General features: G+C 33.6%; 3 protein-coding genes and 1 long non-coding RNA gene across 4 annotated transcripts; all 4 read right to left on the bottom strand.

The window, feature by feature from the left end:
- Nucleotides 1–22,932: 22,932 nt before the first annotated feature.
- Nucleotides 22,933–28,699, bottom strand: LOC124358596. Its single transcript, XR_006922043.1, has 3 exons — nt 28,449–28,699; nt 24,128–24,301; nt 22,933–23,250 (listed from the first exon to the last, which is right to left on the bottom strand). It is a non-coding gene; the product is annotated as an uncharacterized LOC124358596 (long non-coding RNA).
- A 33,386-nt stretch (nt 28,700–62,085) lies between these two features.
- Nucleotides 62,086–78,686, bottom strand: LOC124356530. The gene is made up of 2 exons (XM_046807584.1): nt 78,573–78,686; nt 62,086–63,647 (listed from the first exon to the last, which is right to left on the bottom strand). Exon 2 carries the CDS (start codon nt 63,637–63,639, stop codon nt 62,371–62,373), a length of 1,269 nt encoding a protein of 422 aa, XP_046663540.1. The 5' UTR covers nt 63,640–63,647; nt 78,573–78,686; the 3' UTR covers nt 62,086–62,370.
- Nucleotides 78,687–92,762: 14,076 nt separating this feature from the next.
- On the bottom strand, nt 92,763–108,169 carry LOC124356529. The gene is made up of 2 exons (XM_046807583.1): nt 107,898–108,169; nt 92,763–94,276 (listed from the first exon to the last, which is right to left on the bottom strand). The coding sequence occupies exon 2, from the start codon at nt 94,262–94,264 to the stop codon at nt 92,996–92,998; it is 1,269 nt and encodes a 422-aa protein (XP_046663539.1). The 5' UTR covers nt 94,265–94,276; nt 107,898–108,169; the 3' UTR covers nt 92,763–92,995.
- A 753-nt stretch (nt 108,170–108,922) lies between these two features.
- On the bottom strand, nt 108,923–121,594 carry LOC124356531. The gene is made up of 2 exons (XM_046807585.1): nt 121,535–121,594; nt 108,923–113,591 (listed from the first exon to the last, which is right to left on the bottom strand). Exon 2 carries the CDS (start codon nt 113,585–113,587, stop codon nt 112,793–112,795), a length of 795 nt encoding a protein of 264 aa, XP_046663541.1. The 5' UTR covers nt 113,588–113,591; nt 121,535–121,594; the 3' UTR covers nt 108,923–112,792.
- Nucleotides 121,595–144,179: the final 22,585 nt, after the last annotated feature.

The following is a 144,179-nucleotide window of genomic DNA, read 5'->3' as shown; positions in this document are numbered from 1 at the left end:
TCTTCGCGCTGGGTACCATCAGATTCAAGTTGATGAAGAAAGTAGGGCTAAAACTGCCTTTAACGTGCCTGGTGGACATTATGAATACCAGCGTATGCCTTTCGGTCTTAGTACCGCCCCGGCTACATTTCAGCGTCTAATGGACTCGGTACTGATGGGCCTTAAGGGTGAAAAGTGCTTGGTGTATTTGGACGATATAATCATATTTTCCAAAGACATGCCATTTCACCTGGCAGCGCTTAAGGAGGTTTTAGAAAAATTAAGAGAAGCTAATCTCTGTGTACAACTCAGTAAATGTAATTTCATGGCTGCCGAAGTGAATTATCTGGGTCATGTAATTACTAAAAGAGGAGTGGAGCCAGACCCGAACAAAGTGTCTGCTGTGCGTGATTTTCCGTGCCGAAAACTGTTAAAAATGTCCGATTATTCCTAGGGCTAGCGGGGTATTACCGGAGATTCATAGCGGGCTTTGCGACCATTGGCAAGCCTTTGTTTGGCTTAACGAAACAAGGATGTGAATTTATATGGACACCAGAATGCCAGAAAGCTTTTGACGAGCTAAAGCATATGCTGATCTCCGCGCCTGTCTTAATTTTCCCAGATTTCACTAAACAGTTTATTCTATCCACGGACGCAAGCACACAAGCTCTGGGCGCTGTCTTATGTTTGGTGAGCTGCTTCCACCAAGGTATAATCTTCGAAGGAGGGCAGGAGGTCCTCTTGACGGATAGCCACTGGAAGATATCATTGAGTACAACCTAACAGAACTTCAAGTACAAGGCCAAAATCTGAGTGGTCTGGTGGTAGAGGTAAAAGAGTATCTGGACCAATTCTACGACCAACTTTTGAGGGATAACGTAGGTATGCATTCCCTACTACCTCAACTCGAGGCAGGTTTCAGATACGAATTCACCGGTATCCAACAGAATATAAAAGAGTATTTACGGGAAGTGAGTGAGTTAGTAAATTTACTTCCTAGACGACGTGCCAAACGTGGTCTAGTGGACGCGGGCGGTCACGTCCTAAGATATCTTTTTGGTACCTTAGATAGTAGCGATTTGGAAGAAATTAACAGCGATGTAAAACATCTGTATGCCGCTTATGACAGTATAACCCATAATAGTCAGGAACAAATAACTATTCTGGCCAACGTTCAGTCAGAATTAGTGAGTCATTCTAAAACAATAAATTCCATTATTATCAACCGTAAAAGCTTACCACGCGGTAATGCATCAAACAGTTAGTAGGCTTTTCAAAAATGACCAAATAATGCTACAACAGTTAAAAAATTTGTTCAGTTATTTGAAATTAAATTCGGCAGTTACAGAAACCAAGAATACAGTCCTAGAGGCAATTCGTCAAATAAATCAGTTTCATAATGGAATCGAAAAATTGGAAGGGAGAAAGTTAAGCAGTGACTTACTTTCGCCGCTGGAGTTTCTAAAGATTCTGCAGGAAGTAGAAAAGGTTGTACCCACCCCGGCCAAATTGCATTTGCCAGTAAAGCTGGAAAATATGCATGAGTATTATTCGGTTGTCATTGCCCGTAGCTATGTAATGGAGCAAACCCTCAGGGTTGTGCAGCAGTTGCCGCTAAAAAGCGACGATAAATTGTTTCAGGTATACAATGTTTACACTTATCCGATATACGACCACACACTCAAAAAATGGTCCCAGTGGGATATGACAAGACAAAATTTTCTGGTTAGTAAAGATAGATTGCAATATACTTTGTATGATGAGACAAAATTCAGTAAAGAATGCCTAAACGGGCGACTCATTGTGTGTCCCTTGGAGCATGTTCTGATGAGTGTGGCCAAACGACCGAGCTGTGTGTCCGAGCTGTTTATCGGAATAATGTCCTCTTGCTGTGCACGAAAGTTAATAACTGGATTAAGATCCCCTGTACTATTGAAGACACCCAACCACTGGGTGTACAGCACCTCTGAACCACACCGAGTAACCCTAAATTGTTATGAGAGCAACGGTAGAATAAACGTGACTTCCCTGTTGATGGCGTTGGAATAATTACGGAATCGTACAAATGTGATGTTATCACGGATGAGTTCAAAGTGCCTGCCCGTGTATACGGCAGCAGTACTCATGTGGGACAGTTAGGGAAAATGGTGATCCCAGAACTGAAATCGATGTTCTCTGACGATGAGACGAATCTTATCACTGTTGATGTGAACGCCACTCTAGAGGTCCTGAAGGGCCTGGACGATGAGCTGGGTTCCGTGGGTGTTAGGGAATATCCCCTAGAATGGGCTCTTTTTCATTTGCGGTCCCACCATGACTATAGGCGCAGGGTACAGAGAATGTCAGTTGTAGCAGTGATAGGAAACTGTATTATTTTGAGCCTGATCCTGCTGTGTGTGTTTTATAGACACTGGACGAGACTTGCCACCTGGTGCCAGAGCTCCAGACTCCGTATAAGAGAGAGGAAAGCAGCGACTCTGACCAGTGTGCTGGCGATGAGCGAGGCGGCGATGCCTGATGTTGAGATGGGTGGTGGAGCCCAGACAACTGACGAAATGGGGACTGCAGCCCCAGAAGTAACTACCGCTGTTGAACCATAGACTTGGATACCAGGAGTGTCGTGAGTAAGCTAACCTAACGAGAGACAGAGTGGACAAAACGAATTTTTAATTAACATATACGAGTTAAACTAAATAGAAGCAAAGGACACTGTGCCAAGACCGAACCGCGCACCAGGAGAAGAGCGGCGGGGGACGCCCTGCATATGTCATTGAGATGACAAGATTCTCACAAGAGTTGGAAAACTGTGAAGTTTGAGTAGTAGTATGTGTGAAGACGTACTGAATGGACTCGGGAACTGTGGATGGGTTTAGTTCAGTTATATTGGTTGTAACGTGGTTGTAATATTAATCATTAATAATATTAATAGTAATTTTGAATTATAATAGCGCTATTCCATGTGTAAATTACAAGTAAAGGCTGGTAATGGAGGATTTTCTTTTTGGTTCCACATTAATTTGAACAGTTAGATTTTTGGACAGTAAACAAAAAGGGGGCAAATAATGATAAAGATAACATTTGACGAACGAGGTCGCATCTGATATCCCCAGGAAGGTATGGCCAACCCCCAACCCTAATACCCTATCCTTTCGACTCCACAAGACTGGACTGAGGGTGTCTAGAAGCGAACCCGAAAAAAAGGGTAAGAAACTAATTTCGCAGATGATCACGAGAAAGTGAGTGTTAAATGCCTTGCTGGAGGGATATTCCGGACCCCATCAGCAAGACAGCTGAATTAAGATTACCAGACCTGTGTTGACCTTGTATTGTTATAAGTGTTTTATTATAGTAAATTAAGTCCAGTTGAGTTAAGCATGTTAATATTGAGAGATCCAAAAGAGTACCGAGTTTGTTTCTTAATGAGTTCTTACAAAACAAATTTTGTAAAGTTATCGTGTAAAGATTGTGTACTTTGTCAAGTTTGTAAAATGTAAAGCTATAATATTAGGTCAATGCAATGTAAGAGCATTGTTATAAGTATGATATTTAATTTAAACTAGATTATGCTGTAGAGGTTTGACACAGTGTACTGTAGGTTCCACCGCGCGGGGTTGTTGCTGACGTAGTATCCAGCTGATAGCGGTGACCTACAATGTGAACTGGGGACTTGACCCGCGCGAGGAGTGACTGACCTACGGCGGCTCCAAGTGAACGCTTGTGTGCGGCTTAACCAAACCAAGCTAGTAGCGTTCTAATTCTACCGGTACTGAACAATTTATTCCTTTTATGAGACACTAACTAATTATTAGAATTTAGAATTTCAGTGCCAAATTATAAATTTTAATCAAACTTTAATTAACCATCAAGGGACTTTGATCCTGCCGTCAAGTCATCCCATACACATAAATTGAAGGTTCTTGAAACCGCCTGTTGCAGATTGTTACAGGTAAACTCTCTTTGAACTGTACTCTCGCTACGTACGAGAAGAAATGCTTATAGGTCCATATAAGAATTAGAATATAAGTTTAGGTTGTAAATATAATGGTGGTTTCAGAAGCCTTAAAGCGTGTCAAAACTCTGATAGAATTAGAAGACATTTATTTGTATCCTTTTAGAAGCTTGACATATAGGTTAGATTATGTATGTCGCTTTTGGTGGATAGCTATATTGGTTAAGAGAAATAAGTCATCAATGAGATTGTCATAGTATAATAATAAGAGAGGACTCGGATTGCGTTTTCTTATTTTATATTAAATATTATTTTATGAAATCTCAAATTTTAATATGTTGACTGAAGAGATAGTTGATTCGCGCTAATGAAGGTGTAACAATAAAGTACAACATAGTTTTCCAAATTGCCCCTGAGAAATCTGATTCCAGATGTTCTGCGGCTCGTTAGTTAAGTTAGATGTAAGATGTTGGTATCAAGAACGGGCAGTGTGGAACACGTATTTCATAGTTGAATCACATCTGCTGAACAACTGTCGACAACATGCTGAGGCCAGCATGGACTAAAGAAGGGGGGAGTGTAATGCCCCGTTGGTAAATCGTTACCGACAGACAAAATATATGTTGACTATGATTTCAGAATTAATATAGTATATATTTATTGGTCACCTAATTTTTCCATTTTAAAAGAAATCCATTTTCTAAATAATAATAGTTAATTTGACCCGTCACCAACTCAGTAATTTAAGGTTTGAGCCCAGAAACTGGAATCGAATATTATTGCAATAGAAATAGAACAAAGTTATGGACCTGGAATTGTGCAACTAGCCTCGTGCACTGCTGATACAAATTGCTGACTCCAGGGCTAGCTAGCCTCTCACACAGGCCTAGTCCTTTTTGATTGGCCACGGCCGCTGAGGCGATGACCGCGGCTTGACCTGCTGAGCCGGTGATCGTCAGTCGCGTTCAAAATTATATGTAGTTAACATCTCGGTCCGCATCCTCTCTATCCATGTAATTAATGTAACATTGGTTAAAATCATCTTCTAAATTTAATTTGTTTCTAAAGTATTACTTGTATTATTTTGTAGCATGAATTTAATGACCAATTGTATTAGTGAATAAAAATTCGAAATTAAACTTTAATCAAATCCAATCGCCACGTGAGTAGTTCTTTTACCTGAGTCAAAGCATCGGAAGTTCTGATTAATTCTTTAAGCGGGTTCAGTGGAGTTACAACTGGTTAATGGACAACTGGATTGTTCGATGCTCCTATCACAAATGGACTTTCGTATTCCCTTGGCAAGGACTCTATCACGCGACTTGTTCAGTAGACGCCATTGCCAGCTTTCCTATATCTTTCACGGTCCACTTGCCAGAATGGTCAGGCTCGGAAATGGTTTCTCCGACAGGTTCGACGTTTTCAATGATAGTCCAGCAATTATTAGAGGACGTGTGCTAGCTTCTTTCCAGTATATTGTGGAATAGATCGGGGTCTTGTTGAGTGATTTGGGCATGGCATAAATATGTTTTTTTTTATTTCTTTGTATGAAGTAATTAATTTATTCTTAGCGTTATGTAATTACCATGAAGAGTTACTATAGAAGAATGCATTTTCTAGTATATAATTATATATTTATTTTACAATACGTACAGTGTAACCAAACTCTCATCAGTATATACAAAGGATGTCGTGGTATGAACACATTAGCATAGAATGAATAAAACTGTGAATTTTAGTGCTATAGGCTGATATATTTGAACGTATCAACAACAACTTTGAGTTACTTTACCTTATCAATACTGTAGATTCTATTTCACTTTATCTTAAACTAGTTTTACAACGTATTTATAAGAACATTTTTATCTCATATTTTATTACATTAAGGAAAATGAAAATCTCTTACTCCGTTAAGAAGTAGTATGTAGCTTTCATTTCAAATAAAGCAGCTAGTGAATCATTTACTTTATATCGCACATATCATTGGAGAATGAAGAGGCTTAAAGTTAACTGCGTTGGAGTTCTGCCAGAAGTACTTTGACTTTCGTCCAAAGGTAATAAAGTGCTTAAAGTATGGAGGAGCTATCCATAAGACTGACTAGGTAAATTATTTTTTGCTACTAAGTAATATTTTAAAATCAAAATCATGTACCGCATAATGTTAGCTTTAGATATAGTGCTTCATTACATAAGTAATAGTTTCATTACATCATTAAACATGTAAGTTAATTACGATAGTTTCAAGTTTTTAATTAAGAACTTACTTCATACAAAATTAATTTAACTATAATAAAAAAAGTTACAGGATATGGTTTGTAGATAAAATATAGGATTCGAAATTTAACACTGCAATTACAGACAAACTTATACACAAATAAGAATGTAAATGAAATCTTATATGAGATATGCAGTGTGTAAATTAAGTCCTGATACGCCTAGATGTACTCCAAACGTATATACATCTATATAGATATCAATGTATGATCTTCATCACACTTACTAAACTATTTTTTTGATTTGTTTATGCCTAACAAAAATTTCAACCCCCTTCTAAAAGGGGGTAAGATGGGGGTAACTTTAAATGTTCTAATATCAAACCCTATATTGTGATATTCAATAGACTATTAATAATATTATTGATTTGGAGTTTAAAGAGATTAACAACTCACAATATTTCTGCACCATCGTTCAGAAGGAAGGTGATTGCTCTGTGTGACGTTACCTAATGCTGGGGCCGTCGACTCCCCTCATTATAGTGCCAGTGCCTTCTCTTAAGTTTCTGAATTAAGTTCTTTCCGTTGTTGTTTATTGTATATTTATTTGTTATGGTATTTATAGTCTTTCTGTTAGTTATATCAATATTTAAATAGTATCTCTATTCACGGTTTACCTAATCTATATTCTTGTTATTGTTATGTGATATTTCTATTGTTGTTAGTATATATATATATATATATATATATATATATATATATATAATATATATATATATATATATATATAGTTTATTTCTTAGTTATTATAAAAACTGCAGCCCTATACACTGTTAACTCAATCGCACTCTAGTTTATCCTACTGTTATCTTAGATTCTTTACTGATGTTAGTCCTTTTTATATAGTTTATTTACTGTTTTTCCTTTATAGTATTTAATTTATTGTTGTTATTTCTTATTTAAATAGCTCTCATTAGGCTCTATGTTCTATGTCCTATTGCTATACAGTATTTACTACCCTTACAATTTCCAGTCTTGTACAGTTGTTACCTGTGTTGTTTGCTGGTCATGCCTCCTTGCTGTATGTTACTATTTACTCTCTGTCTTATTAGCTCCTAAGAAAACTTTTGTACATCTTGTCCATAATTATATTTTGTTACTTTTGTATAAAATTGGCGATTGCCGTTGAAATAAATAAATAAAATGAGAGACCTAGTATCAGTTTATATAAAATTACAAATGGACATAAAATGACAGTAACATAAAATAAAAAAAATCCATTTTATTAGAATGTGTTACAAATGAAATTAAATGAAACAGGAAGAAAAAAAGTAACACTACAATGTGAGATCTGCAATCTGATCTCTTCTTCAGGTAAATAACCAACCTAATACATCATTACAGACTAGGTTGAAAATAAACAAATCATACTATTGCGTTGTGACACGCATAAGTCAGGAACCACAACCGCCATGTTGTGTGTCAACTTCACTATCTCTAAAACATGCACTTAATAAAAAAACTATACATATCCTTAATCATTGAAACTGAACTGCAGAATTTATATACGTATGCATTCGTCTACCAACCACCTGAGGCGACTGACCAGAGGCCAATAGCAAATGACAATCGTCACGGCCGAAACAAGATGGCAGAAATAAAAAGGAAGGGTGATAGGAATGGGCCCTTTTCTTATTATTATTATAATTATTTTTTTTCATAATAGATGAACTTCTTAAACCATATAGTGACTCCGCATTGGTTTATACAGAACTGAATATTAAAATGGAACATTCTGTTAAGATTTAATTACATGAAAATTAATATTCTGCAACCATTTCCTGACTAAGTGGTTGTTTGTGATATGAAAATAGTGTACTAGTTCATACAGCACTATCAACGAAATAAATTTGAAGAAAAATTTAAAAAATAAACAAAACTCACTAGCTTAGTAGGACACTACTAGAGGCAACAAATATAGAGGCCCACATTAGACATGCGTAGTAGCTAAATAAAAGAGTGTTAACTGCACTACAATTTTCAGGGTGCTATTTAGAATTATATTATCTGATATTAGGTAAACTCTAATAATAGTTACTTCACGAGAATTCTAAATGATGCAGTAGATGCACTAGTGCATATTAGCCTACATGCACAAGACAGGAACACTCATTATAGAACTCATTGTTGTTTTAACTACATGTATAGTAGTTGTAAGATATTGTACGGTAGGTTAACACGTTGTCTGCGGCAGATGCACGAGTGCGTATTAGCCTACATGCACAAGACAGGAACACTCATTATAGATCACACCGATGTTTTAACTACATGTATAGTAGTTGTAAAATATTGTACAGTAGGTTAACACGTTGTCTGCGGCAAATGCACAAGTGCGTATTAGCCTTCAGGCACAAGACAGAAACACTCATTATAGATCTCATTGATGTTTTAACTACATGTGTAGTACTTGTAAGATATTGTAAAGTAAGTTAACACGTTGTCTGCGGCAGATGCACGAGTGCGTATTAGCCTACAGACACAAGACAGGAACACTCATTATGGATCTCATTGATGTTTTAACTACATGTATAGTAGTTGTAAGATATTGTAAGGTAGGTTAACACGTTGTCTGCGGCAGAAACAACTTCGTATTAGCCAACATGCACAAGACAGGAACACTCATTATAGATCTCATTGATGTTTTAACTACATGTATAGTACTTGTAAGATATTGTAAGGTAGGTTAACACGGTGTCTGCGGTAGTTGTAAGATAGTGTACGGTAAGTTAACACGTTGTCTGCGGCAGATGCACGAGTGCGTATTAGCCTACAGACACAAGACAGGAACACTCATTATGGATCTCATTGATGTTTTAACTACATGTATAGTACTTGTAAGATATTGTAAGGTAGGCTAACACGGTGTCTGCGGTAGTTGTAAGATAGTGTACGGTAAGTTAACACGTTGTCTGCGGCAGATGCACGAGTGCGTATTAGCCTACAGACACAAGACAGGAACACTCATTATGGATCTCATTGATGTTTTAACTACATGTATAGTAGTTGTAAGATATTGTAAGGTAGGTTAACACGTTGTCTGCGGCAGAAACAACTTCGTATTAGCCAACATGCACAAGACAGGAACACTCATTATAGATCTCATTGATGTTTTAACTAGATGTATAGTACTTGTAAGATATTGTAAGGTAGGTTAACACGGTGTCTGCGCCAGAAACAACTTCGTATTAGCCTACAGACACAAGACAGGAACACTCATTATGGATCTCATTGATGTTTTAACTACATGTATAGTACTTGTAAGATATTGTAAGGTAGGTTAACACGGTGTCTGCGCCAGAAACAACTTCGTATTAGCCTACAGACACAAGACAGGAACACTCATTATGGATCTCATTGGTGTTTTAACTACATTTATAGTAGTTGTAAGATATTGTAAGGTAGGTTGACACGTTGTCTGCGGCAGAAACAACTGCGTATTAGCCTACATGCACAAGACAGGAACACTCATTATAGATCTCATTGATGATTAAACTACATGTATAGTAGTTGTAAGATATTGTACGGTATGTTAACACGTTGTCTGCGGCAGATGCACGAGTGCATATTAGCCTACATGCACGAGACAGGAACACTCATTATAGTTCTCATTGATGTTTTAACTACATGTATAGTAGTTGTAAGATATTGTAAGTTAGGTTGACACGTTGTCTGCCGCAGATTCACAAGTGCGTATTAGCCTACAGGCACAAGACACGAACACTCATTATAGATCTCATTGATGTTTTAACTACATGTATAGTAGTTGTAAGATATTGTACAATAGGTTAACACGTTGTCTGCGGCAAATGCACGAGTGCGTATTAGCCTACATGCACAAGACAGGAACACTCATTATAGATCTCATTGATGTTTTAACTACATGTATAGTAGTTGTAAGATATTGTAAGGTAGGTTAACACGTTGTCTGCGGCAGAAACAACTGCGTATTAGCCTACATGCACAAGACAGGAACACTCATTATAGATTTCATTGATGTTTTAACTACATGTATAGTAGTTGTAAGATATTGTAAGGTAGGTTGACACGTTGTCTGCGGCAGATGCAAGAGTGAGTATTAGCCTACATGCACATGACAGGAACACTCATTATAGAACTCATCGTTGTTTTAAATACGTGTATAGTAGTTGTAAGATATTGTATGGTAGGTTAACACGTTTTCTGCGGCAGATGCACGAGTGCGTATTAGCCTACATGCACAAGACAGGAACACTCATTATAGATCCTATCGATGTTTTAACTACATGTATTAGTAGTTGTAAGATATTGTACAGTGGGTTAACACGTTGTCTGCGGCAGATGCACAAGTGCGTATTAGCCTTCAGGCACAAGACAGAAACACTCATTATAGATCTCATTGATGTTTTAACTACATGTATAGTACTTGTAAGATATTGTAAGGTAGGTTAACACGGTGTCTGCGGTAGTTGTAAGATAGTGTACGGTAAGTTAACACGTTGTCTGCGGCAGATGCACGAGTGCGTATTAGCCTACAGACACAAGACAGGAACACTCATTATGGATCTCATTGATGTTTTAACTACATGTATAGTACTTGTAAGATATTGTAAGGTAGGTTAACACGGTGTCTGCGGTAGTTGTAAGATAGTGTACGGTAAGTTAACACGTTGTCTGCGGCAGATGCACGAGTGCGTATTAGCCTACAGACACAAGACAGGAACACTCATTATGGATCTCATTGATGTTTTAACTACATGTATAGTAGTTGTAAGATATTGTAAGGTAGGTTAACACGTTGTCTGCGGCAGAAACAACTGCGTATTATCCTACATGCACAAGACAGGAACACTCATTATAGATCTCAATGATGATTTAACTATATGTATAGTAGTTGTAGGATATTGTACGGTAGGTTAACACGTTGTCTGCGGCAGATGCAAGAGTGCATATTAGCCTACATGCACGAGACAGGAACACTCATTATAGATCTCATTGATGTTTTAACTACAAGTATAGTAGTTGTAAGATATTGTAAGGTAGGTTAACACGTTTTCTGCGGAAGATGCACGAGTGCGTATTAGCCTACATGCACAAGACAGGAACACTCATTATAGATCTCATTGATGATTAAACTACATGTATAGTAGTTGTAATATATTGAACGGTATGTTAACACGTTGTCTGCGGCAGATGCACGAGTGCATATTAGCCTAAATGCACGAGACAGGAACACTCATTATAGATTTCATTGATGTTTTAACTACATGTATAGTAGTTGTAAGATATTGTAAGGTAGGTTGACACGTTGTCTGCGGCAGATTCACAAGTGCGTATTAGCCTACAGGCACAAGACACGAACACTCATTATAGATCTCATTGATGTTTTAACTACATGTATAGTAGTTGTAAGATATTGGACGGTAGGTTAACACGTTGTCTGCGGCAGATGCACGAGTGCGTATTAGCCTACATGCACAAGACAGGAACACTCAATATAGATCACATCGATGTTTTAACTACATGTATAGTAGTTGTAAGATATTGTAAGGTAGGTTAACACGTTGTCTGCGGCAAATGCACAAGTGCGTATTAGCCTACAGGCACAAGACAGGAACACTCATTATAGATCTCATTGATGTTTTAACTACATGTATAGTAGTTGTAAGATATTGTAAGGTAGGTTAACACGTTGTCTGCGGCAGATTCACAAGTGCGTATTAGCCTACAGGCACAAGACACGAACACTCATTATAGATCTCATTGATGTTTTAACTACATGTATAGTAGTTGTAAGATATTGTACGGTAGGTTAACACGTTGTCTGCGGCAGATTCACAAGTGCGTATTAGCCTACAGGCACAAGACATGAACACTCATTATAGATCTCATTGATGTTTTAACTACATGTATAGTAGTTGTAAGATATTGTACGGTAGGTTAACACGTTGTCTGCGGCAGATTCACAAGTGCGTATTAGCCTACAGGCACAAGACACGAACACTCATTATAGATCTCATTGATGTTTTAACTACATGTATAGTAGTTGTAAGATATTGTACGGTAAATTAACACGTTGTCTGCGGCAGATTCACAAGTGCGTATTAGCCTACAGGCACAAGACAAGAACACTCATTATAGATCTCATTGATGTTTTAACTACATGTATAGTAGTTGTAAGATATTGTACGGTAGGTTAACACGTTGTCTGCTGCAGATGCACGAGTGCGAATTAGCCTACATGCACAAGACAGGAACACTCATTATAGATAACATCGATGTTTTAACTACATGTATAGTAGTTGTAAGATATTGTAAGGTAGGTTAACACGTTGTCTGCGGCAAGTGCACAAGTGCGTATTAGCCTACAGGCACAGGACAGGAACACTCATTATAGATCTCATTGATGTTTTAACTACATGTATAGTAGTTGTAAGATATTGTAAGGTAGGTTAACACGTTGTCTGCGGCAGATGCACAAGTGCGTATTAGTCCACAGCCACAAGACATGAACACTCATTATAGATCTCATTGATGATTTATCTACATGTATAGTAGTTGTAAGATATTGTACGGTAGGTTAACACGTTGTCTGCGGCAGATGCACGAGTGCGTATTAGCCTACATGCACGAGACATGAACACTCATTATAGATCTCATTGATGTTTTAACTACATGTATAGTAGTTGTAAGATATTGTACGGTAGGTTAACACGTTGTCTGCGGCAGATGCACGAGTGCGTATTAGCCTACATGGCACAAGACAGGAACACTCATTATAGATCTCATTGATGTTTTAACTACATGTATAGTAGTTGTAAGATATTGTAAGGTAGGTTAACACGTTGTCTGCGGCAGATGCACGAGTGCGTATTAGCCTACAGACACAAGACAGGAACACTCATTATGGATCTCATTGATGTTTTAACTACATGTATAGTACTTGTAAGATATTGTAAGGTAGGTTAACACGGTGTCTGCGGTAGTTGTAAGATAGTGTACGGTAAGTTAACACGTTGTCTGCGGCAGATGCACGAGTGCGTATTAGCCTACAGACACAAGACAGGAACACTCATTATGGATCTCATTGATGTTTTAACTACATGTATAGTAGTTGTAAGATATTGTAAGGTAGGTTAACACGTTGTCTGCGGCAGAAACAACTGCGTATTAGCCTACATGCACAAGACAGGAACACTCATTATAGATCTCATTGATGATTTAACTACATGTATAGTAGTTGTAAGATATTGTACGGTAGGTTAACACGTTGTCTGCGGCAGATGCAAGAGTGCGTATTAGCCTACATGCACGAGACAGGAACACTCATTATAGATCTCATTGATGTTTTAACCTACAAGTATAGTAGTTGTAAGATATTGTAAGGTAGGTTAACACGTTGTCTGCGGCAGATGCACGAGTGCGTATTAGCCTACATGCACAAGACAGGAACACTCATTATAGATCACATCGATGTTTTAACTACATGTATAGTAGTTGTAAGATATTGTACAGTAGGTTAACACGTTGTCTGCGGCAGATGCACAAGTGCGTATTAGCCTTCAGGCACAAGACAGAAACACTCATTATAGATCTCATTGATGTTTTAACTACATGTATAGTAGTTGTAAGATATTGTAAGGTAGGTTAACACGGTGTCTGCGTCAGATTCACAAGTGCGTATTAGCCTACAGGCACAAGACACGAACACTCATTATAGATCTCATTGATGTTTTAACTACATGTATAGTAGTTGTAAGATAGTGTACGGTAAGTTAACACGTTGTCTGCGGCAGATGCACGAGTGCGTATTAGCCTACATGCACAAGACAGGAACACTCATTATAGATCTCATTGATGTTTTAACTACATGTATAGTACTTGTAAGATATTGTAAGGTAGGTTAACACGGTGTCTGCGGTAGTTGTAAGATAGTGTACGGTAAGTTAACACGTTGTCTGCGGCAGATGCACGAGTGCGTATTAGCCTACAGACACAAGACAGGAACACTCATTATGGATCTCATTGATGTTTTAACTACATGTATAGTAGTTGTAAGATATTGTAAGGTAGGTTAACACGTTGTCTGCGGCAGATGCACGAGTGCGTATTAGCCTACATGCACAAGACAGGAACACTCATTATAGATCCTATCGATGTTTTAACTACATGTATTAGTAGTTGTAAGATATTGTACGGTAGGTTAACACGTTGTCTGCGGCAGATGCACAAGTGCGTATTAGCCTTCAGGCACAAGACAGAAACACTCATTATAGATCTCATTGATGTTTTAACTACATGTATAGTACTTGTAAGATATTGTAAGGTAGGTTAACACGGTGTCTGCGGTAGTTGTAAGATAGTGTACGGTAAGTTAACACGTTGTCTGCGGCGGATGCACGAGTGCGTATTAGCCTACAGACACAAGACAGGAACACTCATTATAGATCCTATTGATGTTTTAACTACATGTATTAGTAGGGGAGGGTTGCATTGAGTCCAGTTTTCATTAAGTCCAGGACTGAATTTCCAGCAAAAAACTACATTAAATAAAGTGCTTGTTTCATAAAGTCCAGTTTTCACAAAGTCCAGTTCTCTAATATTAAATTAAAATATAACGCAGTTTCATAAAGTCCAGGTATCACTGAGTCCAGGTCTGAAATATTATTAAAATACAGCAGTCTCAGTAAGTCCAGTGTCATAGAGTCCAGAAGTACAGTCTAAACCAGCAGTTGGACATCCACTGCTGCGTGCAGCTGCAAGTAGTTTGCGTCGTTCAGCTGCAGGCGTTTCATAACTCAGATTAATTATACCTTAATAGATTTTTTTATACTTTTAAGGTTTGTTTCGCTTTATATACACTTTTGAAATAGTGCTTAAAGGTTAGTTGTAACTGAAATGAATTTGTAGCGTTTACCATTGAGAAATATTTTTGTACACAATATACGAGTATTGTGTATTGTACCGCATCTCTCTAGTCAACAAACTCCAGATATACTTATATATACAGCAGGTACCGATTATCTGAAAGGTAAAACAAAAAAAATTAAATATTATTAAATGTTGCGAATCTGTAGTTTATACCCAAATAAACAACCCACACGTAACATACCTTAACAGTAAATGTGATTAGGAATACAGTGTCTGAATGTTCACGGTGTCTGTTTCATGTAAATGATCTTCACATCTTAAAGACCACAGAGATGCAATGTTAGGTTACTAATTATATTATCTGTAAGTATATTTGGACTTTTATTAGTTATACATTTTAATTTTGGAAATAATGTAGTCAAACCAATTTCTAATCAGTGGTTTTATTAAATATCGATATCCATTGGTTGGCTTATTTTTACCAGTGTTTTTATTGCATCTGATGACATAAGAATTAAATTTCTTGTATCTTTATATACTTATAGCCTATGTACCACTTTAAGTATAAACTTTTAAGCTTTCAAAATTCAACAGCAGTAGGAAATGTTTACAACGTTTATATCTTTATATTTCGAAATTCTGTAAACGGAAAATATAAATACAAATATAAACTTAGTCCCAATAAGGTGGTGAATAGGACTGCTGGTTGTAATAATATGTTATAAGTTTAAAGAAATGTGTGATCACAGTTTTGGTAAAATTTTTAGTGACAGAAAATATGGATATTCCAAGGCCAAAAGAAAAACCCTTAAAAATAAAAATATGGACGGTTTTCATAGACTATACATGAAATATACAAGTAACTAAATGCCATCTCCTTACATCATAAATTAATAAATAATTACTCTTTGGAGCTTCATTCATATACATACTGTTAAGTTATTACAGTTTATTGTTAAGCCGTTTTTGGTTTTGCTATTGTTACAAATTTTCCTATATTTTAAAATACTGCTTGCAGTTTCTAGTGGAGTAACTACAACTTTTCTAACTAAACTGTTACATTCACGAAATGAGTTATTTTTTTTTAAGTTTAGACATTAAACAAGAGTTGTATTCAAATATTTTAAGCTATTCCTATTTCCATTGCTGTATTTCGATGAAAGAATTTCACTTTATAATCCTATAAATTATACTGCCATTACCTATTTTACCCAACCCTGCCTTCAAAGGAGTGGATTTTTTTTTATTGTTAGAGCCGCCATTGTTTGGATATAGCATGTAGGCATACTATGTGGCGTCTATATCAAACTTACCCTATTGTATACCTCATAATTTCATAATTAAACGGTTGGCACTCAGTATTTGATATCATACATACAGCATACATATCATTCCTATGAAATAGAAGTGTTATAATTTTCATATAAGTCGTTAAATGATAGCCAAAGAGAAGTGTTTAGAAAAATGTCCTTCCATACTTTTGAGAATATTAGTATCAGCCGTAAGCAAATGAATGGACGGATATCGACGTTCATCCGTTTATCACGGAGGTGTAAAATAGTAAATAGTCATAGTTTCCTCTGTTTTACCGGAAACCATTAAAGCTTTCTTCAAAATCACAATGTATTTTTCAATCCTTCAAATGATTACTAACACAAACATTTTCTCTAAACCAATTCGTGTTAAAATTTACTATACAATCCATCTAATTGAAATTAAAATATGATGCCTCATTATTATCTGATCTTGAGGCCACTTGGCATTAAAGATTATATTATATTGAAAGGAACTTAAGATTTTGATGGTATTAAAATAAATTTAGTCCCAGTTTCACTTTTAACGTTTAACAAAAAGATTCCACGAGTTTAGACAAAATGTGTAGATTTTATAGGCTTTAAAATAGTTGAAAATTGATTTTTAAACATACAGTTAGGACTTAAGAACCCTAATAAACCCGATTTAATCTTGACATTGTAAAATATTTTTTTAATCTCAGGCATTAAAGAAATTTTAAGCAACAAGTATTTGGTGAATAGAAACAGTGAAAGTGTATATTTTAGTTTTGACTCAGTATATGTAGCTATGTATTTGAATTTATTTATTCTATTCATATTCTAAATTAATGTTAATTCAAAATTCGATCCTGACTACAGCTTAGAAAAGATTCATGTTGTCCTCTTTTTATTCCAATCATAAATGTTTAGATTTCACCTCAAATATCGTAAAAATAAATATAATTTTAACTTTTTTTTTATAATTTAAAAAGGTTAATAAATTGTGATTTAATATTACTATTTAAATAGGTACTGGTTTCATATTTAAACGTTTTTGCAAGCAAACTTCTTCTCTTTTTACACCCATCTTATCAGGTGCAGAACATATCCTTCTACAGGGATCCAATAATTTGATCTTACCATCGAGATAACACTCATGTAAGAATATCTCTGAAGACAATGCATAGTGATAAAAATCAGTAGTATTCCGAATCTCACCTCACCACACCTGATCAGGAACTTCATTGGCTACAACCCATGTCCAGTATCACTTCTTACCTGTAGCTCAAAATGATAGCAGCACTCCACACACAACTAAGGATATATCAAAGGAATGTCACTGGAAAAACTGAATCTAGTAGTATCCCTGACCAACAGTCAAATTAAATTTTATTGGATAATCATATTAAGTTATGTAACTCACTTTACTACTCACTAATTAATAGAAAATTCTAGCTCCAGAAGTAAGGGATTCCAATAAATGTGCTAGTCTAGTTTAATAAATTTATTTAATCATACAATACAAATTTACTTAATAAAATCACCAGTTATTAAATATTTTATTACCACTGTTTAAATGTTTTTATATTTGACTGCAACTTTAGATTAATCAGAATATCATAATTTAAAAATTACACCAAAAAGTTTAATCAGTTGAAAAAGACAAATTAGTTTGAAAAATAATTTGAAATCATTGACTTTATTATGGAATTAAAAATATAAAATACAAAAATAAAATTTTAAAGCTATGTTACTATATAGTAATTATAATATAAGAATGAATGGTTGATATATTGCTCAAGAATTATTCAAAATTCAAATATCAATGGTATTTTCTATGTATTCTGTTGCATGTTTAAGACATGTGTTGTAAAACCTTAAAAACAATTTGTAAATATTCTAGTTTTCTATTAAAATTTGCTGTAAAAAGACAGGAATTTCTACAGCTACTCAAAAAGGAGGTACATAAGAACAAAGGCTGGTACAATTTAATACAAGAACTGTTTTGTGAAATTAAACTGTACTTGGTGTATACAAGTGATACTGTTTACTTTAGAATTTTATATATTGTCATTAGCTTGTTTTTCCAGTTGTGTTAACAAATAAACATTGAATGCACATCGAAGTATTTTACAATGTTAATTTTCTTCCTTGTCTGGACCAAAGATACAATATAACGAAGTGCTCGCATTTACAGTCCAATACTTCCCTTTGACACTTTCATATACATTATACAGTTGTAATATGAATTTTATAAATCCATAGAATTTTTACTGTTAGACATTACTTTTATAAAATAAATTTGCTATTAGTGATATTGCTCACTTTAACATTTCATGTTGTTACTGAACTGTTTCTTTTTCAGGTAGTGTTTAAAAATAAACTATGAATCTATGACAAATGAAGCATTTATTAATGATAATTTTCGTATGTGCCTAAACTAATGATATAGGTACCGTAATATGTAAAATTGCTCACATTCAAAGTCCAATTATGTTATTGGGCCATATTCATGTAGGACTGTTGTACACTGAATGTAATACATTCGTAACATTTAAAAAAAATTAAACACAAATAAATATCTTCATCTCATAAACTAAAGTTATACCATGAATTTATACTGCTCACTTCAGTATTTAATTTAGTCACAGGACAGTTTCAGATAGTGTTTAGAAATAAACAAGGAACTCATCGCAAATTTTGAAACATTGATGAATTATAGTTTTAGTACTAGTCTAACAATGATACCATATGTCATATTGCTCACATTTACTGTACAATATCTCTCTTGGACCATTTTCATATACAAATACAGTTGTACATAGAATAAGTAACATTCACAGTTTCTTTAAAAGGTAAATACTGTTAAGACTTCTTACTATTATAAACTAAAGCTAAACCATGAATTGATACTGATGTGTCTGACCAGTTTCAGATATTGTTCGAAAATAAATAATAAATGTACAACGTCCTGTTAAACCATTATTTATGAACAATAGTTTTCTTAATTGTCTAAACTAATGGTGCAATATGTGGTATTGCTCATGATTACAGTACAATTCTTATTTTTTAACGAGTTTAATGGATGTTATTACACAGTTATACACTGGATTAAGAATATTACTTTTAAAATAAAGTTATACCATAAAATGATACATGATATACTTCAGTAAGTCACTTAATTATCGGGATCTTTATAATGTAAAAAATGTTAGACATTTAAACATTATAAGCTACAATTATGCCATGAAGTGATACTGCTCATGTCAAAAATTCATTTAATACCACCAGTCAGGTTCAAACGTTCAAGCACTATTCAATATTAACTATACCGTATCAATTGTCAGGACCCTAAGTGAAATATGTGATTTTGCTCACATTTACAATTCCAGTCCTCTCTTTGGCCATTTCCATGTACACTATTCAGTAGTAATCTGAATTTACAACATTATCAGGATCTTTATAAGGTAAATAATGTTAAGACTTTTTACCTATATAAAATAAAATTATGCCATGAAGTGATATTGCTCACTTCAGAAATTCATTCGATATCCCTGGTCAGTTTCAGGTAGTGTTTACAAATAAATATTAATTAAACTTTAAACGTTGAAGCATTAATCAATATTAACTATCTAAATTGTCAAGACCCCAAGTACAATATGTGATACTGCTCACATTTACAATTCAAGTCCTCTCTTTGGCCATTTCCATGCACACTATTCAGTAGTAATCTGAATTTACAACATAATCAGGATCTTTATAAGGTAAAGAATGTTAAGCCTTTTTACCTATATAAAATAAAATTATGCCATGAAGTGATATTGCTCACTTCAGAAATTCATTCGATATCCCTATTAAATAAACTTTAAACGTTGAAGCATTAATCAATATTAACTATCTAAATTGTCAAGACCCCAAGTACAATATGTGATTTTGCTCACATTTACAATTCCATTCCTCTATTTGGCCATTTCCACGCACACTATTCAGTAGTAATCTGAATTTACAACATTATCAGGATCTTTATAAAGTAAACATTGTTAGACTTTTTATCAATATAATCTAAAATTATGCCATGAAGTGATACTGCTCACTTCAGAAAATCATTTCATACCCCAGGTCAGTTTCAGGTAGTGTTTACAAATAAATATTAAATGCACTTCAATCGTTCAAGCATTATTCAATATTAACAATCATAATTGTCAGGACCCCAAGTACAATATGTGATTTTGTTCACATTTGCAATTCCATTCCTCTCTTTGACCATTTCCATGTACACTATTCAGTAGTAATCTGAATTTACAGCATTATCAGGATCTTTATGAAGTAAAAAATGTTAGACATTTTAACATTATAAGCTACAATTATGCCATGAAGTGATTCTGCTCATGTCAAAAATTCATTTAATACCACCAGTCAGGTTCAAACGTTCAAGCACTATTCAATATTAACTATACCGTATCAATTGTCAGGACCCTAAGTGAAATATGTGATTTTGCTCACATTTACAATTCCAGTCCTCTCTTTGGCCATTTCCATGTACACTATTCAGTAGTAATCTGAATTTACAACATTATCAGGATCTTTATAAGGTAAATAATGTTAAGACTTTTTACCTATATAAAATAAAATTATGCCATGAAGTGATATTGCTCACTTCAGAAATTCATTCGATATCCCTATTAAATAAACTTTAAACGTTGAAGCATTAATCAATATTAACTATCTAATTTGTCAAGACCCCAAGTACAATATGTGATTTTGCTCACATTTACAATTCCATTCCTCTATTTGGCCATTTCCACGCACACTATTCAGTAGTAATCTGAATTTACAACATTATCAGGATCTTTATAAAGTAAACATTGTTAGACTTTTTATCAATATAATCTAAAATTATGCCATGAAGTGATACTGCTCACTTCAGAAAATCATTTCATACCCCAGGTCAGTTTTCAGGTAGTGTTTACAAATAAATATTAAATGCACTTCAATCGTTCAAGCATTATTCAATATTAACAATCTTAATTGTCAGGACCCCAAGTACAATATGTGATTTTGTTCACATTTGCAATTCCATTCCTCTCTTTGACCATTTCCATGTACACTATTCAGTAGTAATCTGAATTTACAGCATTATCAGGATCTTTATAATTTAAAAAATGTTAGACATTTTAACATTATAAGCTACAATTATGCCATGAAGTGATTCTGCTCATGTCAAAAATTCATTTAATACCACCAGTCAGGTTCAAACGTTCAAGCACTATTCAATATTAACTATACCGTATCAATTGTCAGGACCCTAAGTGAAATATGTGATTTTGCTCACATTTACAATTCCAGTCCTCTCTTTGGCCATTTCCATGTACACTATTCAGTAGTAATCTGAATTTACAACATTATCAGGATCTTTATAAGGTAAATAATGTTAAGACTTTTTACCTATATAAAATAAAATTATGCCATGAAGTGATATTGCTCACTTCAGAAATTCATTCGATATCCCTGGTCAGTTTCCGGTAGTGTTTACAAATAAATATTAATTAAACTTTAAACGTTGAAGCATTAATCAATATTAACTATCTAAATTGTCAAGACCCCAAGTACAATATGTGATTTTGCTCACATTTACAATTCAAGTCCTCTCTTTGGCCATTTTCATGCACACTATTCAGTAGTAATCTGAATTTACAACATTATCAGGATCTTTATAAGGTAAACAATGTTAAGCCTTTTTAACTATATCAAATAAAATTATGCCATGAAGTGATATTGCTCACTTCAGAAATTCATTCGTTATCCCTATTAAATAAACTTTAAACGTTGAAGCATTAATCAATATTAACTATCTAAATTGTCAAGACCCCAAGTACAATATGTGATTTTGTTCACATTTGCAATTCCATTCCTCTCTTTGACCATTTCCATGTACACTATTCAGTAGTAATCTGAATTTACAACATTATCAGGATCTTTATAAAGTAAACAATGTTAGATTTTTTACCAATATAATCTAAAATTATGCCATGAAGTGACACTGCTCACTTAAGAAATTCATTTAAATTCATTTGATACCCCTGGTCAGTTTCAGGTAGTGAATTATGTGATTTTGCTCACATTTACAATTCCATTCCCCTCTTTGGCCATTTCCATGTACACTATTCAGTAGTAATCTGAATTTACAACATTATCAGGATCCTTATAAGGTAAACAATGTTAGACTTTTTACCATTATAAACTAAAATTATGCCATAAAGTGATACTGCTCAAGTCAAAAATTCATTTAATACCACCAGTCAGCTTTAAGCCTTGAGGCATTATATAATAATAATTATCTCAATTGTCAGAACCCTAAGTGAAATATGTGATCTTGCTCACATTTACAATCCCATTCCTCTCTTTGGATATTTCTGCCAAATGCCCTTCAAAACGTTGAGGCCTTTTTAATTTTCGCTATCTCATTTGTTAAGACCAAAAACACAATATGTTGTTTGGTCACATATAAAAGTTTTATAAATTTTTTGGGCCTTATTATTGTTTAAATTAAATAATAAATTTGTAACAGATGTAACATTTATTAAAACTAAAACACTGCCTTCTTTATTGATTTTGATTAATTATTTAAAGAAAAATTTTATTTTCTTACTTCTCTATACTAAAAATTTAATATGTAATACTGCTTAAATCTACATTCAATTGATGTTAATGAATAGAGGTAGGTGGACAGTTTACAGCAGAGCGTTTATAATCCGAAACAATTGGTGCAAAGGCTGGTGCAAAGGAGTGTTCATATAATCAATTTAAATGGGAGAAAGAAAAAGTTAAACATGTTTGTTTGCTTCAGTGTTAACAGCCGTTTCTTTGCCTCGTGCACAGCTATGCTGCATGCGTTCCTGCTGGCCCATACACTCCATACCCAGTTCACCTGTAACAAATATCAATCTTGGTGTAATAGAGTATTTATTCAGAAAATTAGCTACTAGTGGCTTTTTCTATTTTACTAAAATAGACTCTAGCTGATGATATCAAAGTTAGTACATAATAAATTGATTCAATTGCCTTTGTGTATTTTTTTTATATGACCAGCTCTTGATATCAACCCATCTTCTTAAATTAAGTGGATTCAGTAATGTTCTCAAAACAGCCTAAATAAAAAATACTGCAGGAAACTTTAACCCTATGGCTATTCACCATTTTATACATTTTGCCATAAAACTGTTCAACATTTCAGCATGGCGTTTTAGCCAAATATAAATAAAAAAACCACAAAATTTTATTTGTATTGACAATTCCACTCTCTACAAATAGGTATATACATATGCTAAAGCATGAAAAATAAGCATTACATCAAATTTATTGCACAACGATGTTGGCATGAAACAGTATTCCACAAAAACAGGAATGATGATAAATCTTTTTGAAAAAGCCAATAGGTTAATATTCCTAATACAAACCAGTTTGTCATCAGATAGTTTTAAAATAAGTTAGACTTCTAGACCGATGTACACATACTGGGTAGAAAACCCTTGCAGATGCAGGAAACAAATATAACATGACCCTTTGAAACATTATTCTATTGCTTATGAAATTGTTATTAAGCTGTGGCTGACAACCTCTTAGTACAGAAAAAAGCTTAGTTTTAAATAGCTTTTTCCTTTTGTTATTTAATATTAAATATGAATTTCAATACCAATATGACAAGTTTACATGTTTGAATTATACTGTGTTATTCCATTAATTTTATAATTATAAATAGATTTTTCATTCAATCTTTTTACAATGTAAGCATAAAATAAGAGTACCATTAAGAAATACTCAGGGAATAAATGAAGGATGAATAGCTGACACAGCAAGTAGAATAGCTGCTAGCTTCCAGGTCATTGATTGAAGATCTCTGAAGATCTCAATCACATGGAGGAGTAAAAGATGAGCAGTTTCAGGAAGTAAGGAACAGAAGGCAGCATCCTGGCAAGATCCTGAAAAAAGAATTTATATACATTTTGCCAATATTCTTGCCACTTTTACACACTGTTCTCTAATTTAAATAATCGAATTAATGTTAACAACATGCAAGAGGTTAATTTCCACTGACATGAAACTGGCCATAGATTCCCTCCATAAAAAGAACGAGTACCAGGAACTAGTTCCTAACTGAATCCTAACCTAGTTCATCAACTCAAACCATACAAAATATATATTTCATTAATAACGTGAAGATACATACTACAAATAAAGATTTTAAATGAACAAACACTACTCTAATGATAATAATCTCCATTTATAGCGGCCATTTTCAGTACTATAATCATTTAACAAGGCAAGTTCTGAGAAACCCTACAAATGGTCCAGTACCTAAAAAACGTACGAGCCAAATTTAATAAAACCTTCTATACACATTTACTACATGGTCTACTATACTAAAATACAAGCCTCATACTTAGGCGGCGCCTATTTTCGGAACAACAATTTTACAGGCCAAGTGCTGACAAAAACCATCTTATAGATAGCAGTACTTCAAAAACGTACGAGCCAAATTTAATAAAACTTTCTATACATATTCACTACATGGTCTACCATACTAATATATAAGCCTCATTCTTAGGCCGCGCCTATTTTCGGAGCCACATCGATTTTACAGGCCAAGAACTGACAAAAACCAATCTATGGATGGCCGTAACTCAAAAACTTAAGAGCCAATTTTTACGTTCTAGGAATGAGTCTTATATTTTAGTATAAAAGACTATGTTATGAATGTATGTAGAAAGTTTTATCAATATTGGGTCATATGTGTTTTTGAGGTACGGCCGTGTATGTTTTTCTAGAACACGTAAGAACATGTAACACGTAAAATCGATAATATCTCCGAAAATAGGCGCAGCGAATGAGGCATTTGTTAGAGTACAGTAGACCAAGTACTGAATGTATTTAGAAAGTTTTATAAAAATTAGCTCGTACGTTTTTGAGATACGGCTATCTATAAATTTTGTTTTTCAGTGTTTGATACGTAACATCTTCTCCGGAAATAGTCGAGGCCTAAGAATAAGGGTAGTAATATAATACAGTATACCATGTATTCAACGTAATGTATTAAGTACGGTATATTCTTTAGATTTTTTTGTATTTGTACGTTTTGTTTTTAAATTATAAAATTTTTTAGTTTTATTAATTGAACTGGTTCAGGAATAAAGTTGATTGTAGTTCAGGAACTAGGTCAGGAGTAGTTTTAAGAACCAGATTAGGATTCGTGTCAGAGGATTAGTTCTTTTTATGGATGGAATCTATGGGCAGTTTCACACTGCTAAATTTCCGCATTTGTCGAAATCAAAGAGTATTATTATTTTTAAAAACATAAGTAACTTGGGAACTCGTATTCTATGTTCTCATATATTTCTTCGTGTGACCTAATTAAAACGTTATTGTTTCCTTCACCCAATTCGTCAAAATGTCCTGATGCAAATATATAAAATTAGAGATACAATCACTCAATCACAATACATTCACACATTATGCACATTGTCCTTTTAATTTTATAGTACAATCTTCTTTATTTATGCGCTTAAAAATTACGTTCAGGAGTTAGCTCACGTGCGACATCCCGCGTAGTCTCTAAATTTCCAACAAATTCAACAGTATTTAATTGCTTTAATTGACACATTGTTATTTGCAGATAATTAAAAGTAGTTTGTTCTGAGACACAGTGGGTCAAACAAATCACAAAGACTTTTTTAGAAGATTTCCTTTCGAAGAAAAATAAAAAAACATATAACAAGAATTATATTTCGATATAAAGAAAAGTCCTGTGAAGAATTTACAGCACTCCTATATAATATTGTACCGTACTTCATAATCACTGGTATAGCAAAAAATAAATTCAAAGTCTTATTTATTTCATATTTAAAAAATACAAAATATTTATCTCCTATAAATGAGTACAATGAGTCTGTATCGTTTCGTTCCCACGAGAATCTGCAATTACGCGAGTCGCCGGAAGTTCACTATCAAACGGAATTTCCGGTCCATGAGGGGTTTTAGAAGTGAACGTCCGAGCACGCTGTATTAAAAAGAAAACACATTTAAATCGCCTATGATATCGATCTTTCCTCATAAGTATTAAAGTATGGTTAATATTTTATGAAATTTTGGGCTTATTTAGTATGTTTTACTAAATTTTTAACAAATGCAATATGAGTCAAATAATTCCTTCAACTCTTAAGTTTACAGGGTTTAGGTTGAACAAATTCTCAGATTGAAAGTGTGTAATCCAACAATAAATTCTAGACACTTTAGGATGATGTATCAAAATATTTATACATAGGCTAGTAAATGAATACTGGACCTAAGAAATATTTTTTTAAGGTAGTTATTGGATCTTTAAATCAAATATTGTTTGTTAATAATGTACATCTTGGGCTATGCTTATGTTAAAATGTATAGCCAAACTCCTAGTAGACTATCCTCCATTGGATGTGAAGACTACCTTAAAAACTATTTCTTTACTTCAGGGCAACGTGACAAAAAATGATTATGACAAAACATGATATAAAATTCATCTAGTTGGAAGTATGTAGATTTTGTGACAAATGAAATACGTATTAATAATAATTGCATATGAGATCTATGTGATAACATCCTGAAAATCATTCACAAGATAATTTTTAAAAACTTATCTTTATATTCAAATAATAGTGTATCAGATTACACAATATTTTGATGTTATTTTAAAATACTAAATATTTTATAGAGTATCAATATGTTAATACGTTCTACACAAAACTGTACCGTTACAGAATTGTTCTATTTGCAGCTAATCTTCAATTTATAAATTTAAAAAAATTACTTTTGATTTACGTTGTATATGTTTTTCTTTGCATTAACAAAAGTTGTTTTAATAACTCCGTAAAGAAATAAATTGGTAAACCTTTTACCACTAACAGTAAAAACCTTATTATTTTGATACCCTTACTTAAAAATTTATGTTTTCAATATAAAAAATTTCTCATTCCCTGTTCATAATTTTTAATGTTGATTTACTAATAGGTTTAGACCACTGAATATGCTTAATATGTACAAGACAACATATTGGGAGATTGGTCAAGAAAAGACTGACCCCAAGGTGTTAAGTTTAAATTCAGTTTTATATACCTGAAAGAAGGTGGTAAAATTAAATTCTTGAAATGTGGTGATAAACGTTTTGAAACATATTACACTGTGAAATGTCTGAAATCCTATTACCTTTTCAAATCAATTAAACAAGTTTAAGACTTACTGAAAAATAGGCCTATTTGCAGGGAATTTTATAAATAATACATTTTTGTAGCATGTCCAAAATTTCCAATTAAACATGAACCAATAAAAAGTGTCTAATCTTATTTATTAATTTCATTGGTTTTGATTGTTTTGTATTATTACAGAGAATAGGTATTTTAATTTGTAGATTGCGATGACTTATAACTTACATTTTTATAAAGGTTTGGAAAATGTGAAGTATATATTTTTTAATGTTACAAGGAAAAGAAACTGTTGTATAATGCAATTTTCCTAAGAAGTATCTATTAGACGTTTAAAGTAATACTTAATATTAATAAAACAATACTTTTCCAGTCAGGTTTATTTTTTGGATGAGGCCCTTCAAAACCAAAGGTTTAACAAAATATTAAACTGTTATCATAAATAGTTGTTTAAACTGGCTGAAATATTTCCAACATGCTTGTATCTGCATAGTTACACCATACGATATTTTAATATTAATTGTAATAAAAATAATGTAATTATTTATTTGTGCCTGTTATGAAACCTTTGGTTCTGAAAGGCCTGGTCCCAAAAACAAACCTTATTGGAAATGTATTTTTTTTGTTAAATTTAGTACTATTTTTAATTTTCTCCGCTATCTGCTCCAAAGGTCTTGACACAATTTTATAATTATTAGTCCTATTACTTACTTAAAATATTAAATAACAGAAAGAGTAAGTCAGACCACATGTTAAAATTTCTTGTTAATATACCGGAATTTGTTTACAAATCTGTTAAGTATTTATAAATTGAGCTAGTACTAAGTTATATGGGGCTTAAGATAAATTACTATACATTTATCTTACTACACTAAGATAAAAATCAATAATTTACTTATCTTGAGATGATCGGACAACGCTGCTAGTACAAAGAAGCCTTGAATCTCGTGACTCCACTGTGAAATTTAGTTGAATGTTTTCCATGGCGTCGGGTAAAGGTCGCCAGACCACTGGCAGGTTGAAGTCGACAGCGATTGACCAAAACAAGCCTCACCCAACCTCTTTCAACGAGTGGGGGTGTGGTTTGTAACCGCACTAATAACTGCAACCCAACAATCACAACACAATCGCGCTCGGACTCTTTAACCCACAGAGTACTGACTGGTGACTGCTCACCAAAACTACCCGCCAGTTGCCACTGACAGCGCATGCGCATGATCTACGGATCTACCTACATTCCTCTCTCAGTACCTCTGACTCCGAGATAATTATGATCGTTTCTTGTCTCTCCAAACAATCTGTGGGATTAAATGAAACTCATTGTTAATTATTCGTAGTGCATTTTCCTTCTATCAAGAATGGCTATTTTGCTTACCTTCTATACTATATTCCATGTTTGATAAGAATTCTAAGTAAAGCACTCCATTTTTCGTAAACAATTATGTATTACTTTTGTAAAAATCTTAAATTACATTTTGTACTTCTATTAGCTTAATATGACTACAAAGTATGTATTTAAGTATGATTATTGCCTGTGGTAAAACACTATTGTGTGTGGTTATTGTCATATGAAATTTGATTCATCGCATGTCTTGACTACACAAATTGTATATTCACAGCCCCCTATTTCACAGCATTTAAAATAACCCCACCGTCATAGTCTTAATTAATTATGTCTTGATATCAACAAAGGTAATTTAAGAATAATCAGGCTTTCTCTGTAATCTCATTCCATCTGCTTTATTCACAACATAACATGTATTAATTAACAAATTATAGACAAATAAAATATAAACTTCAAGCTAATTAATTACAAAGCACATCATTTCGTTACTTTGGTTGTCCAATTCTGGGGCTTTATACACAAAGTGTGACAGACACACGTTACAGCGATCGGTAATTAAGTATCGTAAGAATTAAAGAACGTCAAAAATATTGAACGACGAAAATAAAACTATTTTGTTTGTTGGTGAATTTAGTGTAATCCTAATATTTATAAAAAGACTCCAATACCATATTGGACATTCATTTTGGTACAGTTTTATACAAACTATTACAAACATCAGCATGAAATTTGACAGGGAAGGCACAAAGTTATCTAACTAGATATGTAACAAAATCTTGACTATAATGTAAAAAAACTAAATTTCTAGGTAATAGAATACTAAAAAAGTTACAAAATAGATTTACTGTATAATATTTACACATAGTTACGCACTCTACATAATATATACTCCTTGGTATGTCTCAACCTTTATCCTACAATTGGGACATACCACAAAGTTCATTAACACTCCTGCCTCATTTCTCATACCCTGCCGGTGGAGGCGAACACAAGGTCCACAAAACAGTATGTGACTGCAGGGTACAATCATGTAAGTCCTTACATTTGTAAGGCATGTTGAGCAGGTGGCTTCCCCTGGGTCTGCTACAGTCCCATCATCGTCCACAGGGATTCCTTGCAATCCATGAAACTGGTCATCAATAGTTTCCTGCGGATGTGCTCGGTGTTCATTTTGATCACCTGATATGTAAATGGCATGAATGAGTCTGGTTACATTATAACAACAAAAGTCTTAACGATTGCCAGGACAAACTAGTAATAATATTGATTACGACGTGCTTTTGTTTGAACGCCTAAGACTATTGAGTAGAACTCGCTGTTAATATTAAAATGCATTGAAAGTGCTGCAAGAGTAAAAATAATGGAGTTAAACTTTTTATTTTAACAGAATACAGACATTCGTCAAAATTGTTACTCGTCCGGCTTATAAATACATAATTATATATATATATATATATTATATATATATAATATATATATATATATATATATATATATATATATATATATATATATATAAGTTCAATATATAATAGATTTGTTGAAAGAGTACTGCTAAATCCTTGTTTGTTATTAAATATTACAGCAGGTTTATTAAACAAATAAGCATTTGTAACAATTAAGAACGGTTTCAATGGTTGTGTATTATAAAGTTTCGAGCGAAATAGTGATTTCAGATCCTAAACAACAAAAATAAATAAATATTACTAAATTAAACGTAATATGCATTTAAAAGACACTATACTGAATTCTTATGGCGAAGTATAATAAATTAGCATCTCAATGTTTATTATCTGTCGTATATTGCAAACATAAATTGAATGTAATTATATTGTGCAGTAGGCTCATCTTCATTAGAAACATTTAAGTAATCCTCAACAAATTCTTTAAGCTTACCTTGAACTAGACCACGGGCTAGACCGCGCCCACGGACTCGACCACGACCACGAGCTCGACTGCGACCACGGACAAGTCTTCGTCCTCTTCCAAGGACTTCTTGAGGATTCTCAATAATTGGATCTGAAGACAAAATAATTTAATTTCAACTGTTGAAATGTTTTCAACGATTTAATTAATTAAAATTTGTAGACGGAAACTTAATTTCCTATGGTCGAATTTCCTAAGTTTGGTCAACTTTTATAGAGAATATTGGATATCCTTCATACCCGCCAGCCGGGCATTCCTGGATACTGATGCCATTAGCTCCACAAATCGTTCTTGTACTATTTAAGACATAGTTCGACTGAAAATCGTTTAGTATTTATGTGACAATTCATATTTATCTTTTTGATGCCAGCAGGTAAGGTAAACATTCTTAATGTCGCGTACCAGTTTTGCTCGCTAGCAGAAAAATGTCATGTAGAAGTTAATATATATATATATATATATATATATATATATATATATATATATGAAAATGAGCGTGGGCTAATTTAAGGAGCATAGCTAATCTCTTTCACTTGAAGGGGTCGGGGGAAGAAAGAGATAAGTCCACTTTTGAAAATTTTTCAGGAACAGCAGTTTACGATATCTAAACCTAAGTACACAACTGTTTTCACGTAAAATAAAGAGTTAAAGCCGGTTTTTTATGTTATAAGTTATATGAAACATTATACTTGCGCAAAAAGTGCATACAATCTTTGTTAAATACTTTTTGTTTAAGTATTTATGAAATATTTTACATATACTGGGGGAAATAAGGGGATATGTACAACGGACTTATCTCTTTCATTCCCCAGGTGTTGTTCATAAATGACTAGACCATGCACTTTCAAAGCAGAACTTAATTTTATTGTTACATTATTATAAAATAAGATACATTTAAAAAAGAAAACATCCTAAAGAAGTATTTTTTTCCCAAATGGGATCTCGCGTATTCTGGGATATTGGACCTCTCGAGAGTTCTGTAGGATAGTTCGGTCAGATGGTGTGATAAAACTCTCCTTTTTATAATTTATAATTACTGTAGGTTTGGATTTAATAACAATATTTTGTTTAAAATTCCAGAATATAGTTACACAAACATAGATTTTCCTACCTGTTAATCCAAATTTAAAATAACTCATATACATGATTTGTACTACACAAATAAACTGCAAAACATCTATGTTTTGTACAGGTGTATACAGAATATCACAAACCTTTCAATATTAGTAGACAATAGAATCATAACGAAGGCAATAGATCCTAGTTTAATGAAAAAATTACTGTTCGGTAAGTGTAGAACCTGATCAACGAAATTTTAAGCTATAGCCTACAGTAAGTTTATACACGTGGGAGAGGAAACGAACTTCCGGTGTTGGGCGCTCCCGTTGAAGCCTCCTTAGAATGTTTGGTAGATTATTTAAAACGCTGTCTATAAAAATAAAATTCAGATCAGTCTCATATATATTTTGGTCACTTCACGATGAAGACTTTATTTTGTAAAAATTGGTACAAATGATAATTTTACAATCATGCAACATTGTCTCTTAGATATGATCTATGATCTATTAAAATAATCCACGATTTTAAAATCAATAATAAGCTTATTTATTCACACTACGTCTGGTACAATTACGTTTGGTAGTAATTTATTACTGCTTTCTGCTCAACTTACCAAAATGTCAGTTCTGGAATTTTAAACGTTTTAACTAGATATAGAAATACAAGAATAATTTGGATAATTTGTTGTTAGGACTTACCTAAGGGGATGTAACAAGGAAATAAAAAAATAAATAAAATAGTAACAATTCATAAAACGGTAGAAAAAAATTGGCAACTCAGAGTAACAACTCAAGTCATCAGTTACGCAAATTGTGTACTTTGGAAAATACTGCATACACAATTAGTTTTCATGAAACTCAATCAAATCAGTTGCAATTTTAGTCTGGATAGAAATATGTTTAGCGATGGACTGACCTATATGAAATTATTTATGGGTTTTGCTTAACATACACATTCAATTAAATGCACATATTTTTATTATCTTGTTATGTTAATTTGTATTCCTTACCAAAACTCTAAAGCCAATAAATCCGTATTTGAAGATAACCCATTAACCAGATTAAAAGCAATAGAGTACCGGTACACGAAATGAGACTAAACTATTATAATAGTTTAGTTTAATATTTAATAGTTATAATAGTATTTAATATTTTAATATTTAATAGTTTATCTACTCTAGTTTAACTCAAAATATTATCTCCTATTGTTCCTAGATTTGAATGAACTTTACAGTAGGTTGTAACGGCTATAGCGATGAATAACAAGTGGAAGTTTGAATGAAACTAGAAAATCTCTTGCATCCAGTCTCCATCGAATTGCTGCTTCAGTGCTATTTAAAACTTATCGTTAGCGGCATTATGTAAGCTTGTATGTCTCTTAGTAAGCTTGTAGGCAATAGGTTTCATTATTATTTATTTTTGGTTTATAGGCAAGAGCCACTATTTAAAGTAATAAAATATTTTGTCTTCGTTTCGTTACCTATTTAAAATAATTTGAAACTACTATAAATGTGATATATTAGATATAACCTATTGGTTGGTTTAATTATCAAGTGTCAATAAAACAATAAATAAACTTTCCACTTCTATTAACTTGTACTACGTGTAAGTGTCTACTCGCAGATATATTATTAGGGCCTATACTAACTATGGACCAAGAGAAGGAACAATTAATCTTAAATTACTGTAGATGTTTATGATTCATTAGGATAATGCCGTACTTTAGTACTTTAGGCTGGCAAAGTACTCAAAACTCTTCCAGCCCGCACGGTACTAGACAAGAAAACACGTCTCTCTAAACCTGTCGATCAAACATTTAAATGCAATTTTCAAATTTATTCAACGTTATACAAAGTTAAATTGAGAAGCTTATATTACTAAGTAAAAAGGTAAACATGATACGTTAATAACGATATAGATATTTGCCTGTCTAGGCCCTCTTTCCTCCTTATAACTTAGAGAGGTTGTAAAACAATAACGTGTAATTTGATTTAAAATATTTTTTATAATTAATCCACCGTTTTCTATTATACTTTGTTAGTTGAGTACAATGTCAAGGGTGAAATGGAACGAATCAAATTTGATAGAGAACGTTTCATCGTTATCTACCTGTGAGATCTGTGGACTGTGCGAAGTCAGCTGTAGGCTACCCGGAAACTGCCTTAGCTTTGTGCTATTTTTATACTACTCCTCATCTAGCAGATTTCTGTACTGTTTTATAGATGGATATTTTTTATCATTTTAATAGGTTATTTTGGTTATGTGTACTTAATTGTAAAAACACTCCATTGAAAGCGTCAGCAAGTAGTTTTGTCATTTGAAAGTAACCAGATAATTTTAAAATGTTCATATACACACTAGTCATAGTTTATTAAAAAATTTTATCTTTGATTCTTTATTTTAATCTACCTATATACAACATTATACATTGAAATAAAGGTACCGGAGGAATAAATTACATTATTTTAACAATTCATGTAAATTTATTATTCTCGTTTATAAGTTCATCATTAATGTAAAAAGTAAAACACTTTTAACCTTATACATAAAATTTTATAAACAGTTCTGATAGATTAGTTTATATTAGCAATAAAATAGACACTTTTAGAAAACAATCTGATTTCTGGAGTAGGATAAACTCAAACAATATAAATATTCGGCGAGGACTTCCTTGAGCCTGGCAGGCTCACGGCTCGAACCGAGTGGCGAGGGAGTGTTGGTTTATTGCACCCTCGTCACATTTGAGATAATGGGTCATTGACAGGTGCAACATGCTATGGAGGACCTCCCGTATCCGGTTCTGACACATTGTACTGTCTGTAGCTTTCGTCTCGCACACACAATTACTAAATAAATTCCTGGAAATCATGAGCATTGTTGTACATTTGTTTTCATTGAAACACTGAAGCAATTTACTATTTTGTTTGTGTTGTGGAATTATTCAACAAAATTGCATAGTTTGTTCTATTATGGTGGCATAACAGTAGTGGAATATCTGACATGGTTGAGGAAGAAATTAACACGTGTTATCGATCGGTAAATAACTATCGTAATAATGGATGAACGTTAAAACATATAAATCGACGAAAATAAATCTATTTTGTAGTTTGGAGTTTATCATATTTTTATAATAGTTATAACATGAGTCTAACAGTTTCCACTAGATAGTCCTTTTGTTACAGTTTTAGAAAACTACTCGTATTACAGGAAACAACCTCAGATCCGTCAGAAGAGACAAATTCTTACCAATGTCCATATCTGATCACGAAGGCCTTTTATTTAGCAGTTTGTCAGAAGAAAAAAAACTTAAAAAGTATAATGAAAATCATTAGTAAGAATTCAAACTATACTACAAAAAAAGATTAACACAGTATTTTCATTGAAACTGGTGTAGAAAAACAGTTATTTAAATAAATTTGTATATATACTTTTAGTAATCATTCCAAAAATGCTCCTTTAAGAAGAAAAATTATATTTCACAATATAAAACATGGAATTTTAAACAGTGCCATCATTTATTTGTGTATTACCAAGCCGAGCTTTTTTAATTGTATTCTAGTTAGATTGTATCTTATTATATTATATATTCGTGAGTTAAGAAATGTCTGGAAGTTTTATTATAGGATTAACTATGAGATTACGTAGGAAGTACATAAAAATGCCACATCAGTATCAATGTCTACAGAAATAGTTTCTTATCATTACTGCCATCATACATTAATTACTACAGTTTGTTCACTCTCAAACAACTGTTATTGGAAGGGCCGATTCAATCAAAAGGGAGTTTTAATAGTTTAGCTCTACTTCACCTTCCACTTTGTGTAGTGTTTGAAATCTGACATTCTGTCACAGCCTTGACTACTGGAATCTGGAGTCCACGTCCGTATAAAAGGATTCGACAAAGATCAATACAGCAGAGTACATTAGGAATATGATTTCGATATCCTTGAATTTGCCAGCTTCAATAGGGTCCTGACATAATAGCCTAGGCCAACGAATTAGCCTAGACAGTCGGTAACGAAGAAGCTCAAAACGCAATCTCGGCAACAGAGACACATACACTACAAAAGAGTGTCTGTCTCGTTTACCCAGAAACAATACACACAAGAAGAGGTATTTTCAATGTTTTATCAGCTGCACAGTTAAAATGGAGCAAAATTCAAAATGCACATTTATCGCTTTGTTTTAGAGGCTTGCGTGTTAAAAATAAATGCTTTTTACTAATTCAATATAATATAAACAAAGTAGCAACACGCCACACCACGTGTTGCATAACAAACTGAGTTTGCATTCAAAATTTCAAATCTATAACACATTTTATTTTCGATAATAATCTCTTTATTGCATTTTAAAACAATTTAACATTGTATCGCAATCGTCATAAACAAAAATAAATAGTCCCAACTATACCTTCATACACATTCACACTTACAATTCATACATTCGCTCAGGCACATTCAAACTGACTCCAGATCCAAAGCAAACATATACATACCGACTCCAGATCCAGAGCAAACACATACAAACTGATTATTTAAATACTGTGCAAATTTAGACCTCCCAGCGGCTCATCATGAATTCATCGACAGAATAAAACGCTTTTGACACCAAAAGGCATTTGAGACGAGTTTTTAATTGATTTTGATTGATGGAATTTTTTATACTCTCAGGGAGCTTGTTGATGAGTCTGACACCAACTTGTTGCGGGAGGTGTTGTGATAACGTCAATCTGTATTGACTAGTTCGAAAATTGTCCCTGCCTCTTGTCCCATATTGGTGAACGTCACCGCCACGAACCAAATCACACTTTGATTTGCAGTACGTGATCACCTCAAGAATGTAGAGGCAGGGCAAAGTCAGCAACCCCAGCTCCCTGAAAGATTCCATACACGACTCTCTATAATTCAGCTTTGCAATGATTCTGATTGCTTTTTTTGGAGCTTGAAAACTCTTTCCATTTTGTTTCTGGCACAACCTCCCCAGAGTCTCACTCCATACGCAAAGTGTGGGTGGATTAAGCCGAAATAGGCCATTTTTAAAACTCTGAGGGAACAAAACTTTGCTAAATGCCGCAAGGCATATATGCCTGAGGCTACTCTAGCACATACATTGTCCACATGATCAGCCCAGGTCAGTTCTCTATCTAGGAACATTCCCAAAAACTTTGTGGAATCAGTTTCCTCTAAACGAACATCATCCACAAACACAGCAGGGTGCGCTGTGTGATCATTTTGTCGAAGGCTAAAATATATGACATTTGTTTTAGACTGATTTGTTTTCAGGTTTATTTCAGCAAAATACTGAATGCATGCATTCAATTCTATGAAAGAATTGATTTCCAGATCTTGGGTTGATTTGTTTTTGAGACAGAGAGTAGTGTCGTCAGCATACTGAACCAGCGTTCCATGCTGGATCACTGATTTCAATCTACAGACGTAAACTAGCGACAAGAGAGGCCCAAGGATGGAGCCCTGAGGGACACCTTGGGTCATTTTAATTTTGTTTGAAACAACGTTCGAGATCTCCACGCACTGGTCTCGATCCTTGAGGTAAGAAGCGAGCCACAAGTGCGAGAGCCCCCGCACGCCGCATTTCTCCAACTGGTGCAACAGTGTCTCATGATGCGCACAGTCAAAAGCTTTGGATAGGTCGAGGAATATGCTAAGCACATGTTCTCGTCCTTCCATTCCATCGACAACATTGTCCAGGAGGTTGTTCACAGCATCCACTGTAGATCTGTTTTTCCTAAATCCAAATTGTTCTGGATTCAGAATTTTGTTGTTTTCTAAAAAGCTTGCAAGTCTTTCATAAAAAATCTTTTCAAAAATTTTGCTAAACACAGGCAGAATTGAGATTGAGCGATAGTTGCTTGCAAGGCAAGGATCGTCCTTTTTGAAGATCGGGATGACTTTGGCCGTCTTCAGGAGAGACGGAAAAGTTCCCTTTTCCAAAGAAAAGTTTATCAGTTCTGTGAGTGGTCTCACTATGTGCCTGAAGCAACGTTTGAGAAGCCACACTGACATCCCGCTGGCATCACACGTTTTTTTTAGTTCAGCCCTTGTATCACACGTGCTACCTCCCCCTCACACACACAGGAGCCAAAGCCATGGATGCAACTGGTTCAACAGCATCTCCCCTGCCGAACCGAGGTTCAGTGAACGCCGAGTTCACTGTAGCAACGGAAGAGAAGTACTTATTGAATTCGTCTGCTACTTGAGCTTGATTTTCAACAATTTTGTCTTCAATTCTGATTGCAATTTCTTTGGTGTTTTTGCTCAAATTTGTATCTCGAGATAAGTCGTTTATGATTTTCCAAGCAGTTTTTGAGAAGTTTTCGCAGTTACCCAAGGCTCTATTTACATCATACGCTTTAGCTGCTGGTATAACTTTTTTATAGATCCTTCGGTAATTTCTGAAAAAAGTTTTGAAATTTTCGTTTTGGGTTCCAATGAAAATTTTGTGAAAAAATTTTAGCTTCTCTCGAGACACAAGAATTCCCTTAGTCACCCACGTACCTTTTTGTGGTTTGCGATTGACTTTGGTCCTCCTGAACGGACAAGCAACATCCAGGTAATAGTTGAAACCATCACTGAATGCTGCATACATGTCATCGACATTACCAAACTTGTCTAAAAACTGCCAAGGCTCGACTTCCAAAATCTCATTCAAGTGGTGAATATTTTGGGGCCGAATTGTCCTGGCAACTTTAAATTTAGAATTTTGACTTTCCAGTTTGCACCCATGAACCACGGCCTCCTGCGCAAAGTGGTCAGAGATTGCAGTGTTCAAAACAGAGACTGTCAGGTCAGGAATGTTGGTGACAACATTGTCGATGGCAGTACTCGTTGTAGCGGTCACTCGTGTCGGTGAATTCACGGACCAATTTAGATTGAAAGAAACTAGAACATCACGAAGCCGCTGGGTGAGGGGGTCAGTGGGATCCATTACATTAATGTTGAAGTCTCCCATTATTAGGAACTTCACTGAGTTTGAAAAAAGGTTATTGAGAAGTTGTTCAAATTTTTCAAAAAAAGAATTGCTGCATCCATTGGGTGATCTGTATAACCCAATGACGGCTATTTTCCCCAAACAATCTGACACGATTTCGATGCCTTCAGCCTCAAAATTCATCTCAGACATGTTGTTGATTTTGAAAGGTTCTAATTTTGACAAATTTTTTACAAAAATTGCCACACCGCCCCCTTTGAAATAGTTTCTACAGAAGTATTTTGCCAATATAAAATTTGGAATTTTAAAAGATGAATCGTGTCGACTATGAAACCGTGCTCAGACACTATAAAAACATCAGGTTTAAGTTCTTCGCACATGACTGCCAATTCATCAATTTTGTTTGTTGCGATTTGGGCATTCTGGTGAACCAATTTAATTATTTCTGTTGAGAATTTTGAATTTTGAATTTTTTTGGGTTTTTGAAGATGATTTAGAGTTTTTGTATGCTTCGCAACTGGATCCGAAGTCACCCCTAGTCCGGCTTCCCACCGACAAGATTGTCCATGTTTTTTTGATTCAGGAGAGCGTCCATTTTTATCAGCACTGCCTGGCGTAGGTGATCCCCTGAGTGCTTCGGCGTAAGTGACATTTTGATGTCTTGGTGACTGCTGAGTGGTAACAGTCGACCCCCCGTCAGCAGCAGCAGGCGCCAGCTTCGGGACGGTGGTAAGAAGAGCGGGGGGCGCTGTAGCAGCGAGGATACGCGGCGGTGACACAGACTCCCGGAGTCTCGAAGGAGCGGGTCTCAGGAGTGCGAGGCTCGACACTATCATCCCCGCGAGTATCCGCTTGCCCCGCATTGAGAGATGTTGACCGTGCTTCGTAAAATGCCTCCGCCCAATTTTATTGAAATCTACTACTCGGATGTTATGTCGAGCAGCCAGCTCCTCAATGTAAGCATTTACGAGCACGGTCTCATCGTGTATGGGATGATCAGGTCCCAGGTCGTGTCGAAGCGGCAGAGTGACAAGAACGAGCTCCATGTTGGCCGGTCGGTCAGTGATGTGAGCCTCCAAATGACGGTAGATGTTGCGCTGTCTGCCCACCGCCAGATCGTTAGAGCCGGCTAGTAACACCTCGCAGTGGATTCCGGGCCGAGATGGTGTGTGGTCCGAGCTCAGGATGTCTAGCAGGCCAGCGCCGGGCATACACACGCCACCAACAGAGAACGGAGGGGCGGTCATGTTCCTCACAAGTCCCGCGATGTGTCGGCTGTGACTATCACCTCTAATATTTATGTAGCGGAAGTGGGGGATAGGTGTACGGAATGCTTGTGAATTGTTTGATGTATTCGGATTTTCTCTATGAGGGGGTGGGATAGGGATTTTAGAGGTAGTTTTTAATTTTTGTTTGCGGAAAGGAGATTTTATTTCTTTTACAGGCAGTACTTGAAAATTTCGATATACCTGCAGGCAGATAGAATGATAAACAGTCGCACAGAAGAGACATTTTTATATACCCCCGGTAGATAAAATAAAAATTGTGTTGACGTACTGAGTGATAACAACCCAACCTAGTCTATATCAAAATGAAGTTAACAGAAGAAATCTTTCTCGAGATAACTTACCACATTATAGTCTCATATTGAATTATGTTTTATAGCAGTGTTCCAGTAATGAAAGTTTCGGTGAGCTAAATTGTGGAACTGCAACTCGAGAGTTCTCTGATATTAAATATTGTCACCTACTTTTAACATTGACTTTCCACTCTGGTAATTTTTTCATTTTACCATATGAATAAACATTTTCCATGTAAAAAAGTCTTTATTGGACTAGGTTTGTTCTCAAATTTATTTATTCTGCCATATTTTCATTGTCACAATGTTTGCATATAATACCAATAAAAATATAATAGCTAACGCTAGGCCATATCCCATGGAATGACATTCACCATTATCGAACTCAGCGTTATCAGCCAAATTCAATGGTTACCTCATTCTTGTTTATGTAGAAATGAAGTTTCAATTAAGTCTAATTATGAAATATTTTTCGAAATGATACACATGATCTTGTCATATGATACATTCACGTTCTTTTCATTTCATTGCGTTTCATATTAGTGTTTAAATAATAAAAGTCTACACATCTAGTCACCATTCACCTTAAAAATGGTGTGGGATGTGTTGGAATAATTAGTCTACATGTGTTAATACGTCATACAAGTTGTTACCCGCGGGTAAAAAAAATCAAAGTCCGAAGCCAACTTTATCAAAACACGTATGATGTAATATAATGGTCCTCTATAATGTGTTTCAAACGTAAGTAGTCATATGATCAGGTTCATATAATTTCAGTGTTTATGGTTAGGCGATCAGGGGTACAAAATCTTATATCATGTTTGGTTGGTATAGGAGCATTCATTTCTCGTTCAAATTCATCATATTTCCGATACCACAACTGAATTTACCTCGTTGCTCTCATCAAGAAATTATTTACACTGGTCTCCGAAAACAGCTTTGCTTAAAAAACCACTTATTTCCAGCTATTGTGATCTACTGCCGGTCTAATGTATTTTTAGTGCCATAGATGATTTTTCATCGTTGTCCTGACGAGGGAAATATATTTACCTACTTAGGAATGAGAAGCCTACTTCGATCAAAACTCTCGCTGGTTCCGAGCATTTCAGCTGACTTCGAGTCTATTGTATTTACGGTTCCATAGTTGAATTTGCCTCATTTACCCGATTAACAAAATGTTGACGAAAAAGTATATACAGTCCTGAGAGACTGAGAACAGGAGTTTAGTGTCAGCTAAATTTGATTATAAAATATAAATAAAATAGTGCTTAAATTAAATAAACATATTGGTGTGCTGCCTTAGTATAATGTTTACACAGAAAGGTTGATTACTTGACAGGCTCATTCAATAAACATTACGAAACTTTAAAGACCAAGAATTGGAACTTTCGCTATTTTTAAGTTCATTATGGTGGAGCCCAGAAAGTTTTTCGAAATAAGAATAGGCCCATATTCGTTCCAGGAACCGTAGGAATGTCTATGTAAAGTTTCAGTACAATCGGTTGAGTAGTTTACGCGTGAAAACAAAACAAAGAAACAAAGGCACTGTCGCACATATAACATTATTAGGACGTTAAAATATATAATGGGTAAATTGAGTTTGTTTACAAATATATTTATTGTGCTTTGTTATCAATATCACAATGGTTACCCATAAGACTAATGTAATACATGCTAAATGTCACCCAAATCTCATGCTGTGACGTTTACCACAATCAAACGAAGTGTTCCTCATATAGTACTGAAGCTTCATGCATAAACAAACGTCTATATGTTAGTTAGTTTCTGATATATCGTGCGGAAAGACAGTTTTAAATGAAAGTTGTCCAGCCCCACTAAGTCAATTGTCATATAACCTCATGATCGGGGCAAGGTAGTTTATTGAGCTAAAGGGGCCCGACTGGTTAACATCCCAGATGCTGTTTATTGTTTGGTTGATTATATATAATAAATATATAGCAGGTTCTTTCTTTACTGCCATTATCAGAGCTAACATTTATATAAAATATATAAGACATAATTTTTATTGCTTTGATCAATAACATTGTAGTAATAGCGTTTAATAGTAAATAATCAACACTGGTTTATGCATAATACGTAACAGACCAGTTATCTTAATTGGTTATGAGAACTAGCTCCTGAATAAAATTTCATAATGAAATGACAGTTGTTGCTTGCAAAATGATTAATTTTAATTTCCTGTTTTACTTAATAAAAGACAACATATTTAATACAGGAAAATGTTATATAATTTTATTTTAGCATTGGAACATATGATACGTCAAAAATATATATTTTATGTGTGTTTGCTAAACTCATTACTTTCAAAACATTTGTTGAGTGTCTGGCATTATTGAGAATTTGAGTTTTCATATAGTAAAATAATACAACATTTTGTTATGAATGTATTGTTTGTTATTTTGTTATTTACGGTGATTTAATTGGACATACATAGTACAGATACAATAAACATTCCAAATGTATACTTATATTTATTAATTAATGTTAGGTTGAATAAAGTTTAATAATTAAAATATTGTTTTCTATTTATTCTATGATTTGTATGAAAAACCACATTTTAAAACTATAAGTTAGATACACAATTGCAAATATACATAAAATAAAGATAAATATTTAAAGCTTGAATTCAAACTAATTCTTTTTAGGCTGCTTTACATAACAATGCACATGAATTATTAAATTTGCGCTGAGGCTGGAACGCCTTCAGAATTGCCCCTGCAACATAGCAACATGACGGTCGCCGGCGACTTGCTCTGGTACAGACTGTACTTCTGGACTTTGTGACACTGGACTTACTGACACTGCTGTATTTTAATAATATTAAACTCCTGGACTTATTGAAAACTGGACTTTATGAAACTGCGTTATATTTTAAATTAATATTAGAGAACTGGACTTTGTGAAAACTGGACTTTATGAAACAGCCAGTATTAAAATGGCAAAATACAAGGACCTGGACTTAATGAAAACTGGACTTACTGAAGCCTACTCATTAGTAGTTGTAAGATATTGTAAGGTAGGTTAACACGTTGTCTGCGGCAGAAACAACTGCGTTTTATCCTACATGCACAAGACAGGAACACTCATTATAGATCTCAATGATGATTTAACTACATGTATAGTAGTTGTAGGATATTGTACGGTAGGTTAACACGTTGTCTGCGGCAGATGCAAGAGTGCGTATTAGCCTACATGCACGAGACAGGAACACTCATTATAGATCTCATTGATGTTTTAACTACAAGTATAGTAGTTGTAAGATATTGTAAGGTAGGTTAACACGTTTTCTGCGGAAGATGCACGAGTGCGTATTAGCCTACATGCACGAGACAGGAACACTCATTATAGATCTCATTGATGTTTTAACTACATGTATAGTACTTGTAAGATATTGTAAGGTAGGCTAACACGGTGTCTGCGGCAGATGCACAAGTGCGTATTAGCCTACAGGCACAAGACAGGAACACTCATTATAGATCTCATTGATGTTTTAACTACATGTATAGTAGTTGTAAGATAGTGTACGGTAAGTTAACACGTTGTCTGCGGCAGATGCACGAGTGCGTATTAGCCAACATGCACAAGACAGGAACACTCATTATAGATCTCATTGATGTTTTAACTACATGTATAGTAGTTGTAAGATATTGTAAGGTAGGTTAACACGGTGTCTGCGGCAGAAACAACTTCGTATTAGCCTACAGACACAAGACAGGAACACTCATTATGGATCTCATTGATGTTTTAACTACATGTATAGTACTTGTAAGATATTGTAAGGTAGGTTAAAACGGTGTCTGCGGTAGTTGTAAGATAGTGTACGGTAAGTTAACACGTTGTCTGCGGCAGATGCACGAGTGCGTATTAGCCTACAGACACAAGACAGGAACACTCATTATGGATCTCATTGGTGTTTTAACTACATTTATAGTAGTTGTAAGATATTGTAAGGTAGGTTGACACGTTGTCTGCGGCAGAATGCACAACTGCGTATTAGCCTACATGCACAAGACAGGAACACTCATTATAGATCTCATTGATGATTAAACTACATGTATAGTAGTTGTAGGATATTGTACGGTAGGTTAACACGTTGTCTGCGGCAGATGCAAGAGTGCATATTAGCCTACATGCACGAGACAGGAACACTCATTATAGATCTCATTGATGTTTTAACTACATGTATAGTAGTTGTAAGATATTGTAAGGTAGGTTAACACGTTTTCTGCGGCAGATGCACAAGTGTGCGTATTAGCCTACATGCACAAGAGACAGGAACACTCATTATAGATCTCATTGATGTTTTAAACTACATGTATAGTAGTTGTAAGATATTGTACGGTAGGTTAACACGTTGTCTGCGGCAGATGCACGAGTGCGTATTAGCCTACATGCACAAGACAGGAACACTCATTATAGATCTCATTGATGTTTTAACTACATGTATAGTAGTTGTAAGATATTGTACGGTAGGTTAACACGTTGTCTGCGGCAGATGCACGAGTGCGTATTAGCCTACATGCACAAGACAGGAACACTCATTATAGATCTCATTGATGTTTTAACTACATGTATAGTAGTTGTAAGATATTGTACAGGTAGGTTAACACGTTGTCTGCGGCAGATGCACAAGTGCGTATTAGCCTACAGGCACAAGACAGGAACACTCATTATAGATCTCATTGATGTTTTAACTACATGTATAGTACTTGTAAGATATTGTAAGGTAGGTTAACACGTTGTCTGCGGCAGATGCACAAGTGCGTATTAGCCTACATGCACAAGACAGGAACACTCATTATAGATCTCATTGATGTTTTAACTACATGTATAGTAGTTGTAAGATAGTGTACGGTAAGTTAACACGTTGTCTGCGGCAGATGCACGAGTGCGTATTAGCCTACAGACACAAGACAGGAACACTCATTATGGATCTCATTGATGTTTTAACTACATGTATAGTACTTGTAAGATATTGTAAGGTAGGTTAACACGGTGTCTGCGGCAGATGCACAAGTGCGTATTAGCCTACAGCACAAGACAGGAACACTCATTATAGATCTCATTGATGTTTTAACTACATGTATAGTAGTTGTAAGATAGTGTACGGTAAGTTAACACGTTGTCTGCGGCAGATGCACGAGTGCGTATTAGCCTACAGACACAAGACAGGAACACACTCATTATAGATCTCATTGATGTTTTAACTACATGTATAGTAGTTGTAAGATATTGTAAGGTAGGTTAACACGTTGTCTGCGGCAGAAACAACTGCGTATTAGCCTACATGCACAAGACAGGAACACTCATTATAGATCTCATTGATGTTTTAACTACATGTATAGTAGTTGTAAGATATTGTAAGGTAGGTTAACACGTTGTCTGCGGCAGATGCACAAGTGCGTATTAGCCTACATGCACAAGACAGGAACACTCATTATAGATCTCATTGATGTTTTAACTACATGTATAGTAGTTGTAAGATATTGTAAGGTAGGTTAACACGTTGTCTGCGGCAGATGCACGAGTGCGTATTAGCCTACATGCACAAGACAGGAACACTCATTATAGATCTCATTGATGTTTTAACTACATGTATAGTAGTTGTAAGATATTGTACGGTAGGTTAACACGTTGTCTGCGGCAGATGCACGAGTGCGTATTAGCCTACATGCACAAGACAGGAACACTCATTATAGATCTCATTGATGTTTTAACTACATGTATAGTAGTTGTAAGATATTGTAAGGTAGGTTAACACGTTGTCTGCGGCAGATGCACGAGTGCGTATTAGCCTACATGCACAAGACAGGAACACTCATTATAGATCTCATTGATGTTTTAACTACATGTATAGTACTTGTAAGATATTGTAAGGTAGGTTAACACGTTGTCTGCGGCAGATGCACGAGTGCGTATTAGCCTACATGCACAAGACAGGAACACTCATTATAGATCTCATTGATGTTTTAACTACATGTATAGTAGTTGTAAGATAGTGTACGGTAAGTTAACACGTTGTCTGCGGCAGATGCACGAGTGCGTATTAGCCTACATGCACAAGACAGGAACACTCATTATAGATCTCATTGATGTTTTAACTACATGTATAGTAGTTGTAAGATATTGTAAGGTAGGTTAACACGTTGTCTGCGGCAGATGCACAAGTGCGTATTAGCCTACATGCACAAGACAGGAACACTCATTATAGATCTCATTGATGTTTTAAACTACATGTATAGTAGTTGTAAGATATTGTACGGTAGGTTAACACGTTGTCTGCGGCAGATGCACGAGTGCGTATTAGCCTACATGCACAAGACAGGAACACTCATTATAGATCTCATTGATGTTTTAACTACATGTATAGTAGTTGTAAGATATTGTAAGGTAGGTTAACACGTTGTCTGCGGCAGATGCACAAGTGCGTATTAGCCTACATGCACAAGACAGGAACACTCATTATAGATCTCATTGATGTTTTAACTACATGTATAGTAGTTGTAAGATATTGTAAGGTAGGTTAACACGTTGTCTGCGGCAGATGCACAAGTGCGTATTAGCCTACATGCACAAGACAGGAACACTCATTATAGATCTCATTGATGTTTTAACTACATGTATAGTAGTTGTAAGATATTGTACGGTAGGTTAACACGTTGTCTGCGGCAGATGCACGAGTGCGTATTAGCCTACATGCACAAGACAGGAACACTCATTATAGATCTCATTGATGTTTTAACTACATGTATAGTAGTTGTAAGATATTGTAAGGTAGGTTAACACGTTGTCTGCGGCAGATGCACGAGTGCGTATTAGCCTACATGCACAAGACAGGAACACTCATTATAGATCTCATTGATGTTTTAAACTACATGTATAGTAGTTGTAAGATATTGTACGGTAGGTTAACACGTTGTCTGCGGCAGATGCACGAGTGCGTATTAGCCTACATGCACAAGACAGGAACACTCATTATAGATCTCATTGATGTTTTAACTACATGTATAGTAGTTGTAAGATATTGTAAGGTAGGTTAACACGTTGTCTGCGGCAGATGCACAAGTGCGTATTAGCCTACATGCACAAGACAGGAACACTCATTATAGATCTCATTGATGTTTTAACTACATGTATAGTAGTTGTAAGATATTGTAAGGTAGGTTAACACGTTGTCTGCGGCAGATGCACGAGTGCGTATTAGCCTACATGCACAAGACAGGAACACTCATTATAGATCTCATTGATGTTTTAACTACATGTATAGTAGTTGTAAGATATTGTAAGGTAGGTTAACACGTTGTCTGCGGCAGATGCACAAGTGCGTATTAGCCTACATGCACAAGACAGGAACACTCATTATAGATCTCATTGATGTTTTAACTACATGTATAGTAGTTGTAAGATATTGTACGGTAGGTTAACACGTTGTCTGCGGCAGATGCACGAGTGCGTATTAGCCTACATGCACAAGACAGGAACACTCATTATAGATCTCATTGATGTTTTAACTACATGTATAGTAGTTGTAAGATATTGTAAGGTAGGTTAACACGTTGTCTGCGGCAGATGCACAAGTGCGTATTAGCCTACATGCACAAGACAGGAACACTCATTATAGATCTCATTGATGTTTTAACTACATGTATAGTAGTTGTAAGATATTGTAAGGTAGGTTAACACGTTGTCTGCGGCAGATGCACAAGTGCGTATTAGCCTACATGCACAAGACAGGAACACTCATTATAGATCTCATTGATGTTTTAACTACATGTATAGTAGTTGTAAGATATTGTAAGGTAGGTTAACACGTTGTCTGCGGCAGATGCAAGTGCGTATTAGCCTACATGCACAAGACAGGAACACTCATTATAGATCTCATTGATGTTTTAACTACATGTATAGTAGTTGTAAGATATTGTAAGGTAGGTTAACACGTTGTCTGCGGCAGATGCACGAGTGCGTATTAGCCTACATGCACAAGACAGGAACACTCATTATAGATCTCATTGATGTTTTAACTACATGTATAGTAGTTGTAAGATATTGTACGGTAGGTTAACACGTTGTCTGCGGCAGATGCACGAGTGCGTATTAGCCTACATGCACAAGACAGGAACACTCATTATAGATCTCATTGATGTTTTAACTACATGTATAGTAGTTGTAAGATATTGTAAGGTAGGTTAACACGTTGTCTGCGGCAGATGCACAAGTGCGTATTAGCCTACAGGCACAAGACAGGAACACTCATTATAGATCTCATTGATGTTTTAACTACATGTATAGTAGTTGTAAGATATTGTAAGGTAGGTTAACACGTTGTCTGCGGCAGATGCACAAGTGCGTATTAGCCTACATGCACAAGACAGGAACACTCATTATAGATCTCATTGATGTTTTAACTACATGTATAGTAGTTGTAAGATATTGTACGGTAGGTTAACACGTTGTCTGCGGCAGATGCACGAGTGCGTATTAGCCTACATGCACAAGACAGGAACACTCATTATAGATCTCATTGATGTTTTAACTACATGTATAGTAGTTGTAAGATATTGTAAGGTAGGTTAACACGTTGTCTGCGGCAGATGCACAAGTGCGTATTAGCCTACATGCACAAGACAGGAACACTCATTATAGATCTCATTGATGATTTAAACTACATGTATAGTAGTTGTAAGATATTGTACGGTAGGTTAACACGTTGTCTGCGGCAGATGCACGAGTGCGTATTAGCCTACATGCACGAGACAGGAACACTCATTATAGATCTCATTGATGTTTTAACTACATGTATAGTAGTTGTAAGATATTGTAAGGTAGGTTAACACGTTGTCTGCGGCAGATGCACAAGTGCGTATTAGCCTACATGCACAAGACAGGAACACTCATTATAGATCTCATTGATGTTTTAACTACATGTATAGTAGTTGTAAGATATTGTACGGTAGGTTAACACGTTGTCTGCGGCAGATGCACGAGTGCGTATTAGCCTACATGCACAAGACAGGAACACTCATTATAGATCTCATTGATGTTTTAACTACATGTATAGTAGTTGTAAGATATTGTAAGGTAGGTTAACACGTTGTCTGCGGCAGATGCACGAGTGCGTATTAGCCTACATGCACAAGACAGGAACACTCATTATAGATCTCATTGATGTTAAACTACATGTATAGTAGTTGTAAGATATTGTAAGGTAGGTTAACACGTTGTCTGCGGCAGATGCACAAGTGCGTATTAGCCTACATGCACAAGACAGGAACACTCATTATAGATCTCATTGATGTTTTAACTACATGTATAGTAGTTGTAAGATATTGTAAGGTAGGTTAACACGTTGTCTGCGGCAGATGCACAAGTGCGTATTAGCCTACATGCACAAGACAGGAACACTCATTATAGATCTCATTGATGTTTTAACTACATGTATAGTAGTTGTAAGATATTGTAAGGTAGGTTAACACGTTGTCTGCGGCAGATGCACAAGTGCGTATTAGCCTACATGCACAAGACAGGAACACTCATTATAGATCTCATTGATGTTTTAACTACATGTATAGTAGTTGTAAGATATTGTAAGGTAGGTTAACACGTTGTCTGCGGCAGATGCACAAGTGCGTATTAGCCTACAGGCACAAGACAGGAACACTCATTATAGATCTCATTGATGTTTTAACTACATGTATAGTAGTTGTAAGATATTGTACGGTAGGTTAACACGTTGTCTGCGGCAGATGCACAAGTGCGTATTAGCCTACATGCACAAGACAGGAACACTCATTATAGATCTCATTGATGTTTTAACTACATGTATAGTAGTTGTAAGATATTGTACGGTAGGTTAACACGTTGTCTGCGGCAGATGCACAAGTGCGTATTAGCCTACAGGCACAAGACAGGAACACTCATTATAGATCTCATTGATGTTTTAACTACATGTATAGTAGTTGTAAGATATTGTACGGTAGGTTAACACGTTGTCTGCGGCAGATGCACAAGTGCGTATTAGCCTACATGCACAAGACAGGAACACTCATTATAGATCTCATTGATGTTTTAACTACATGTATAGTAGTTGTAAGATATTGTACGGTAGGTTAACACGTTGTCTGCGGCAGATGCACGAGTGCGTATTAGCCTACATGCACAAGACAGGAACACTCATTATAGATCTCATTGATGTTTTAACTACATGTATAGTAGTTGTAAGATATTGTAAGGTAGGTTAACACGTTGTCTGCGGCAGATGCACGAGTGCGTATTAGCCTACATGCACAAGACAGGAACACTCATTATAGATCTCATTGATGTTTTAACTACATGTATAGTACTTGTAAGATATTGTAAGGTAGGTTAACACGGTGTCTGCGGCAGATGCACAAGTGCGTATTAGCCTACAGGCACAAGACAGGAACACTCATTATAGATCTCATTGATGTTTTAACTACATGTATAGTAGTTGTAAGATATTGTACGGTAAGTTAACACGTTGTCTGCGGCAGATGCACGAGTGCGTATTAGCCTACAGGCACAAGACAGGAACACTCATTATAGATCTCATTGATGTTTTAACTACATGTATAGTAGTTGTAAGATATTGTAAGGTAGGTTAACACGTTGTCTGCGGCAGATGCACAAGTGCGTATTAGCCTACATGCACAAGACAGGAACACTCATTATAGATCTCATTGATGTTTTAACTACATGTATAGTAGTTGTAAGATATTGTAAGGTAGGTTAACACGTTGTCTGCGGCAGATGCACAAGTGCGTATTAGCCTACATGCACAAGACAGGAACACTCATTATAGATCTCATTGATGTTTTAACTACATGTATAGTAGTTGTAAGATATTGTAAGGTAGGTTAACACGTTGTCTGCGGCAGATGCACAAGTGCGTATTAGCCTACATGCACAAGACAGGAACACTCATTATAGATCTCATTGATGTTTTAACTACATGTATAGTAGTTGTAAGATATTGTACGGTAGGTTAACACGTTGTCTGCGGCAGATGCACGAGTGCGTATTAGCCTACATGCACAAGACAGGAACACTCATTATAGATCTCATTGATGTTTTAACTACATGTATAGTAGTTGTAAGATATTGTAAGGTAGGTTAACACGTTGTCTGCGGCAGATGCACAAGTGCGTATTAGCCTACATGCACAAGACAGGAACACTCATTATAGATCTCATTGATGTTTTAACTACATGTATAGTAGTTGTAAGATATTGTACGGTAGGTTAACACGTTGTCTGCGGCAGATGCACAAGTGCGTATTAGCCTACAGGCACAAGACAGGAACACTCATTATAGATCTCATTGATGTTTTAACTACATGTATAGTAGTTGTAAGATATTGTAAGGTAGGTTAACACGTTGTCTGCGGCAGATGCACAAGTGCGTATTAGCCTACATGCACAAGACAGGAACACTCATTATAGATCTCATTGATGTTTTAACTACATGTATAGTAGTTGTAAGATATTGTAAGGTAGGTTAACACGTTGTCTGCGGCAGATGCACAAGTGCGTTTTACCTACGGCAGATGCACGGAGTGCGTATTAGGCCTACAGCACAAGATGGGGGGGGGGGGGTGGGGGGGGGGGGGGGTGGGGGGGGGGGGGGGTGGGGGGGGGGGGGGGTGGGGGGGGGGGGGGGTGGGGGGGGGGGGGGGTGGGGGGATGCCTCAGGGGAGACTACTATTATGTATACTATGTATGTATATGTATATATATATATATATATATATATATATATATATTTTAGAGATGGAGCTGATTGTGTATGATTGACTATGACTATGACTATACTAGTGGATAATGTTGGGCATGATATTTGTATTTGTAACAAAATTATACTAACTTTATAAAATGTATTGTTTTCTAGAAATAAGATGTTAAAACATATTATTAAATAATTATCAAATGTACACAGCAAAAACGAACTTGAAATATTGATGTTGAATTGAATACACTTAAAAAATTACATATTTATGAACACCCATGTGAAAATAGGTGAAAGTTGAATCCAAGCAGTTTTAAAATTTTTCCTTATTTATCAGAGAACCACTAAAACAGTGACTTTATCTCTCATAGATAAGAACATACTATTCCTTAACTGGTATGACTGAGAAGGCCTTCACTCCAGTTAACCAACAGTAGTATCATTGTCATCTGACATCTAGAAGATTATATAACATACCTTATACTACTCTAGATGGTGCGTGATAGAAGGATGGGATTTTGGTTTCTGGAGAACACATTGGTCTACATTTGCTAAGACTTTGGTTTCAAACATGCTGATGGGCACAAACAAGAGCAATGGTTTTTTGTAGTAGAGTGGGGAAAGCTATAGAGTTTCTGAGAAGAATATCACTGAAGGAACTGAGCTTAGCAACTGTGAGGCACAGCTGGTAAAAATGAGTAGTGAGTCGGCTCTAGGGTTACAGTGACTTTAGTGGCAGTGTTATGGTGTGTACTCATGCTGATCAATCTGGATATATAGGTGAAGTTTATAAAGTTCTTTGTATTTTTTGGCAAGTTTATCGCTATATTTTCTTTGGTTTGTGTTTGTTTAATCTTATGCATTAAGGATTTTTGACATGTAAAGCAGGGTATACTTAATCTTAATCTTAAAATTGCACCTAATTCTAAAAGAATCCTTGTGCTACTTCCGGAGTGTCAGGATATTTTGGATGGATAAGGTTGGGGGCTGGGGCAGCCTCCTGTCCATGAGGAAGAATTTAGGGAATAATTTTGTCACATCCCCTCAGAAGAAGGGGAAACCAGCTCTGAACCAGCCTCTCCAGTCAAGGCAGGCAGGAGGTGGCACACCCTTATGTCTAGGCTAAGAAACTTTGATTCTTAGGGAACAAATTTCACCGATTCCAACAGTCATATCCTGAAGTAGACCAGACTTATCAAATTACCCCTGCACCTAAGAATCTCAAAATTTACGGTAAGTTATGTGATGCTCCTGAACATATATGAGATTGCCCAAATTTTACTGACACTTCGATTTTTGCTGTGCCCAGTGTGAGTTCTACTGGAAGGTATAAACCAGCTAAAAGTGAACCCTCATGGGGGAAAAATTAATTTTCCTAACTTAGTATTTAGATCCTTTCTTTAAAGTTTGTTATTGATCATGGATGATTTAAAAGGATGATAAGATTTTCGAGATTTGTGATTTTATATCTTACAAAATGTATAAAATTATGTTTTGAGGATTGAAATCTACTTACTCTCTTACTTAGATTAAAAAAAACTGAGTAGAGGAGAAGGTCCTAATCTCGACTAGGGTCTAAATTCCACCTAGCAGGGTTTCACATACTAGGGAGTGCTGCAGTCTCATGGAAAAAAATGTGAAACATCCCCCCAATACCTTGTCATTGTTCTACAGAAACATCAGTTCCGCCTGCCCACGATTAAAGAGTTAAATTTGTTCATTTTCTAAACTTTTTCAGGTATTTTTTTCTAATTTTTTTACTTATAGGATTTTGATGCCAGCTGTAAAGTTGTTAAATTACTGGATCAAGTAGGTTTTAGGCTCTTTAATTTTGTTTTACTTTAATCATTTCCCTCTCGTTTAAGGTCGTACATAACCTCAAAAGTTGAGCAATGCGGTGGTATAAACTCCGACTTCTACTGTACTGGTCTAAATTTCGACTAGTCAAAATTTGGACCAAAAAGGCAAGAACCTTAAACCTGTACCATTTTTGTTTCAGAATGCCTAGAAGATTGCCTAAATATGTTTCAAAAAATAAAAGACGTCAATGGAAAGAAGAGAACATGAAACAAGCTATTTATGCCGTTTGGGAAAAGATGGGCACCCTGAAAGCAAGTAAAACCCACAAGTTTTTTCGTGGTACATTGCGAGATCTGAGCAAAAAGGTTGACGAGTCCCTTTCTAAATTGGTAGTTACTAAAATAGGGAGGAAGCCAGCATTAGGAGATTATCTTGAATAACAACTGTAATTTATTTACTTCATATGGAAGCAAAGTTTTATGGATTTACCTTATGGGATCTACGGTATAAAGCATTCCAGCTTGCGGTGGAAAATTAAGTAAATCATCCTTTCAAGGAAGGAGCAGCTCTTGGGTTGATCTATTCTTGCTGCGTCACAAAGATTCACTCTGTCTTTACGAAAACCCTGTGGAACTTCTTTTTCACGTGCCTTACGGTTTAATAAAGAAAACGTCACTCTTTTTTTTCAACTATTAGAAAAAGCCTATGTTAAACACAAATATCTGGCTGACCGGATTTATAACGCTGATGAGATTGGTCTGACTGTAGTGATGAGTAAAATTCCTTATGTAGTAGGAAAGAGGGAAAAACACCAAATCACCAGTCTTACGTCAGCAGGTGGCGGTGAAGGTTATAGCATGTATGAGTGCCTCAGGACATTTTGTTGCTCCTTTAGTTATTCTCCCGTAGGAGCTCCCCCGGGGACCGTTTGAGTTTCTCACCCATCAGGTTGGGTTCAAACCAACATTTTCACAAACTAGTTTCAACATTTTGTAGATAAAGTAAAACCTACTGAAGAATATCCAGTTCTTTTAATCTTAATTGGGTATTACAGCCATATTAGGAATGTTGATTTGATAGAATCTGCCAGAAACAACCATGTGACAATTGTGTCTTTTCCACCACATTGTTCACACAACTTACAGCTGCTAAACAAAACCTTTATGGATCCTCTAAAATCTCACTATAGTGAAGAAATAAGACAGAGATTACTTCACTCAGACAAACCATTGGCTGCTTATGACATGATGGAACTGTTTGGAAAGGCATATTTAAAAGTACAAACTGGAGAGATAGCTATGAATGGTTTCGAAAATCAGGCATTTTTCCAATGAACAAGAATATTTTCATAGATGCTAACTATACTTAGCTTCAGTGCAAGAATCTGCTAAAACCTGCAGTCCTCACACAATAAATCCAGATGATAAATTTCAAGCAAAATCTTCATTTCTCCTTCTTCAGGCAAGTTACAATTATCACTGATTGCTGATCCTTACAATGAACCTCATCTAGCACTTCAAACAGCAGTGTTAGTTCTTATTATATCAAGAATCAAGAATCAAGAAATCTTTATTGTCTGTAAGCACTTGACAATGCAATGGACAAACGTCACTTTTTATTATATCTAAAGGCTACCTACTCCTATCACACCTTTAAAACCCCATAATACAAGTGTAATGATTAGACAGTAAGTCAAAGTAAAATTTTATATGAACATGTGAATAACGCCACAATTTAGTCATTAAAAAGAAAATAAAAGTAAAAATGGTATTAGCAGCATCTCGTTAAATATATATAACATATCTAAAACAATTATATACAGAATAAATTAAATAGTAAATAAAAACAATAAATATATAACAATAAAACAATAAAAAGTAACCATAAATAGATAAAAATGCAACAAATTAAAAATTAACAATGAAATAGATTTAACATCAATAAATAAATAACAAGAGATAACTTATCAACAAAATCATAACTATTAAAAAATTAACGCACTAATATCACAGGTTAAGTAGTCATTTAAAGAATAAAATGTGTTATCAACAAGCCAATTACTCACAAACAATTTTTAAATCTACTAATAGACACATGCCATGCTTTTTCAGGAAGTTTATTAAAAAGTTTAATCTTCATATAAATAAAAGTGCCTTTGGTTTTCTCCAATCGAACATTCATCTGTTCAAGCATATATTTTTTTCTTGTACAGTAGGAGTGTATTTCTTGTCTACTAATAAAAACTATCTAATTGTTTCTTGATACTAAGTAAAGTACAATAAATATACAGGGATGGAAGGGTCATAATTCTAAATTTTTTAAAAAGTGGGACACAAGAAACTCTATTGCCAACATTTGCAATAATTCTAGTTACTTTCTTTTGCCAAATGAAAGCAGTTTTTTAGCACTAATACTGTTTCCCCAAAGTGTTACACCATACCTGAGCTGGGAATGGGAAAAAGGCATAATATGCTGTGACCAACATTTCAGTACTGATATTATACTTTAGTTTCCTGATAAGGTATGTAACCCTAGCTAATTTTTTACAAAGAAAACTTACATGTGCATCCCAATTTAATCGATTATCCATGTATATTCCTACTAACTTAATAGGTTTCTGTGTATTTACTATCAAGGACACAATTTCCATCAAGAGTAAAAATTAAACTTTCTGTTTTGCTATTATTTACTACCAAAAAGGTTGGCTTTAAACCACTTAATAGCTTCAGTCATTGCCTGCTCCTGTTCTAAAATTAAAGTTTCCAGATGTTTAATTGCTATTTAAAATAGTTGTATCATCTGCATATATAACAGACCTACAAAGGCATATTAAATGAAAAATCATTTATTGCTACTACAAAAAGAAAAGGACCGAGTACTGAGCCTTGTGGTACTCCTAGTAAAAACATTTTGGAAACCAGATACATCTTTATTTTGTGAAACCATCTGGCTTCTATTTTGTAAATATGATGAAAATAAACGTAATTCATTATTTTTTATGCCATAAAAATGTAGCTTTTTTAAAAGCAGGTCATGAGGAATGCAATCAAAAGCCTACTTAAGTCAATTAAGGTAGTAGATGTCATTATTTTGTTTTCAAAATTCAGAATAACCTGTTCTGTTACAGTTTCAACGCTTTTACTGTGTTTAAAAAGTGGGAGAAAAACCGAATTGGGTCCGAACAAAAAAGATTATTTACAACAAAAAAGTTATACAATTGTTCTTTGATACAAAACTCAAATATTTTTACTAAGAATAGGAACTAATGAGATTGGTCGATAGCTAGAGGGGTTAGTCCTATCTCCTTTTTTAAAAATTTGGCACTACTTTTGTTATTTTTAAAGCTTGAGGAAATGTTCCTTGGTCTAGCATCTTATTAAATAAATAAGTAACTGGCTCTAATATTATGTCAATGATGTCTTTCATAATTGCATTGGAAAAAACCATAATAATCCTCACTTTTTTGAGGTACTCAACCTAGATGTACAATATAAAACAACATCATTTCTTTCAATATTTTTCCATTTAAAATCATTTTTTAATACACCCTTATTTCTTATGTAATTTTCTAAATATTCAAGAGCAAGGTTATTGTCATTCTGCTGGTCAGAAGTATTAATTATATTAGAAGGTGAAAGTGTAAAGAAGTTATTAAAAGTCCTAGAATCAATAAAAGTTTCATGATTTTTTTCTTCAACCTTTTTTTCTGTATTAATTATTTTCCAAGCAGCTTTACATTTATTTTTTTGAATTGGTAATATATTTCTCATTAAATAATTTTTTCTGTCTTTTAATTTCAGATCTATACAGATTTTTTGCTCTGGTGTACACATTTTTACATTGTAGTTCATGAACTGTACCCTTACTGTTTTTAAGCTTATCATACAATGCAACTACTATTTTCCTAATATTTTCCAATTCTTTTGTATACCATTTACTACTTAACCTATTAGTATTGTCACTATTGCCTAATTTAATCTCTTTAAAAGGACAGCACACATTAAAAGTGCTTGTCAAGACAAAGTTAAAATAATCAAATGCTGCATCTACATTAGTAAAACGTTGTAGCTGTGACCAGTCTACATGAGTCAAGTTTTCCCTAAAATTTTGAATAGCGTATGGCGTTAATGTTCTAATGGTTTTTAATTGAAATACCTTTTTTTTATACCTGAGTTTGGAGCACCAATAGTGTGAAAATTTGCATAAACTGCTGCGTGATCTGATAAATGAGGTTCAATAACATTACAGGTTACAGTACCTTTTTTTACATTAGTAACTATATTATCAAGGCATGCCTCACCCCTGGTGCTTTCTAGATTTAAGCAATGCATGTTATGGGAACGCAATAAATTGAAAAAAGAATCTACCTCAACATTACTTTTTTTTATATTGATATTAAAATCACCTGATATGATCAACTTCACATTAGAATATTTTTTTATTAATATAACCAAGTAACTCATCAAAATAACTTATGAAATCATTTATGGGAGAATTTGGTGTTCGATAAATTGTTATAATGATAGCATTCAAACTAACTAAAAATATACCTGAAACCTTAAAAACGAAATCTACACATAAATGTTCTAATTCAATAGTTTTATATATTATATCTCTTTTAAACATATATACTACAACCCCCTCTTCTAAGGGGAGGCTTCCGGCAATAAACACTACCTACACAAAAACCTGCTGGCACATATAACAAAGACTCTTCTGGACAAAGCCAGTGTTCATTTTATAGTTAAAACATGTATATTTAACTTATTTGACCATAGATTTAATTCTTCTAATTTATTTCTTATGCATTGAATATTTAAGTGATAAACAATGAGGCATGAGTCCTTAGATTCTGGTGAGCTTCTACTTGTGCACTGTAGTTTTTTCCAGTTGGTAGGCAGTTCCCTGTCACATCACATGTACCTGGAGGAGGAGGTTGCACATCTCGTAGGCCCAGCCTGTGGTCAGGGTCCTTCTTGGCAGTAATGGCTTTTGCTACTACTCCAGCTAACCACTTCTTTCCCCCAAAAATTTAAGTGGAGACCTTGACGGGTGTGTAAAGCTCTCTCTGCTTTACTAGATTTCACTAGTGTAACATTGGAGTACTTGCCACTAAGCTCTTCGAGGCGCTTATTTGTCTTTGCAACTTCTTTGTTGACACAGGACCAACTAGCCAGGTCATAACCGGTGTGGAGGTCTACTAAAATGATGTTTGTATTTGTAGCTCTGTCCAAGGTTTTCAGTTATTAAAGTCAATGCTTCATTTGCTTCATTTTTTGCCACATCATTTGTGCCGCATACCATCACCAAATAATCGTTTTTATTTAAATTTACATTTTCTATATTTTTATAATTTAAAATTTGTCTTGTACGCCCTCCCAGGCCTCACAAAACCTACTGCTTCATGATCTTTATGTATTTTATTAAGGTGCCAGGCTAAATCTCGTCCATGACTATCAGCACAAATGAGCACCTTATTCATGTGTGTCTCATTGTGGCTTCCATCAATACTGAGATCACTAACATTTGAAGTCTCATCTTCATCAACTTGTAAAACCTCAAACTGGTTCCTTAATTCAATGGGATTTAGGTTCCCATTATACGTCTTAGGTATAGGTTTGGGTATATTTTTTGTACTTTTTATAACCATTGAAAAAACTCTCCAGCTTTGTTTTTTTCAGAGCTCCATAAACTTTTTTCCAGTCCAGTGTTATTATGGGAAAGGTGTGGAATTCAAAGGAGATAGACTATGATGTACACCTGAATTTACTTTCTTGATTGTAGAGATATTCAAATTTTCTTTTTGGTTCAATTTAGTACGTAATCTATTTACCTCTTCTTCCAGCTGTATAATTGTTTCTTCTTTTTTTATTACTAAAGTTTCCAATTGTATATTATGATTCATAAGACTTATAATTTCTTTTCTTGCTTGGTTAATGTCATCATTAAGTGAATTTATAATTTCATGTTGATTTATTAGTTCTTGTGTTACATCTTGATTGATACCAACCCTGTGCCATTAAAAAAACGAAAAGCAAGCAACAGAGGATGCAAGGCTGTAGGTGCTTGCATCATAACTGGCACATCGTACAAAGAAGCCCTAACACAATCATTAACCGTTAATCCGGAAAAAAATTCTGCTAAAAAGATATTAGACCTACACTTTCAGAAGAATAAAACTAAAAAGGTTTTTTTTTTTAATTTACTTTCAAAAAAATCAAGGGAAAGGGACAAGAGAAACCTGATAAAGACAGTTCTTCTGAAGGTTCTGATGGTGTCTATTGTTGACGACAACATGAGTGATTTTGATTTTCCTTTTGGAGTAAAAAAACAAAAAAAATGATGATCCAACATGTATGTTTTGTCAAGGTCAGTTTTCCGATGATCACAAAGTAGTGAGCCTGTTCAAAGTCTTGAGCCCAGTTATCTCCCTGGCTCATGTATGTATCTCTAAATAGTATATATTGTAAGTGTTGTTCGTTGTGGTTGCAGAAGGCACTGACTCTACTGTTTCAGAGCGCTCTGCACATCCTTTTCAGAGTGGCAAGGAACTTCTGAAATTATTGCTCGTTAGTGGAAGTAATTGTAGTACATTTTTATCTTTTTAAGTTGTACGTTTCGCACTGACGAGGTCCAGGAGAGGAACTCTTGCCTCCTGCTGCTTTCTCATCATGTGTGATCGCTGACATCAGTTTCCAGGATTTTCCTGCTCTGCTGGAAAACTGGCCTCCATAATGAGATGAAAATACCTCTAGTCAACATCTGTGATACCCTGCTATTCGTTTAATTTATTTATTTTGTTATTGTTGCTAATTATTATAGTTTATATTTTATTATTCGGTTTTTAAGTTTAGTTTCAATGCCATTTAGTTTTATTTCTTGGTTTTCATTAGGAGCCCACCCTTAGCCGAAGGATACCAGGTGGAATTGGCAGTTCTTGTTTTAAATTATGGCTGTTCCTAATTTTCTTTTTATCCAGGTGCACTTGAGACACATGACTAATTTTGGGTTGACTGTAGTAATGAGTTTTTTTATTTTGTATAGCCAATATTGTTATCTTGATAGAAAGGGTTCTTATCTTGGTTAAAGATGTTTTTTTTCTACTCTGTGTTGGTGACCTCCAAGTTAGTAAATGCATCTGAGCACACTATCCACGGTGTTCTTTTTTTTTCCTTCTAGGTTTACTTCTGATCCGCCCTCCCGCTCGCCACCATGGGTGCTCGCTTCCTAATTGTCTACTTGGGTGTGCGAGCGGGGATGTGCGGTTTTCAGTAGAGGTCTGGGTCATGTGCATCATGTGTCAAGTTTAGGCACATAAAGAATGTGCTGGAGCAGACAAAAAAAATTTATGTCTGTGATTTTTGTAAGTAAAATGTCAATTGTGAAATGTTCGTTACATTAATAATATGCTACCATTAACAATAGCGATACGCAAAGTCTTAATTTGAAGCAATGTTCAACATTTTTGTGTTATGTGAAATAATAAATAAAAATGTTATGAATTTTCATTACCTTGCATTTTGTTGCAGATAATGAAAATTTAGACCGCAGTTCCAACTACAATATGACTATTCAAAGATTTATCAGTTGACAATAGTCAATTAAAATGTTATTTCTGATTCTTGTGTTGTAATTATGTGTATGAGTACGCTTTTTATTAAGTCCTCATTATTTAAAATGTAAACCGATAAATCAAACAAGTATAAATTAAATATTGTAAGAATTCCTTGGTTAATGAAAACAGGTTTACAATGATCAAGATATTCAGCTTTGCCAACAATTCTAACATCTTTCTTTTGAAGCATCAGCATTTCCTGAACTCTAGCACTAGCCAAAATATGCAGTCTGAACATAATTTTCACTATTAAGTGCATGTTTTACTGTTAGTAAAGTTGACACACAACATGGTGGTTGTGATGCCTGACTTAGGTGTGTCACAACACTCTGGTATGATTTGTGTATTTTAGCCTAGTTTGTAATTATGTGTTAGGTTAGTTATTTACCTCAAGAAGAGATCACATTGCAAATCTCGAAACGTAGTGTTACTGATTTTTTTTGTTTCACTGAATGATGGCAAATGTCCGGTAAAATGCTGTTTCCTTCACAATCCTTCCATCATCAAAAATAAACTTCAAACAAAGAACTGAGAGTAAATTACAATTTTATAAACACAATTCAGAATCAAATTTAATCAAATTACTAATTTGTACAGAATAATAGGTTAATACTACAAATAGTTAGGCTAAAAATTTAACAGTATGGTATAATTATAACAAATCTATATTAAACTTAGTATTAGGTTATAACTAAATGAGTTAAGCAGTTTACCTAATTTTATAAGAAAATGTACAAAAAAATTGGATATTATTTGTAGTAACAGTTTTGTATTGAAGGAGTGTTATGTTGTTGACAAATGCTTCATTTTCTGTTTAATGTGTTCAAAAATACCTTCTTTAGCAATTTGATTAATTATTTGTGGATAGTACTTGTTGAAAGTGGTACCTTGATACAATCTGTAATTGTGTGACTCCTTTATTGGTACATCTGGACTATTTGCATTAAGGAAGTCACTTACATTAACAGCTTCATCTGCAAGACAAAATGGGGCCAATGCACAAACTGTAACTATTACTAAAGGGCTCAAAAAAAGGATTTCCTCCTTCAACTCTTCAATAGAAAGTCTCTCAGAGCATCCCAGTTGTTTGAAAGTACAGTTAAGAGAATCACAATAAATTTGATATAACTCGTGCAGCTTTTTCTCTCTGACTTCTGGATTTGCACTGGTCCAAACAAATGTGATTAATTCCCTCAATGGTGTGACAAATTTAAGATTTTGAAAGTCAAAGAGTTTTACACCCAAAACGTCTCCTGAACTATTGTATTTAAACATCATATTTGTGCACCAAGGATCTTTTTGGATCACAGCTGTTAATCTACTCTTTGTTTTTTCAACTTCTCGATAAATATTGAAAAATGTTTCACCCTCAGATATATCTCGGAAGAAATCTTCGAATTCCTTGTATTCTTTTTTATCCTCTAAGTAAGTAGCCATACACAAAAACAAGTTTCTCAATACATTTTTGTAAACTTGTACTGTCTTTTTAGTTGCAGTCGGGTTTTCCTTTACCAGAGATTCAATAATATCAGGGTGTGTTTTATGCACAGCTATCGTAAGTGCATGGAGATTAGCTGATGCCTTGATATAAAGTTGACAATGGTCAAAGTCAAGTAGTTTTTGTTTATCCACCATCACATAACCTGATCTCTTCAGATCTTCAAGTACAACACAAAGTGGATTTGGGGACTTGTAGTTTCTGGGAACAATATTGTGTTTCATCAATTTATAACTTTCGGTAATAAACTCATTATAATACTTGGCTTCTCGTAAATAAACTGTGTTAAAGAGATCTCCAAACTGCTCAACAAATCCACCAACAACTAATGGAGCTTTAATAATTAAAGATATTGAATATTCGGCTGAATCAAATAGTTTCTGGTACACAATTTTCACTCGTAAAATGTTGCTGCCATAATTGTTTCCGGGTGGAACTGCAGACTCAGCATTGTAGCTGTTGATGACTACTCCTTCCTTATTTTCCTCATCGGATTCAAGACAAGACTTCAGAAAATCAGCTGTCAGCCAGTCTGGAATATTGGGTTCTTCCATTTCTTAACCTGTAACAGCCAAGATAGCAACTGTTAAGACTCGAACAATAAACAGATTATTTATGTTCATAAGTATTCTGGAAATGTAGTTTCTTCAATTTCTTCTGTAGAATAGTAATTTGGTTGTTCAAACTTCTTTTCAAAACAAGGTAAAAGTTCACCACCTTACATGATGTGTAACTGGCTCACTGAGGGTGCATGCAAGCTTTCAAGTCTATAGTTAGTTTCATTCTCAAGATGTCCTGTAAACTGATACACTAATGCACAATCATACAGAAAAGAATGTTTACACCTCCTCGGCAGACAAAAGAGAAATTGAGTGATAGACTTCAATGACACTCAGCTACATTCCATGGTTGGGGATGCATAATCAAGAACCCATTTTTGTCTATAGAGGAATACAATTTAATGCCAAATTTCAATTCTTTCAATTACATCCTTCTTGAGACATCTTGCCACATGATACATTTACATTTTTTCTCTGAGTTAGGTCTCATGCAGATTTAAAATAATAAAAGTTCCAGTGAGATAAAGAGGATGCTACAATGGAACAGTAGTAGTAGTAGTAGAGTGGTAGCAGTAGTAGTAGAGTAGTAGTAGTAGTAGAGTAGTAGTAGTAGAGTAGTAGTAGTAGAGTAGTAGTAGTAGAGTAGTAGTAGTAGAGTAGTAGTAGTAGAGTAGTAGTAGTAGAGTAGTAGTAGTAGTAGTAGAATTCAAACTTCATGGAGTAACATGCAAGCCTGTACTCAGACAATTTTACCGGGCCCAGGCCCTCAAGGGGCCTGAGACAGCTCCGCCACACTTGTACAGTGGTGTTTGGCGGGATATAACGGGGCTGGCCGAATATCGTTTCCGGGGCCCGCTAAAGCTGTGAACGTCCCTGGTAACATGCACCATTATCAAACTTAGTGTTGTCTATACAGAAATGAACCTTCTTGCAAAATTTCCAGTCTATATAGTCTAGATATCCTGTGAACAGACAGACAGAAATGAAAATTTTACAACCATTTGAGTGAGAATTTGCTAACGCTCATTTTAACCTTATTTTAGTTTTTAAGATTGAAAATTCACATCTTAGAGCAACAAATAGTCACTATTATGTATTGTTTGATACAAGACTTAGGTATAATATGAACACACTACAAACAAAAACCAATGATTTCTACACCTGGCTTCAGCCTCTCAGATCAGGAGAGCAGTTCACTGGATTTGCCATTTAAGGGATTTTCTTCTCAGGAGATAAAAATGTACTGAGGAAATGTAAAAAAACTTGTGAGCTGGAATGGTTCTCAGTCTAATTGTTTTGGATTGGTACAAAGTAACATTTATATTATTAGTAACTTGAGATCAAATGTAAACTGATTTCCTCAATCCCAAATTAAGCTCACTCAGTTGGCTGTAACTAAATATAATTTTAATTTTCATTTGTTATTTTGGAATGCACAGAGTACAGTATATGTAATAAGCTAGATTATTTGTCTTTATTGTGTTTTATTTAGAATTTTCAAATTGTAGCAATTGCTGAATATTGGTTTAAAGCTTGTGAGCTCCGTTCCTTTCTTTGTCTGGTTTCAAAATATTCTCTTTTTATGGTAGGCCAAACAGAATACATGGGGGTGCTGCCATATTGTTGTGCAACAGTGTAGAATATATTGAGATAATACAAGTCTTAATATTGGTATTTCTATTGAAGCAGTATGTGAATTCGCTGCAGTCGAACTTATCGAGAAAAAAGTACTTGTTTTATCTGTTTATAGACCCTACGATGATGAAGGTTGTATTTTAAACATTTTATACTGTCTGTATAAAATAATTTGTTTATTATTTTGGCCTAATTTTAGTTTTTTTTTGTTAATGTGAAATTTAATCATGAAAACGATTTTAAAAGAGATTTAATGAACATGTTTTATTGTTTTGGTCTCGTAACAACTCTGGATATTACTATGCTTGTGTCATGCACTTGTATAGATAATATTGTTAGTGATATTCATGGAACTAGATGGAATTCCGAGGTGATTCATACAGTATTTTCAGATCATAATGATATCCTTTTTAAGGTAAATGTTAATTTAGATACATGTAAACCTAGTAATAAATTCAAATCTTTCTATAGAAATTACAAAAAATTTATAAAAAAGTAATAACTGCTGCAAAATCATACGAAATAAACTATAAACTAAAACAGTCATCAAACTGTTCTAAGACAGCCTGGAACACTATAAAAAATTCAGCAAATAAAGGATTTTGAAAATACATTCAGCTTGATGTCGAAGGGATAAAATTAACCAATCCAAATGCAATAGCTTTGCAATTTAACTCATTTATCTTCTTAGTAGTTATGCTAACTGTGAATTGGAACTAGATACAGTTACCGCACATACCCCTGCTTCATCTATGGTTCTGGCTCCTGTGTGTGAGGACCAAGTGGTAAGTATTGTACAAAGTTTCTAAACTAAAACTTGCAATGACATAAATTGCACATCAATGTGGATTATAAAACAATGTTATAAGCACATTTTAAGTCCATTGACAATTAATCAGTCCATTGACAGTCAAAGTCCAGAATGCAGTATCAAGTAGTATTAGAATATACCAAGGTGTCCCACAGGGATCTTTCTTTGGTCCTGTCCTTTTCTTGATTTATGTGAATAACATCCATGCTTCAGCCTTATATAGGAAAATCATTCAATACGCAGATGGCAAGACTCTCTGTTTCCGGGCTGATTCTCTGACTTCTTTGGAGATTCAAACCTGGCTAGGCTTCACTTTATTGATCTTAATTACTGCATTCATCATTTTCTGGTAAACAATCTCAAAACTAATCGTAAAAAAACGGATTACATCAACTTCTGTTTACGTGGGTTGAATACTTATGAAACCCCAACAGTAATGGTGTTAACATTGTTTTGAAGGAAACTGATTCTACTAAATTTTTAAGAATACACCTAGATAAACGGTTAACCTGGAAAGTTCATATTGAAAGTGTATGAGCTAAATTGGCAACTGGAACTTTTGTCCTTCGACAAAATTATCAAAGCTTTGTACGTCTGATGTTTTAATGATGTCTCACTATGGATTAATATTTCCATACCTGTTGTATGGAATTTATCTGTGGGGCAGTTGTGCCATATCAAACTTGGAAAGAGTATTCAGACTGCAAAAAAAGCTGTTTGAATCATCATAAAATTGAACAACAGAGAGTCATGTTGAAGTGCCTTCAGGGAGCTCAACTTGCTAACTCTACCCAACTTGTATATTTTAGAGACTTCATTTTACTGACGATTTCAGTGTATATTGGCACAGGGCAGTGATATACACAGATACGAGACAAGAGCTCTAGAGTGCTTTCGAACCCAACAGCATAGAACAGCAGCATTTGAACGCCTCCCTCCTTTCTCAAGCCGGAACATTCTACAGCGCATGGCAAAAGTCAAATTTTTACTTTCTAAAATTGTGTCATACATCCCCCAATAGATCTCAGTGAAACATACAATTTGCAAATTTACATACAACCGTTCATTCACCAATGATTCCGGTGACAGTTCAGTCAGTCTTTTTAATTTGTGGTCTCCCAATCATGTGCTAAAAACTCGTTTACATTATAAAATGTATGTGACACTAAAAAGCGATTCAAACGAGTTTTTAACACCTTGGGTGTTGGAGCGTTTTTTATTGAATTTGGTAATTTGTTGACGAAATGAACACCTGCCTGTGAAGGCAAGCATTCATAAACCACCGTTCTGTGTCTACCAGTTCGGTAGTTATCTCTGCCTCTAGTCTCATACGCATGTATGTCTCGGCCATTCGTCATGACACATTTAGACATACAAAACAGAGTTGTTTCCAAGATGTAGAGACTGGGCAGCGTCAACAGTTGTAAATTTTTGAAGGCTTCCTTGCACGACTCTCTAAATTTCAACAGAGCGATAATGCGGATCGCTTGTTTTTGCAGCTTGAACACTCTCATAAATTGATTGTTTATACAAGCTACAAACAATCAATGAAACTGTGAAGGATCAATTTCCTCAAGTGGGTATCATGACGGTTTACAGTGCATATATATATATATGAAACTGTAAATTCAGTGATGAAACATGCTCATAGCTTAAGCAAAAGTGGTGAGAACCATAGTTATAATAAAAGAAATAGAAATAATATGGCAGTAGCTCAACATAACTTTTAAAATTTGTTCTGTAAAAAACCAATTTACATAGGAGCTAAATTTTTTAATTTGCTGCCAAGCAATATAAAATTAATAGAAAATGATAAATTATTTAAAAATAAACTTAAAAGCTACCTGACTGACCTGCCATTGTACTCCTTTTCTAAATTTTATAAAATCCACAATAGTTTTTACTATCATTAAAATTATATTGTATTAGATTTAGTTAGATACTAATGTAAAGCATATTTAGTAAACTTAATTGTTTACTTTCTTAACCCATTGTGTGCGCCGGCCCATTTATGGGCCGGCTTGGCTGCGCACGCAGTGCGGCTGGCCCTCTAGTGGGCCTGGCTGTAACTGTTTCTCCCATGTTTCAGTGTAGCTCAGCTACTCGTCCGAGACGGTTGAATCTTTGCCGCATTTTCCAGTGGTAGTCACATTCCGTTTCGGTTGTTTTCGTTCTTGGTTCCCGCGTTGCGGTCGGCCTGTTCTAGGCCCATTGTGTACTCTAATATTTTTGTGTTTTGTGTTGTGTTATTATGTAACTGAGGTGATTGTATATATTCTACCGTGTTGTATGTAGTGTTATACTTATTGCAATGGATTCTGCAGTGCCGAGTACCTCCGGTCTCAGCACCTTTGTAAGTAGAAATGTTGAAGAGGAACATGACAGTGATGGCTCTGTGGACGAAGTTCAAAGACTTGTTGACGATTCGTCTACTGATTCTTCATCACATGATAGCAACGATGATGATTAGCATGAAATTGTGTGCCCGACTTGGAGTATTTCCACCGCAGGTATGCGCCAGATTGAATTTCTAAGAACTGATACTTTGTTGGTGCCATTCCCGGGTAACGGTACTCCAATGGATTTCTTCAATCTTCTTATTGACGATATATTTCTCGAAAGAATTTGTCAGTTTTCCAATTCTTATGCTTTCAACGAGGTTTATGCTAAACCTAACTTGACCCCTCATTCCCGAATTAATGCTTGGAAGGACATTACAGTGCCAGAGTTAAAAATATTTTTGGGAATTGTCTGCACACTAAAACAATCAAAATCAACCGTCTTCAGCATTATTGGAGAACGGATTATCTTTTTAACTTTAAGTGTTTTAGCACGTTCATGTCAAGGGATAGGTTCCTGGTAATTTTTGGTTGTTTGCATTTCTGTAGACACAATCCCAATGATAACGACAATGCTATTAAAAAAATCGAATTAGTTATAACCTATTTCAACAACAAAATGAGGAGTGTTTATTACCCTCAAAAAGAATTGTCTCTTGACAAGGCAATGGTACTGTGGAGGGGTAGACTACATTTTAGACAGTACATAAAGGGCAAGCGACATAAGTATGGTGTCAAACTATACACCCTATCAGAGCACCAGGGTTTTATATTGTGATTTCTTTTATGTACAGGAAAAGCAGACAATGTTGTCGGTGGTGTTGGGCACACCGAAAAAGTGGTTCTCCATCTGTTGAAAGACTACTTGGGAAAGGGACATGCTGTATATATGGACAACTTTTACAACAGTTACTCCCAAGCCAGCAAATTACTCTCTGAGAAGACCTACTGCACCGGAACATTGCGTGCTGGAAGGAAACATACACCTATGGAGGTGACAAACACAGTTTTGAAAAAAGGTGAATCAATTGCGCAGTACGCAAATGGAGTTATGATTGGAAAGTGGAGAGACAAAAGAAATGTTACGTATATCTCAACTGAACATGAGAACGATTTAGTAGATTTTGTAGACAAACGAGATCGTGCAAAGAAAAAACCCCTCCCGATTGTCAAGTATAATGCTCACATGAGTGGAGTTGATCGCGCCGATCGAATGATGACAGATGACACGTCACTAACATTTTCTAATTCCTCCTGGAACTCGACACATTCTTAGAAGGGAATGCACTTGTTAATTGGCTTGAGCAAAACAGTCTTCAAGTAAATGTCTCAAAAACTACACTCATTGAATTTTCAATTAACAGCCATTCAAGCAAAAGTTTGCTCAGTATTTATTTGGGTGATGAAGCTGTTTTCTCAGAATGCTCCCTAAAATTTCTTGGCCTTATTATTGACCGCAATTTGTCTTTCCATCTCCATATAGAGCATGTATGTGGGAAGCTGAGTCAGGGTATTTTTGTGCTCAGAAATCTGGCTCGTTTCGCATCAACTGAAATTCTTACTGCTACTTATTATGGCATCATCTATCCATTCATATCTTACGGGGTTTCCATTTGGGTTCTGAAAGCACCAAAACTAAGTCTGTGTTTAGGCTTCAAAAGAAAGCTTTAAGAATAATTTGTCATGTCCCATCCAGAACCTCATGTGCTAACCTTTTTTCCTCCAACAAACTTTTAACTTTTCCTTCCATTTATATTCTGGAAACCTTATCATTTCTTCATAAAAACTTTCACCTTTTTAATAGATTTTTTCCGACTCACATGTATGGAACAAGAAGTAAACCCAGATGCATTATGAATATCCCGCCACACTCCACCTCATTTTTTGAAAATCATTTAAAATATTCAGCAGTAATTCTTTTTAACAGTCTTCCATTAAGCTTAAGATTAGTTCAAGATTACACAGTTTTTAGAAAAAAATTGAAATGGTTGTTGATCGAGAAGGCTTACTATTCTGTTAAGGACTTTTTAGCTGATAAGATAGTGTAAACTTGAAAAAGTAAAATTATTTTATTGAGAGACATTATTATATTTTGTTATGATTTGTTGACTTGGCATATACATTGTTAACTCTGTCTACATGCTGAATAAAGAATTTGAATTTGAATTTGATGGCGTACAACCCTTGTGAACGCAAAACCATAAGGTGGTACAAGAAAATATTTATACATGTACTACAAATGATACTTGTAAATGCGCACAGCCTTCACAACATGAATCAACAAAAAATGTCCCTCTACGACTTCAGATTGGAAGTTATAAAAGGCCTTTTACCTCAACCAACTCACATCATTGAAACACCTCCTCAAAAAAAGAAAAGGGTTGAGGCTCACAAACTTGGAAAGATCCCTGGCAAAGACAGCAAAAACAAAACATTGCGAAAAAAGTGTAGGCAGTGTACTAAAGTGGGAAAACCAAACACTAAGACACTATACCATTGTGAAACATGTCCGGAAAACCCTGGTCTTTGTATGAGTCAATGTTTTGAGACCTACCATGATTCCTTGTACTAACAAAAACATTCGGGTGGGAATGTATGTAGTGTAAATATCATAACTAGGAATAATAAGGAAAAGGAATAATTACTAATATTAGACTAAGTGAAGTAAATTTAGTAGTGGTTGACTTTCGAGGAGGTAGACAGTGCAGAACTAACCAAAAGTGCGGCCGGCCTACATGTGGGCCCGAGTGTATATAGTGTAAATAGCATTACTAAAAAACCAAAAACAAGGAATTATAACTGTTGTTAGACTAAATAATACTGTACAATTAGTGGTTGTGCGCTTTTGAGTAGTTAAAAAATAACAACACTTTCAAGAAATGCGGCCGGCCCACATGTGGGCCCAAAACTGTGACGTCATTATTTCACCGAATTCAACCAGAAACATCCTATAGACCATCGTTCCTGTCTTTCAACCACCAAAGGTAAGTTATTCCACAATAAAAATATTCCCGCATATGACAAACCTAATTACGGACTTTCCCGCAGCGTATGTGTTAATCATGTGATGCCATTCATGTACACCATGTGTAACAACCGAATAAAGATTTTTCTGATTCTGAAGCTCCTGACAACACCAACCCGTAAGTGAGATGGAGGTAAATCAAGCCATAACGCCATGATCAGAAGCTGACTAGGGCAGTATTTGGCTAGAGACTCAAAACATAATGTCTGAGGCCAATTTTGAGCAAAGGTGATCGATGTGATTATTCCAAGTCAACCCTCGATCTAGGTATATTCCCAGGAATTTCGAGCAGTAGACTTCTTCCAGCATTTTGTCAGCCAAAATAATAGCTGGCTCGTCATGCCTGTCTGCTGATCGCAAAGCAAAATTTAGAAAAATGGATTTTGCAGAATTTATCTTAAGATTGAGGCTGTTGAAATATTAAACGCAGTTGTTGATCTCAACAAAACTCTGCTGTTTCAGAATCAATTTTGATTTGTTAGTGAAACAGAGAGTCGTGTCATCAGCATACTGCACAAGTTTTCCATGCAGAAGTGATGAACCTATCAGAAGTCATTGACAAATCAGGAAGAGAATTGGACTGAGGATTGAGTCCTGTGGGACACCATAGGTGAATTGGTTCAGATACATTTTTTGAGATCTGGACAATTGCTTCCTGTGCTTTAAAAATAACCTGAGCCACTGGAGAGGCACGCCTCGGATGCCATGAGATTCAAGTTTGTTAAGCATTGTAACATGGTCAACGCAGTAGAATGCTTTCGATAAGTCTAGGAATACACTCAGGGTGGGATCCCGATGTTCTAGCTCCTAGATTTTATAAGATCCGATTTTCTTATTATAACAGAACGGTTTCATCAGGCAAAACATAGATCTTTGTAAAATTCCAAATTTCCACCTGGTAAACGTTCAATGCCTCAATTTTTCAAATCAAAGAAACATCTGAAAGAGATGGAAGTAGCCGGAATCAAAATTCAAAGAAAACGCATCAAAATTAATGGTTGTTGGAATATACAGGTCTCTCAGTGGTATTGAAGAAATTTTTTCGCAAAATTAGAACTTTTATTAACAGATTTGACCAATCGCAACCAAGATTTCATTTTGATGGGCGATTTCAACATTGACGCTGTGGACAGCGTCCATCCTTCTACTGTTCGACTTGCTGATGCTATTAAGACTTGCTATTAAGATCAGTCCATCTTAAGCTGCTAGTGAAATCAACCACACGAGTGACGCCTACTACACCATCAGAAATTGAAAACATTATCACGAATCTTCCAAATGTCACAGTGTCTGTGGTTAATATGGCAATATCAGACCACTATGGCTCAGAAGCCGTAATAAATGGAGAAAAGCTTTAAAGGGAGCCCAAAATTACAAAAAACAATAAGAGACACAAGACCAGAAAATATCGCTCTCCTCAACAAATTTCTCTAAAAAAAATTGGACTTTTATGAAGTCTTGAGATACTGTTGAGCAGCAGTTTAAAATTTGTAATGATTATCTAAATTTTTAACTCGCCATTTGCTGCCCAACTAAAAAAGTTACAGTTTGCCCAAAGAAGGCAAACAACAATTGGATCACTAAAGGAATTCTGGTTTTGAGAGAAAGACTGAAGTTTTTATCCAAAATAAACAGAAGTACTGAAAATGAAAATTTCAAAATTATAAAAACACATACAGAAAAGTGATCAAAGTGGGGAAAGCATATGATGTCTCTAAGAAAATCCTCTCTTCAAAAAATGTCTTTAAAACAGTATGGGACATCATCAACAATAAAACCCAAATTTCAAAACAAATCAAACTCAAAGTTGGGAATAGCCTGGTGCAGGACGGGGCGGAGGTTGCCCATGAGTTTAACAGATTTTTTTGCATCTGTTGTTTGTGGGCAGGGTCCCTTCCCTTATGAACCAAGAAGTTGTCCCTTGCAAAGATAGAGTCAAGCAGCATCTATGGTGTTGGCTCCTGTCCTTGAGGAAGAGCTCTACCGAATTAACCAGCAGTTCCCAGCCAAAAAAATCACATGATATAAATTTAATGTCTATGTGGTTCATAAAGAAATGCTCCAAGCATATTAGAGCCCTTTAATGGAATTAGTCAATTTACCCTTTAAAACAGGAGTTTTCCCCTCCCTCCTTAAAATCACAAAAGTCAATCCGATTTTTGAAAAAGACGATACAATGTCAATTAACAATTATCGGCCTGTCTCATTTAGCCTGTTCGGAGCAAAATTTTTGAAAAACTGTTCTTAACACTCCGATGCTTGCGCGGAGTGCAATAGCACTCCAGGTATTTCTTTTTCTTAAAAAAGCGCAGTTGGCACCACTGCTGACCTTGAGCAATCAAATACCTTCTCCCCAACTCCCCCGACACCCTTCAGTTTAGTGGCAACTGCCGTGACGCACTCGTCTATTTTCTATTAATTTATATCTCTAGCGCTACAGTTTTGGATTGCCACTGCACTCCACGCGAGCATCCACGTTCCATTTTTTTCACTGAGTGACGCGTGTTGTGATTTTATTGCAATTAATTTTGACATTTTTCTCCTGTTTAAACAGTATATATTTGTCTTAGAAAAAAACAATGGCTGACGGTGAACAGTTACGACGTTGGGTAGCTGAAACGGAGGTAGACAATGACTGTATAGTGGGTGAGGAATATCCCGATGAACTAGAAACTGATTATATTGAAGTTCAAGATGACTTCAGACCTGAAGTTGAAAACCGTTCTGATTCCAAAGATGTTAGTGTTCATAAAATGGATATTTCGGAAATTGTGGCAGAAATTGAAGGCTATGAAGAACAGGTACCAGTGGTGGAATCTCCGCCACCCCGTCCACAGGCTCCACTGCAAGTTCCATTTGTAAACCCTGAATTTTATTTAGAAAGAGATCGAGAAACAAGATGTTATATTGACCCACAAACACCAAGAACATCCCGCACTCCTAGGCACAACATCCTCCCAGTCTTCCACAGACCGGGACCGCAAGATAATGCTAGGTTAGCTGAAACACCTGAGCAGGCCTTTTTGAATATGATTGACGAAGAAATTATATCAAAAATTGTTGAATACACCAATATTTATATTGCCAAAATTAGGACCAACTTTGAAAGAGAGAGAGATTCCAGGCCAACAGATGTTCGTGAACTGAAAGCCCTTATTGGAATTTTGTACATTGCCGGTGCTCTAAAAGGTGGAAGAAGGAACTTGTTTGATATGTGGGGCAACACTAGTGGTACTGGAGTCGAATAAGTGTACGTTGCAATGAGTTTGAATCGGTTTAAATTTGTACTATGCTGCCTCAGGTTTGATGACATTCGTAGCCGAGAAGAACGAAAATTAACTGACATTTTCACTGCATTCAGAGAAATCTTTGCAAAATTTGTCGCCAATTGCAAGAGCACTTATAAACCAAATGATTACTTGACACTCGATGAACAGTTGGTGGCTTTTAGAGGAAACTGCCCCTTTCGAGTATATATGCCCAACAAACCGGCTAAGTATGGGATTAAAGTGTTTGCTTTAGTATCTACTTCAAAATTTTACGCTACAAATCTGGAAGTTTTTGTTCGCAAACAGCCTGATGGCCCTTATTGAGTTAGCAGCAACACTTCAGATTTGGTTGTACGATTAGTAGATCCTGTAAAAGGAAGTAACAGGAACATAACTTGTGATAACTGGTTCAGCTCTGTGCCTCTAGTCATAAGACTACGAGAAGAATTGGAACTAACGATGTTAGCAACATTGAGGAAGAACAAACAAAAAGTGCCTCCAGATTTCTTACCTGAGACAAAGAGACAAGTAAAAAATAGTGTTTTTGGCTTCCAGAAAAACTGGACTTTGGTGTCTTATGTGCCAAAAAAAAAACAAACCTGTTTTGATGATTTCTTCTATGCATGGCAATGCTGCAATCAATGAAGCAACTGGGGATGACAAGAAGCCAGTCATAGTTACAGACTATAACGACACAAAATATGGTGTTGATATCCTCGACAAAATGTGTCGACAATATGATGTTTCCAGGAACTCAAGACGTTGGCCATTGACTCTCTTCGTCCACACTCTCAACGTTGGAGGTGTTAATTCGTTGAATGTTTATAAAGCAAACCAAAACATTGCGTTTGTAAACAGATTGGACTTTTTAAAGAACCTGTCATTTCAACTATTGAAACCTCACATTGAGCATCGAGTTAGCCTTGACATGATTCCTAAACAGATAAGAACAAGGGGAAAGTTTCTATTGAAGCTGGACAACAAAGGACCTGGTCAACCTCAACCTCAACCCCAGAGAACAGCTGTACAAGGGAGATGTTACCTCTGCGGCAGAGCAAGGAACAAGACCTCGAGAAAATCATGTTTCAAGTGCAACAAGTGGGTGTGTCCCGACCATTCAAAAAGTGTTTGTGGAGAGAGTGCTGAATAGGTAAATAAAGTTTGTATTTTACATCTGTTTCGGTTTGTACTTTATTTCTGGCTTAGTTACAGTTTGTATTGTCTATCTTAAGAGCTGATGATTGATTTTTCCACGTAAAAGGCAAAATTATTTGTAAATAATTTATCAATTTCTTTAATTCTAATTATTACTATTATTATGTTCTATTTAAGTATGTTGTGTGCCTGAAAATGTAAATACATTTTTGTTTTAGTAAATTACATGTGTATGAGCACGTTATTACACCTTAAACGCAAATTGAAATTACCAAAACTGTGAAATAAAATGGAGTGCAACAGCACTCCACACGAGCACTCACATTCCACCAATCCACGCGAGCACCAGAGTGTTAATAAGAATGTTTCAATTTTTAAGTAAACACAACAAGCTTTCAAAGGACCAATTTAGTTTTAGAAAGGGCAAGTCAACAATAGAAGCAGTCGTGAGTCTGGTCAACATGGTTGTGGAGGGGATAGAAGAACGAAATTCCACAACTGGTGTGTTTCTTGACCTAACTAAGGCATTCGATTGCGTAGACCACACGAAACTGCTTGACAAATTGGAATCCCATGGCATTAGAGGCATGCCCCTATTGTGGCTTACTTCATTTCCAAGCCATTGATCACAAGTTGTTCAGAGTACCAAGTTTCAAACCCAATCAAAATGAGGTGTGGGGTCCCTCAAGGCTCCATTCTCAGCCCAAACCTTTTCTTAGTCTATGTCAATGACATAGAATCATCACTTCTGCATTGAAAACTCATGCAGTATGAAAAACTGATGACACAACTGTCTGCTTCAGTGGAAAGTCAAGGCCAGTAAACTGTCTGACAATCATGTGTTTACGTGAGCAAGAGAATTTAAGGGTGGGTCAGAACAGGGTTGGAAACGAAAGAGACGCCTTACGGATGACAATATTCGTGTTGTTCAAATTCTGCTGAAAAAACGATTTTTTATAGACTATAGGTGTATTTTATTTGTCAATTTCCTGCATGAACAACGTTGTTATCACAGAATAGTGTACCACAAAGTTCCATTCTTGGACCTTTATTTTTTAACATTTATATTAACTTGACTGTAAATGACTTTTTTCCCCCGCATTTCGCTACAGCCCTTGTATATGTTGGATTTGTCTACTAAACCAGATGTGCTAATAATTTAGAGCATGATGTTTGAGTTGCCTCAACGACACCTAGGAGCGCCGGTCCACCCAATAATATCAAGAATATGGTTGTCAAGACTTTTTCTTTGTTGATGACTGGGCTCAACTTACGTTATCTTTCTCTGAGGTTCAAGTTCTTCTTGTCCAAAAATGTTTATTTTACAAACAAAGATATTAAAATTATTTGTGGTAAAAGAAATGAAACATCTTGTAAACCATTGTCTGTTCAGCTGGGTGTATAAACTTTGTATTCCTTGTATGTACTGCATTTGCTTTTTGTGTTGATAAAAATGCTAACAATTTAGAATCAGTGCTGATTGTCACTGTGATAATACAAAAATAAAAACTCAATGAGGATAAAACAATATAGTTATACCAACTCACAAATAAATGGATGTATACCACAACTAAACTTCAACTAAATTCATCTCGATATTAAATCGTTTTCAGAGGGAAAATTTAAAAATAAGATGATACATATATTAGTCTCAGAATGGTTATACAAAGATGATTTTTATGATATTTGTTGGGAACTGTATAGACCATTGGTTTAGATTTTCTCCTTACCAAGACAAGTGTATGTAGTAATTGTAAAATTTACTTTCAAATACTGAATTGACGATTGTCTATCCATTTTAATGATGTTTAATATGACAATAAAATAAAAATCTGTTGTTGTCAGACCTCAATCAGCTCTTAGTTTTATTTGTCCTTATCAGTAATGGTAATTCTGTAATCTTGCTGAATAACAAAAAGCACTGACCCCTTCTTTAATTATCATTACGTTGATGTTGGAATGTACATCATATACAAGTATAAAGCTAACTTTCAAATTATGGAACTATATTACCAAAAACGTACAAGAGTTGATATGGAATTTGTTTAATTAGTTAATAAATAATCACTTTATATTTTTGAGAGAAAGTCATATTCTAGGTCATATGAGGATTTTATTTCCAACAAACCCATATTGATTAGGACGCACATGCGCGTGCGCACGCACACACACACACACACACACACACACACACACACACACACACACATACCTACCTTTAAATTTAGAAGTTAGTGGGTTGAAAGTAGGTCAGTCACTAAATTAGAGAGAAAATGACTACCAACTAAAAATTGTTTTCAAGGCTACAGCACATCATTACAAAAGCACAAAATGATTAAATTTATAACTAAATTTTTTGTTGCAGAATAAGAAATCATATACACCTGAGGTCATTAAATGTCACCAAATAAATAATGGCTCTTCCAGAAACTATTTTAGTAGTTATCAACAGACAAATTCCGCTTAAAAATAAAATAAAAAATAAATATAAACTTCAATCCATAAACTATTAGGTAACAAGAGGAAATAATATTATTTTGGAACCTCAAGATGATAAAGATCGAAAATATATATTGCACTTTGGTTATTTTAGTACTTAATTTATTTGCAAGCTTATGCACTAAATTTTGGTCGGACTAACTTAAAATAATAACTCTCTATAGAAATTGATAACACAAACACCAGTGACCTACTTGGCAAGAGTTGTTTGTATACTGACACCAGAAATGTGTGCTGTATGACAGAGCACTGTAGTAGTACTGTGTACGGTCACACACTCAAGGAAGTCACTAGTAGTCTGGTGTAATCTATGAGGAAAGAGACCACTCTGGGGTACATGACCTCTTTTCACACAGTGTGCGACAATTTCTCACAAATGTTTAACTGTTAGTTTTAATAAAATTATTGAATATACTATAATATAGTATATATTATATTAAAAATATAATATTAGTTTTAGTAAAATAATTTTTTTTATTGTTATGTATTAAAATTTTCATTTTCATACAATAAAATAAAATGTGATATAAAACTATGATATTTATTTTTAACTCTACTAGTAGCAGTAATTTTATTTTGAAGCTTCGCACAAGGAGTTATATTAACTCACTAAATATGCAAATTAGGATATACGCTAATGCATATAGCGTTAGTAATTGAAACAGAGAATAATATATGAATTTAAAACAGACCATTACAAAATTTTGAATGTATTTTTTATAATATGCAAATTAGTTTAAACATTTTTTTAGCATTAAAGGGGACCACATTTGTAAAGTAAAGTTGTTTATGAAAAATTAAGAAATGTAAGATATTCATTAGAATTTCATCTAATTTCAGAAAACATATGAAATTTATTTATATTTCCAATGTAAAACTTTATGGGAAATATATGCATTTGTACTCTTGCTAGAAACCAAAAACTAGCTATGTCGTAAATAAAAATAAAAACAGGTGTATAGAAAAAAGTTGGGAAATAACAATTTTAGAAATATAATTGTACTTAATATATTGTACTTGTAAAATTGCATATAGCTTTTCTAGCTCAATTCTTTCCCAATCCAGTGGTGCCTAAATCACGTTGACGTAGTTTATTATAAGAATTTATTATGCGAGGGCATGTTTGATCGACAGGAATAAGTCTGTAAGGTTAAAGATTTGCTTGGTAACAAATCAACAGTTCTAAATTAGGTATTTAGTGATTTTCTTCAATATATAACCAAATTGTACTGTATATTTGTTTTTGGCTTGTTTGATTTTACTTAAACACTTGTTTTAAAACAGTTCACAGTGCAGCATTATAATTATTTGTGGCTATTTTTAGTAACTGAGTGTTAAAAATTAAAAAGTTTTGATCTCGTAACGTAAGGAGCTGGCGGTACTGGTAGTCATCTTGGGCATAGGTCTATACAATTTAAAAAAGACTATTACAACTTAATTTTTACATATACAATTACAAAGTACGTCTCATTTTAAAGTATGACGAATACATATCCAAATGCTATATCAATATTTTTATTGGTTATTTATAAAAAAAATTCTCAAACTTTTTTACACTTTATTGAATAAATAATACAAAATTTTTATTAAAATCCAAAGTGTTTCGGTACATACTGATGACATAATGATACTTAGTCCATAAACAACAAAATTGCATTGTTTGTGAGAGACAATTAGACCAGTATTATCATTACTTGTTATTGTGTAGGAAAATATTATTTTATTCATGTTTAAATTTGTTTAGTAGGGTTACCTACCAGTGCTTCCAAGCTCTTAAGGAAAAGACAATGTTAATTAGCACTGAACATTACAAGTCTAATCTTTTTATTCAGCTACTTAAAATATTACACTAAATTTGCCAGTGAGGTAACTCTTTAAGATTAAAAAGACTTAATAACTCGTTTAGGTGTGCTTAAAAATTTTAATTATTTTCTCAAGATATTACACAAATTTAAACTTATGAATGACTGACTATGAAATAGTGGAAGCTCTAAAAATTTGTTCCATTTATTAGAGCACAGAGTTTGTCTGTTTTTAAACAAGAAAAGGTTCCACAGAAACTTATTTACATTCTTAACAAGAGAGCTATGTTCTTTATAAACATCTAAATATCTTATAAAAACAAAATGATAATGATATAAAAAATATACAATAATAACAAAAATTCTAAAACAAATATCTTGGTCATTCACTTTCTGTCTACGTTTTACTGAAAACTTGCCTAAAATTTTCTTTACTGTTAATAAATTACACATATAAGTTTTCATAAATTGAGACTATAATATGAACTTTTAAAACAAAATGGTATGGCTAGAAAAATGATTTTAATTGCACAAAATTTTGGAACATACTAATTCTGATAGTAATGTCTTGTATACAAATATGAATTTAGTCTCTGCTAGATGAATGTGACTCTGCTAGATTTGATACTTGGATAGTTTAGATACTCAGATTTTAAACTAGAATATTTGAAGAAAATATTTGCTTACATTACATACCATTTTCACCTTACGTAACATTAAAATTTTAAAACTAATAACACTTTAGCATTCAAAATCATGAATAAAATTTACTATGTTTTGTGTGAAACATTGTTCAATAGCTATGAAAAGTCATCAGTTATTTCATCGATATTTAGGTTAAATTAAAATTATAAAAAAATACAAATTTCCTCACAGTAAAAGTCAATGAGAAATAATTGTGTTTTACATTATCAATGTTTTATAGTCATAAAAATTACAATTTAATGTTATCTTGACAATTACGATTAGAATATATTGCACTAGATTTGTAATGGTATACTTTGAAGGAATACTTTTATGAACATTCTTTAGCTGTCATAAATATTACCAATTGTATTTTCTTCGTTTTTTGTGGAAATATTTTTGTGTCACATGAAATAAAGCAATTATTTTGTAAACTTGGCAGTCTGTATGTATGTGTTAATCTTGCATATTCTTAGGCACAAAAATTATCATTATAATTAGCACGTAGTTAATAAATTCCTAAATACATTTATTTAATTCACAAAATTTTTTAATATTTTATTATTAAATAAATTGAAATGAAACTGGAGTACACAGTTTATAGTACTTCTATAATCAACTCTGTTACAAGAAAATTTATTTTTTCTATTCAATGGCCAAACAGTTAACTAACTATATCTGTATGTAAACTAATACAAAAAGTAGTATCTATACCAAAATAATATGTTGGCTAAGGTTCTTTCGCAGGCTAGGAAGTAGCTGAAAAAAATCAATAAACTGTTGCTTTCTTAAAACATGTTACTTTGTAATTTTTGCAAATATGTAAATCTTCACATAACATTAAATACTTACATCAAGTACATGTTTACATTTTTCTACGTTTGTATGTCTTCAAAGTAATTCCTATAAATCTCTTTAAAATAATAAAACATATTTACATACCAGCAATGCTAGAAAATATGTAGAACTATCAATATCAAATAAAACAATAAAACAAATAAAAATAAAGTATGAAATAACTACAAATAATATTGAACCTAATTAAAAGTTATCACACAAATAATAATTTATACAGTAATAAAATTTCTCTACTAAGAATTCTTTCAATTTAGTTCTGAATTTTATTTATTGTTAACATGTTGTAATAATTTTTAGCAAAATCCTATATTTTCAAAAACATTGCTAGAGTAGCTGGAATAAAAGTGTGAATGGTTGCTGTGGCACTATACATACAAACACACTTATCTTTGTTGTAGTGATTAACAAAGATAGTCATGTACCAGTACATTGTAACTGATTACATCACAAGTGCTTTCACCCTGATTTAAAACTTTTTTTTTTTTTCTCTCTTCGTTTAATTAAACAGGCTCGGGTGAAAATTCCCATGACGCCTCGTGGTTCTCTGGGGGTTAAACTTCTGCCATACATATGTTATTTTGTGTTACTATGGATTTTCATTGAATATTTATTTTTCCAGGGAGACATATATCCATGAAGACATATTATGTTGGTGTACTGTCTTTGAAACTATATGTGTTTTTTTTATTTGTTTTTAAAATTGGTTAAGTTCCTTGTAGATTTCTATGTTATGAAGTTTTAATATATCAATCAAATTCATATTATGTGATCTAAGTAGATTATTTAATATCTTAAAGCGCAGGTCTCTCGCAAACTCGTAGGGCTGGGCATCGTAGAATAACGTGGTCAAGGGATTCTCGTACAGCGAGGGTACAACTTAAAACAAAGTGGTGTGAAATATTGTTTGATGTCAAACAACTTTGTATTGACCCGAGCATGTCCAAATCTCATTCTAATTTCATTGACTATCTCCCACCTTTTGAAGTTTGTCATGATGAACCAAGGGCTATGGCTATGGCCTGTCGTACTTTCTATTTCTTTGTACCATGCCGCTTTTTGGTGTATGTTGGCATACCTGCTTATATGCTACTGCATACTGCCTTTGTTGATAGGCTTTGAAGTTAGATGTTGGGATGTAAATATTGAACAATTTTGTGCGTCTGCTATGGCTTGTTTTGCTAGGTTATCTATATATTCGTTATGATAAAATACCTACGTGTGCTGGAAACCCAGTGAAAAGTGACGTTCTTGCCACTGTCTATTACATTATGGATGATACTCACCGGAATACCTTCCCCTTTGGAGTAGTTGTATACGTTACTCAGTGCTGTTATGGGCTGCTTGTGAATCGGAGAATATTATGATGTCTTTTTGTCTGATGGTGGCGAGTGTGAAGGTTGCTTGCAATATGGCTATAAGCTCAGCTGAGTAGCTGGATATTCCTTCTTGCAGGGAGAAAATTTACCTCTGATATCCAATTCTGGAATGTAGAACGCTGCACCAGCACCATTCTCGGTTTTTGATCCATCTGTATATATTTTTAGCGATTGTTTGTATATTTTCTCTGAGGTTACTTCGAGAAAACGTTGTTTTACAATAGTGTTGTTGCTTACCTTTCTTGGATATTCGAGTGTGAAGACAAATTTTATTTCATTGTCCATTGTTAATATAGGTTGTTTAAAGTCCCAGAAGGTTTTTACAGCTTTCTTTAAGTGATAAGTTTGGGTCAAAAGAATTGATTTTTGTAAGGGAGTGTAAATACAATGGTTTAGTCTTCTTCTCCAATATGGTCTACATTCAGTTAGCATGTTGAGAAAACATGAGACTTCTGTATGCAGGATGACATTGTTCTGATAATATTTTATAAACTAACTTATCTGTAAGTATTGATCTTCTGATATTTAAATGGTAGTATGTTAGCTTCAGTTTGTAGAGCAATGATTGGAGTGGTCTTAAATGCCCCTAATGATATTCTTAAAGCTTGGTTTTGTATTGCATCTAGTTTCTTCAATTCTTTGTTACAGACATGACCCAAACAAAAATGATCCCATTAGTCTAACTTACTTCTTATCAAAACTTTTATAAATATTCACTGCAAACTCTGGTGTTGCGCCCTTTGAACCACATACAATGGATTTTATAATTCCTATATCTTTCTGGCATTTTAAGGAAGTATTGTTGATGTGATTCTTAAAGTTTAGCTATTATCTAAAAGTATACCTAAGAGCTTAATGCAATTTACAGTAGGAATCACTTGGTCATTAATAATTATTAACTGTCTTTCGACGTTAGTGTTTTGCTTGCGTGAGAATTATTATTATCTTGCTTTTAGTAGCGTTAAACTCCAAGTGAAGTTGGTTGAAGTTCCTTTGGATTCTGCTTAGTGCGTTTTGAACATTTGATCGTACTGTTTCTACAAGTTTTCCAGATGAATAAATCATTATATCATCTGCAAATTGAAGTGATTTTACAAGGTTTGGGGTATATGAACATTTATGTGCGCTATATATAGTGCAAACAATAAAGGACTGAGCACACTGCCTTGGGGCAATCCTCTATTAGTATACCTAGTTATGATAAACTTAGGACTAATGAGAGTCATTTGTCTGTTTATGAGCCATGAGTTAATATAAGTCACAAACTTTGATGGAATGTTGTAGTACTTCAACTTGTTTATCAACTCTGGTATAAAAACTGTATCATATGCATTCATTACTTTGTCGACATACCTGTTTGTTACTACAACTATTGCGAAAGTAAATAAATATAATTTAAGTATAAACTTGAATTTGTCACATTTCCTTGAAAATGAGAATTGTTGGGCTATGACTACATGTTTTAAATTGTTTTATTATTTGCCATGACAATTAAATGAGGGCATATAAACATTCAATAAAGAATATCTAAACTTAATATTCAGAGATTAAAATAATATTTTAAAACAGAGTTTGAAATTTACATGAATTTCAATAAACATGTTAGTTAACTTTTCATTTTCATTAATAGATTATTTAAATATAATTTTGTTGAAAAATCTTTATTTTGCATAATTTATTTATAAGTATTTCTTGAGAATGACTTTAAAGACAATTTAATAATTTTAGGTCATTTTCAAACAAATAGATGTATAAATTAAATTCTTTCTAAAGAAACAAATTGTGTACTTTACAAAACTGGTTACTTTAAAATTATGTTAGTAGCTACAATCAGTTTTATTCTGATTTTTTAAAAATATTTCTATTTCTACTATTACGAAATATACAAAATGTACAAATGTATTGTGTATGTGTTAATACGAGTATGTAGACTTAAAATCTTATCATTTAAAATTTGTGGGATTGTCTTTAAAATACTTTTGTTAGGTTACCTTATGGAATGATTATATGACAGTTTTTAATAAATTTACGGTAATCAGTCTATTCCAGATTACATAATCAGGATTGGTTCTGTTTCGTTACACTCTTGTATGTATATATACTAGATATGAAGCTGATTGTGTATATGTAGAGGGCTGCCAGGAGTCAAGCTATGCCTCAGGGGAGACCACTATTATGTATATTTATATACATATTAGAGATGAAACTGATTGTTTGTGTATATGTAGAGCGCTGTGTATGTAGAGTGCTGCCAGGAGTGCTCAGGATAGAGCTAACTGTGTATCTGTTGACTGCCAGGAGTCAAGCGATGCCTCAAGGGAGACCACTATTATGTATATATATATATTTGAGATAGAGCTGATTGTGTATATGTAGAGCGCTGCCAGGAGTCAAGCTATGCCTCAGGGAAGACCACTATTATGTATTATATATTAGAGATGGAGCTGACTGTGTATGTAGAGTGCTGCCAGGAGTCAAGCTATGCCTCAAGTATTATGTATATATATTTGAGATAGAGCTAACTGTGTATCTGTTGAGGGCTGCCAGGAGTCAAGCTATGCCTCAAGGGAGACCACTATTATGTGTATATATATATATATATATATATATATATATATATATATATATGAGTTAGAGCTGACTGTGTATATGTTGAGGGCTGCCAGGAGTCAAGCTATGCCTCAAGGGAGACCTCTATTATGTATGTATATATATTTGAGATGGAGCTGATTGTGTATATGTAGAGTGCTGCCTCTGGGAAGACCACTTTTATTAAAATCCAACAGCATAACTTTCCATTCTCCATAACCCCATGACATATTACAAATAACTATGCACTAATAGTTCCCTCTCTTCTCTATTCCTAACTAAAATTAGGTTATTTTTAGATTTAAAACACAAACCAATGGGTAATGTTATGCATCATACCTGTAATTGAAATGAAATTTCACTAACATTAATAAAATTTATTATTTTTACATGTTATATTTTAATACATATTGTTAAAAGATTAACAAATCTACACAGCAAAAACCAACTCGAAATTGTTAGGGCACTGAATATAATTAATAATATTACTGAATAAAAATACACCTTTATTAATACCCATGTGAAAATAGGTCAAGGTTAAATACAAATAGTTTAAATTATTTTCTTATTTATCAGGAAACCACTGAACCTGACTTTATCTCTCATAGATTAAAACATACTGAAAGCTAAAAGACCCTGCAAGAGTTGAAGTAATACCAACTTGTGGTCATGACTCTTGCAGGATGAAGATCATAGGGTGGGGAGTTTTAGTGAGAGCCTCCCATGCCTGGGGGAACCGTCAAGGATAGGTGGCACCCTCTAGGTATCTGCTAGAGATTTCCTCCTCCCCTTAAAAAAAGATAAAAACATACTGTTTCTTGAACTGGTATGACTGAGTAGGCCTTCATACCAGCTAACCAACAGTAGTAGCATTGTCATCTGACATCCATACGATTATATAACGTACCTTACATACTCCATTGTTCTTTTGATACAGATTGTGCGTGATAGAATGGTTGATTTTGGTTTCTGGAGAACACATTGGTCAACACTTGCTAAGACTTTGGTTTCAAACATGCCGATGGGCACAAGCAAGAGCAATGGTTTTTGTAGTTACAAACTAGAGTGGGCAAAGCTATAGAAATTCTGAGAAGAATACAAGCTTTCAACATCTGTTTTAACATTTTGTAGATAAAGTAAAACCTACTGAAGAATTTCCAGTTCTTATTATCTTAGATGGGCATTAGAGCCATGTTATTAATGTTGATTTGATAAAATCAGCCAGAAACAACCATGTGACAATTTGTGTCACCACATTGTTCAGTAAATAACTGTTTAGTGTTGTGTATAGTTTTTATTAAGTGCATGTTTTATAGTTAGTGAAGTTGACACACAACGGGGTGGTTGTGATTCCTGACAGGCGTGTCACAACGCTTTGGTATGGTTTGTTTATTTTAATTTCTTCACAATCCTTCCATCGTCAAAAATAAACTTCAAACAAGGAAAATGTTACAAGAGTTTACCCTATTCTGTTCACAATTTACAAAAATGTTGACAAAGAGGCAGTTTGCACGTTGTGTGAGAAATTGATTCAGACAATAAAAATTGTACTCCCTTAATACATTAAAAAAATATTTAACGCACGGTTTGTTCTTTGTAATATCAGATTTAATGTTCAAATCACCTCCAATATATCATATAGCTGGTCAATTGAGTTAAATATACTACAAGATTTTGAAGTTTATTGAGAAAAATATTATGGTCACCATCGGTTGGTACAGTGAAACAATGATTCATTTGAATTTATCTAATAATATAGCGGTTACTTCAAAACGAAGTTCTATACAAAATTCTGTAACATCAAGAGCCCTTGCATGGAAAATATTGTGGACAAATATTAATGTTCCTCCAATAATCCGGTTTACTCTACAGAAAGCAGATAGACAGTAAAAACCATCTGGAAAAAAAATGTTACCACTTATTGTTTAAGAAAATGCTCTGATAAGCAAATGACATAAAGGTTCAATTAATTTTTTAAGAAGGTTTCTAGAACTGTGGTTTTGCCATTAAGACCTTGAATGTTTAAAAATATCAATTTTATATTTATAATATTATTTTGTAAATATGATGAGTTTGAAAATTTCCAAAATGATGAAAGTTCAAATTATCTGGTATTAAGTTAATTAAATTTCTATAGTTAGATTCCTTTCTTCCTCCAAATATTGACTCAAAATCGATACACCCACAATGTGCTCCAGAGGACACTGATCACTATCACTTGTGACATTCACCAACAGAAAATAATCACTTGCTGTACTCATTTTGACACGGCACTTGATTGCCATTTAATCAAGAGTTTTTAGGTCTATATATTTTTGACAAACTTCTCTCATTTTTTCACTATCTGACAAATGCAAGTTGATTTAGCACATCTAAATCAAATAATATACAGCAAATAATGTATACAGTAATTCATTCATTTATACTCTGACAATTAAACAACACAATTGGAAAGCCTACGGACAAGTAGCTGTTTCCCACATATCTTAATGAACGTCACTAGAATAGCCAAACTCAAAAAAAGTAGTGATGTATTAGATTGTGTGATAGACTCCAGCTCACACCTGCTATACAGCAGAAAGTACAGAGTGAGAAGGTCACAGACGGGAGCAGTGACCCAGCGGTTGCTGACAGTGCACACAACTACTCTGCCTCAGGCACTGCCACTGCCAACTTGATATCTCACTCAATCCCACAAACTGACTTTCCTCTTTCTAAAATATTAACAATTTTTTATTTCAATTATTTTCCTGACATAAGTAAATAATTCTCAAAAATGTCCAAGAACAAGATCTACATCGGACCTAAAGATCCCTGTGGTATTTGTAGTATAGGTGTAAAATTCTCTGGTATCTATTGTACTGGTCCCGTGCAACCTATGGTTACCCATGCTGGATGTGAAACATTGCTGAAAAAAACATTGAAAAAAAATTGAAATAAAGAGGAAAATCGACCACTCGAACATGTAAAAACTGTAATACAAAAACATCAGCATCCCTGATTCTACCCACTAAACAGGAATCACATCAAAACAAATGGTCAGTCACCAGGGCCTCGCACCTAAATTGCTGAACATGGTCATCAACATCAGGAGAAAATGAAAATCTCAACAACTTCCAGCTTGGCAGAGGAGCTAGAAAATGGTCAGTACAACAAAGTGTCCAAAAATATGAAGATCTAGAAAGAAACAGACATGGAAACTCTCTTGACCATAGCGGCTGAAGCTGGCAAACTTCCTACTGAAGGAGAACAATAAATCTTAAAAAGAGACATTCAGATATTGTCAAAACAAAAATCCTCATTAGAAGATACTTTTGCAGGGTTGGAGTTGAAGCTGGAAGAAATGATGTTGCTGAAACAAGAAAACACCATTTTTGCACCAAAACAATAGAAACCCCATGCAGGAAAAATTTGCATGAAACATTGGGCTCAAACTGGAAAAGAAAAAAACAGCACAGATTAGAATTACAAAACTTATTTGAAGAGAATGACAGAATGCAAAACCTTTTTTTCACTAGGATGAACAAAAAGAAAAAAATACTGGATCTTGAAATAAATTAAACCAAACATCTGACAAAAAACTAAACGTGATAGAACACAATAATTATACAGATTTAAAACTAAGTTTTAACAAGATTGAAAAGTCAGATCAATTTCAAGATACTAAAAATGCTCAAAGACATAGGAACTCAAACAGATCCATGAAGAAGAAACACCTGTCATATACTCTCAGCAGCCCCCTCGCTCTGACAGAAATTAGCTCAAGTGAGAAGACGAGACAAGATCGAATGGAGGACGTTGTTTAAAGAACTACATGAACAGGCTTAAGGCTCTAAATTTATCTAAACTCCCAGCGCATAGTGAATTGACTGCACCAGGAATTAAACACACCATGATATCTGGTCCAAGAACGTCTATAAAAAAAAACAAGACATTTTTGTGCCAAAACAAGTTTTTTCTGATAGGAAAAAAAAGACTGCTTTTAGCATCTCGCTTCAAGGCAGCCCAAATACAACACTAAAATTGACACAGTTGGAGAGCAGACAAACCATCATAAAAAAAACTGAATTTAATTATACAACACCCCTTACCAGAACAACTGACTATTCTACAGAAATTGACATAGTTGGAGCCAGACAAACCACTCAAAAAAAACTGAATGATTATAACACCCCTTCCAGAACAACTGACTATTCTACAGAATTGACATAGTTGGAGCCAGACAAACCACTCCATAAAAAACTGAATTATACAACACCCCTTCCAGAACAAACCTGACTATTCTACAGAAATTGACATTAGTTGGAGCCAGACAAAACACTCATAAAAAACTGAATTATACAACACCCCTTCAGAACAACCTGACTATTCTACAGAAATTGACATAGTTGGAGCCAGAACAAACCACTCATAAAAAAAACTGAATAATACACACACCCCTTCCAGAACAACCTGAACTATTCTACAGAAATTTGACACAGTTGGACTAAGCCAGACAAACCACTCATAAAAAAACTGATTATACAAACACCCCTTCCAGATAAACAACCTGACTATTCTACAGAACATTGACATAGTTGGAGCCAGACAAACCACTTATAAAAAACTGAATGATATAACACCCCTTCCAGAACAACCTAAACTGATCTATGGAAATTGTCATAGTTGGAGCCAGACAAAACCACTTATAAAAAACTGAATGATATAAACACCCATTCCAGGAAACAACCTAACTGTTCTACGGAGGAAAATTGACATAGTTGGAGCCAGACAAACCACTCAGAAAAAAAAACTGAACTGCACTCTTCATTTATACACAGATACAATACCCCACCATCAACTGCAAAGATCCGTCCCAATGGTGAAAGACATTAGAAGCATTTTTTTAATAGACACATAGAGTTTTACAAAAACATAAATAACAACTACTTCTATACTCTCACCAGACCACACTCCGCTCCTGTGCAAAATCTCTCCTTCTCATTATACCTGTACTCTTGAATAATATTCTTGAAATTAGTCTGTACAACTGAGATTGGCAAACTAAATCTAGCGACAGAGCTGGTCCAAATACCTCCTTTACTTTCTGAGCTTGAATTTGGTGGACGACTGAAGACTTTTCTTGGCCTAGTTGTGGGTTCTTGGTCTATTTCATGTTTTTTTTCCATTAGCAACTATTATAAAACCAAGTTTTCTCTTTCCTTTTTAGTTTAAATGTAGACCCTGTCTTGTGAAGTGAAAATATTGGTAAGAATCCAAATCAATGAGGTGAACATTGTCCATTCTTAAAACAATTTCTGTTATGTAACTATTAGTCAGGACTAGGTCATAGTGAACTGAGTTGTCATGGTGTACATCGTGTCTAGGGGGGATTGTTGTTACACACACATTGGTTTAGACCTACTCAGAGTTGTAATTCAGTTTCCATTTTTTTTATAAATAACTTGAGGGGATCCTTTTAAAACATCATTTGTTCCTGCAAATATTATTGTTGGACGTTGTAGAGATTTAGCCGCTTGGTTATAGACCTGTTGGACATCAGCTGTCAATTTTTACTACTCCATCCACATAAATCTTTCCCTTATTGCATGAACTAAAATTCTTTGGTAGTCCTTTACCTTGGCTGTCAGCGTAAAATTCTACTTTTATACTTTGTCGATTAAAAGTTCATAGCTGTTGTTATCATACTTATGAACATAATTGGTCCTTTCTTCGCTTGTTGTGTTAGTATTTTTACATAATTTTTTATTAGACTCCTTTATCTGTAGTAAATCAGTTTTTTCAGTAAGGACTTGGGAGCTATTTGATGTTGAAATGGCAGTTTCCATTTCAGCAAGTATTTTGTGTTTGGGTTTAAATTTATAGCTTTTTGACCGTTTTTTTAAACTGCCATGGGTTTTTTGGTTGTGTTTCTTTTACCTGATGTGCAGTCATATTGCTGTCACTTTCAGAGATCAATGTCACAAGCTGTGTGTTTGCACTTACCTCAATATTGCCTACTTGAGCTCGAGGTCCAGTAGAGGTAGATACAAAGTACTTAAACATCATGCCAGATACATTCTGATAATTCAACTGTAAATGTGGATAGTTATGCCAGAGTAGTGCCAGTTGGGAGCGTTTTGTTAAAGATGTCAGAGTGACAAATTGTGCATACTAATCTGCTGTCTGTGTTACCCAGTAGGTGCAAAGAACCACAACCTATCAGTTGTATAAGAATATCTGTGAAAATGGTCTTTTTGTCTTTCCATTAGCCTAAACGTAAGGATAAAAGAACACAAAGAAAACACAAGAAAGGGTCTCACAGAAAAGTAAAAAATTGCATGCCATTGTTGGTCTGAAGACCATCATATGAATTGGAATGAAGCCAACGTAATACATCGGGAACCACATTATTTTAAAAGGAAATTAGTAGAGGCAACATACATTAAATTGGCAGACCAACCAATCAGTCAACCATTAGGCCGCTTTGGTTGCCAATTATAAAAAATGAACTAAAAAGAAAACCAAAAGTATCAAACAGATTAGGTAGTTGTAATAAACCAATGCGGAGTCACAGTATGGTTTGAAGAAGTTCATCTAGCATTAACCAATAATAAAAAAAGGTCCCATTCCTGTCTCCCTTCCTTTTCACTGCCGCCATCTAGTTTCTGCCGTGACGATCGCCATTTGCTATTGGCCTTTGGTCAGTCATAGGTGGTTGATCGACGAATGCAGACGTATTGTGACCCGTATTCTGTATTTCATTTTAATGATTAGTATTGTGCATAGTTTTTTATTAAGTGCATATTTTAGAGTTAGTAAAGTTGACATACAACATGGTGGTTGTGATTCCTGACTTAGGCGTGTCACAACACTCTGGTATGATTTGTGTATTTTAGCCTAGTTTGTAATTATGTGTTAGGTTAGTTATTTACCTGAAGAAGAGATCAGATTGCAAATCTTCGAAACGTAGTGTTACTGATTTTTTGTTTCACTGAACGATGGCAAATGTCCGGTAAAATGCTGTTTCCTTCACAATCCTTCCATCATCAAAAATAAACTTCAAACAAAGAACTGAGAGTAAATTACAATTTTATAAACACAATTCAGAATCAAATTTAATCAAATTACTAATTTGTACAGAATAATAGGTTAATACTACAGATAGTTAGGTTAAAAATTTAAAAGTATGGTATAATTATAACAAATCTATATTAAACTTAGTATTAGGTTTTAACTAAATGAGTTAAGCAAGTTACCTAATTTTATAAGAAAATGTACAAACAAATTGTATATTATTTGTAGTAACAGTTTTGTACTGACGGAGTGTTATGTTGTTGACAAATGTTTCATTTTCTGTTTAATGTGTTCAAAAATACCTTCTTTAGCAATTTGATTCATTATTTGTGGAAAGTACTTGTTGAAAGTGGTACCTTGATACAATCTGTAATTGTGTGACTCCTTTATTGGTACATCTGGACTATATGCATTAAGGAAGTCACTTATATTAACAGCTTCATCTGCAAGACAAAATGGAGCCAATGCACAAACTGTAACTATTACTAAAGGGCTCAAAAAAAGGATTTCCTCCTTCAACTCTTCAATAGAAATTCTCTCAGGGCATCCCAGTTGTTTGAAAGTGCAGTTAAGAGAATCACAATAAATTTGATATAACTCATGCAGCTTTTTCTCTCTGACTTCTGGATTGGCACTGGTCCAAACAAATGTGACTAATTCCCTCAATGGTGTGGCAAATTTAAGATTTTGAAAGTCAAAGAGTTTTACACCCAAAACGTCTCCTGAACTGTTGTATTTAAACATCATATTTGTGCACCAAGGATCATTTTGGATCACAGCTGTTAATCTACTCTTTGTTTTTTCAACTCCTTGATAAATATTGAAAAATGTTTCTCCCTCAGATATATCTCGGAAGAAATCTTCGAATTCCTTGTATTCTTCTTTATCCTCAAGGTAAGTAGCCATACACTTAAACAAGTTTCTCATTAAATGTTTGAAAACTTGTTCTGTCTTTTCAGTTGTAATTGGGTTTTCCTTTACCAGAGATTCAATGATATCAGGGTGTGTTTTATGTACAGCTATCGTGAGTGCATGGAGCTTAGCTGATGCCTTGACATAAAGTTGACAATGGTCAAAGTCAAGTAGTTTTTGTCTATCAACCATGACATAACCTGATCTCTTCAGATCTTCGAGTACAACACAAAGTGGATTCGGGGACTTGTAGTGTCTGGGAACAATATCGTGTTTCATCAATTTATAACTTTCCGTAATAAACTCATTGTAATACTTGGGTTCTCGTAAATAAGCTTCATTCAAGACATCCCTGAACTGCTCAACAAATGCACCAACAACTAATGGAGCTTTAATAATTAAAGATAGTGAATATTCAGCTGAATCAAATAGTTTCTTGTACACAATTTTCACTTGTAAAATGTTGCTGCCATAATTGTTTCCAGGTGGAACTGCAGATTTAGCATTGTAGCTGTTGATGACTACTCCTTCCTTGTTTTCCTCATCGGATTCAAGACAGGACTTCAGAAAATCAGCTGTCAGCCAGTCTGGGATATTGGGTTCTTCCATTCCTTAATTAACCTGTAACAGCCAAGATAGCAACTGTTAGACTCGAACAATAAACAGATTATTTATGTTCATAAGTAATCTGGAAATGTAGTTTCTTCAATTTCTTCTGTAGAATAGTAATTTGGTTGTTCAAACTTCTTTTCAAAACAAGGTAAAAGTTCACCACCTTACATGATGTGTAACTGGCTCGCTGAGGTTGCATGCAAGCTTTCAAGTCTATAGCTAGTTTCATTCTCAAGATGTCCTGTAAACTGATACACTAATGCACAATTATACAGAAAAAAATAAATACAGTTTAGTTTGAAGAAGGTGCCGGTTTTAGCCAGTCAGTGAGGAAGTATATTAAGTTTAACTCCACGTCTAGTATTATATAGTGGTGAATATCATTTCTAGTTAGAAAATACTGTAAATTTGTTTTGGTATATAATAGTACTTGAAAAAGATACAAATGTATAACTGTGAGGATTTTTAGTTGAATGAAAAGTGGCTTACAGTGAGCAAGTGAACGCCCTCCTGCAATGTTACGGAATGCCTTTTTTTGTAATAAAAGAATATCATTTGAGGGGTGAAGAATGGCCCCAAGCTAGTATACCATACAATATAATATGTGATTGAAACAGACTGAAATTTTACATTCTTAAATATTCCACACTTACCGTACAAAGTTTTTCAATTTTCATAGTAGGTAATTTACTCTTGATATTTTTTTAACAAACTGTTTCAATATGCAGGGACAATTGTAACTTATAATCTATATGAAATCCCAGAAGCCTAACAGATTCCATGTTAATTTCTTGCTTAAGGCTTAGAGTTAGGTATTGTGTTTTTTGAGGAAAGGGTCTGCTCTCCTGCTTGTTTAGTGATATGTTTAAAATAATTGAGTTTTGTGATGGGCCATTAAAGTGGTGTCATCAGCTTAAATAATCAAATGAACATTTAAATTTTGAGGCAAATCATTTATATATACTAAGAAAAAGAAGGGACCTAGAATGGAGCCTTGAGGCACCTGTCTCGATGGGTTTTATAGATGAACTTTTATTTTTTATTGAAACAAATTGACTCCTGTTAGATAGATATGACTGAATTATTTTTAACAAGCTTTCCTCATTACCGTAGAATTTTAGTTTATTTAACAGAATATTAAATGGAACACTATCAAAAGCCTTACTAAGATCACATAGAACTACAGAAACTGACTCTTTTCTTTCAAAAGCATCCAAAGATAAATCAATCAAATTAAGGACTGCAGAGGTAGTAGATTTACCCTGCCAAAATCCGTGTTGACATTTGGAAAGTAAGTTTTGTGACTCAAAAAAATAACTAAGCTGATTGTACATTAAAGATTAAAATATTTTACAAAATGTAGGAGTGATAGAAATAGGTCTGTAATTTTAGGGCAATTTTTATATCCTTTTATGAAAATTGGGGTTATTTTTGAAATTTTGAGTGATGTTTTCAGGTATTTTTTGTGACTTATCCAAGGCCTTTGACTGTGTAAATCATAAACTGCTCTTGTCTAAATTATCTCAAATTGGAATTAAAGAAAGAGCATTAAAATATTTAGAATAATATTTGAAAGAAAACAAATAACTATCATGAATTCTGGAAACTGCCACCTATTAATGCACCTGAAACTGCATGCAGCGGACTACAATATCATCAGTACAACACCAGAAATGCAAGAAACTTCTGCCTTCCAGTACACAGACTAACATCCACTGAGAAGAAACCGAGTTACACTGGAGAAAAATATGGAACATACTACCAGAGGAAATAAAGACACCCAGTTTTAGAAGACATCTAAAAACCTGGCTGCAAGAACGACCGTTTTATTCCTTGAACAAATTTTACAATTGGAGACAACCATGTTTATAAAGACATAAAATTAAGTGTAATATTTTTACGTTAGTTCTATTACATTGTTTCACTGTATTACTATGTATTATATATGTTGACACCACTACTAGTCTTGAAGACTATGTAAATAAAGAGATTTTGATGTACCCATATCATAGACTTTGAAATGATAACTTAGTTCAAATTACGTCTAATTGGGAAAAACACAGCTTATGATGTTCTACAGGGTTCAATTTTAGGTCTAATTATTTTTATAGTCTACATAAATAATTTACCAATTGACTTTCCAAACATTAATTTTATATTATTCCCTGATGATACAAATATACTAATTCAAAAAAACAACATAACAAATATGGAGGAATCAATCATAAGAACTCTAAATCAACTTGATGAATGGTTTAATTCTACTGGACTATTATAAAATCAAACTAAAACAAATGTAATACATTTTAAAACAACAAAAATCACCATAACAGTGTCTTGAAATGTAGCAGATTAAACCTAGTTGATTCACATACATTTTTATGACTGAAAATTGATAAAAATTTAGACTGGAAATTTCATGTTAATTATCTAGTAAAAAAAAACTAAGCTCTTTTCGCTTTGCAATGAAAATATTAGCAGATTCAGTATCTATAATACTTGTAAAATTGTATACTATGCCTATGTACAATTGATTCTGAAATACGGTATTGTACTCTGGGGTTCATCTTCTGATTTTGAAAAGTATTCATAGCCCAAAAAGCTGTTCTGAGAGCAATGGTTGGTGCAAACTTTAGAGAGAGCTACCAACCGCTATTTAAAAAATTTAAAATACTCATACTACCAGGTTATATATTTTGTAATTGTTGAACTTAATCCATTAAAATCCAAACACCTTTGACCAATACAAAAATCAGCATAATCATAATACTAGACACACAACTCTTCTTGCCTTTTCAATTCATAAAACTTCTTTATTTGAAAAAGCTCTACTATATATACAGGAAATTTGCTTATATAATTGTTTACCTTTATCACTAATAATTTTCAAAACAGTATTAAAAACCTCCTCATAGAAAAACTTATTACAGTGTAAATGAAATGCAGAAAGATATTTCAAATAATATAACTAATCAATTTTAAAATCCCAACCCTTGCAATTATTCAAAAAATCAAGTTTTACTATGGCCTAGCAGTAAGGTGTAATACTTACAGCTTACAAGATATGTTAAAAGCTGTCTGGGCTGAGTATTTCCTCACCTCTCCTCATCCAAAGAAATGCCAATGCACATGCTATGTCCTGATAGTTGATGTTAAATATAGCAATAAGGTTAAAATAGTTAAAAATGAACAGTACAACCATAACAATCAACCACACTTCCCCACAATGGTTATGGATCAAATAAGACCCATATTCAGGGACCTCTCTAATCCTGAGCTATTGAAAAAGTGTTTCCATGGTGGCACACAAAACCCTTACGAGAGCCTGAACAGTTTAGTTTGGACCAGAATACCGAAATCCAACTTTGTGATGAGTGCTACCCTTAAACTAGGTGTGTTTGAAGGAATAGCTACTTTTAGCAATAGGAACATAGTAAGACGTAGACTATTAGAAAGACTGAGAATAAAGCCTGGAAGTAACGCCATAAAAGTTATGAAAGGTCTTGATGAAAAACTAATTGCAAAAGTTGAAAAAGCCATAGAAAAAAATAAAAAATAAGTGTTGTCAAAAGTGGCAGTTGGCCAAAAGGAAGTTGGAGGATAAATATGAAGTACAGGAAGACTCAGATCACCCAGCTTTATGGTGTAGGAATGTATTGACGTAATGAAAATTGCTGTTTTCCATAGTATTACAGTTTAAAATTTTGATTCCTGAGAAACATGTTTCTTCCTACTCATGTACCTTTTCTCAAAAACCATAGGATATATCAATTTAATGTTTGTTTAATGTTTTTCTTATTATTGTTTTGGACATTTTGAGACTTTTTATAATTAATTTAAATAATAGATATTTGGGCTTTAAAAGAAAAAAATTAAAAAATGTGAAGCATTTACAAAAATAATTATATATAATAAAAAAAATAAACATAACAACTTTTATACTAGATATGCTCAGACTACTTGATATCTTCAAAACATAACAAACAGTAAATATCTATCATTTATGGTTACTGAGAAACAGGTACCGGTACATAAAGTTAAATTTAACACTGTAAGTACAGGAATATATACCAGTTACCTTACAGGAATTTAGTAGATATATATATATATATAATATATATATTATATATATATATATATATATATATATATATATATATATATATATATATATATATATATATATATATATATATATATATATATAATATGTAAAAGCTTTGGCAGTAAGTTTAAAATATTTCATGATCTCTTTATGTGGCCTGTTAATGGATCTTTGGTTGGAAATGAAATATTCTATACAATATTTCAATACAATAAAAGTCCAAAGTCAGATAATAATTTATATAACTATGAATTAAAGAAATTAAAAGAGCAGTTTGATAAGACTTACAGCTTAAGTAAAATTAAAAACAAAACCAAAAGTTTATATACAGATATAAGTTGAAACGAATGTACAAGACTACTAGAAAATATACCAAAGTACGCTATTTTGATAATCTAATTCGGAGTGTAAAAAACAAAAGTAAAGTAGAATTAGGAAAATTACTAATAATCTTGCCAACAGTAACTGTAAAGCAAGAACAGCTACATATGAGGGTTAATCAAATATAATTGGTAATTTTTGCTATTTTTCTTAGAATGCAGGTCCTAACTAGATAATGCTTTGTGTAGTAGATGTTTGGTTTATGAAGAGTGAGGGAACCGTTCTGGTTAGTGGTCTCTTCGATATTGCCGTTATCAAGCAAAAAGTCCCTTCGTCTGTTGCAGTTTATGAAGAGTAAGGGAACCGTTCTGGTTAGTGTTCTCTTCGATATTGCTGTTATCGAGCAAGAAGTCCCTTCGTCTGTTGCGCAACGTATTATCATAAAGTTTTTAATCAATGAAGGCGTTAAACCATTTGAAATTTTAACTAGTTTGCGGTCACAGTTTGGAGACAGCAAACTGTCTGAAAATCGTGTGTTTATGTGCGCAAGAGAATTTAAGATTGGACGAGAACAGGTTGAAAACGAAAGGGACACCATACAGATGACAATATTCGTGATGTTCAAACTCTGCTGGAAAAGTCCTTGCAATGATTTTTTTGGACTATAGGGGAATTTTATTTGTCAATTTCCTGCATGAACAACGTTGTTATCACAGAATAGTGTACCACAAAGTTCCATTCTTGGACCTTTATTTTTTAACATTTATATTTATATTAACTTGGCTTTAATCATCGAGAATATGGTTGTCAAGACTTTTTCTTTGTTGATGACTGGGCTCAACTTACGTTATCTTTCTCTGGGGTTCAAGTTCTTCTTGTCCAAAAATGTTTATTTTACAAACAAAGCTATTAGAAATAATTGTGGTAAAAGAAATGAAACACCTTGTAAACGATTGTTTGTTCAACTTGATGTATAAATTTTGTATTTCTTGTATGTACAGCATTTGCTTTTTTGTGTTGATAAAAATGTACCAATTTAGAATCAATGCTGATCTTCACTGTCATAATACAAACAATAAAAACTCATTGAGGATAAAACAATATAGTTAGTCACAAAAACTGGATGTATATCGCAAGTAAACTTCAACTAAATTCAGCACTTATTGATATTAAATTGTTTTCAGAGGGAAAATTTAAAAATAATAAGAAAAATAATTGTCCATCCAATTTTAACAATTTGTTTATATGACAATAAAAAAAATGTATTGTTGACAGACCTTTCAGCTCTCTATCTTCTCAATTTGATTTATCCTAGTAAGTAATGGTAATTCTGTAGTTTTGCTGAATAACAAAAAGCACAGACCCCTTTCTTAAATTATTATTATGTTGATGTTGGGATCTACATATAAGAGTATCAAGCTAACTTGTCGAAGTTGGTGCAGTTTGACCATGTTTTCTCACAATGAGTTTAGATAGAAGAGAGGGACATTCAAATCCATACTTGGCTTCATGAACAAAGAAATTTTTAATTTCAGTTTACTATAACTGTTTGTCACTGAGGAAAATGTAAACTGGTAAAATTGTCCAAGAAATGTAACAAGAGTTAGCCTTATCTGTGGCCAATCATTGTAATCATTATAAGATTGGACTAATACATCCATTGTTTTAGCTTATAAATCGTATAATAGTAAACTATTTGTATTAGTAAACCCAATTAGTAAATTTCTTGTAATTACCGATAATAAATTAGATGCAACAGATTTGTTAGATTTTTATTAATTTGTTAACAATGTTCAGAGCAGTTTAAAAATGGAGAAATCCTTTTCAAAAAGACAGCAAGAAGCTACTGGTAAAACATGTTTCTAAACACTATAAAGACAATAAATAACATTAAATTATGAAATATACATAATTACATTTATACTGGGTATTATTAAAGTTAAATTATAAAATCAGATAAATCTTGATGTTGTTTAAATTGTAAAGTGCATAGTAAATTTTAGACCTTTCTCCCCTCTGATCAAGAGATGACTTTCTAAGGAATGTTTGATCGTACCTTTTGTAAACAGCACAAATAGTGAAAAACAACATTTCGTTCAAGTCTCCACTATAAATTAACAATTAAATTTTGAAAACAAGTAAATTGAAGCTAATATTTTATGATAATATAAAAGCAGCAACTTATCTATTTGTTCAAAATTTGATTTTCTCTCTCTCTCTTCCCCTCTCCCTCTCCCTCTCTACACGGGTTGGAGCAGCAACTCAAAGTAAACTTATTACTTATTACGTGCCTCGGGAGGTTTTGAAAGGTTGGCAAAGTTCAGGTTTGATTTGTTTGTATCTGGTATTATTTTACTATTATTTAGGTTGTTTCAAAAAAAATTGTACAAAAAAATAAGGCATAAAAGTGCTTAAGTTTAACATTGTTCTTATGGGGTAAAACCCGAAGTGTGTCACTAAACCTGGCATTAAAGCCAATGCATACGATAGATAGCCCATAAACAACAATATTGTATTGTTTGTTAGAGACAATTGGACCACTAATATCATTACTTGTTATTGTGTAGGAAAATATTATTTCATTCATGTTTCAATTTGTTTAGTAGGGTTACCTACTAGTGTTTCCAAGCTATTAAGGAAAATACAATGTTAATTAGCACAGAATAATGAAAATACAATATGTTATCTATGCAGCTTAGTGATTTGTCAGTTACCCTGGTTGGTTCTTTGTTATTTAAAATATATCCACAATGTTTTACTAAATTTTGAAACTTTTCTGTGGTCTTGTCATGTGTTAGTAAATTTATATTGAAGTCTGGTTTTATTTCTTTTTTGGTTTATATTTCTTTTTGGTTTTATTTCTTTTTCAAGTTTTTGCATGAGAACCTTTAATTTCTCAAGAATGAATTTGTTATTAAATGACCAGGTGATCTGTATACTGTAATAAGTAAAACATTTAATGATTTTATTTCAATAAATGATCCCTTAAAAACAAATTGTTAATTTAAGCTGGAAAGATTAGATCTATGAATTACATTTAGATCTATGAATGGGATTTGATTGGCAGATGTGTTTTGAAAGTGTCACAGTGTTGTTTTACAGCTCATTTTAATATCAGTGCTATTTGAAGTTTAAACAATAGTTTTATATCATATTTTCAAAAGTGAAAGAGTTTTAAAGAGTAAATATTTTAATCCATAAAGTTGACATTTTTAAATTGTTTTAATCATACAAATATTGGTAACTTACTAACTAACCTAAAATAGAATAATTTTTATTTAATTGTATTTAATACAGTGATTTTATTAAACATTTACTTCAATACTTACAAGTATAAAATATCTTCAAACTGAACTGGCATTTGTAACAATAAAATAATTTTTATTTTCACTTTCACTTTTACTGTGCAGTAATGCTGTCACAACAGGTTATTACCGTATCTGATTGTGAGTGAGCAGGTTTGAGTTGATACTGAGTGACTCTTGTTCTCTTATCAATAAGTACTGATAGCTCAGTGTGTAAGGTGGACATCTGTCAAAGTTCAATATTAGATCAGTGGTTCAAATCGTTCACCTGGCATTTCTTTTTGCTTATTCATTTAAATTTATTAAACTATCCAAAATTAATTTAATAGAGTACAGGACATATTTAAGTAGCTACATTTAATTTATTAATAACATTTTGGAAAAGAAGTTATTAGAAACCATAAAATAACTTATAAATAAACTTCCCAGTCAATAAATGTGATTAAATAATTAACAAATACTTGCTTACTTTTTTATTTTAAAACATGGGAAAATACAGAAAAAGCAGCATATACAGTTGTGAACAATGCAATAAAAAACTGGGAACCCGAGGATACAGTGTAGAATGCACTACTTGTGAAAATTGGTTTCATAGAACTTGTACTGATTTATCCGTTAAGCAGTGTAAGGAATTAAAGAGAGATATTGGGTGGAAGTGTAATAGATGCTCAGTATCGGATCAGCAGACTATTTTACATAAGGAAAATAAAAACGAAAAGAGTTATAATGAGCAGGAAATCGAAGAGGCAGCACTAGATGACACGGACAACATCAATGAGGATTTATTGCAGCTGAATCAGGAGCTAAGGAATGAACTAGAAAGTGTAAATTTGATAGTGACTGACATGGGTAAGCAGTTGGAGGTATCAAGATGTGCAGAAAAGAATCTCCGCAAACAGATAACCAGCTTAGAAACCCTACTTATAGAAAGAGAAGAATTTATAATTAAATTACAAAATGATAGAAAACAAAAAGAAAGTATTAACGTAAATAATGCAAGTGAGCTTTACTCCACTATTGTAAAAGTACAAACTAAAAATAAAGATGTCCGAAGAAGTTTGCCATTACTAAAGCCAGAACAACCTATAGTGTGTAAAAATAAATTTCAAGCATTAAGCGAGTCGGAAGTAGAGGAGAGTACTTCTGAGATAAAAGGATCACAGGCAACAATGACAGGAATACTGGAAAAATATAACCAGCCAACAAACTCGAGGTCAACAAAAACCAAGAAGCCCAGATTGCTGTTTGTGGCAGATAGTCATGGGAAGCATATGTCACCACTTCTGGAAGAAGAACTGGGGGAGAGTTTCACTGTGGAAGTTGTCACAAATCCAGGAGCAAATTTTAACTATGTTGCTCAAAATTTGGTGGAGATGACGTCTAATTTTACAGCTGAAGACCATGCAATATTTCTCTGTGGAAGCAATGACTGTGATCGAGTCAAGGATCATGAATTACTTGTAAATAGTTTTAAGTTAGATAAAATAGTAAATGTAGCATCTAAAACAAATGTACATATTCTAAGCATTCCATTCCGTTTTGATAGCCCTAAAGAAAACTTTGCTATTCACTGTGTAAATGCAAAACTACATAAATGTATGTCAACATCTAATATCAGAGGTTTTATAGATTTATCAACCATTCAGCCTAACTACTATACAAATCATGGCTTTCATTTTAATAGAAGAGGTAAAGCTTTACTAGCTAAGTTGATAAGACAAAATGTGAACAAATACCATTGCTGTGCTCAGAGTAACACAAACACACAAGACAATTCAATCACACATAGAATCTCTAATATCCAGAACAACAACTCCATGAGCAATAAAAACACATGTAGTCACTTGTCAACACAACCTTCATTAATGTCACCACTGTCACCTTTTTTAGCAAATCAATTGCAGAAGAGCCCAGTAAAATAGAGCAGAGTAAAATAATATCAAAGGTTCAGTTTTACAAAAATAACAATATAACAAATACAAATAACATTACCAATTTTCATGACAACATACAGCACCTGCCCTCATCAACTGAAAGTTTATATGATTTTTCTCAAGATAGTAGGCATACTAAGGCAAGGAGCTGTCAATCATCATCCAAGTTTTCTATTTTTCATCAAAATGTTCAACATTTGTCATCCCACTTAAATATGTTAAATATAAATTTAGAGGAAATACAACCAGATATCTTGGCACTAACTGAACATAAATTGACAGCAGCAGAATTGGTTGGGTTACACATTCCTCACTACAACATTTGCTCGTCTTTTGTGAGATCTCATTCATCTGGAGGTGGAGTGCTAATATTGGCTAAAGAGCATATACATTTCAGATGTATTAAATTACCAGCAGTTGAAGCTCTCTTAGGAGAAAAAGAATTTGAGTGCTGCCTGTCTGAAATAACTATAGATAAATTTTCTTTTGTATTGGCAGTTTTATATAGATCACCCCAACACTGTCTAGTAGACAAATTTTTAAATAACTTAGATATATTGTGTAATGTACTATGTCATAAATTCAAAAATGTGATTTTGGCTGGAGATATAAACATAAATGTATTAAAAAAAGATATAATTTACACTAAATTTAGTAATATATTAAAAGTGTATAATATGAAATATTTGGTGGACTTCCCAACTAGAGTTACAGCTGATTCTCAGACAGCCATAGATAACTTTATTACGAATATAGATTGTACAAAATTAAATATATCAGGTATCATAACTCAAATATCCGATCATGATGGTCAACTTCTAGAATTTTTAGAATTAAATTGTGTTGATTCAAGTAAAATGAATATAAAAAAACTATGCAGAAGATTTACTTTGAATAACACTGAAACATTTTTGCGAGATATAGCAAAGGAGACATGGATAGAAGTTTATCAATCACCGGTAGATATGAAATATCAACTATTTCATAGTATTTTTAGTTATATTTTCGAAATACATTTTCCTAAAATTAGTCAAACTGTTAAACATTTCTTAGGACAAAAATGGATTACAGATGATATACAAATTTTAAAAAATGAATTAGTTGAACTTGAGAAACAATTTAGAATTTCCAAAAACACAAATTTGAAGTTAGTCATAAAAGGAAAGAAAAATGTACTGAAAGAGTGCATGAATAGAAATAAACAAAAATACTTCAATGATAAAATTCTATACTCTGACAACAAACCAAAAACAACTTGGAAAATAATTAAATATGAGGTAAATAAACAATCCAATATAAATCATAATAAAAGTATTATTGCAAATGGAAAATTAATATCTAATCCTGTTACTGTAGGAAACACTTTTAATGATTTTTTTGTGACAGCCGTTGACTTGCTAGTATTACCTAACATACCTCAGCTCAACTCTATTTATACCAATAGTGAGCATCTGACCTGTGCTCGGCCATGTTTCAGATTTCAACCGGTGTCTGAGTATCAGTTAAAAACAATTGTTTTGTCATTTAAAACTAAGTTTTCTGTGGGGCACGATGATATACCAATTGATATTGTGAAAAAATCTGTTAACTTTATTATAAAACCTCTTGTCCATGTAATCAATTCTTCTTTAATTTCAGGAATATTTCCTGATATTTTAAAAGTTGCCAAAGTGATTCCTCTCTTTAAAAAAGGTAATGTGACTGATCCAGCATGCTATAGGCCAGTGTCATTGCTCCCAATTTTTTCTAAAATATTCGAAAAAGTGGTTTATGATCAGCTTTTAAAACACCTAGAGTCTAATGAACTGTTGGACAAACAACAACATGGCTTTCGTCGTGGAAAATCAACAATAACGGCCGGTATAGAATTTATCCAGTCCATTATTGACTCAGTTGATAAAAGAGAAAAAGTAATTGGGATATTTTTAGATCTTACCAGAGCATTTGATAGTGTCAGTCATGTAAAGTTAATAAGGAAATTAAACAGCTTCGGTATATATGGAAAGGAGCAAACGTGATTTGATTCCTATTTAACAAATAGAAAACAATATGTAGAAATAGAAGAAACCATTTTTCACAATAAAAATCATTATGTGAGGGCTCATAGATCACAGCTGCAGACACTACGGCATGGTGTGCCCCAGGGGTCTATCCTGGGTCCTCTATTGTTTTTATGTTATATAGGAGGTTTGCCAAGGGTGATGGAGGGGTTGGATGGTGGCGTGTGTCTGTATGCTGATGATTCAAATGTTTTGTTTTCTGGTCAGAAGCTTGAGAATATTGAAATTTCATCATATATTGGTCTAACTAGGATTAAGGATTTTTTTGACAAAAATAATCTTTTATTAAATTCAGATAAATCTAATTATATTTCTTTTTCTACAAAGCAATCCAGATCAAATTTAAACTGTGACATTTTTCTAGACAATGACAGACTTAAACAAGTAGACCACACAAAGTTTTTAGGACTTATAATAGATAAAAATTTAGCTTGGGATAAACATGTAGATCATGTTACTAAGAAGATGTCTACTGGTCTATATGCATTGCGACAAATGGCAAAAATTAGTAATTTACATACACTTAAATTAATATATTTCTCTTTGATCCATTCACATTTAGCTTACGGAATAAGCATTTATGGAGCAACAACAATAAGTAATTTAGATAGGCTTTTGGTCCTACAAAAAAAATCTTTGAGAATAATGAAAAATTTAAGATATACAGATTCTGTTAAACATATTTTTTCTGAACTTGGAATTCTGACAGTATATGGTTTATACATATTTGAATCAATAATTTATGTAAAACAATTTTTTGATCCGATACTACAAACCAATAAACATACATATAATACCCGTTTTAATAGACATGTCGATCAACACAATCTTGAATTTTACAAAAAGAAAACATATTACAGAGGTGTTAGATATCTACATAATTTACCAACAAAATTTATAATGGAAACAAATCTGTTAAAATTTAAAAAAGAAGTCAAAGATTATTTAACTAATTTGTCTCTATATTCTTTTGAGGAATATTTCAATACAAAAACCAATTAATTCATTTAAAGAAGAATTGAAGATAAATTGTTGAGATGTTACGATTGTATTTTTTTTTACTTATATTTTAAAATTAATATTAGTATTTAGTTTCATTGTAGTGACGCTATTCTTTGTACCTTGTACATATTACAGAATAAAGTAGTTTGACTATGACTATGACTATGACTATGACTAGAACATTACAAGTCTAATCTTTTTATTCAGCTACTTTAAATATTACAGTTAATTTGCCAGTGAGGTAACTCTTTAAGATTAAAAACATTTAATAACTTGTTTATGTGTGTTTAAATATTTTAATTATTTTCTTAATATATTATACAAAATTAAATTCATGAATGACCTTTTGAAATGGTGGAGGCTCTAAAAATTAATATTTTTTCTTAGAGCACAGATTTTGTCTGTTTTTAAAACAGGAAAAGGTTTTACAGAAACTTATTTACATTCTTAACAAGAGAGCTATGTTCTTTATATATCTTATAAAAACAAAATGATAATATCAAAAATATACAATAATAACAACAATTCTAAAACAAATATCATGGTCATTCACTTTCTGTCTACGTTTTACTGAAAACTTGCCTAAACTTTTCCGTGTGTAATAAATGTGTGTAATAAATTACACATACAAGTTTTCATAAATTGAGACTATAATATGAACTTTTTTTAAAACAAAATGGTATGGCTAGAAAGATGATTTTAATTACATGAATTTTGGAACACTAATTCTCCTGGTAATGTTTCCTATAAAAATATTTACAAATATGAATTTAGTTAACTAGACATTCATTTTTTAGCCTATATTAAACATGTCATGATCCAAACAAAATTATTATATATTGTAGTAATGAGTACAGTATGTAAGATCTGTATCAGAACAATTATACATAAACATATAATTACCAAATTGTGCAGAAGTGATGCAGAGAGGGTTCTGCAGTGACAGGTGTGGTGGGTTCTTGCAAGAGTTCAGTGTAACAGATCTGTAGAAGTGCTCACATCCTCGAATGGGGCCTGAGGCTCCTGACCTTGTGGTTGGGATTTCCAGCTCTGACCTTCTTTCTGATGGAGAGTAATTTGCAGAAGATGATTGAACCGTGACTCTGCTAGATTTGATACTTGGATACTTTAGATACTCAGATTTTAAACTAGAATATTTCAGGAAAATATTTGCTTACATACCATTTTAACCTTACGTAACATTTAAATTTGAAACTAATAAGACTTTAGCATTCAAAATCATGTATAAAATTTACTACCTATGCGTGAAACAGTGTTCAATAGTTATGAAAAATCATCTGTTATTTCAACGATATTTAGGTTAAATTAGGTTAATTACAATAAAAGTCAATGAGAAATAATTGTGTTTTACATTATCAATGTTTTATAGTCATAAAAATTACAATTTAATGTTATCTTGAAAATTACGATTAGAATATATTGCAGCAGTTTTTTAATGGTATACTTTGAAGGAATACTTTTATGAACATTCTTTGGCTGTTATAAATATTACCAATTGTATTTTCTTCGTTTTTGTGGAAATATTTTTGTGTCACATGAAATAAAGCAATTATTTTGTAAAATTGGCAGCCTGTATGTATGTGTTAATCTTGCATATTCTTAGGCACAAAAATTCTCATTATAATTAGCATGTACTTAATAAATTCCTAAATACATTTATTTAACTCATAAAGTTTTTTAATATTTTATTATTAAATAAATTGAAATGAAACTGGAGTTCAAAGATTATAGCACCACTATAATCAACTCTGTTACAAGAAAATTTATTTTTTCTATTCAATGGCCAAACAGTTAACTAACTATATCTGTATGTAAACTAATACAAAAAGTAGTATCTATACCAAAATAATATGTTGGCTAAGGTTCTTTCGCAGGCTAGGAAGTAGCTGAAAAAAATCAATAAACTGTTGCTTTCTTAAAACATGTTACTTTGTAATTTTTGTAAATATAAATCTTCACATAACATATTAAATACTTACATTTATCAAGTACATGTTTACATTTTTCTACAACATTTGTATGTCTTCAAAGTAATTCCTATAAATCTCTTTAAAATAATAAAACATATTTACATACCAGCAATGCTAGAAAATATGTAGAACTATCAATATCAAATACAACAATAAAACAAATGAAAATAAAGTATGAAATAACTACAAATAATATTGAACCTAATTAAAAGTTATCACACAAATAATAATTTATACAGTAATAACATGTCTACTAAGAATTCTTTCAATTTGGTTCTGAATTTTATTTATTGTTAACATGTTGTAATAATTTTTAGCAAAATCCTATATTTTCAAAAACAGTGCTAGAGTAGCTGGAATAAAAGTGTGAATGGTTGCTGTGGCACTATACATACAAACACACTTATCTTTGTTGTAGTGATTAACAAAGATAGTCATGTACCAGTACATTGTAACTGATTACATAACAAGTGCTTTCACCTGATATAAAATTTTAGTTGGTTGATATACCTGTTTGTTACTACAACTATTGTGAAAAGAAATAAATATATTTTAAGTATAATATATTAATACATTATTTAACTATAATTTTGTTGGATAATATTTATTTTGTATAATTTAGAAGTATTTATTAAGAATGATTTTAAAGACATTTGACTAATTTTAGTTCATTTTCAAACAAATAGATGTATAAATTAAATTCTTTCTTAAGTAACAAATTGTGTAACTGTTTACTGGAAAATTATGTTGGTAGCACCAATCAGTTTTATTCTTATTCTTTTAACATTTCCATTTATATTAGGTATTATGAGTGTATTATATAAGAGTATGTAAACTTAAAATGTTATCATTTAAAATGTTAACATTTATGTATTTAAAATATTTTTGTTACCTTATGGAATGATTATATGACAGTTTTTAATAAATTTACGGTAATCAGTCTATTCTAGATTACATAATCAGGATTGGTTCTGTTACACTCTTATATGTATATATACTAGAGATGAAGATGATTGTGTATATGTAGAGGGCTGCCAGGAGTCAAGCTATGAATCAGGGGAGACCACTATTATGTATATATATATATAATAAGAATATATATAACTTAGTGTTTAGTGTTTCTGAGAAGAATATCACTGAAGAACTGAGCTTAGCAACTGTGAGGCACAACTGGTAAATGAGTAGTGAGTCGGCTCTAGGATTATAGTGACTTTAGTGGCACCACACAGCTAGCCCACTCAATGTCAATTAATAATAGAGGGACTATTTCCATAAACTCCTGCAGATTAAGTAGCATCTTTTTGTTTTGTTATTGGTGGTCTGTTGATGTATGATTTATCAACTGAAATATATTACCAAGTTACTCGTATATAGTTTTATATGTTAGTATTTCTGACCCCTCTTCATCATCTTCGTTTTCTGTTTTATTGTACAGTTTCTATATTACTAATTTTTATTTGCAGATTCCATTAGTTAGATCAATTTTAACTGATTTATTTGTTGAGTTTACAATTTAAAAGTTTGTCATATACTTTTTTTATTAAACTAATATTTTCATAAGTACTCTAAAACATAATCTTGCCAGTAAAAACTATCAGCAATAATTGATCAACCTGGAAAAGTTGAACTGGAACATTTTAATTTTCATTTTATGTTATTCTCTACCCGTGTCCTTGTCAAGTTGTCTTCTCGACCTATTCAGTTTTCCACTTATTTTTAAGTTCTAATGGAAGTGTTCTTATATTTTTAAGGCAATTGTCATATACTAGAACCTCTCATATCCGACCATGACAAGACCTAGCCATGATCTGAACGGCCAAAAGTCTGATATCGGAAGGAGCAAAAACGACTTTCCCAGGTAAAAAAACTACATGTATGCAGTGTACTACAATAAGCGAACAACTTTATTGTACTTGTAAATACCAGCATTCGTATGTTGCTGAATACATATCAAACATTTACAGTTTTAAATTAAATGAAAACATGAATAAAATCTTAATGTATGTACAGTACCTTATTTAAAGAATTCAGTAATAGATTTTTGCCCGTCCCTCCACTTTTTGCCCATAATACATCCATCAGGGTTTCGTTTAGATGTTGCTCGATGTATTTCAGCACCGCAACCAAAGGCGTCTTTAGCAGCAGAATAACTCACTACGTTGTCACTTGTGGTTTCTTCTTCCTCGGCTTTGCACAATAACAATGATTCTGACGATGTGATCATTGAACACAAAAGGCCTCACAAAAATAAAAATGTCTCATTTATTGGAGTGTTTGTTCATAAATTAAGCATACTGCATGTGTGTTTATGGTCAAATATTTTTTTCCTAGGATTATCCAACTTTTTTCCGTTCTGACCACGGTCCAGTTCTGTCAGGGTCAGATGTGAGGGATTCTAATGTGCCTCAATAGCACACATGGTGTCTTTATACATTCAGCAATTTTTGTGTGCTTACTCTATGTAATAAACTCGTCAAGCAAGATCATTATTAGCTGTCTAACTGTTGTGTAAGATTGAACAGCCATTACTGGACTTTAAGACCACCAGGTGAACAACAACGCTAGGCTGGGGATTTACATGATTGAGCTACTAAGTATTGAGTCCTAATTGTTACTAGACATGGGATAATATATTTCAATTGAGTATCTTCAGACTGATAAATTACTTATAATTTAATCATAATATCTTTTAAGGGTTTAATTTTAATAAAGTGTCACATTGAAGAACAATCACACTTTCAACAATTGACTAATTGTTACTTTAGTTTTAAGTCAAATACATTTATCTGTAAGATAGGAGCTTATGAGTACATTTATGTGTACAGAAATTGCAACATTGCTGGACTTGAATTACACTGATACCTTACATTCTAAGATAAAAGTTTAAAATATTTAATAAATTATATAAAATTACGCAACATTCATATATATCCTATATTACCAACCTAAGCCTATAAATGATAACACAAACTACAACAAAAATATGTGAAGGCCTTAAAACCTTAAAACAAACCATAAACCTGAGAACAAACCATAAACCTCAGAACAAACCATAAACCTAAGAACAAACCATAATCCTTAGATGTAAAACAACATTAATTAACAAACTTAATTAAATGTGAAAGATTTATCCATATTACACACACACAAAACTTGTTAAAAACTTGATAAAATGATGAGTAAGTAATAAATATTTGATAAAAATTTCCATGAAATACGGAACTTGTCTTTAAATAGTAAAATATCATTAACAAAATACGGTGTCTCTAAAATAGATATGTCCCCGTCTAAAAGTACTTGAATACCACAAATTATACATGGTTCCTTTTTGATTTTGCCTGATCCAACATTTTCTTTATATTTTCAAAAACTCCAAGTTTGTCAATTTGCTGGAAGAACTTTAGATATAACTTGTTGAATGTGGTTCCCTCGAACACAGTCTTGTAGACTGGACTTTCTTTGACAGACTCCATTTCCAAAATATTTCCATTGAAATAGTCTTTTAATTGTACCTTTTCGTCAGCCAGACTTACAGGCACATTCATACAAATACGATACAGGATTAGAGGACTCCAAGTGACTATTTCTGATTCCAAATCTCTTAAAACAATGTTCTTCTGGTATCCTAGTTCGGCTAAGTTGGCCTTTAATGACTTACAGTAAAGTTTGTAAAGATCACTCAACTTGGTTTCTCTGACATTTTGATCAGCAGAGATCCACACAAAAGTCATAAACTCCTTCAGTGGAGGGGAGAGTTCCACAAGCTGAAAGTCAAATATTTTTATATCGATAACGTTTCCGTTGTTGTCATACTTGAACATCATGTTGGCACACCAGGGATCGTTTTGGGTCAGAGCTACCAAAGGGTGGTTTTAAATGGTTATTTTCCTCAAAAATGTCCAAAAAGAGTTCGTTATCAATTGCTTCTTTTAGTATATTGAGATACTTTTCACAACCTGACTTTCCTTCCAGGAAAGTGGCCATGCAGCGAAAACTGCCCAACACCGTAAATCTTGTAATTTTTTCATAAAGTTCCAACAAATCTTGGCTCCGGTTCAAAACTGTTTCAAACATTTCAGGTCGTGTTTCATATAAGACCATTGACAGAGCATGCAGTTTTGCTGAAGCCTTAATATAAAGCTGGCAGTGGTCGAAGTCCAACATTTTATGGCGGTCAACCATCTCGTAGCCCAAAGATTTCAGATCCTCCAGTATAATACAACCAGGGTGTGGTGATTTGTAGTGTTTTGGAACAATGTTGTGTTTCATCAAGTCAAAAGTGTTGGTGATAAATTCGCTGTAATATCTTTGTTCAATCATGCATCCTTCATTTGAAAGTTTCTTGCCTTCTTCTGAACATTGACTCTGCTCAATCGGTGCTTTTACAATTAAGGACAATGAGTGTTCAGAATCGCTACCCAGTTTTTTATAGATTATGTTCACTCGAAACATCATACTTCCATAATTATTACCTGGAGACACAGCGTGCTCAATAGAGTGGCTTATCTCTATTATGTTTTGGGTTATTTGTTCACCATCTGATTCCAGGCAAGACTTGAGGAAATCATCTGTTAACCAGTCAGGTTTATCCAATGCCGCCATATTTCTGAAACAACCAATACAATTTTTTTCACTTATATATAAAAATTTTCTTTGACAGAAAAAGTAAAATGAGATTTTTTATTGAATAGATAACTGTGATGAAATTGGTATTAGAATTTTCATGATTGGAAACTATGTAGAGTGACTCAGAAAGCTAAGTCAGGTCATCACCTAAGGCACCCTTCTGTTAGTTGGAAACTGCTGTATATGAGAAAATAACAATCTGAAGACGGCCTCCCAGAGGATATGGATCTCCCCTCAAATCACACTTACTTGATCCACTTCAAGTTCTTGTAGTCCGGCAGGACTTTAATTATTTTGAAGCAAAGATTTTTAATTATTGAGGAAAGCCTGGGTTTTCATTAGTAAAAAACATGTCTGATTGAAATTAATGCATAAAATTGCAGTTCAGGATGAGGGTTGGCTTCTCCAGGAGTTTTCATGGCTAGAGGAAAGATGGTTGCTACACAAAGAGGTGTGAATTTCTTTGAGTATCTCAATCATCATCTCATTGAGATTGTTCTGTAGTTCCTCATGTGATCAAGAATATATAGCAATGCAATGTCAATAGTTGCTAGCAATGGCATTGTCCACTGCTTATTATTGAGGTAATAACCAAAGACTTGGATGCACTAATTAGCACATTTACTTGCATATACTCGTATATCCTATATACTTCTTTACTTCGTGGCTTTTGAGGCCCTCCCTATCGCTGTAGTAGAAGCTATCCCTGTTGTTCTCTATCAACTAGATAGATTCCTTGGATAATATTTGGTGGAGAGGATATTGGAAGCAGCCGGGTTTTTCTACGTGTTCAGATATTTTTCTGATTGTTGATAGTGTAGTATTATTTTTATAATCCCTTAAACAATTTCTTGAGATGATGGGAGTCCAACAGTTGTACTGGAGAGGTATGAGAAGAGCTGTGAGAGAAATAGTGGATTGTATGACCAGATAAGATATTCCTTCTATAACAGGGATGGTGAAGAGTTATAGTTTATCCAATGACATTCATTCCACCTTGTGGCATAGTTTGTCTTTAATCTGAGGCCCTTCTTGTGCACTTAGACTTAATGGTGTAAATTCTCAGAAAAGTAAGAACTTATCATCTGTTGTGGCTCTTATATTTAATTATTTTCTCTGGCCTGGAGGCTTTCGGTCAATTGTTTTGTTGTTTAATGTTACTAAAGCATTTCACAGTGTGAGCCACTTTTGTATTGCTTATGTTTGGAGTTAAATGAGTTAATTCGACTTGGCTTTTGAGAGTAAATGAGAGTTCTCTGTAAGTGATGTTCGACAGAGTTTGTAGTGATAAGTGAGAGGTTATGTATTTATTATATATTTATCATGTAAATGTACATCAGATTTTGACACTCAACATATGCTCAGTTTGTCCACTTGTAGGGAAATCTATAACAACAAATTATCCTCAATCAAGACATAAACTTGGAAATCATACGAGTATAAGAAATATTAGAACTTTAACAACCCCCTTGATCTTGAGCTTATTTTCTTATCTCATCATCCCCTACACAGGAGCATATCGATGGAACAGTTTAGATTTGGCTTTGGCAACATCTCTTGTACGGAGATTTGTCTGTTTTATAGATTTAAGATTCTTCTTCTTTTAACTATCAGAACTCGTAAAAATTGAATTTTTTTAAATGTAAATGTGCATTTGGAATTAAGAAAAACCCCCATTTCTGTGATTTGATTAGAATGAATTAATATTTATAATTGTCTTACCTTTTTCAACACGTTTTGATATTAGAGACATGCATTTTGTAACTGTCAAACAAAAACTTAAGTGTTTAGTAACTGAATTTAAGTAACTATAGTATTCATATATTTAAGAATATCTTTTAAGTATTTTTGAATATGTTTTTTTATGTGCAGTAAACACAATCATCACCAATGTAACAATTTTCACCAATGTTCAGCCACATCCCATTGAGTAAACATGCATCAACACTGAACTCTACTTTGCCTGTATTGAAATAAAGCTTCATACAAAATATCAAGTTTATAGGTCAGCTTGTTCTCGATGTAGACTTCACCAATGTTCAGCCACATCCCATAGAGTAAACATGCATCAACACTGAACTCTACTTTGCCTGTATTGAAATAAAGCTTCATACAAAATATCAAGTTTATAGGTCAGCTTGTTCTCGATGTAGACTTCACCAATGTTCAGCCACATCCCATGGAGTGAACATGCATCAACACTGAACTCTACTTTGCCTGTATTGAAATAAAGCTTCATACAAAATATCAAGTTTATAGGTCAGCCTGTTCTCGATATATTGTCTTGTGTTTTGCTTGGACAGCAGACAAAAAGTAAATTTTTCTTGCTTCTAGAGTGGTAGACTTCACTAATGCTCAGCCAACCACAGCATTCAGTTATAATGCTTTAAAAATATTACCATCTGTTAAGGCTGATTTTATTAATAATTACTTGTTAGTTAAAGTTCTCATTCATTAATATGTCTTATTCATATTTCTTCTAAATATTAACACCTGAATAGAATAAGTAAACAAGAAACATTTTATACTAGTAAAGATTAAAATGTTGTACATACGTAAATGGCCAGCATTTAAAAAATTTAGAGATTGGTCCTGGCTAACAAACTTGCTCAAGGTATGTGTAAATACTGTTATTATATGTGTACCAAGCCTTAATTCAATCAGAAGTTAAAGCAGTTATTGAGTTTCTTGTATATTACTATGTTATTTATTATATACTTCTCAAAGATTTTATAGGCACTGTATTAAAAAATCTCACAACATATCATACAACATATAAGAACAAATACACTTAAAAGACAATTGAAACAAAAGGAACTTTTGCATTGCATTTATGAGTTAGTTATAGTTTTTTATGTGACTACTGTTGTCACAAGGTTTTAAAATTATATTATAAATTTCCAAATTCTTATTGTAATGAAAATTAGAGCCAGAACATTACTTTTTTAACTCAAAATATTGACAAGGGTTTTTTAAATGAAAGTAGAGGAATTTTATTGTGATAAAAAAACTCAATCCATAAAAGAACTAGAAATAATATCAAATAATTCAAGTATCAAAACGAGTTTGAAAATAACAAATAATATATGTCATATATCTTGTTACATTACAGTGTAACACAAAATGGAACTTAATTTAAACTTGGTCACAAATTATATTTGATCTTCATATTATTCTTTGCCTCTTAACTTTCATCAATTTCAATCTACTACTGATTTTCAAAAGCTTGTACTTGAGACTTACAGACTTAAAGTACAGTATAGGTAGGAGGCCATATGAAAGGATCTAATAGATTTTCATAAAATAAAAATTTACTGAGATTTTTCAATATTTTTTTGGTCTTGCTTTGTATAATAACACAGGCCAACGATGAAAAAAACTTTTTTACTAAAAATACCTTATTCTAATGTTTTTTAGGTCGCTGAATCCAAATATGATGCTTAAAAAAAGCTGTATCACCCACAATTTTCTTCACATTTTGAAGTAACATTTTTTTAACTAAGCGATTTCTACAGAGTTTAAATATAATCAAAAAAGTAGAGGTAATGGACTTAAATTGTTGTTGGTAGCACTGCTGAAACACACTAAAAGATCAAAAAAGGTAGATTCCAATTTGAACGTTTAACAGCTGATGTTTGTTTACTGTCAATCTAACCTCACTTTCAACGGTTTTTTTGTACACGTGCTCAACACAATGTCTAACCGCGGTTGTAAAAACTCTGTTGACAGTTTTTTGTTATAATTTGTGGTGAGTTTGTGATTAAAAAACACCAAAGAAACATTACGGACTTTGTGAAAAAGGTTTATCGATCATACTTTGGAACTTTACTTGGAGATCAGGATAAATATTGGGCGCCACATAAGGTATGTTATGTATGTGTTGAAGATCTAAGAAAATGGTCAAAAAAGGAGAAAAAATCCTTCAAATTTGCTGTTCCTATGATATGGAGAGAGCCAAGAAATCATTCTGATGATTGTTACTTTTGCAGTGTTGATGTAACTGGTCACAACTCAAAAAATAAGAAGGTAATAAGCTACCCTAACCTTGTGTCTGCCATCCGACCATGAAACACGGTCAAGATTTGCCGGTCCCTGAACCTCCAGATGATTTGGATTCCATTCAAACTGAACCATCTTATGATGTAGAATCTGAGTTAGATGAACAAGATGATGAAGAATTTCGATGTATTACAGAAAATGTTAGAGCCTAAATTGTTTACTCAGAATTGAACTTAATGACTTGGTTAGGGATCTAGGGCTTAACTAAAGAAAAGCTGAATTGCTTGGCTCTAGACTAAAAAAGGAAAAGAACTTGTTGGGTGCTGGAAACCAGCATTTATGTGTATAGAAAGAGAGAGCAACAATTTTTCAAAGTTTTTTTGAACAAGATGGTGATTTGGTGTACTGTACAGACATTCCAGGTCTGATGAATGAATTTGTGTTTGAGTACAAAAAGGAAGACTGGAGGCTGTTCATTGACTCATCCAAAAGAAGTTTAAAGGCTTTGTTTTGTATTACACAATGGAAACCAGTACGCATCTATATACCTGTTGGTCATTCTGTACACATGAAAGAAAGCTATGAAAACCTAGAAATAGTGACTGAATAAAATAGGCTAATGTGATCATGGTTGGATGATATTGGTGATTTAAAAGTAACATGTATGCTACTTGGTCAACAAGGTGTTTTTACCAAGTTTCCATGTTTCTTGTGTGAATGGGACAGTAGGGCTAGAGATCAACATTGGTGCAAAAAGAACTGGCCTGCTAGGGAATCTTTAAAACCAGGTGAAAAGAACATTCTTCGCAAAAACCTCGTAGATCCAAAAAAAGTGCTCCTACCACCTCTTCACATAAAGTTAGGCCTCATGAAACAGTTTGTCAAGGCTTTGCCTAAAGATGGGGCCCATGTTTTATGTATCTCTGCCTAAAGTTTCCACACCTTTCAGAAGCTAAACTGAAAGAAGGCGTCATTGGTCGACCAGACATTAGAAAAATTGATGTTAGACCTTAACTTTGAAATCGACAATGACCTCAAATGAGAAAGAAGCATGGGTGTCATTCAAGCAAGTGGTTACCAAAGTTCTTGGGGAATAAAAAAAGATCCAGAATATGTTGCTATTGTTGCTAACATGTTAAAGAACTTTAAAAAAGTTAGGATGTTTGATGAGCCTGAAAGTTCACTTCCTGAACAGTCATCTTGATTACTTTCCCGGAAAACTTGGGCGATGTAAGTGAGGAGCAAGGAGAGCGTTTTCACCAGGACATTAAACTGATGGAAAAACGCTATCAGGGCACGCTGGAACACTAACATGATGGGGGACTACTGTTGGTCACTTCACAGAGAAGTTCAGCAGGCGACTCATTGTAGAAAAGCTACACAAGAAGTTTCAAAGAAAAGAGGGAAAGAAAATACAAAACCAATCCCAGATGACTAATGGAACCTGTATTATACCACATGTATAAACTCTTTCAAGTAACCTATTGTATTAATATATTCATAATTATGATGTAACATAGTGTTTCATTAATTTCACCATATACCGTATTTATACTACATAAGAAAACTACATAAAAATGTATACTACATAAAAACCCAAATTGCAGAAAAAAACTATGGTGATAACAAAAAAACTAAGGCCAGATTTGGATTCAGCACATAAAAATCAGCTATTAAAGTAAAAAAAGTTTTCACAAAAAAATTTTTCGTTGGCCTGTGTAATTTAGGAACATATGATAAAATAGTAATCTAAATTAATTAAGAATTAATAACTTAATTGCCTACAAATTTAATAATTACTTTCTAAACTGAAGTTTCTAGTTAAATATTTACAAATCAGACTTACAAGCATACTTCAATAAAAAATCAGATTGTTATATAGAGACAATATGATTATAATATCACGGTTTCACTTCTCTTTTAAATGTTTTGAGCGTTAAAGAAATTATTTAGAGAAATTCATTTATATAAATTTGGGATACTTTAGATAAATAGTGAACATTTATCAAAGTTTTATGAATCTTCTATAACAACTTCTTTTTGTAAAATAAAATATATTTGTATAGAAATACATAAAAATAAACAATTTCACAATAATTTAAAAACAAAGCAGGATGTCGGAATGGTTAAATTGGTTTGTTAATTTTTATTATAGAAGATGTCTTTATTTACACACTACTTTTTTAACTTGGGTGTAATAAAATAAGTATTTCTATTAAAAATCCAAGTTTGCTCTTTTTAAATCATAAAAAGTATTTTTTATATATTTGTGTGTGGAAAAACTAAAAATATATTAAAATATTGGTAAACTTTTTCATCATTTATCAGCTCTATAACATTTAAAAAATCACAATTTTATGCCATTTTTGTTGTTGTTTTCTGTACTCTGTAAAAGTATAAATGGGAAATGTTTAAAAATATACTTTATTTGGAATGATTCATCACAAGTTTTTATATACCATTTGTTAAGGCCGAATTAACACACTTATATACACATGAGAAATTGTGAGATATGGTTTCCGGCAAAACATGTTGCCAATCTTTACAAGTTTTGATAAAAAGATGAGATAGGGTTGCCAGTGAATCCTGTTTATTAACAATCCTTACATGAGGGTGTTTGTTGAAGGCAGTGTATTCCCAAAATAAGATTGATAAAATAGGGTTGCTGCATTATACTGATGCATTCCAATGTTACCATTAGGGTGGTGAGAGTGTTGTCGGAAAAGCTTGTAAACGTCTGATGTTCAGAAACTTGCAGGAGAGAGACACTGGTGGTTATCGACAAAATTATTGGTTATATAACTTTTGTAAGAATGGCCAAAACAATTTAAGGAATCTTTTATGTCATTTCATAAGATTGGTAGACTTATTTATAGGTGGCTACTATAAGAAAATATATATAACAAGGTGTTGATGAAATCTATTTTCAGTTGACTCTCTGACAGACAGACATCCTAGTAGCTTGCTGTCTTATGAGAATAATTATAAGCAATGACGGTTTTAACAAATAATTCACTTTTTTGCTTGACTATACGTTTGTGTAAAGTTATAACATAATTAACTGAACCAAAAATTGATTAGAGTCTTTAAAGTATGTCATATTTTGAAATGATAAATATACATTTGCCTCCAGCTTTCACTCTTGACATACAAAAAATTCTGAAAATGTTGTATATTGTGTAGGTAGTTTCAGTTCCATTTTTATATTCAATCAGACTAGACTAAAAGCTTGTTTAAAGACAATTTTGCGCTGATATATTTGTTGCCATTTGTAAACGTTTAATGGGCTACAGATGGTACAAATTTAATCAAAATCACTGAAGTCTGGATGAAAAAGTTTGTTTTACACACATACATTGGGTTTTAGTATAAAAATCACAATTTATTACTTTTTAAACATTTTAAAACTAAAAGAATATTAAAACTATTTTCCCCTGAAAATATGTAAAAGAAGTCTTAACATATTGAATTTCATTATACTGCACACAATCCATAACATGGTAGCTTATTTGTTGTCATTTTCATTCTGCTTTCCCACTAAAATATTATAATGAGATTTTAAAGTAACTAAGTTTTTCAAGCATGTAACTGGCTATAAATTATGATAGCTTAAACCAAAGTAAAAACAGGTGTTACAGATTATTTGTTCAAATTCGGCAAAAATCTAAAATAATATTTTTTTAATACTGTACGGTACGGTACCTGAACATGTACTAAATTAGCTCAAAAAGCCAAGTTTGGAAAACCCTTTCTTTTGCTTGGTACCCTTTAATACTGATATATACACTTGGATATTTTACAAAAATAATTTTTATGGCACCCAAGACACATGGTATTAAAAATTGTGATTGTCCTTATGTATTTGCAATATGGGATGAAATATGTGATTAATATATAAAACTTACTTCAGAAGTTAGTACTCACTCAATAATTGAGCGAGAGAATTGTGAATAATTCAGATGAACATTGGTGACCAATCTTCTGTTGGACTATTCCACTGCAGGAAATCTCAAAGAGGACTAATTTACCTGAGGAGATCCTGACTGCCAGTGCTCACTTGATAAAACATGCATTATCTGCTTCCCAGATGTCAACTACAGAGAGATTCTTATCTTTTGCTTCAACTAGTTATCATCTCCTTCTTCACTGACAATTAATTTATATTATATGTTATCTTGTGTTTTTGTTGTTGCTTAGTTGATCTACAATAGTACAAGTATTAATGAACTTAAGCATTAGTGTATTTGAAAATACAGCAAATAACTTTATAAAATTATGTTAGAAACAAATTCTTTACATTACAACTAATTAAAATTATTACATTTTATACTGGACTTTGTAATTTGCCATTTATACATTACCTCAGTATTCTGAAAGGAATGTATATTGTATAAATGGTTTGAGTTGCATGTTTATATTCAATCAGAGTAGCAAGGCTTTTTTAAACATAATTTTTGTGTACATACTCAATTTAAACATTTAATCGACAAGTGACAAAAAATTTTGCATTTCAGACAAAAACTATGTTTTTTAATATAAAAAAAATCATAATTTATTAAACATTTAAAATTAAAAGAATATTAAAACTATTTTTCATGAAAACATTCACAAATTAATTAAAATTGTGGAATAGAGTTCAAAGGATTACACAAATAGCTATTTGTGTTTTATTTTATATGTTAAAATGAGACAAAAAAGTTCTCAATGTCCTATCGACTTATAAAAAAAAATGCTAATGTACATAAAAAGGCAAATATGACAGAGTAATCTGTGAAGTGTCCTGCATCTCAGTAGCAGCGGCATGTTGGTGTAATTAAGGCAGTGTTAATTGAAGCTAGAAAATAAAACAAAACTATATAACGAGAAACAGTTTGAACTCAAAGAACTTTTTATAAACTACTCTACTTGATCATATAAAACTGAAGTATATACATGTATTAACTATAACTGCTCTAATTGATAGAAATTCATATAAAAATGGATTATATACCAGTATTAACTTTATGTGCAGCAAAACTTAACAGAACAAGTTGATAAGATGAAGTTATTATATAGTAGCAGGCTTAAATATCTTAATAGACAAATGTAATTCTTTCTGGGAAGGATTATTGTACAATATTAAATCTTAGAAATAACATTTAAATATATTTAACTTATACAGTAGGCCTACTTAATAAATATTTTTTTGTAGACAAATATCTAAGAACATTTAAGTATTTATTTAATAAAACATTAAATAGGTTTAAGTGTATAAATCTAACACAATGTGGTCTGGGCAAAAAGTTGTAACAATGAAACAATTTATGTTTCAGCCCTTAAGAGCAATGTTAAACCTCAAAAACATTTTTACCACCTGATTTTTAACATACAATTAGGGGAGCTATATCTAACAAAATAAAATTAATGCTTCATGAGAACAGTGCAGTCATCTAGATTGAGGCTGTCTTATGTTAATACATTACCTCTAATTATGACACAGTAGCAATAATAATAGTCATATTACCATTTGTAGGAATAACTTCAGTTCATATACTTCCATCATCTCAGTTTGCTCGTGAGACTAGGCTAGTTTTCATTAAAAGATTACAGTGATGTATACAGAAACTTATTTCAGGAGGGGTGGGCTGACACATGGTTGGTTTAGAAAGTATAAAAATATCCTCAAAAAATTGGAGCTCGGAAATCTTCCTCCAAAACTTGTCGCTAAAGCTCATAAATGTGTTCTAGTGTGTAAAACGAACTAATTTAATGGGTGTAATTTTAATGCTTGTCTTTAAACATTTCGGAGGCAACTTGGGATCCCTGAGCCCTTCTTCGTGTACGTCCATGAAAGATAATATAAATACGGAAACAAAGATCTTTCCAAATTGTGAGCAACTACAGTCATGTAACAAGATAATCTTGTTATTAACATTGTGACTTTTATTCGTGATCAACTCGCTTGAACTCTGAACTTTAGCAACCTAACCTCCGGGGATAAATGGTAAGGCCACAGCAACTCTGGGATTCAACACCTACATGTCTTGCCAGTATTTCTAGATGACTACAACGAGAACTTTATTTATTGCCCTTGGTAAGGCCTGCTCTTAAATATTTTGCCAAAGTTTGATCACTGTATCAGATTGGAATATTCTCACACCCCTTGAGTCTGTGCGAAGGTGTCTCCTAAGAACGATCAGAGGGAACATTGGCCACAAGTATTTCGAAGTGGATCTACAGGCTATGTCAAGCTTTCATCAACTTGTAGCATTTCAAAGAACCTTCGTGAACTTCTTTTCCCTCTCGGAAGGTTCTAAAAGGAACAAACAAGTACCCTTGTATCCTCCAAAATGACAGAATTTCACGTTCCTAGCAATACTATTAAGCAGTTCACCAGGCACCATCATTCTACGATTGTATACGGCTGAAGCTTATGATCGGGCTAACCACAACCTCTACTGGATCGCAGCGGTGAGTGGCAGATAGATTATACACTATCATGACATAATGTGTTCTATGATAGTGTGATGTCCAACCATTGAATTTTCAGCACAAAGGTTCTTTTAGGACTAAGTGCAATATCTCAGCTTCTTGTCCTAAGCAAATCAGGGAAGTGATGGAAGGCTATGAATCAGTAGGCTGGTACAGTTTCTCTTTTACCTGATGGAGGTAGATGTAATCATTTATTTGATTATCCTTCTGTAAATCTGTCCGCAGGACATCTCGAGAATGAAATTAGCTATAGATTGGAAAGTTTGCATGCAACCTCAACGAGGCCTGTTATGCAACATGTGGTGTGGTACTCCTACCTTGTTAATTTTGAAGCCGTAGTTTTCTCCCTGGTCCTCCTTCTCCGCAGGATTCGCTGTCAATGGTGGTGGTAGTGAGAAACCTCAATAATAGATTTAAAGAACGTCCTGTTGCAGAACGATCCATTTTATCCTATATGATTTCATTTCCAGACACACAATTTGGACAAGACCAGTAGTTTAATTAATTTTTATACGAGGTGTTTTGTTAATTTTCATATCCGAAACCTAATGAAGTTCTGGTAGATTTAGATACCTAAATTTTTATTAGTTTGCAGGTTTTTATGCACCACTAACAAAAATTTTCACAGCTGGTTCAGTAATAATTAATGTACAAACTATCAATTAGCTACTATCAAATTTCAATACAATTAATCATGGTTTATTTTACACTAGAGACATTACAAATACAAAGATGCGTTATGGATGTCAATGGTGGATCCAGGATTTCACGTTAGGGGGTGGAGAGGCAGTTTGATTGATTGATTGATTTATTTCCAAAATTTATGTACAGAGTAAAATATAATACATAACAAAAATATTAGAGGAAATTATCCCCACATGGGCATCAGCCTGTGTGTGGGGAAACGAGTTCCTCAGTCTGCACTACCACTAACACAAAAAAACCTAAATTAAAATAAGGAAATGAATTGTCATTAATAAAAACATTTTCATTAACAAATGAAAAATGAAGATTTAACCTCTAAAATAAACCATACAAGGCCAGAGCATGGAATACATGAGTAAATCTAGTTAATAAATAATCTAAAATTTGAAAGGAATATACTTATTTAGAAAATACAATTTGAAGACTTAAAAATGTAATTTATAAAAACTTGTGACTTACATAAAAGAGAGCAATCAGAAAGACTTAATTAAAAATTAGCCGATATAAGTAGAGAGAGATTTGGACCACACCTGCACACCCACGCACACACACTAAAAAAACACACACACACACACACACCAATCACGCACCCGCACACTTGCTCGCACCACATGTCCTCGTTGGCCTGCAGTCAAAACGATTGTACAGACTCACCAAACACTCAGACTAACATTGATTGTAATACAAAAATAAAACAGAAATGTAATACATAAAAAAGCATATCTAGGTGTAGATTGAGGAAAAATACTGACGAAATCCATCTCGCCCATTATCTACTAACCATTTATTGACTAATTTTTTGTACGTACTAATAGTGCAAGGTCTTGGGTTTTTTTATAAAGTATGGTAATTTCAAGAAAATTATATGAGCAATATAGTGAGATGATGTTGAATTAAACGCTTTAACGAGTCTAGGAACAATAATTCTGTTATGAAGTGGAAGAACGCGTAAAATGGCTGTGGTTACTGTGAATGAAAATTGAATCTCGATGTTGAAAAATGTACAAAACTAATGTTCGGATATATAATTGCGAGACGTTAAAAACTTTAAATTCTTCAAATAATAAATTGGTTGGATAAGTACGATTTCGCTTCAGAGCTACTTTTATAATAGTTTTTTTGAACGACTTCTAAGGGAGCAAGGTTATTTTGAAAAACAGCCACCCCATGCTAAATTACCATACTGAAGAATTGATTGCACATAAGCATAGTATACAGTTTTTAAAAGATCTATTGTAAGTATATTACGCAGATTACAAAATATAAAGATAAATTTACGAAGTTTTATTCCGCATGTAAGCTACGTGATTACACCACTTCAAACGATTGTCAAAAACTACACCCAAGTATTTATACTCACTCACCCTATCAATGCATTCACACAAAACGCATCCATCCTGGCCACCACAAGTATGCAACCGTAGATTAAAAACAAAAGAATCACCGTCAGCTCGTATAGAGATTGGCATACATTTAGTTTTGGCTATATTAACTGTGAGCCGACATTGATCAAACCAGCGCTTGACAGTGAGTAGACCGCGCTCAGCCACATCCCTCACTTCCTCCCAGCTTTCACCCTCAAATAACAAAGCGGTGTCGTCCGCATAAAGAAATATCTGTCCTTTACACAGAGTCAATCTTCCTAGATTGTTAATAAAAATTAAGAAAAGCAAGGGTCCAAGAGTACTGCCTTGCAGAACCCCATACTCAATTTTTGGAGGAACGCTTGTATGGCCTAAAACAGAAACAACTTGATACCGATCGGACAAATAACTTTTGAACCATCTCCAAGAGTTCCCTTGTATTCCAATATATTTTAATTTTTTGTAGTAATAATTGTCTATCAAGTGTATCAAAAGCTTTAGCTAAATCTATAAAAATCAATAATGGTTTTTTATTACGGCTAATCGTGTCATGAACACTTTTAGTTAGCAAATATAAATCGTCATTCAAATTCTTATCTTTTCTGAAACCGAATTGATTTTGTACAAGAATATTATTGATGTTTAAATATTTTTCGAGTTGAATACTAACACATTTTTCCAATAATTTAGATAAAACACTAGTTAAAGTTATTGGCCTCAAGCTAACACATCGATTTTTTTGGGCCTCCCTTATAGATTGGGATTACTTTACCCATTTTAAAAGATGCTGGGAAAATTCCCTGTGACATACTATTGTTTATAATATGTAGAAGTGGAAGCTTTAATAAATTAAAAAACATTTTGATAAGAGTAACCGGGATTCCATCTTCTCCCGGAGCAGACCCGCCTCTAAGGTTTTGTACAACACGAGCAAGGACATCCTCGGATATCGGCTCCAGCTGGAAGTAAGAATTCGCCCCGTAATCCTCGTCATTCATAACGACTTCAGTCACGGGAGGCACAGCACTGGCTAAGTTGGCACCCACCCACTCCTAACATAGTACTCATTTAATGTGTTAGCTACATTATTTATATCATTTGTCTCAATATTAATTTTGCCATGCAGAAACTGTTCAATAGGAAAGGAATCTTTTTTTTATTCATGTCCATAATTTCAGCAATATTTTCCCACAAGAGCTTATTATTAATTTTTTATTCATTAATTTTATTTCTAAAATACATTTCTTTAGCCAATTTAATAGTTTTATTTAAGAGATTTCTGTAGTGCTTGAAACGGGGTTTTAACATTGTATTAAAAGGCTGGCTTTTGAGCTGCTTACTCATGCTATCTCTTTTTTTAACTCGAATTGATTTAATTAGTCCAGTGGTAACCCACGGCTTTAGCTTGACGTGCTTAGAAGAAATTGGGTTCTTATTAATTGAGGATTGTAATAGAATATCTTGCAAATATTCAACAAACTTAGATGCAGACAGATTAACATCCTCGATCTCTAAAATCGGTGTCCAATTTCTTTCAGAGACAAGACGGCCAGCAATATCAAAGTCAATATATATGTTTTTAACGAAAGATGGTTGTTTTCTTTTACTTTTAAATTAAACTGTGTTGACTTTGCGAGACAGTAAAATAGTGATCCGTCATTTTCCGCTTTGATGACTGCCGACTTAACACCGTCCGTAGTTTTAATATATGATCAATACAACTTTTGGAAAATCCAGTAACTCTGGTTGGCACATTAATGCAACTAATGAAACCAGCTCCATACATTACATCAAGATATCGTTTGTGACAGTGGATCGTTGGTTTCAGGTAAAATACAACAATTTATATCACCAATCAGCCAGTGAACCCGATCCCTGGGCCTGGTTTCAAGATAAACCTCGAGATCACTAATGAAAGAGTCAAGGTCACCGGACGGACTACGGTAAATGGCGAGCAACGGCATCCGCTCCCAACGATTCATTCTTGCATTTAGCTACATCAATGAGCAACGATTCATTCTTTTAAAAAAATTTCGATGCGATCGCTTAACTGGCTATTTATAGACCTTTAAATGGTTAAACATTACTGAGTCCACATACAAATTTGTCGGTACATTTTTAAGTGTAGCCGAATTACATGTACTCATAAGTACTTAATCATTCATCACTGCGAAATATCTCAATCATTTTACAATAGAAAAGTTGAAAGACACATGTCCACTTTTATAAAGCACATTAACATGAGACATTTCCGGGCTACTCCATTACCGTAAATTGTATCAAGATAGCTAGATACGTTTAAAAAACGTGTAAGTACTAAAAACTAATATATCTTTCTCATTAATGAAAACAATATTTGTGTAGATATTTTTAAAAGTTATGTGGTCTCATAACAGTAAACCTTAAGTATTCCTAATACCTAAACCTATAGATAGCTTTGTCTCATGAAGGTATTTGATGTCTTATCTCAAAAGATTGCAAAAGGATCTCTTCGCTGATGACGTGTTTGGTGGTGGTGGGGAGGGAAGGAAAGGGGTTGATAACAACCTCTCTGTTCTTATCTATCAGTGTATCGAAAGACAGGATTGAGGTCGGCGTGTTCTAGTGTGTGCACTCCTCGCCAGCAAAGTTGTTTTGCGATTGAAAACTCTCTAATCGCTCACAGCCACTAAGTGTTTCAAACTTCAATAGAAAATAGAGTTTTTGAGTTGAAAGGTTCAAAACCTTTAGAACAATTTTTGGAAATTTATAGGTCTTTGCTACCATTAGGTATGACTGTATTTGGGGAGCAATCATTCATAAGAACCCAGATCCTCTGTGACGGAAGATTTGCATTTTATCTAAGAAAAGAGGGATTGATTTCATGTGACCTATAAAGATGGCATAGCAAAAGAGGTTACACTCGTCAGCCTACGTGGCATCTACGTGTTAGGTTAGTTATTCACCTGAGGAAGACGTCAGTTTGCAGATCTCGAAACGTTGTGTTAATGTTATTCCTATCACTGAACAAGTCCGTAAAAAATCTGATTTCCTTCACAATCCTTCCATCGTCAAAAAAAACTTCAAACAAAACATAAAAACATTTTCCTGTGTATCCCTAGTAACATTTACAATAATAGTTCATGATCGAGTTGATTAAAACGATTATTACTCATGTTCCGCTTCGGGAACTAAACTCTCGATATTCCTCGTTTGAGTTTAGAATATTAATCGCAATTTCAGGAATACGGACGTGTTCAAATCATAAAAATTACATTCAGTTAACACTGTCCCCTCAACACAGTTTTCCAGATATTCAAGCAAACTACTTTATCAAATCTCCTCAGCTATAAAAACAATTACTAACGTTCATGAGCGGAATAAATTGAAATAATTAAAAAGTCCGAAAGTGGAGAGCGGGATCCTGGCGCAATGGCACGCCTCACTGGGTTTTTCAATTTGCGTCCAAATTTGACGCGCCTGCGACAGTGCTTACACTCTTTTAGCCGACGCGACGGTGGGGTGGGCAAGAAATATAAACGAGTTGCCGCTAGTCTATATTATATTAGACATTACTTGCTTAGTACTCGGTACAATTTTATCAAGTTTCGGATTGAAAGACGGTATTAATTGGATTTGCATTTACTGTTACGAATAGTAGAATTAACCGATGATTCGTGACTTACAGTTTAAAACTTATTTTAGTGACTGACATAAAGTTTTCCTAAATAATTTATAATCTTCGAAAAAAATGTATTGTATAACACCGTACGTCGGGGGTACGAAGGGGTTAATACGACATGCATGGAAAGAAGAACCAAACTAAGCCAGTTTTGAAGATTTCGAGACAATTTTATTTATATTGTTGTATTTAAGTTAGGCACCCGCTGGCAGCATAACTCTTTTTATATATTTGACTAATTATCAATAAAATACAAATACTATTATTTATAAAAGGTTCACACCATCAAAACATTGAATAATTAAGCTCTTCACGTTGAAAAATTTCGTTTAGGTCTAGTAATTAAGGTGGTACCGTCGTTTTTTTCGGTTGGAATAGTTTTAATTTGTATAGTTTTGATAACAGCCCTTTAATGGCATTTCTGAAGACAAGATAAATATAAACCTGTTTATTATTCCACAGGAAAGTAAGAGGCTCAATATTTTGGCATTTTACAATCAAGCTGGAGGAAAAACTGTTGAATTTACGTTTGTGAACTGTTTACAATATGTATATGGAAAATATTTGGGAAAAGTGACTTTTTGAAAAAAATATTAAATTTTCTACAATTAGATTTAATTAAAGATATAATTACCTTAAGTCATAAACGTATGTCACTTTCTGAAAGTCCTATAACTCGTGAACATCCAATCAAGATTTCACATTTCTATCCTCAGCGGTTTTTTCTTTTAGCCTGATCACATTTTCTAAATAACCTTCTTTCATCATGATATAATCTAGAACCACTGTCTCTATTGTACTTATTCTGTATTTCTGGAAGTTATAAGTTAGTTAGTTCTAAAATATTTTTAGAATTAAATGTAAAATATATATAAAAGTTGCATTTCGCCATTGTTAACTAATTACCCGCAGATACGAAACAACTTACAATCTTACAACATAACTCGGCACGCCTTCTGTCCTTCATTTTCAGTGGATTGAGGAAAAGGAATAAGGCATCAAAAATGTAAGTGAAATACGTTTATTCGATAAACTGTTGTGCAGCAAGAAGTTTTTTGATAAAAAATATATTTTTATTTAGCAGATTCCCAAAATGATAGGACCAACTTAGTGATTGTTTTGACTCTTATATTAGTTCTGAGCAAGAACGTAGGCAGAAGAAAACTTTTTTATTGTGTGGGTGGGGGGGGGGGGGGGTCAAGAGAACTGATATTTTCCTGTAGTGGATAGAAGAAAGTAGGGCCCCATTTTTCCTTAAAAGGTTCTTGGCAAGTTTCTATATTGAGAACTATCTTTCAGCAGTACATTTCAGTATTACTGAATTATTAAAAAATTAATAATCAGTTACTAAAAAAGAAATGGAGTAAATGTAAAATTGATGGTCCCGGACACCTTTGACCCCCTCGCTGGCTACGTCCTTGGTTCTGAGAAATAAATATCACAGGTCGCAGTACTTTGAACGCATTACTAGAAATTGACTAAAAAATAAATAACTATTTCCCCAACAGCATCCAGTGATACTGTATATGAGAGCTAGCGAGTTGCGCATTTGTTTACGAGAGCTGTACAGACAAGTTACAAGTGGCCATTAATGATGGGCGCTAATGGTTAACTATACGCACGTGTTGTGGTTAATTGGATGTATAATAAATGTATAAATTGGTTAAATGTCAACACGTAACTAAACGAGCGCGTTGGCTGCAAGTGACAAGTTCAGTTGATCTACGCGATGCGTCGATGTCAACACGATGCCCCGAAGTCAACAAGAACCGGAAGTGATGTCTATTTCCTGTTTCTGATGGCCATTAGAGCCTTGGAATTGGCCGGCTGACACGGGTCCAATTATCAGTTTCCCTGCCACAGGCGGAGTGAATGCGGCGGCATCGTGTCGTTACATGTCAGACCGTGTTGGCTGCAAATACTTGGATACAGTTTTAATACTTTATATTATAAAGAGTTTCTCTTACATTTTATAAAACGCCTTACCTGCAGCGGGTAAAATTATAAAAAGCCGGGGACGTAGCCAGCGAGATTCCAAGTGGTCCGGACCCTCCCAAATTTTCAATGTTTTCAAATACTTTTTTTAGTAAACGATTATTATTATTTAAATAATTCATTATTTAACTGACATATACTGCTTGAAAGATCGTTCTCAATAAAGAAACAGGTCAAGAACTTTTTTAAGGAACAAAATGGGGCCTTACTCTCTGTTCACAACGGGAAAATGTGTTGTCTGGACCCCCCCCCAAACATTTTTTTCCTGCCTACGTTATTGTATGAAACCGTCCTCATATGACTGGTCATAGTTGTTGACTGGTGGTCGTTATTTTCGATATATTAAATGTTCAACCCTATATTGGCAATGTCTTAATTTGCACTGTCTTATTATTGAGCATAGATACGATATTGATAGTCTATTCAACAACAGCGTAATTTGCACTGCCTTACTATTGAGCATAGACACGATATTGATAGTCTATTCAACAACAGCGTAATTTGCACTGCCTTACTATTGAGCATAGACACGATATTGATAGTCTATTCAACAACAGCGTAATTTGCACTGCCTTACTATTGAGCATAGACACGATATTGATAGTCTATTCAACAACAGCGTAATTTGCACTGCCTTACTATTGAGCATAGACACGATATTGATAGTCTATTCAACAACAGCGTAATTTGCACTGCCTTACTATTGAGCATAGACACGATATTGATAGTCTATTCAACAACAGCGTAATTTGCACTGCCTTACTATTGAGCATAGACACGATATTGATAGTCTATTCAACAACAGCGTAATTTGCACTGCCTTACTATATTGAGCATAGACACGATATTGATAGTCTATTCAACAACAGCGTAATTTGCACTGCCTTAGCCTACTATTGAGCATAGACACGATATTGATAGTCTATTCAACAACAGCGTAATTTGCACTGCCTTACTATTGAGCATAGACACGATATTGATAGTCTATTCAACAACAGCGTAATTTGCACTGCCTTACTATTGAGCATAGACACGATATTGATAGTCTATTCAACAACAGCGTAATTTGCACTGCCTTACTATTGAGCATAGACACGATATTGATAGTCTATTCAACAACAGCGTAATTTGCACTGCCTTACTATTGAGCATAGACACGATATTGATAGTCTATAATTCAACAACAGCGTAATTTGCACTGCCTTACTATTGAGCATAGATACGATATTGATAGTCTATTCAACAACAGCGTAATTTGCACTGCCTTACTATTGAGCATAGATACGATATTGATAGTCTATTCAACAACAGCGTAATTTGCACTGCCTTATTATTGAGCATATAGACACGATATTGATAGTCTATTCAACAACAGCGTAATTTGCACTGCCTTACTATTGAGCATAGACACGATATTGATAGTCTATTCAACAACAGCGTAATTTGCACTGCCTTACTATTGAGCATAGATACGATATTGATAGTCTATTCAACAACAGCGTAATTTGCACTGCCTTACTATTGAGCATAGATACGATATTGATAGTCTATTCAACAACAGCGTAATTTGCACTGCCTTATTATTGAGCATAGACACGATATTGATAGTCTATTCAACAACAGCATAATTTGCAACTGCTGCCTTACTATTGAGCATAGACACGATATTGATAGTCTATTCAACAACAACAGCGTAATTTGCACTGCCTTACTATTGAGCATAGACACGATATTGATAGTCTATTCAACAACAGCGTAATTTGCACTGCCTTACTATTGAGCATAGACACGATATTGATAGTCTATTCAACAACAGCGTAATTTGCTTTCTTTTTCAGTTTAAATTACTCACACGACCGCTTCTAAAAATAGAGTTGTTAAAGAATAAATACGTTGAAAAATTTATATACTATAATAATCGAAGTTTCTACATCTAATTACAAACAATTTGCCATGTAAAACGTAAACATCGGCCAAGAAACAATGTAAATGTAAGCATGTAACTGTTGTAATGCACGGCAAAATTTTCATTGTGTACATGTTTACGGTATCAATAACCGTGCAAAAACCCGTTATTTATTGTCAAATTATGTAGGGATGAAATTACGATTGCATTTGCTGAGGAAAAAAGGGCTCACTTTTGTATGTGTTTTATGCACTCAGTGATAATAGAAAAGTAAAGTCGTAAAGACGCCTTAGATTATCTATTTGTAGTAATTAAATGTGCTGATTTTGTTAAACATGGTTACATTGGATGTCAGTCGTGAAGAAAGTGAAGCACAGATCTAAGTTTCGACTAAAACTGTTACCAAGTTTTCTCCTTTGAGATCCGCGGTCTTTAGCAGAAGTTCCATCTTGTCCCGCCACGAGCGCTTTACAAAACACACACACACACACACACACACACACACACACACACACACACACACACACACACTCACATTCTGTCTGCCGTCAAGCAGCAACAACGCATCAATTCTTCGACTATATCGCATCCCCTCACAGCATACATCTAAACTCTTTATTTACAGGCAATTGCTGTGGCAGTGTAATAAGTATACTAATATCTCTATAATATTTATTGATTTTTGTTTTTGTACATGAACAGAAAAGTGGTGTTAGTAATACTAATTTCATTGACTTTTCCAGTTGTAAACCATTCACTAAAATTACTCTTCCAGTTGTAAGGCTGCCGTATTAATGCACACACCGATCTCCCCTCTCGGTTTGTCGGTAGAGTGTTCCGTATTTCTCCAGATATTCTACGTTTCTCCTTGGGTCAAGAACATGTCATGACAAGAACATGACCTGTCAGTGCAAACTGATCCCACTGTCAGTCCGTGTGTATCGCGTGGTTTGTTATAACTTCATCATTTGTTAACAATGCATCACAGTGTTAGATATATTTGTTTATTAGCACTTAAATCAGAGCAAAATCTCTGAATAATATTTTTAATAAGATTTAAATATTAATACTCAGTTTAACCCCAGTTATCTTCCTCGTAGAGCAGTATCTAGAATCTGGCGCTGTCCTGGAATCTGGAGTCATGTTCGTCCAAAGACAAGGACGTAGCCAGCGAGGGGGTTCAAGGAGTCCGGAACCCCCCCCCTTATTTTTAATTGTTTCTATTACTTTTTTAGTAAACGATTTTTATTATTTAAACAATTCAGTATTTCTGACATGTACTGCTGAAAGATCGTTCTCTCAACTCAGATACGGGCCAGAAGCTTTTTAAGGAACAAAATGGAGCCTTACTTTCTGTCCACTTTGGGTAAATATCAGTTGCCTTGATCCCCCCCCCCTCAAAAAAGTCTTTTCCTGGCTACGTTATTGTTCGAAGAGATAAAAAAAGCCGGCAGCTATGAAGCTCAAAATGAATTATTTACATCGTTTCGACATCAGATACAAGAGAAAGTTGACCTAGAGCAAAACTCAACACTCACGTTAGTTAAGTCAGCCCATATTACACTATATTTGGTAGTCTAGGCATCTCTGACGTCGAAACTATATAAATAGTTAGTTTTGAGCTTCATCGCCGACTTTTTGTTATCTCTTCAGCCGAGAGATTCCAGGAGTCAAGTCTGTGACAGCGTCAGATTTCCACATACTGATCTACGAGGAAAGTGAACTGGAGCTGAACTTAACACTTACACTGAAACGACCCTTCCCACCCCCAGTTACATTATGTGTAGAATTTAAATATTGCTGCAAAAATTGACGAGAACCAACAAATAAAAAAATGTTGCAACATAAATAAACTCTGAGTGAGACAAAAGTTATATTAATATATACATAATTTATATATATATATATAATAATTATATATATAATTTATATAATATATAAAACACTATCCCTTCTCTTCCTTCATCAATAAAATATATTGAAATATTTAGTTTTTTGGTGTTATCGGACCATAAATTTTGTCTCACTCAGCTCACTCAGATATAAATATATATATTATATATATATATAAATATATATATATATATATATATATATATACTTATATATATATATATATATATTATACCATTCTTTTCTGTTCAACAATGCTCAAAATACCCCCGTCTGTCGGGATTTGTTCATGTCCTTGGTCCACTTAGTGAAATGAGTAGCTCTATACCTCGTCAAAGAAGTGTTTTACAAAAGAGATGTGATAAAGAATCTTGTACTCTTTCAAGTACTTACAGTTTCATTTTTTGACTTTGTGTAGTAATCAGTATTTTCTACTTGCGTAAAGTAATCCACCCAACGGCACTATAAAATCCATTAACGCCTTCCAATAATGGAAACGCAACCGTACGTCAGTGTAGTTATTGCATACGTTGTATACATCAGGCATTTCTTTTCGAGTGTTTTATAGAGTGAGGAAAAAAGTTTGCAACATTTGCTGTTTTAATAGGTCGTTTTTAGAATGATTAAAAAAATAATGAAAATATTGTTTCTTTTTTCATTTAAAAAGATCCAATTTGAATGGAATCACGCAATACACATTGGTGTTTGTAAGAATCTTTAATATACAATCATTCTCAGGATACACAAGTTTTAAGTATTCAAAATTAACTTTAATTTTGGAATTTAACTGATAAAAATGGACTGTTAAAAGATTGTTTTTAAAATTATTTCACATTATTTTCTAATAAGAAAACAGTAGCTATTAATTTTTTTCTATTTTAGAGGAGGTTAGATTTTTTATGCTCGTATTTCTTTTTGACTTGTATAACACATTGTACAGACGGATGGTTGTTGGATCACAAAATAAACCTTCCTAATGAAAAGGACCAAATCATGAAAATTAAAAAAAGTTAATGGATATTTTGTGTCCATTCTGGTGATTAAAATACGTTTATATTATCTAATAAATATTTAGTAAATTTTCTCTAAACTATACGGAGAGTGAGGAGGTATATTACACATTTAACCATTTTAAGAGTTATATTCTTATTAGAGCATTTCTTTTCTACAACAAATCATCTTATTAAATACAAATATTTGTCCATTTGATTAGAATTACCTAAAAGTAAAATAAAAAGAAACAAAATATAAATACGGTACCAATTTAATGCAAATTTTATCGGAGCGAGATATAAGTGTATCGAGTGCTTTACTAGTGCCACAGAGTGTTGATATATGAATTATATATATTATACAGATAGTGTGGTGTGTATTATCTAGTGTAATTGATGAAATTGCATTGTCAAACTATTTAAATGGGTTTATATGAACGTATAATAATAAATAATATGCGTTGATAAAATTATCGATATAAATTTAAAATGTCTAACACGCGTTTATTTTGCAGTAATTTCATAGCAATATTAAAGTAATAACACTGCAGAGGCATTTCAGAGATCTTCCTTATCATCTGTATTGTATTTATAAAATGTTCAAAGCAATTTCTGGATAAAAATAAAATTGATTTAATTGGGGAAAATTCCGATTGTTAGTCCACACAAGGGCATTGTACCAGTGAATTCAGGCGATTAGTGTGGTGGGGGGAGGGGGGGGATCGTCAGCTTCAATTCCGTCTCCGCCAAAGGGCGAGCTAAGGGCAAAGGAATCCCCTAAAACTTGTACAACCAGCCGCTAAAGATCTTCTTTGTCTACGCTCAATAAGTCGGTAAAGATGAACAAGTACTCGTAAATTGCTCCTAATCATTGATGAAGGGATTTGGGATAGGGCAATCCCAGCAAGTGCGAAGAGCCCTTAATAAATGTGTGGATTTATTCAAGAATTATATAATTACTTTTATTTGGTTTTGGTTAATTACGTATCCAAGATGTTACTGATGTGATAATATTCCATTTCTAGGAATCGGTTTTTAAGTGTGGTTAGAGACCTAGTTTTAATACAATCGGTTTTAGAAAAGTCCGATTTCTTTTTAGCTCTAATGTGCCTGTCCTCATGGCCCTCTTGAACTGAACGAGGATCTTGTCAAACAGAATAAGGGGAGAGTCGGTACAGTATATGGGCATAATAATAGTTGCGCTGTTACTAACTCAGATCAAAAAGTCCGGTTCCCTAGATCGTGCGGCCACCGCCTCTCTCCTTTGTGCACTTCAAGTGTGTGACATAGCTACATCAAATATAAATAAATAAATAACTGTGGGAGAAAGTATTTACATCAATATATATATATATATATATATATATATATATATATATATATATATATATATACATATATGCGGCATTTAAGGATCCGCATCCCAGTTTTTGATGCATTTTTTACTCTTTGGCGTGTTATTTGTTCGAGTTTCATTTTCTTGTATCTCAAAACTGTCCTGCATGAGATTTTGCGTAAGAAGAAATTTTATGTTCGAATTACAATTTACGTAAGGGATATAATTCTCAACTAATTAAGTTTTTTTTTATAGGAAAAGTTGTATTTTGTCAATATGATTTGGATAGCAAAAATTTGGAACTTAACGAAATTATTAACGAAAGATTCCGGTTTAGGTAAATCAATATTATAAATTAAGGTCATTAATTATTTACGTTTGGCGGCGTGAGAGAGGAAACTTATATATATAAGAGTGTTCTTTTTACACTTTACATTCTATTGACAATTTTACTGACGAAGAAACTTCTCGCACAATTAGCTTGATAGCTATGGTAACTGTCATGTTGACCCTGACAGTGACCTTGACCAAGGTTTACAATGTCAGATGATCCGGCTTTAGACCGCAACCCAGTGGCAATATTGTGGGACATGTACTTACTCCGGCACGGATCTAGGTATGGTGTAGAGGCGGTGTAATACTAAGTCTATTACTTGTACGTAAGCGGTGGAAGTTTGCGCTATACCTTTCTACTGTAATTAAATTAATATTGAATAAAATATCTGTATTAGAGTCTTCTTATCCTTGCAAATTACACAGATGATTATTAGTAAGTTTCAATGGTTTTTAGAGTAATCCGGTCAGTAATACCGAATATCCAACACTTACTAATTACAAAACCGAAAAAACTATGTGGCAAGGATACTCACTGTTAAATGAATCCAAATCCTGGGAATATTTAGAAATTGATTTGAATCTTGTATCTTTTGTTAATATGGTATACAGACAATAGAGAAATTGTTTGTTTGAGAAATATCTTGCGTCGTCGTTGATGTTAATATGTTACACAAAACAAATTAGGAAATTGTCAAATCTTGTATCTTTTGTTAATATGGTTATACAGACAATAGAGAAATTGTTGTTTGAGAAATATCTTGCGTCGTTTGATGTTAATATGTTACACAAACAAAAATTAAGAAATTGTCAAATCTTGTATCTTATGTTAATGTGGTATACAGACAATAGAGAAATTGCTGTTTGAGAAATATCTTGCGTCGTTTGATGTTAATATGTTACAACAAAACAAATTAGGAAATTGTCAAATCTTGTATCTTTTGTTAATATGGTATACAGACAATAGAGAAATTGTTGTTTTGAGAAAATATCTTGCGTCGTTTGATGTTAATATGTTACACAAAACAAATTAGGAAAATTGTCAAATCTTGTATCTTTTGTTAATATGGTATACAGACAATAGAGAAATTGTTGTTTGAGAAATATCTTGCGTCGTTTGATGTTAATATGTTACACAAAACAAATTAAGAAATTGTCAAATCTTGTATCTTATGTTAATGTGGTATACAGACAATAGAGAAATTGTTGTTTGAGAAATATCTTGCGTCGTTTTGATGTTAATATGTTACACAAAACAAATTAGGAAATTGTCAAATCTTGTATCTTTTGTTAATATGGTATACAGACAATAGAGAAATTGTTGTTTGAGAAATATCTTGCGTCGTTTGATGTTAATATGTTACACAAAAACAAATTAAGAAATTGTCAAATCTTGTATCTTATGTTAATGTGGTATACAGACAATAGAGAAATTGTTGTTTGAGAAATATCTTGCGTCGTTTGATGTTAATATGTTACACAAAACAAATTAAGAAATTGTTGAATCTTGTATCTTATGTTAATGTGGTATACAGACAATAGAGAAATTGTTGTTTGAGAAATATCTTGCGTCGTTTGATGTTAATATGTTACACAAAACAAATTAAGAAATTGTCAAATCTTGTATCTTATGTTAATGTGGTATACAGACAATAGAGAAATTGTTGTTTGAGAAATATCTTGCGTCGTTTGATTTTAATATGTTACACAAAACAAATTAAGAAATTGTTGAATCTTGTAATCTTATGTTAATGTGGTATACAGACAATAGAGAAATTGTTGTTTGAGAAATATCATTGCGTCGTTTGATGTTAATATGTTACACAAAACAAATTAAGAAATTGTTGAATCTTGTATCTTATGTTAATGTGGTATACAGACAATAGAGAAATTGTTGTTTGAGGAAATATCTTGCGTCGTTTGATGTTAATATGTTATACAAAACAAATTAAGAAATTGTCAAATCTTGTATCTTATGTTAATGTGGTATACAGACAATAGAGAAATTGTTGTTTGAGAAATATCTTGCGTCGTTTGATGTTAATATGTTACACAAAACAAATTAAGAAATTGTTGAATCTTGTATCTTATGTTAATGTGGTATACAGACAAATAGAGAAATTGTTGTTTGAGAAATATCTTGCGTCGTTTGATGTTAATATGTTATACAAAACAAATTAAGAAATTGTCAAATCTTGTATCTTATGTTAATGTGGTATAGAGAAAAATCGGGAATTTGATTTGGATCTTGTGTCTTATATTAATAAGGTAAATTGGAAAATTGATACGTGTAGAATTTTGTCTTAGTTGATTGTACTATTCAGATCTTCGGAGGGATGTTTTGGATACTATTCTTGGACTGAAGAGTTTTTAGATTTTTTACACAAAAAACTGATGGTTGGCATCCAACGTGCATTGTAGTTCAGCGAACTGAGGGAACTTTTAAAGGTGTACAAATGTTAAGTATTATTTCAACGAGTACTGCTCGAATTATTTCAGAATATTCAATAATATATATCCGAATTAAAGTATTATTTTACGTTATATTAGTTATTATCAGATATTAAAACCACCTCAGTATATTTAAACTGATTATTCTGATATAGTAAATCTGTCTCGCACAAATTAAAGTGTTCAGTTTGTCATGTTTTCAAGACAGTTTATTGCCTACCCCCAACAAAGTAAGTCTCCGGAAAACTTTTATACATTAATCGTTCTTTATGTATTTTCGTGTTCCTGTTTACATCCGTTGATAGTAATTATTTCAGACATTTATTACTGAATTTTATGAATTCACATTAAAACTACTTACTTCTTCTATAGATTATAAAAAGTTGTAACTTTTCTGAAGACAGTACAAAGCAAAAGGATATGTCAAAGTTGAAGTAAAAACTAAAGCATATGCAAAATTGTAAATAAAGAGAGTTCACTGGATTCAAAGATAGTCAGTTATTAAGTGAGATAGCCTTTTAAAATATTCTAACCCGTATTGTCACTATTAAATTAATGTTTTTTTTAATCTTCGTGAGCAGCAGATTATTAGAATAGTTCAGTGCTAGTTACAAATGTGATTACTTAAAACATTTGATCAAATTTGGATTTTACATATTTGTTTATACTTTTTTATTGAGCTATCTTAGTTATATCTGATACATAAAGACGAAGAGTTTTGAATAGCAATAAACGTTAAAGTTATAATCTTTTAACAGTTGCAAAATAATGAAAAATATTCGTTTACGATGATGCGCTTGGTTTATTTCCCTTTATATTATTAATTAATATTTATAGGATGCGATATTATGAAGCGGAACTATCTAAATACATCACATTTCCCACGGTATATGATAATAAAAGCAGGTTTATGACGTTAACAATGTTAGAAGGCCATCCTATAACATTTTGAATTATCATTTTGTTAAAGACTGGTTTATTTTTAATATCTTATCTGCTATTGCTCCAAATTTAGCTGATGAGGATTTGATCAGCTGGTAGGGGGGGGTGCTGGGAGAGAACATACTATTCTATAACTGTTTGATAGGGCGATAACCTTAGCCCACAACCTAAATAAGGGTAAGGAGGTAATTAACAAGCCATTAATTAACAAGTATATGGAGACAACTTACTGCACTATTACATAGGTATAGGGAGATAAGTTACAAGCCTATTTACATAAGTATGGATAGAGAGATAGCTTATATGCTCACAATGTAATTTGGGATGAAGAGACAACCTCGAACATACCTATTACGTAAATATGTACATAGAGACAACTTACTGCACTATTACATAGGTATGGCTAAGTTTCAAGCCTATTACATAAGTATGGCTAGGGAGATAACTTATTTTCCCACAACCTAATTAGGGATGAAGAGACAACCTACAGACCTATTACGTAAATATTGTACATGGAGACAACTTACTGCTCTATTACATAGGTATGGATAAGTTTCAAGCCTATTACATAAGTATGGCTAGGAGATAACTTATTTTCCCACAACCTAATTAGGGATGAAGAGACAACCTACATACCTATTACGTAAATATGTACATGGAGACAACTTACTGCTCTATTACATAGGTATGGATAAGTTTCAAGCCTATTACATAAAGTATGGCTAGGAGATAACTTATTTTTCCCACAACCTAATTAGAGATGACGAGACAACTTACAGACCTATTTACGTAAGTATGGATAGGGAAATAAGTTACAAGCGTATTATATAAGTATAAATATAAAGATAACTTACATGCCTATTGGCATAAGTTATGGATAGAGAAATTAGTCACAAGCCTATTACATAAGTATTGATAGGGAGATACTCATAAGGCTACAACCTAGGTAGGGATGCTGAGAGTATCTAAAAGACTACTGTTTAAGTGGGGGTGGAATTATAACTAATTACAAACTCCCTTGTCTATCTTTTCAATTATTCAGGTTTACAGTTCACTTCTTAGTTATCATATTATTTACCCTGATAATCCATTCGGTATTTGAATAAATCTTAAATTTTAAAAACATTGAACATGCGTTTTTATTTACAAAATTATTTATAGGTTAATATAATAAGTTTTACTTTCTCTTGTTACCTCAGGGGTGTGACTTCTGCTCCTGAGCTAAACTCAATCTTCACTTGGCAGAATAGAAATTGAGAATCGATTGTTTGGTGATGGATAGTACGCCCTCGTACTTCAGAAAGAGGTTTATTCAAATGTATATTATTTGGTATATTATTATGTATTATATAAACGATCTTACTTTTGATAACGTTTTTTATTTGAATTATTTTCATCTCATCTGTGAACAAATAAATAACTCTGTAGTTATTTTACAAATTAAATAGTAACAAAGTTTTTTAGTGGATGAGGCGTTTTTGACCGCAATCTCAATAAGTTACAAGAATATTAGTAGGCCTATATTGAGCATATAGTCTACATTTTATTCTGTTGAGCGGCGCGGGGTATAACAGTTACACGCTGCTAACTAAAACAGATCCTAGGGTTCAGCCTTCCGCCTCGTGACATTGATTGGTACAACACACATTGTGCCGCCTTCCACTTCAGGTAAAGTCACTGAAATGTTTTCGAGAAGTGAAATCTCAGTATGAAAATAACCACTGCCGCCATTTACGCCAGTAAAAACACGAGTAGCTGATGACAAAGAAAAAATTGCATGATTTAAGATTGTATTGATGCTGATCTACGAGTAGTATTTATGTATGAGTCAGACGGTTGGTTTAAAGTACCGTCAAACAAAGAAAAATAAATTTTGAAAAAACATATTTTTTTTAACCTTATGGTACCACTCCTACTTTGACTCCCACAAAGATTAGCCGGCTAAAGACCATTTTTTAGAGGAAATTGCAAGGAAAACCAGGTTGTGTGTTCTGATATTGTGCAAATCGTCCCTTGTTTCAGGGTCCATAAAATATCGCTGGAAAAATTGCCCAAATATTTTATTGGATATAAAACCTTCGACATCCGGATTGAAAATAAAACCCAACAGCTTCAGGCGAAAAATATGGAGTTTTTTACATTTAACACTTGTATTAAACATTTTTATTAACATCTTTATTTTATACTAGTAGGTTTGACAAATACTTTTAATTTATGCGTCAACACTTTCTTAAGAAATAAATTGCGTCACTTATGGAAAGCAATGCGTGACGCAATTTGTTATTGCACAATTTTATGGTAACTAAACTCTGCAGTTTGAATGGTCTGTTAAAAAATTTTGTATTAGAACCTTCACAAAACTGTGATTTGAGGATCAGATAAAGAAATTTTGTTAAGTTAAGTTAAACACTTCAATTACCACGTTCCGATAGTAGTACAGGGTTGTGTCCTCCGGGCTGTCACGTGACTATCACTTCAGCATTGTAAAATTTAAAGCAAGGTTGAGAATCTGACAAAATC

Source organism: Homalodisca vitripennis, chromosome 3 (genome assembly GCF_021130785.1).
Source record: "Homalodisca vitripennis isolate AUS2020 chromosome 3, UT_GWSS_2.1, whole genome shotgun sequence".
Taxonomy (NCBI): domain Eukaryota; kingdom Metazoa; phylum Arthropoda; class Insecta; order Hemiptera; family Cicadellidae; genus Homalodisca; species Homalodisca vitripennis.
The sequence above is the reverse complement of the archived record's forward strand: the minus strand, read 5'-3'. Positions and strand labels throughout refer to the sequence as shown.

Excerpts from the sequence above, each read along its gene's own strand:
- LOC124356530 (XM_046807584.1), bottom strand. The coding sequence starts at position 63,639 with ATGGAAGAACCCAATATTCCAGACTGGCTGACAGCTGATTTTCTGAAG.
- LOC124356529 (XM_046807583.1), bottom strand. The coding sequence starts at position 94,264 with ATGGAAGAACCCAATATCCCAGACTGGCTGACAGCTGATTTTCTGAAG.
- LOC124356531 (XM_046807585.1), bottom strand. The coding sequence starts at position 113,587 with ATGGCGGCATTGGATAAACCTGACTGGTTAACAGATGATTTCCTCAAG.